Consider the following 144179-nt stretch of genomic DNA (forward strand, 5'->3'; position numbering starts at 1 on the left):
TGCTTATAATGGTACAGATAAATAGATATGATACGTCTCATTAATTAATTAAAATATAAACTCCAGAAATAATATCACATAAATATTCATGACGATACTAAATATAAAAAATTATTAAAAAATAAATCATAATTCAGAAAGCGTTAATGAAAAACATTTGAACACATAATTGAACATGAACATGAACGTGAACTTTGAACCGACATGAAGAAAATAATTAGTATTATTTAAAATTCATCGTCAGAGTAATGTTGTTTCTGAAAAAGAAAATCTTTAATTGCACTTTTAATAAATATGTAGGAAGAGTTTTTAAACGGCTCGATAATTTATTAACGAGGTCCTTCCTTGTCATTGCGATAAGTTATAAGATAAAAAATAAAATTTAAAATTTATAAAACCCACGTCGAAAACCCCTTTAAAAAAGATAAATAATTAAATAACTGTATTTTCACCTTGTAATCCTCTGTGACATTGTGATATTGCTTTTAAGAAAATAAAATTTAAGATTTTGATTAACCGTCGTGCGTGACTATGATGATAACTAAAGCTTATCTATACAATCTACGGGTCACGCACGAAGGTTAATCAAAATCTTAAATTTTATTGTTTTAAAAACAATATCACAAAGGATTATAAGGTAGAAATATAGTTATTAAATTTTTCCACGTTAATTACGGATTTTTCGTTGTAAACTTTATAACATTTTTAATTTTATTTTTTAAAGATTAGTAGGCCTGTGCCCAACAGTGGAACGTTTATAGGCTGATGATGATGAAAGTTTAATATATATAACTAGCGCAAATTATTTAATAATCCATACAATAATTTAGCCAAGATACGTAGAAATATTCAAAAGCCGTTTTGAAGAAATATCTCTACTGCAGCGTTCCCTGGTGGCTTATAATTGTAAAACTAATTTAAACGTGCTCTGAGAGGTATCAACATTACATAGGTATCAACCAATGTAATACAAAAACCGCATCAAAATCGGCCCAGCGGTTTTAGAGAAACACATCTACTGCAGTGCCTCCTGGTGGCCTTTAACCGTAAAATATGTCTAAGAACCAACTCTCAAGTAATACCTACTATGTAATGCGAAAAACCTCATCGAAATCTGTCCAGTACTTTTTGAAAAAAATGGTAACAGACATACACCCAACCTGTTACCCAAAACGCATATACCGTCTCCGTTCCGCCGTGGGTAAAAATACTATTCTACTGTCTGGTTTGATAAAGATAGATATCGTTACTTTTTTTCTCTAAAGAATACGTGATTAGTCTTTTTAACAAAGATTACACAATCATAAATATAAACACTTACACTAAAACCATAAGAAATAATGTAATTTGTTCTATTTAGACTATTTTAGCGGTCAAGTTAAAATACTAAACTTTAATTTCATTAAGCAGTCAAATTTGATAAAAATTGGGGGGGGGGACCAATGATAAGGTAAAAAAATTTTTCGGACAATTTTATCTTCCGTTAAAATCAAAAAGTTTTAGCAAAAATCGAAAAAGTACATTCGGAATGGGCTTCTTGATTGTAGCAACAAGGCTTTATTGCCACCCTTTTAACAAACAGGAAAAAGTCCGTCCACTGAAACTGATTATTTTTTTTTTTTAGAATAATATTTTTTGGTGTTTTAAAAAGCATTATTCTAAAAAAAAATTCCCCAAACGGTTCATTCATTGTATTCTGCTAATAGGAAGAGGTCTTGCTATAGCTGCTCTTCACTTGTTCCTGTCCTGTGCAAGTGCTTTTGTTTTCGTGTATTTTCCTCTTTCCACAATTCCATCAATCAACTGAAATCTTCTTCTTTACTAATCCTTCAACTGCATCTATTAGTAAACAATTTTTTCTCAAGCAGTGTCCTAGCCAATTCCTTTTACTGCTTAAAATGATATTTAACATAATCCTTTCCTCTTCTACTCTTTTCAACACCTTCTCATTTGTTACTGTGTCCTGCCAAAAGACTTTTACCATTTTACGCCACACTCTCATCTCAAACGCCTCAATTCGTCATTTGTTTACCGTTCTTAAAGTTCACGTATCTGCACTATAAAGCATAACACTGCAAATAAAACTTGCCAATCTACTAAATGCCTCCTTACCCATTGCTCTTCTCCTTTTGGTTTCTGTGGTACTGTTAAGATCTTCCGTTATGAGGCTACCCAAGTTCTTAAATTTCGCCACCTGCTCTAGTACCTCAGTTCCAATTCTTACATTAATATTTTCATCTTAACCACCTAATACCGTACATTTTGTTTTTTTTTTTATTAATTTTCACCCTAAATTTTCACAAGACTTGTTTAGATCGTTAAGCATTTCATGTAACTTTGTTACACTTTCTGTCAGCATCACCATGTCATCAGTAAATCGTATACATTCTATTCTTCTACCACCTACTGCCACCCCTCTATTACCTTCAAATCATTGTTGATATTTCCTTCTGGATAAATATTGACTAGTGTAGGTGATATGCAGCATCCTTGTCACACTCCCCTTTCTATTTATATATCTTGCGTTGTCTCACTTCCTATTCTTATTTCTATTTTCGGGTTCATATAAAACTCTTTCATAAGTCTCCTATCTTTCCAATCAATTCCTTTCTTTTTCAAAATTATCTTAATTTATCCAATCTTACTCTATCAAAAGCTCTCTCAAGGTCTACAAACGCAACATATACTCTTCTTCTCTTTTCTCTATATCTTTCACCAATAATTCAAAGCAGTGCTATGGCATACCTAGTTCCAACTCCCCTTCTAAAGCCATATTGTCATCCAATTTCAATAATAATATTCATATTTCAATAATTTCCTTCTATTGGAAGAAATAATTTCTTCATCCAATTTATTGTACAACCTCCTGTTCAAGATTCTTAATAAGACTTTTGCTGCATGAAAAATTAAGACTAATAGTCCGGTATTCTTCATCCTTTTTAGCATTAATTTTCTTTGGTAATGGCACCATTAATATATCCAGAAAGTCTTATTCAGCAAGACCATCTACCCTCATATTTATTTTATTGCACTGATCCAACAATAGAATTTATCCGTTCTCTCCAAGAGCTTTAAACAACTCTATCGGAAAATGATCACATCCTCCAGTTTTTATATTAACCATCGCTTTCATGGCCATACTTAGTTACATTAACATACCAAACGGTTAAGAAAGTGTTTCAAGTTTCCGAATATTTTTATACGTTTTAGTCGTATAATTCATTTACGAGTTAACAGTTTCATTAAAAACGTTACGTTTAGATTTAAATTCTACACAAAAATAACTGTCAATAAATGAAGACGGTAAATCTCAGTTCATCATTTCCCAGTTAAAAGTAAGAAACAACAAAATAAATACGTAGCTACGTATTTTAACGCACGAGGGTGAACCGAGTAGTCATACTCTGACTCCCCTACGCGACGACTACGACAAACGACGACGAAGTAGATCGAAGAGAAGAAGGATGTTCTTTTCCCCCTCTATAAAAGGGAGAAACTCCCCGCAACCCCTTAGGATCTGTAATTCAATTCGGCTACCCGTTCCACTTCTATTCGTCACAGACAAATAGGAAAATACTACTCCCATTTCACGAGGGAAAAAGTTTGGCAGATGAATTTCCAAGAAAGAATTGGAAAAGTTGACCGATCCAACGAGAAGACTCGAAGAGTATCTTACAATTTTATACCTCCGACATCCCATCGTTCTATTTCTTTTATTTTCTTTTTTTTTTACATCTTGCTGATAAAAACTAAACTAAAATATTAAACTTCCTTTTAAATCCCATTCCGTTCAAATTTGAGTTAAAATTTTTAACCGTGTATACAAATGTTACAGATAATGTAATACGATATTGTATTAAATGTGTCGTACATTAAGGTAAAATAAGTTTCAGAATTTCTAATAACTAATCAAATTAATTCTTTTCATACTTAATACGATCTTGTTCGTACATTTTAGAGACCAGTTTCGTTTCGTTTAGAAACCAAAAAAGACAAAGAATAAATCTCACTGAAATGTAACACTATATAAACATTTTGAAAATTATGCGGAAAAATTAAATAAAAAATGGAAAAAGTTATGACTAATTACAGAAAACAGAAGTAGAAAAAACAATAATGACGATTTAAGAGAAGTTTTCAACAGAAAGTTCTAAAATACCATTATATTTGTAAGCCGTATATTATTATTAGGCTAAAATAAAGTAGAAATTAAAATTTTATAGCGGTATAAAAAGTCATATTATTGCCTGATTGATTGAGCCCGCCGATAATTTTCAGCGTTTCAGATTCTTTAATTACTTAACCTAATAAAATTTATAAAGAAACAAACATATTAAAAACTATTAAATATACGATAGCAACAGAATTTTTCTCCATTTCTGTATTTCAAAACTTTAGCCGATATATTGCAATAAAAAGAAGTATTAACTCTAATAGAAATGTAATGGAAAAATGCATTAAACCAGTCACACAAAATCCCAAATAAACTCGTACATATATACCCGTGTGTGTGTGACTGTGTGTGTGAGAAAGTATAAGGTTTTTATTTAGCATCATTCGCCCATCCCCCCCTATCGATTCTATTGAAATTGTACAGACCTTTTAAAGAAGATTGTACAAAGATTTAAAGAAGAAAAACAACCGTTTCAGATAAACCAAATTTTTTATTAATTTCAAAGTAACTGGTAAAAATCATTAAAAATAGATGATGTCTTTTTAAACAGCTATTAATTGAATAAAACAAGTTAATAATTAGTCTTAACCTTGCTTCACTTTCCTGTGTAAATATTTAATTTTTAAAATTGGACCAAATTTAAAAAAAATTAAATGTTGTGCATGGGTTTCAGAGCTGAATTTCCTAATGTTGATTCACCAACCAAAATGTCAATTTCTAATTGGAAGTGTTTGTTGTTTAAAACTGGCGTTCTATTTAAAAAATTCAGCCCATCTACTGATGAAGGAAAAGAGACACTTCTGTGTGCTTTCATTACTGTGATCTCCAGGTAAACCAAATTCAGTGAGAAAAGTTTCTTTAGATACTGGTGTGCAAAAATTGATTGTACAAAAAATAGAAAAAAGGAATAAACTTTTTTAAAATCCACCTGCTTCATAATCGTTTTGGAAGATGACCCGGATAGAACACATGAGTTTTGTTCGCATATTATTAAGTATCATTAAGACGATCCAGACTAGCATAAACGTGTTGTATTCTCAGATGAATCTATTTTCTATCTTAACGGTAAAATAAGCAGCCATAACTGTAATTACTACAAGACCGAAAACCCTCATTTTCTTGAAAAAAACAGCTTAAATCAAAAGGCACTTCTCTCTTCTTTTTAAACATTTAAAAAACCTTCAAAGTGGTAAAACCTAAGTACAAAATGAAAAATAACTAAGTATAAAAATCGAAAAGTAAACACAGTTCAAACGTAAACACAGGAAACGTTCTACGTCCAAACGTACTTGAAAAAATCAAAAAGCAAGCCCAAAAATCAAGTTGAAGAGCACCGAAACGCTATTTCGCATTCGAAAAGTAAATATTCCTAGCAAAATTAAATTGGTAGTCAATAAAATAAAGAAACAATTACGGTAGCTTATCACAGTTATGACTGACAGCTCCTAGCAACGGCGAACCAGGAAATAAAATTAATTTAAAACCATAAAGTAACAGAACAGAACAAGACAAAACACAACAAAAACCAACACCAAGGAACAAACTGGAACAGTAATAAGAGCGAGAATACGTAAAAACGAGACTTTGAAAGTGAGATGATGAACAACACCAGGCATTACTGTCTCAGCATCTATTACTGTCAATTGTGTATTATTCTACAACATATGAGACGACACAATGATTGCAAACAGATATATACAAGTGTTAAATCAATACATAACGCCTCATTTTGATTTTCCAGAAATGAGATATGCTATTTTTCAGCAAGATGGAGCCGTATCTCATTTTGCAAGCTCGATTAAACTGCTATTAAACACTCTTCTTCAGGTTCACTGGATTGGTCGTGGAAGTGAATTTTTTGACTGGCCACAGAGATCGCTAGACCTTACTATCTGTGAATATTTTCTTGCGGGGTTGTTTAAAGGAATGTATGTACTCTTTAACACTAATAAAGAGTTGAAGAGGGTCGTTGAAGAAGGAATTATTAGAATTCCAACACATTTATTTACGAATGCATACACAGGATTTATTAAGCGATCTTACCGGTGCGAGTAAAGTATTTTCTTTATTAATTCATACAAAAATTTCTCTTAGTTTTTTATAATTCATTTGTTTTTAATGATTTTTTCCAGATATTTTGTAATGAATAAAAATATGATTTATCTGTTATTGATGTTTTTATTTGAAAGCTGCCGTTTTGTTTCTAAACATCTTAGAAGTTTGAAATTTTCAAAGAAAACTTTCAGAACCTTCGATCAAAAGGTCTGTAAAGTTTCAACAGGATCGGTGGTAGAATGGGCGAGAGATACTAAATCAATAGCGTATACCTCCTGGTGGGACACATTTCATCTATATATATATATATATATATATATATATATATATATATATATATATATTCAGGGTGATTTGCATAGTGTTACCGAGGTTTTCAGAGCTCATTCTTTTAATGAAAATAATGAAGAAATTTCAAAATAAATATGGGTTCGAAAACGCGCTCCGTTAGCGAGTTACGGCTAGCATGAAATTTCGGTTTTCAATGTCCATTAAAATTACAATCCTACCCTTTCCATTAGAGTTGTACACCCTCATGAGGGGACCCTCTTAAGTGCTCATCGGATAGCGGTCTCATTCTGAAAAATAAATAGTCTTGAGATAGAAGTTTATATTATGTTTAATGGCTGCAAAGTTATTTACGGGATGCTGCGCTTTATGAAGTCTATGTATATATGTAATATACAGTGTCTCTCAAAGAAACGGAAACAATTTCTGGACATGTTCTACTGGTGAAAATTAAAAAAAGTTCATGTAAACATACAAACGCTTTGGATTTGAGTTACAGCTAACGAAAGATTTCGTTCGGATTTCAGCTCTTCTAATAAATAGAAGCTCAACTGTAATTTTTGGAACCAAAATTAAGGAGTAAAGTTGTTGTTTTCTTATGTAATTTGAGCTGGGAGTGTAACTACAGTAGCTTTTAAGATATCTGACGTAAAACACAAAATTCGGTGTCAAAAAAAAGTTTTTTTTTTTAGGTTTGTAGTACAATAGTTTTGTTAAATGACTAATAAAAGCGAAATATTTAGTAACAAAATTTGTAGAGAATATAATTCTCACAAAATTAATGTAAATACCGCCGATAAATAGTAAATAGAAACTTTTAAAAATCGGTTTTTTATTGAAACAAAACGAAGAGTGGTCAAATATTTTATCGAAATATAGACAAAATTTTTTAATGAAGACGATAAATAGAAAGAAAATCGTATTATTCTTTCTGTACCTAATAAACATTTTTCGGTGAATCAACATTTACGAACAAAAGGATAGTTTCCAACGTACTCGTTTTCTGTCAAAAGCCAAGTAAGCCATCTTGTTAATGATGAACATCGTGTGATTCAGCAAATTCAGCGTAGCCCAGGCACTAGTACTAGTACAAGGCGAATTTCATGTCGCACTGGTTTGTCAAAAAACAAAATGTGGCATATCCTACGGAAGAAAAATATTTATCCTTTCCGTCTGCAGAAGATTTCAAAATTTGCGGCCGATTACCTCCAGTGGTTAAACATCTGTCACTGGCTTCTAGACAACTCTGATAATGAAAATTCAGTTTTATTTACTGATGAAACCACTTTTTACTAGAAACGGAATCTTCAATTCTAAAAATAGTCATTTATGGAACGACAATCCACTTTATATAGTGGCAACTAGTTTTCAATATAGATTTTAGATTAATGTTGCATTATTTATAACAAAATTCTGGGACAATTTGTTTTCAATGAAAACCGTACGGGGGATGTATACGTTCATTTCTTGAGAAATAATTTGCCGGCTTTTTTGGAGGATGGACCTTTACCCAAACTAGATTGCAAATGATTTTCCAGAACGATGTTGCAACGCCTCATATTTCTTTAGTAATACGAAATACTATTGAAATACAGGAAATATTTTACGTTGGGCAAAGATTTGTGTACGTTGTAAAGGAAAGAATTTCGCACAATTTCTGTAACTGAGTTTTGTTATTCTATTACCGTTTATCATTACATGTAATTTTTTGTTGTGCAATTTTAAGAATAATGTTTATTAGGTACAGAAAGAATACTACGATTTTCTTCAATAAAAGTTTTGTTTCAATAAAAAATCAATTTTTACAACTTTTTACTTACTTTTTATTAGATGTATTTACATTAATTTTCTCAGAATTAAATTATCTACGAGTTTTTTTATCTTCCTAATGAATGCCTAATAAATGAGTCATTTAACAAAGCGATTTAAACAATTTTGTGTTTTACGTCGGATGTCTTAAAAACTACTGGAATTAACAAATTACATAAGAAACTACCAACTGTAATTCTTAATTTGAATCCCAAAAATTACAGTAGGGCTTCTTTTTATTAGAAGAGCTGAAATCCGAGCAAAATCTTTCGCTGGTCGTAAATCGAAAACAAAGTGTTTCCAGATCTATGTTGTTTTTAATTATTTTCTCCTAAAACTTACTCCGTTTCTTCATGGGATACTCTATTAAAACCTGTACTTTGTTTACTGACATACAGCTATAAATCAAATCATGAAGCCCACAAGAAAAAAAAAATTATTTTAATTGTCTAAAATGGTTTTATAACAAATTTTAATCAAATTTGATCAACTACGAGGATATTTTTTTTATTTAGGCCAGAATGTTTTAAACTAGGTCACCACTGTTGAACCAGCAGGTGGTATTTTTTTTGGATCGGATAGAAAGTACTTTTTTACAATGCGACAACATAATTAGCAATGTAATTATGTCTTACGACGACTTTTGAAGATAATTACACAATTTTTCGTAAGCGACCGTTTTTAATACTATTACATAATTTCTAATTTAATTATTTATTTATCGCGCAATATCTTTGGAAATACTACACATTAATTATAAATAATATCGCATTTATTCTTTATTCTGAATAAAAACAATTTTTATTTAAGTTCGTTACATATAACGTAGAATGTTATAACTTTTTTCAATAATCGATTAAACGAAACAAAATATAACTTGAGTATAGCATATAAAATGATTTTATTCAATAATAGATAAAGGATTTTATTTCTTTCAATAAAATGGAGGTCTAATAGACGATCTTATACTTGCATGCAAAGTGACTGTACCATTCGTAGACTACTCTAGCACAATATTATCAGAACTGATCCTACAGACTCGTCTGGATAAACGGTACCCTTTGTCATAATAGCGTTTATACTGTCAATACGTAATGTAGTAAATTATTTATTTTTTTATTTTTAACGATAGGTGTATACTATACTCGAATATCACGCCATACGTGTAGCGCTGCATTCAGCGTAGTTAAATATTTGACATAGAAGCATAGAATATGCTTTCACCGCTGAGTTTATTATTTTATAATATGTGACGCGAAATAGGACAGATTGGAAGCATTGCCGGTAGTGATTCCTATCGAACAGATTTCAGTCATCGACAACTAAACCGCCTACCGACCGTTCAAATTAAAAATAATTGTAAAGTAATCCTAAAAATAAAATAAAACTTTCTTTAAACGCATTGTTCTTTTTTCGTTAATTATTTTTATTGTACTCTTGTGTTTAATTTTAACTATTAGGAAAAAAACACCCTTATTAGTTTACTCAATAAATATGCACTAAAGAAAATCTACAAATCTGAAATATAAATAGATAACAAAAAAAATAATACATCTAACACGTAAACCCAAAATATTTGGGTATTTAATAATTTGAAATATTTATTTATTCAATTACTGTTAAATATTTATTATACCTAAGTACGCACTTGTAGATTTATCTACTAGTTAAAATATTACGAAAAATCAGCAGAAAAAAGGACAGATTTAAAAAATTAAATGATTAAATATGATTTGAATATTGATTTTTCTAGATTTATAAAATCATGAATTTTCATAAATAATGTACGAACAAGTTTTCATATACTGGTACACTGCCTGCATGTCCCACGAGTGACGTTGGTACATCCCATTAAAAAGAATCATGTGTGGGGTTTTATCGTAATCAAATTTTTATAGTTAATTGAACCAAATAAATAATATAACATAGGTATTTAACATAATTAAGATCGTTTACAGGTACTAGTGAGAAAAACTCATATAAACAACTAAAAATGTTTTGATGGAAGTTTAGAATAAATTGTTAAAATTTAAGTTTATTTCGATCGGTAATAAAAAACAAAACTTTTGGTCAAATAGTTTTATTTCATCTCTGATTTAATAATTAATTTAGTTTCCGTTCGTATTTTATTTATTTATTCTTTTCGATATTACATTTAAAAGAAATATTTTCATTTATTTCCATTTTCAAAAAACAAGAATAAATAGATTTGTTTATATTCCATGAACCGTAACGTATGTTTAATAATATAAAAAAAGTTACGAACGGATGGATGACTCATTCAACTTAAGAAAAGAGTACAAGCAGAGAAATAAGCAAATAATAAAAGGAGTCGAGGGGTCGACAAAGAGTGTAACGGAGTGATGAGTGAATGGTGTATAAGTTTACGGCGAGAGGGGAAAAAGGAGGTACGGGCGAATGAGATTGTTGTGTTTTATTTAATTTATCGGTCCCGAGCACTGCGGATGATTGCAGTAGGCTACCTTATCGTCTTCCTGCCTATAAATATAAAACCTGCCCCTCCCTCCGTACCTTTCACCAATATTACGCTCGGTTATATTTGTATCCGAAGTTTCCTCTCTCTGCCAGCTACAGTTTCCGTAACCCCTTCTTCGTAATCTTCTATATATTTTGTTGTATCTCGCAAATCTTTCTTTAATTCTCTTTTTTCTTACCTTCCTATTTGTAATAAGATATATCGTATTTATTTTTTATTAAATTGAACTAAATGTTAAAATATCTGTAATAATTTTACGTACTTAACTATCAAAGAAACTTAATATCCCATTATAATAAATGTCTTACACTCCCGAAAAATAACATATGAAGTTGCATCATTTAATGAGATTTCTAATAGTTTATTATTGTTCGAAAAGTTTTATACATAGATAAAAACACATAAAACTTTACGCGATTATAAAAATACTAATTTACGATAATTAAAACATTTTTCTCTCCGCCATATTGAATACAAACATAAGTTTTGAATTAGAATTAAACTCATGCGATGTACCGTTTTTGTGTAAAAATTATATATATATATATATATACAAGGTGAAAAGATAAAGACACTACGATTTGCTGATGATATAATAATTCTAGCTGAGAGTAAAAAGGATTTAGAAGAAACAATGAACGGCATGGATGAAGTCCTACGCAAAAACTGCCGCATGAAAATAAACAAGAATAAAATGAAAGTAATGAAATGTAGTAGAAATAACGAAGATGGACCACTGAATGTGAAAATAGGAGGAGAAAAGATTATGGAGGTAGAAGAATTTTGTTATTTGTGAAGTAGAATTACTAAATATGGACGAAGTAGAACCGATATAAAATGTCGAATAGTACAGGCAAAACGAGTTTTAAGTTAGAAATATAATTTTTTTACATCAAAAATTAATTTAAACGTCAGGAAAACATATTTGAAATGTTTGGAGAGTAGCTTTATATGGAAGTGAAACTTGGACGATCGGAGTACCTAAGAAGAAAAGATTAGAAGCTTTTGAAATGTGATACTATAGTAGAATGTTAAAAATCAAATGGGTGGATAAAGTGACAAACGAAGAGGTGTTGCGACAAATCGATGAAGAAAGTAAATATAGTTAAAAGAAGAGACAGACTTATAGGCCACATATTAAGGCATCATGGAATAGTCGCTTTAATATTGGAGAGACAGTTAGAAGGAAAAAATTGTGTAGGCAGGCAACGTTTGGAATATGTAAAACAAATTAATAAGGATTTAGGATATAGGGGGTATACCGACATGAAACGGGTTGCACTAGATAGGGAATCTTGGAGAGCTGCATCAAACTAGTCAAGTGACTGAAGACAAATATATATATATACATTTATAAAGACAAACGGAAAAAAATAGCTGGAAATAGTACATTGAGTAGAAAGTTTTTCAATATGTTGATTGCACATTCCTTCGTCTTTACGATGAGGTCCGGCAGGCTGCAGCAAAGTAAACCGTCATCTATCCTGTCAAGATATATGCATTTACTACCCCTTTCTCAAATTCTAAATAACATCAACTCTATTCGACGTATTTGGGACCTTCATATCCTAACTGTCCATCAGCCAATGATATCTTCATTTATTATGGTCTTTTCTTCTTTTTTTTTTTTACAAATAAAAATTAAGTTTTGTAACGTTTATTTAGGATTTCTATTAACTTTCTCATATTAAATTCTCTACTTTTTGTAAGATTTTTAAGCTCATTAACAATTTAACGAAGGTAAGTTGTCAAAATGTTTTTTTTTTTTTAGTTACAAATCTATTAATAATGATTAATGTTTCAGATCCAATTTTTAAAAACGTTCCTTCAAAGTCAAATTTTACATAAAACCGTAAAAAATTTGCCAATTGACACTAACAAACTGTTAGCGTAGAAAACAAAACGTTTTTCGACCAAAGTGTATGTGATTTTTAATTGTGCTTTGTAGAGCGCATTCCTTAAGTACATCCGTCTTCTGTGTATAAACGCTTACATTTTCATTAACTTATTTTCCTACCAATACTTTAATGTTTAAAAAAAAAATTATGAGACAACGAGTACTGTAAATGAATGTGAAATTTTTTATTAAAATATTATAAAATATAAGACGATTTAATATTTTATTTATTTACAAAAATTATCGTACAACCCCGCCATTAATAAATTATTTTGAAACTAGTTCCATTCGGTACCAAAATGTAACTTCTACATATCAATTATGGTGCTGTTTTTCTTCTGTAATGGATGTCTTATATGTATATTTAGCTAATTTAGATTTTTTTTAATTTCTCCTGTAAAAAATTCAGATTCCGCGATAGCGGTAATAAAAATTCTTTGTGAACTAATTACATTCCAAAATGTCAATCATCAAAAAGGATTCAGTTTGTTTCTAAGGGTAATTAATTTTCTATATTTTAATATACGGTAACAAAACTTACATTACAAATGAAGGAAATTTCGCCCATAAACGGGAATTCTAAATTCGAGTACAGCTTCTAAAAATAATTGATCCTTATTAAATTATTATTTATTAATTAATTATGTATAAAAGTAAATAATTATTGCCTGTATCCGTGCTTCATTTAGTTTGGTCGTTCTAGCTAATTCTTCCCGACAATAGATATCTGGATAATGGGATTTTGCGAAAGCCGCTTCGAGTTCCGCTAACTGCTCCTGAAACAACATTCATTGTTAAAAATCAATACATTTTTTTAAGGTATATATCTAAGATTATACATCTAGCAGGATTTAAGTTAAATTTCACATATTTCCTATAAAAATGTTTTAACTACTGTAAACAAAAATTAATATATTGTAAGTATTATCCTATATATATATATATAAATATATATACAAGGATATAGAAAGAAATTCAAGGTACAATTAAATTTGGAATTATTGCGGTTCAATTAATGGCAACATCTATCAAAGAGTGGCTAGTATAGATTTGGTTTGCCCTTATTGAAAAAATTAGGAATAGCCGTAGGTTTAATTTCAATAAAAAAAAAGCACTGGCATCTTTAGTGGTTGGGTTTCAATTAACTACACATCTCAGGAACGGTCGACCTGAGACGGTGCAATACTGTACTTCATTTACATTCATACATATCATCCTCATTCATCTTCTGAAGTAATACCTTACGGTAGTTCCCAAGGCTAAACAGAAAAAAGAGAGAACATGGGGTCAAACCTTTAATATCAAAATGTTTTTACGGCTCTCACAATACATAAACTTTGAAAACGTGCGATTAAATAAGTCAGTCTTTACATTTTGAATTAAACGAAAACAATGTTGCTTTTTGAACGAAAAACGTGCTTTTTTAAAGAAAGCAGTCAAAGGAGTTTTAAAACACAATAACGTATTTTAATGTTTTTCATATATTTAGGCATTCGATTCGTGTATCAAAATATCTGAAGGTTTTTTTAGAAGAGATGATTGGGGAGCGAAGGCCAATAGTGTATTTAATCCTCTTCGGCATCTATATGCATTTTCCTGTTTTACTTACTGAATTGCAAAAAATTTCGATTTTCAGATTTCAACGGAAATATCCATTTTGTCCACCTCTGAATCCATTTTTACTAGTTTCAGCGTGATGTCTGTACGTACGTATGTATCTCACATAACTCAAAAACGATTAGCTGTAGAATTTTATAATTTTTGATTTATGACTGTTGTAACAACTACCCCTTTTTATTACAATCGACTGGACCTAAAGTGTCCAAAAAAGCCCAAATCCAAAAAAAAAATTGATTTTGGACTTTTTTTAACTGCAGTAATAAGCCCTCATTGAGAGCTTTTCAAATATATATCATAAGTGGTACTGATTTTCATTGGTTTCAAAGTTATAGCCAAATAAAATTTTAATTAATGAAATATTTAGGATCTTTAAGGGGAAGGTACATCGGTTCGAATCAAACTTCATCTCCTTTTTTATTTTTTTAACTTTTTTAGAATTTATTTGTTTTTTTTATTAATATATTGACAATTATTAACCCGTGATTGAAAAATAGTTTTACAATAAATAATTATTTAATAAAAACAATTTAAAAAAAATCAGACGTTATTAGTGAAAAAATTCTTTATGTACTTTTAAAAAAAGGTGTATATGTAATTTAATAGGCGTACCAGGAAGTGATGTAGTGTCCACATCAGATTTGGTGAAACATCTGATTATTTAATATTAATTGAAAATTGTAATTTTGAATCGTTTTATTTTTGGATTTTCTATTGGATTATTACTCTAACATGGTACCTGTGAATTGCATCTCACAAATTTATTCTGAAATTGCTAAATAATCGCTATATTTCTGGTACTCGCCATAACCAGAGTTAGATTCCTAATGTCCAAACCAGTTTTAGAAACACTCTGTACAGAAATAGCTTGTTAGATTGGGATAATTGTGATTTTCTGCCTAATAATCAGTACAGCTCTGTAAATTTGATATCTAGTTTTTCTCTTTTTTTTTAATATGAACCTTCCATGTTAGACGACGATCCAGATGAATGCCTAAATACCATACACTTTCAGCTCACGGGATGTATCCTAAACCTAAACGAATTCCTGGGCAGTCACCTCTTTTCATCGCGAATGCCATTCGTATTGATTTTGCTTGATTGACTTTCATTTTCCATTTCTTCAACCACTCAGAGCTAAAAGGACTAATCGAGATTGCAACTTAGTCGAGGCTCGAGTTGAATCATCATCGACAGCTACGATTGCCATATCGTCAAAAAACGACGCAATAGTGGTAATGAATGTGAGTAGAAGGTCCGCAATAAAGATGGAATAGAAGGTAGAGCCCAGCACTGAGCCCAGAGGAACATCCGAAGAAGTATCAAAGAATGCAGCTAACTCCTTGTATTTAAGCTGGGAAAAGCATCTGTTCAAGTAACTACGCAGTATTAAATAAAAAGATTGAGGTACATTTGTTTTTAGTTTGTACAGCAGACCATCCATACCTTATCGGATGGTTGCTGTATATCTAGAAAGGGAGCCGAACAGAAATTTTTCTCCTTCAAGCAGTTCGTGACAATCCTGATAATTACACAATTTTGTATTTTGTTTTACTTAATTTTTATTTCACAATTTTCTTTTCTTTAACAACTACGGAGAAAATATGTGAAAATATGAGAAAATTACAACACAATATGTAGCTGGTTATAATTAAAAATACTATTAATTTATTTGCCTTTTTATGTTTTATTCTAACAAATAAATGGTGGAATAGTGTTATGTACCATTTGGACGTTGTTTTGTCTACTCCGTTTCTCTTTCATTCCCTTTATACTTTCTCCTCATTTTAAAATTTTCGATATCTTTTCTCGGTCTTCCTCTAGGCTTCTTCCCATTTACGTCTCGATTTAATATTTTCAACGATGTTCTACGTTCAAGTTAATACAATATTAGCTTTCGTTCGAGTCATGTTTATATTAAGGACCGAAAATGGCGAAACAAAGGCTATAAATGGCGGCGGCCACCTTCGTGATATTCTACGCAATACCGGTGTGGTGTGAGGCCTTAGACGTCAAAAGGAATGAACAAAGGCTGGCCTTGCTTCAGAGAAGGGCCGCGATCAAAATCATCGAGGCATAAGAACGGTGTCGGAGGAGGCTGCAGGAGTCTTGGCGGATCCTGCCAGTTCGACTGAGGGCTCTACAGTTGAAGCGAATCTATGAGGAAATGTCGCTGCCTATTCTGCGGCCCTCCTACTTCAGGATTGGCAGGAGAGGTGGGATACCGCGAATACGAGAGCTTGGACCCGTCGGATGATTCCAAGGCTGAATGAGTAGCTGGTGAGGAAGCATGAGAACGTTGATTTCCTGTTTGAGTTCCTATTTGATCACGGAGGATTCGGATCCTACTTCTACAGGTTTCGGAGAAGGGAATTCCCTGATTGTATTTATTGTGGACTAGTGGATAATATGGAGCACACATTTTATGAGTGCTCCAGATGGGACGAGATCAAGGCACGAGCAAGCCTAGGACGGATGACGGCGGAGGACACAGTAGCCTACATGCTCTAGGTGCCGATTAGTGGAAGACGGTTGTAAGAATGGTTTCTCTGATCCTGCGGATGAAGGAATCAGAGTACACCGTGTGGGGTGTAGGCTGACTGTAGTGTAATCTTGTGGTGAGGGGATCTATTGCTTTTATGTGGGGATCTACTAAAATAATGAAGCCTGGGACGAAGCGTAGCGACATTTATAGCTAGGGAGGTAGACCCTCACGCCTAGGGTGTTCTGATCAATCCAGAGGCAAGAGTGGGGGGTCGGAGCTCCCCGATGATGGTATGGGAGACCCTCAAAATGTGAGAGGATGGATCGCGTGGGGTAAACACCAGATGTGCGAAACACACACCTGGTGCTTGGTATGTTAGGGACGGGAAGGGCAGCTCTCCAGCTGAGGGTTGGACTGGTTATCCAGAAGAGAAAGTCGGCGTGTCCTGATGACGTTAGGGAGACCTCAGTAGGATGCCTCTACAGAGGGCTAGACGGTGAGAGCAGGCTGTTGCCACGACATCCTGAGGAGAACGAGATTAACTGCCGGACTGGTTGCGTTAGAGGTTTTTAAATCAAAACAAAAAAAAAAAGATTATATTAGATTTGAGAGTGTTATAAATAACAATAATTGTAATTCCTTTGATTATATAAATTTAGGTAAGAGGAAAACATGTTCTTAATACAACACTAATAATAAAACCTTTAATAACAAATAAAACGCACAAACAGAAAAAGCAAGCGTTTATTCTACATTAAGGAATTTACACTTCAGCAATTTCTATTAACTAAATAACGGTTATTTTAGTAAAAATATAAAAAAATGATTACATCTTCATAATAGGAGAAAAACAAAAATTGCGTAAAAATTTTCCATCACTTTCATTTTTACCAAATTAAAAATACACTTACTCTCATTACGCTATTTTACACGTACTTGAAGACTAATTTTTAATAGAAATAAGTAAAAATAACCTAAATGAGTAATAAAAGTAAATGTGACTGTAATTTCTAAACGGATGAAACGAGTTTAACGAATAAAGTATTTTGTAATCTACGTTGAAAATACGTAAATACATTTCGTACATTGCTGTCGACTGTACCTTGCTTTCCGAGATCTGAGCAGACTTTACTAACTCTATCGAAATAACTAGTAACTGTTGCGAGTCGATCCACGACAAATTTAATGGAGAGTTGGACATGGCTCTTCCTTACACCTACCACTTTATTTAACGAACTTAAAGGAATTCAGATAGACGCTTAAATTAAAGTAAACAGTGAAAACAGACGTAAAAAAAAAAGAAAAAACCTAAATAGAATGGACTAAAATAGCTGATGGATTAGTAACACAAAAAAAGAAAAAAGAAAAAATACAAAAAAGCATGAAAAACACAGATATAATAATTAACACTAATTATATACACTAATTATATAATTAACACTAATATAATTAATAGTTTCCTGTTAATTAATAAAATATATTTCTTGAATATAATTGAAGAAATTAATCTCGTGATCTTTAAAAAAAAGTTCGTGTTGCTGAATATTCTAACTTCGCGTCTTCATTCCTGCTTTATATCGTAATTTATACCGCTTAATGAAATTTGTTATTTGACTATTAGTGTTGAATTTGTCCCAAAACTGAGCTCAGTTACCAAATTTGTTCGAGTTAAATTCGGTTCTTTTTCTTCATCCACCTTTTGATCCAATTCTCAGAAATTGTTGGTCAGTTTGGCCACTTCGGAAAATCATTCGCAGTACAAAAAAACAAAAGCAACGTACACACAACAATGGAATAATCATCAATTTCTTCTTATTCTGTCTTTCAGTGGCAGCCATGCTATAACTATCGTTCGTTTTATTAGTTTCAAAGTACATTTAATCTAGAGAATTATTAGAAATTTCAATAGTTTTTAAGTCGTTAGGAAGACTTCATTGTAACTTTTTCTAAGTCAAACGTGCCCGGTAAGTGAAAAATTTCACGCATCGTCGCTCGTTTTAGAAAAACCAAGAGAGTATTGATGAACGAATACGATTCCGGATGACCAACAGCTTTAAGTGACAAATCTTTATAACGTGTCTATGCATCGTTTAAACGATTATCTCAAAAGTCAAGGAGTAGGCTATTTCAAGAGTTTTGAATGTAATACGGGAATATCTACAAAGCTATAAAGAAAGTAAAATCACGTCCATATCGTATTCACATCGTGAAGGAATTGCGAGTACCCGATCACAGAAAAATACTTAATTATCGAAAACGGTTTACGCGTTTTGTTCGCGGCAATTTTCGGATTTTGGATGATATTTTCTTTAATGAAGAAGCGTAGTTTGATCTTAGCGGCTACGTAAACAATTGGAACAATCGATATTGGAGTGCAGTGAAGCCTCATATTTTTCACGAACTACATTATGTTCAGAAAAGATTGAAGTTTGGTACACGATTCCACGGAAGAGAATAGTAGATCCAATATTTTTCGCGGAAACGGTAACATCTGAACGCTACCAATAGATTATAAGTGACTTCATAACGCTGTTAGAGAAACATAAACGCGATTGCTTATTGCAGCAAGACGATGCAACAGTCCACAAGCGAATAAAACAATGTTACAATGTTACTGCTACGTGTGTTCTACAAGTTTATTATTGTTTTTTTTAACCTCCGGGACCACCGTTAAGTATTGCTTCAGAGGATGAGATGAATGATAATTTTTGTAGCGTATAAAACTGCCATGCCTGACCGGGATTCGAACCCGGGACCTCCGGAAGAAAGGCCGAGACGCTACACTCGCACCACGGAGACCGGCTCTTCGGGCTTATTTAAAAGAAAGGGTGTTCAAAGATAATCCTGGCACAACTTAAACGGAACATTGAACTCGAAATATCCCATATCAGCTCTGTAATCATTAAAAAAATCCTCTTCAGTACATCGGAAGGCGGAGGTAGATTTCATCGATGCTGAGTAGGGGATAAAAAAGATTTCCTCCTAAAAGTTAAGAAAAACTTCAAATTTACTCAATACGACAATGGTTGCATATGAAAAAAGTTTCACATGTTTAGTATACAACAAGCCCCATCTTCTTACAATTCCAACATTATTTTGGTCATCCCTTGCTGTAAGGGTTGGTCATATCAAAACTTGTTTCAGACAAAAGTTTTAAGCAATGTTTAGAAGACTAACAAACACTTTAAACCGATTCGATACTATTCCTATTAAAGGAGATATGATTTTTTTTCTTCAAAACAATCATACCCAACGGTTAGCCAACGGTTGGTGATATTAAAGAACTTTACTGAGATAAGTTTTAGGCACTTATCTAAAGAATAGTAGAAACTTTAAACGAGTTCGATATTTTACTTAATAAGAAAGTTATAGCTATATTTTGTTTTTTTTCGAAAAAAAAACCCATTTCCACCCTCACAGTCCGATTTTCCCATTAACAAACTCGACCGAGATTTTGGGTCATTATACTTTATGTTCTTTGTATGTACTTTATGTGCGTAATTTTGCGTCAATCACTTTCAATTTGAAAGTGATTGGCGCAAGTGATTGGGAGTTATCGTGTCTACAAGAAAGTCAAATATATATATATAAACGTTTGCGCTGACGGTGGTTTTGGGATCTGGTTGATGTGAAACGCGAAGATATATCAAAATTTTCCGGAAGTTGAATCATAGTACCTATTACAACAGGTAGCTTTCTTATGAAATATACCTAAAAGTGGCTACTAGCATGAAGAAACGTGTTTATTCCTGTATAGAAGCAAATGGAGGGTATTTCGAACATTTATTGGAACAAAATTACTGTAAGTTATAAAATTATTTAATATTACTTTCTTTCTTAAAACTTATAAACTTTTTCCACAGATTGTTTTCTATGTGTGTTTTATTCCATACGGGTTACGTAAACTTTTGCTTCCATGTACATATGTTTTTTGTAAACGATAAAAATTTAACAAATTGAAACACGAAAGAAGATCGGAACTTACGTCAATATATTTACGTCGACATATACTTCCGTTTTTGTTTTAAAATTAGAGTCGTTAACCAACCTATCATCGATCAAATAATTTTTAATTTGTATATATATTGCTGCATAAAAGCAACACCAATTTTTAAAAATAAAAAAAAATATTAAAATAAATATAAAAAATATTGGAATATCGGAATTCCAATAAAAAATATTGGAATATTTATTGTTTTTTTTTGACAATAAATAATCCAGTGACGATTGGGAAATTAAATTTTATAGATAATTCATCGATAAAATACCGTATTAAAACAGACAACAAAATTATTATATCTGTTTATTAAAGATAGAAGGCATATTTATAGACAATTATTGTTTTATTAACATACAGTATTAATTAAATTTTAATACAAAACCTAATAAACTAATAATGAATTTACTGAATAATTTATCGATAAAATAGCCTTCGACTAATTGACTAGTAGTGTTTACAGCACAAAATATCCTATTTATTAATAGTTGGATCCTATTTGTTTCATAAGCTTTCGGCTGTCTCGTGGTTTTTTTTATTCTAAACAATATTACTCCATTTTAATGCAATTATCCATAAATATAAACAATTTTACTATTAATTAAATAAAAATATCATACAAAACATGGTAATGAAATAAAAAATGATTTTATTCATATTAAGTCCATAATATAACTATTAATGGTAAATTATAAATAAAAAATGTAATATAAATAAAATTAAAAAAGAAAAGTTAGATTACCTGAGTGAAAGTAGTTCGATGTCTTCTACGAGCAGGTGTGGGACAAGAGGCTGTTGTAGGAGTGTGAACGGTAGGGGATGGTCCGCCACCCCCTGCTAGTGGTTCATTTTTCAATTTTTTAAAAGCTCCTTCCGCACCTAAGAAAAAATAAAATTATAAATAAAAGATTTTTATTACAAAAAAAAAAGTCATAACAAACGAGTAAAAACGATTAAGCAAGAAGAGGTAATAAATACTGAAGTACACATACGGTGTTGTTTTTATATATATATATATATATATATATATATATATATATATATATATATATATATAAAGAACACCGTATATATATATATATATATATATATATCAAATTTAAAATTAAAAGAAAATGATACGTATTAACCGATGGAACAAAATCTAAATTACGATTTAGATAAAACTCTTGCAAAAATTAATTCATTTTAAAAAGAAAATGATACGTTTTCTCATTAACCGATGGAACAAAATCTAAATTTACGTTTTAGATAAAATTTTAGTTCCATTTTCTAACAGGGTGTAAAAGTTACCACAGTATTTTATAATTAATAACTTTATTGGTGTTTAAACTACGGCCATATCTACCTCTAAAAGACAGTACGATCAGGATGCTTTCTTGGATTCACATCTCTCATTGCTTTAATTTTCTTTACTAATGTCGATAGCCTCGTCGACAAATACATACTTTTGTTTTATTTATTCGCTATCGCAACAACATTTCAAACCACAGTTTGACAACTCTTTTCCTACTATTATAAAGTAAATTTTTTCAGTAAAATACCATTTGCTAAAGTCTAAAATAGAGATAAGATCGTCATAACTCAACGCTATTTTGTAATATTGCTTTATAATTTACTACCTGAGACATTTTGCACTATAATAAATAATAATAAAAAGATGGGTTGTGCCGCAAAAGCGAATTCTGTGCTCGAAAGAATATTAAATAAGCGTTAGAAAAGATTGACTTTTCAAAGGTTTGCGGCTCAAGTTGAAAGGGTTAGAAATTTGAATGGAATTTACCATCTGCCATTAAAAAAATTTGTTGAATGACCGTTTATGTAAAGCAAATTAAATAAAATTAATTAAATATTATAGTTCAGATGCCGAAGAAACTGATCGTATGACAAGTAATTGAGCATAAATAAGTTTAACAAAAAGATTGCGCCGTAAGGTTAGAATAATAGCAAAACTCGTAGATCAATCTATATATTTAAAAGGGAAAACTGCATTGAAAATCAGATTAGTATCGCTACATATTACCGAGTGTTAGTCTTTAGGTTATACTTTAGAATGAATTAAGAAACGGGTCAACTTACAGAAAACTATTGTGTTCAAAACTTCCTCGCCAATCATTAAATCGTTCAAAAAAAAATTTGTCGTAGATTAAAAGTCGAATAAAAAAGCTAAAATATCACGTTTGCTAAATCATCGTTATGTTACAGGAAAAGAAATCAGATCATGTAAAAGAACCGATAGAAAAGAGATCACACAATACATCGAAAAGAAAGTAATTATTGTTCAGATTGGCAGAAAAATTTTAATAAGATAAAAAAAAAATAAAAATAAAAAATTTGGAGAAATGGGAAAACATAAAACAACGCGATACGGCCGGGAAAATTTCGTCAAATAGGAAAAATTTTAAAAATATAATAAAATAAAACAAAATTGTTAAAAAATAAAATTATAAAAAATTTGGAAATAAAATAGGTTCAAAAAATTATTATGTTTTTTACACAATTTTGCCATATTAAAAAGACTTATAATAACTAATATTTACAAAAATTAGTTTTACAAACTAATTTGAGATCGAAAATAAAATTATTTTTATTTTTTTAAACTTGGGAGCCCAAATATCAAGAGGATCTTTTTATATTGATTATGATGATTTCCAAAATAAGATTTAAGCACCAATATTCCCATATTTGGAATAAATAAATTTTTGATTTTAGAGGTTTCTTACTCGGTTGGGTAAATTTACGAAAAATGTATTTATAAAGAAGTAATCACTAACAAAAAAATAATAATTTAAAAGATAATTGTTTAATAATGAAAAAATAAAGTACAATTTTTATAAAAGTAATGAAAAACATTGCTTCTCATTTTGGATCGTGAATATAATATAGGTGCCAAAGCTACTTTAATTTTAATAACCCTTTAGTGATACAAAAAAAAAATAAAATATGTTTTTTAATAATAAAAATTAAAGGAATTTTATTTATATATATATAGTTAAGTAAACTTTTGTGCATTTTAGTCCCGGGGTATACAATTTAAAATAAATTATACTTCATACCTCTCTCTATCTCTCTCTCTCTCTCTCTCTCTCTCTCTCTCTCTCATATATATATATATATATATATATATATATATATATATATATATATATATATATATATATATGAAGTATAAACTTGAGGAAAATAGAGCAAAAGAAAAAAAAACATATACGGAAATTCGACTTTATGAGGTAGGAAGTTGATTTTTTGGAAAAAAGAAATTAATATTATTTATATATTTCTTGTAGGTAACACATATGTTTCAATAATTTTCTCTAAAATGGCTCTAAAGAAAATCGAAATTGTTTATTCGCTATATCCCCACAATAGAATTTTGAAAAAAATTAATATAATCAATGCCTCGTGTATATATATATATATATATATATATATATATACACAGAAATATTTGAAGAAAATAGGTTCGGTCAATCCTGAGATATAAGATCAAAACTAGTGCGACACGCATATTTAAGCACATATATATGTGCTAACTATATATATATATAACTTCATATATCAAACTCTAGATGAATTAATTGGACCCTAAAACTTAATCCCTAAAACCCTAAAATCTACAACAAAAAAATTCTTTTACAATTTTTAACTTCAAGGATCCATCACGAGTCAAAGGTAAAACTGTTAGAAGGATATTGAAAACAGATGATTTATCGAAAAAAATCAATATTTTGAAATTTCACAGTTTTCATTCTCGCGTTGAAAAGAAACAGGAGAATTTACCGTTAATTAATAAAAGTTTAACAACTGTGTTTGCTGACAATTTCACGAGGGGTCGGTACTTCTATAAACCCTCAAGGTTGAAGTAGTTTTGGTGATAATGAGATACGCTGTTTGAACGAATAAAGGGTAGAACTGTTAAATTCGTGTTTCAAATTCGATAGCATAGGGGATAAGTGAAATAAATGAAGTGAAATAATACGGAGTGGTTAGTTACACGAGTCGAAGAACATACTCTAGGATTCATGTTAGCCGAAGGCTGAAATATATATTTCACCGGAGAGATTACTACAACTCTATTTTGAAGAGTTGAAGTACAGTCGGAACGAAGCCGAGTATAAGAAATAGTAACAGAAAAGATGATGACATCTGTTCCGTAACTTTTACCCCACGCTGACAATTCGTCGCCACCCTTACCCACCCGGTGCTAAAATCGGCTGGATACATGAGGGGTTAGATGAAATAAGCGTAGGGTAGTACTTGTAGAGCAGCGTTTAGGGTGGTGCGTCTGTGTGTCTTTCCTGTCAACGTCATCATGATGATCGTCAAGAGAAGCTCTTGAAAGGGACTAATCAAATTATCTTACAGCATTTTGAATTCCTCGTTACAATTCTTAGTCAGAGCTTAATAGAATTATTTTATTTTATCTTTATGTGCAAATTATTGCATCGTATTTTTTTTTTTTTTTTGTAAATATGTAAGCTAAATGATAACTGGAAAAAACCATTAAAAACTCTTAAGAAACGTTTACAAATTTAAAGTTTAAATTTGATGGTTATTCAGATTGTAAAACAAAAAATATTAATAAAAAAAAAATAAATAAAGGCTGTCGTAGTCTTTTTACTGCGAAGAATTTGTCATTGTCCGCTTTGAAAAATATTTAAACTATATGTATACATAAATATACCAGTTAAAAGTAAATATTTGTTTGTAAAGTAATCAGTACCCTTAAATCGGCAATCAAGATCTGTTCAATTCTCTTACTTAAATCACAGTATCTTAATAGTTATCTCAAAAATTCATTTAACGCTATGTTTAATTAATTAAATTAGTTTAAATGTAGTAGTAATTAAAAACAAAATTAAGGATATTGTGATTTTAATTAACTTAAGAGAAATTTTGTAAATTAGTTTATTAATGTTAATTTTATATTTTTCAGTTATCATAGTTATATGTTACTGTATATTGTAAAAACATTCTTTATTGTATATGTATTATGGAATAAAGAATTATTATTATTATTATTAAATATTTTTAAAAAGATCTTGGGCAGTTCTGCGCAAGAAGGCCGACTTTTTGTTATTTTATTTTCTTTGCACGTTCCAGTTTGCAGCATTATAATGAATTATGCTTCTAACTTACCCCCTCAAATTATTTTGACATTAAATTGAGCGTAACTGGAAAACGAAACAATCAATCTTTTTGAAATGTTTTCATGCACAACTTCAAATATTCTTAATACGGCATAACTGAATTTCAATGAAATTGATCGAGTAGTTTTAGAGATTTACTGGCCACAGAAATTTATATACAGGCTTATATATACAAGAAGACCCCAATTTTCGTACTTTTCATACCTCAAAATATAAAAACAAATCATTTTTACCATCTTCCCCACATCCGTTATGCAACCAAAAGAAATACCTTACTTTTTTTGAAAAGTCGGTAAAATGCATATTCCCAGAAATATATCTATGTTATATAAAATTTTGATAAGAAAAAGCATTAATATTCTTTTGGTGGAGAATATCTCTAAAAAATTAAAAAAAGAAATTATTCTATAAAACAGTTAGATACATCATTATGCTACCGAAATTTTTCTATAACTGTTTAATAAAAAAATAACTACGACAAAATTCCGATTGTTAAGGATATTATATTAAAATGGTTATTTAAAAAAAAAAAATATTTCGCCACTCGTTTTCAAACGATATCGGGCCATAACCTCCTTTTTTCCTGTTTAGCCTCTGGAACCTTTCAGATAATACTTCAAAGGATGAATGAGGATGATATGTATGAGTGTAAATGAAGTGTAGAGTCTTGTATAGTCTCAGTTTGACCATTCCGGAGATGTGTGATTTATTGAAACCCAACTACCAAAGAACACCGGTATCCACGAGCTAGTATTCAAATCCGTGTAAAAATAACTAACTTTACTAGGACTTGAACGCTGGAACTTTCGACTTCAAAATCACCTGATTTGGGAAGACGCGTTTACCACTAGACCATCCCGGTGGGTTTCGGGCCATAACCTATTTCAATAGATATCACTACATCGAACCGAATGTTTCTTTATGTAAACAGGAACAGAACGGAACGTAAGAATGACGATCGCAATCAAAAGGGGAGGTGCACAACTAGACGTTACAACAATTCTAAATTCAAAATTTCAACATCATATGGCTAATCGTTTTTGAGTTAAGCGAGATACATACGTACGTACAGACGTCACGCCGAAACTAGTCAAAATGGATTCAGGTAAGATCAAAATCGATATTTCCGTTGAAATCCGAAAACCGAACTTTTTCGCGATTACAATACTTCCTTGTAGTACAAGGAAGTAAAAATCTTGGGCAGTTCTGCACAAGAAGACCGAGCTTTCGTTATTTTATTTTCTTACTACATTTCAACTTGCTGCATTATAACGAATTAAGCTTCTAACTTGTCCAGCTTAAATTTTTTTGAGTTTAAATTGAGCGTAACTCAAGAACAACGCAAGCAATCTTCATTAAAGTTTCACATGCCCAATTTCAGTTATACTACTACAGCATATATAAATTTCAATGAAATTGATCAAGTAGTTTTGGAGATCTTTGAGCTACAAAATTTGGTAAAATGAGATGTATGCATTAGGTTTATTCAGTACTGAAAAGAAGTACCCTATTCAGATAAAAAAGACAAAAAAAAAACATAAATATATTCAATTCAGATAATAATAAATTGTGGCTACTTCTACTTCAACTTCAAGGCTATTTCTACTTCAAGGTTAATAACTTTTTTTTTAACAATCACTAATAATTAAATACACATGGATCAAACAAAACAAGCAATAAAAGAAAAATGCGATAAAAGTTTTGAGATTAGGTTTAAAATAGGGATAAAAACGATGGATAAAATATAAAATAATTTTAATTCAATTTGTTAGAAATTATTTTATTAGAAATAGTTTAAGATTAGATTTTATTAGAAATTATTTAAAAAATAAAGAAAAAACATTAAATAAACGATCGTTTTATTTCTATAAAAATATAATAAAAAAATAAAAGAAGAATATTAAATTAATATTATTTATTGGATCGACTTAATAATTAACTGATAAACTTTTCAAGCATCGCGTAGGACAAGAAAACTTTTCTGCTATATTCCGACGTTTCGCTATCTTTCTCTTTAACGTAGAATTAAATACGGCATCAAAGAGTCCACATCTCTTTCTCCTTAGGTAACGAGTTAAATATATTAATTAATAATTAGAATTAAGTTTCGCAAACGCCAGTCGAAATAACGGAAAGGGGGTAGAAAAGTTTATCTGTTTGTAAATTCCACCGCCATCGCTGCCACCGGATGACCGACGATGACCGGAATTATTACGCATATATATGTGTAAGTAAATAAGGATAAGGGTGAGAAGAGAAATACGTACTTGTTAACTCTTTCGGGCGGTACAGCAGTACCACTTTCTCCCTCACCGACCGACAACATGCACACTAATTTCATTCCTGCTCTGTGTACACAAAACGAGATGACTTAAGAGCAACGAAGGCGACTCATGGCAAACTAAAATGAAATTATCAAAATCTCTTTACTTAAATTACCCTTCGCTACTCGTCCTATAACTTCTCCAACGATTCTTACCAGCACCTTCACGTCGTCATCATCACCATCACAAATGATGATATATAAACATACAATATAATTAGATTATTTTTTCTCTCTGACAGATGTGCTTTTTTTCTTTTTTAGTTTACGTTGTGGTGTTTTTTTCTATTTATCATAATTACAGTAATTTATTTTAATAATGATAATTATATTTCTATCTGTATGAAAAGTTTGCATTCCTTGTAAATTAAACTGAGAATATTTTACACCCGAAAATCAACTACCCGTTGTAAATTCCTTTGTTCTTCCGAAGGACTATACCGATTTTCATACAACATTCATACTGACCGATTCGTATCTGGAGCGTCAGAGTGAAAATGAATATTCGACGATTTGAAAAAAAATAAATAGTGGATGGTAGTTGAAACTACCGTCGTTTTTTTTCTAAGCTGAAAAATCTAAATTGTACTTTATCCAGTGTAGTATCGAATAAGAACAACTAAAAACGGATTTAAAAAAAATTATTAAAATAAATTAGACAAATTTAAAAAACTTCCTTTCGGCACGCCGGAAGCGGAGGTAGATACTTCACCAGTGCTAAGTAGTGGATAAAAGATTTCCATCTAAAAAAAAATTCAATAAAATGGTTGCATGTAAAAAAAGTTCACATGTTTAGTATACAACAAGCCTTCTTACAATTCCAGCAAGATACTTTAAACAGACTCGATTCTGTGCCTATTAAGAGAAGTATGAATTTTTGTCTTTGAAACCCCATTTTTCCATCCCTGGACCAATGGTTTGTGATATCAAAAAACTTTACTTAGATAGGTTTTAGGCCCTTATCCAAAGAATAGTAGCAACTTTAAACGAATTTGATATTTTACTTAATAGAAATAATTTGTTTTTTTCGAAAAAGCCCCTCTATTTCCACTTCCATTGTCCGATTTTCCCTATTAACGAACTCGACCGAGATTTTGGGTCATTATATTTTATGTATCTATTTCAAAGTGGTTGGCGCAAAATCACTTTCTACAAGAAAGTGAAACTTCTATCTTCCACAAGAAGATATAAAACTTTTGATCTGACGGCGGTTTTGGAGTCTGGGGGATGTGAAACGCGAATATATCTCGAAGTTCTTTGTAAGTCGAATCATGGTACCCATTAAAATAGGTAGCTTTCGTATGAAACCTACCAAAAATCATTAATAATGGAACAAAAATATAAAAATTATATGTTAAAAGTGAAATAAAAAATAATGCACTATTCTTAAAAGATAAAAGAAAGGGTAATCCAAAGATAATTTCAAAGTTAAACTAAAAATACACTATGAAAAAATACGTTTTTAATACTGAATTTCAGAAAAATAAAAGTAATTGGGTTAGAATGTAATAATCAGATGAATATCTCCATAAAAGAAGGAAGAGTTAAACAAGTAAACCAGCATCAAGGTTCAATGTTATCAGAAAACTGTAAAAAGATAAAACAAAATAAAAAACAATAACACTTCCATAGCCTCGACTGGACCAAAAGTTTCCAAAAAAGCCCAAAATAAAAAAAATTGAATTTTTTACTTTTAACTGCAGTAATAATACCTCACTGAGAGCTTTTCAACGATATATCATTAAGTGGTACTTGTTTTCGTTGGTTTCAAAATTATAGCCAAATGAAGTTTTAATTAAGAAAACATTTGGATCATATAAGAGGATGGCACATCAGTTCGATTCAGACGGACTTTATGTCCTTTTATTAAGGCTATGGAAGCGTACAACAGGAAGGAACAGTTATTATGAAGGAAGATCAGAAGTGTGTTGTATGTTAAATTTATTTCTGTATGGAATATGAAACACGGACGATAAGAAAAAGAAAGGCTGGAGGCATTTGAATCGTGAACACGTAGGAGATTGTAAAAATTAAACAGAACGATCGAAATATAAAAAAATGAATGTTTGAAAACGAATGGGAACAAAGTTTATTCAAAACAATTCAACCCGAGAAAGTCTATTAAGAGAAGAAAGATTGACTAAAATAGAGCTAGAAGATACAAAAAAGAGGCCGGAAAAAAATTATATTTTTTTTAAAGTAAAAATGTGAGCACCAGGAACTTAATTGTGAAACACATGATGCAAGGGACTTGCCTCAAGGCAAGTTATGAGAGCACAATTTGAATATTGCTTTTGCAATATTTTTATAATTTTTATTATTCGTTAATAACAAATGGTTATTCATATTCTGTGAACTATATCGGGCAGAAGATGATTTATTTAAGAGTAATGACGTTATACAGCCAGTACATGTGAAGAATAGAGTCTACAGTAGGTGTCACTTGTAAGCTCTATTTCTATGCGCTTGCGAGCTGTCAAGTAATCGTAGATTAAGCCCGATGAAGAAAGGCAAAAGAAAATAGTTATCTCTTTACTTTCCTCTGTATGTTTATAATTACTGGTAATTTATGAGACATTTTTGGCACTGAACAGTCACCTTATACGTTTGGTTAAAGTACTTTTCACAGGATCTTGGAATATTATGAGAAAATCGAGAAACAAAAATTAAAAAAACAAAAAAAGGATTTAGGTTCGTATTTTTTTAAGGAGAATCTTATAGGAAATTTATTGCTCTTTAAGAATCTGAAAAGTAACAGAATTCTGTGGATATTACAAGCAAAACATTACAATATAATGTAATTAACTGGGAAAAGTAAATATTTTTAAATTAACTTAGAAATTATATAATACATCAAAAGCTTATCGGGTGAACCTGAGGGTATGTAAAAAAAATCTGATGTGGGCACCTCATGACTTCCTTGAACGCCAATTAAATTACATATACAATTTTTTTTAAATGAAAAGTATATAAAATTTTATTTCATTAATAACTTGTAATATTTTTTCATAATATTTTTTTTATTGTTATTATTAAACTATTATTTATCGTAATTTTTTTACAGAGGTTAATAAATGTTAATCAATCAATATATTTAAATTAAAAAAGAAGTTAAAAAAAGGAGATGACGTCTGATTCGACTGATGTGTCACCCCCTTATATGATGCAAATATTTCATTAATTAAAATTTAATTTCGCTATAACTCTGGAACCAATGAAAATAAGTACCACTTATATGATATATCGTTGAAAAGCTCTCAATGAAGACTTATTACTGCAATTAAGAAAAACTCCAAAATTCAATTTTTTTTGGATTTTGGGCTCTTTTGGAAACTTTTGGTCCAGTCGATTGCAATAAAAAGGGGAGGTGTACAACTAGATGTTACAACAGTCCTAAATCCAAAATTTCAGCATCCTACGGCTAATCGTTTTGAGTTACGCGAGATACGTACGTACGTACATAGATACGTTCGTTAAGACGTCATGTTGAACCTACTCAAAATGGATTCAGGGATAGTCAAAATGGATATTTCTGTTGATATCTGAAAACCAAAATTTTTCGCGATCTCAATACTTTCTTTACGTCGTACAAGGAAGTAAAAAGAGCAAATAATATTTCTGTTTCCAGTTTCTGAACGATTAAAATTTTTGAGATTTTTTCAGGAAACGTCTATTACCGCTTTTTTCATCTATTGTGAATTCATACGTATTTTGCATAATTACGAAAAAAATTTATAACTTAATGAATCCAGATGCATCTTAATGATAATTAAACTACCTTTAACTTCGAACGTGCTGGCCTCTCTAGTAAGTTAACTGATCAAATTATGCTCCACCATTTAAGGAAAAAAATTTATAGAAAGTAAATGTTAGTAAATATCTTTTGAAGTTTTTTTTAATCAATACCTTAAAAAAAGTTTAATAGTATTTTGGACAATCAAAGCATACAATATTTTTATGGAAACATTATTTTTTTAAAGTTTTTTATCGATAATATTTCAAATTTCTTAAATAAATACAATTATAAAAGAAATATATATTAATAAAGAATTGAAGAAAAATAATTATTTACAATTTATACAATTGAAAATGAAGAAAGTGAAAGTTAGAGTACTAAAAGAAGCTAACGGAAAGATTAACTTTTCTTCTTTCATTTTAATTAGTATATAGATAGAAGAATAAAAGTAATTAAAACTTGTAATAGGATAAATAATAAAGGGAAAAATATTAAAGCAAAGATTAGCGAACGATATGTTTAATAGAAATGATTTTAATGAAACAACGAACGGTAAAAATTTATTGCTACCGGTAGAAATTCAATTTTAAAGTAAACGATAATAAAACTAAGACGATGAAAGGATGGCAAAGAGAAGTAAAAAAGTAGAAGAGCTCAATTTATCTCATCAGGAATTTTTTTTTTAATGTAATAAAGTTAGAAAGGATGGAAGAAATAAAAAAAAATAAATCGAAAGCATACTTGCAGGAACAGACAGAACTTTTAGTAGAAAATATATTTATTGATAACAAAGAAAGATCTACAAATTAGGAAAACTTAAAAATATTTTTTTATAAGGAATGTAACGGTTTACGGCAGCGAACATAGATGGGAAAAAACAATAAAGATCTAAAATGTGATAACACAGAAAAATATTAAGAGCATTGATAGAGGACGATACGAGAGAGGTTTTAAAATAAATACATCTAATAAAAAAAACTGACAACACAGTTGTAAGACTTTCATGACACGGCATTTACAAATAAAAAATAATAAATATATCAATGACATACTGAAAAAATCCCACGTTATAATAACAAGACAATAATATTGTTTTCAGGTTAAAACTGCAAATTTCAAATCTGGTATTACTAAAAAAAAGTTTCTATTTCGACAACTTTAAATATTAAAATAGTTTTCAGCGCTCTTGAAAATATATAAATTTATACCTCACACGACCATGTTTGTTACTTTTTGCGCAAACTTCGAAGTGGAAGTCAAAGTTAACTATAAAAAATCTGTTTTTAAAGCGGTCTTGATTACAATAAAAGATCTTATATGGACACTACGTGACTTCCTAGTTTGCGTACGCTTATTAAATTACATATACACATTTTTTTTTTAAATGAAAAGTACATAAAATTTTATTTCACTAATAAATTCTGATTTTTTCATTTTTTATTTTTTTATTTTTATTGGTATTACTGAATTATTATTTATTGTAAAAACGTGTTTAATAATTTAAACCGTGTATGTCCAAATTGGACCGATTACAATACTTTCCCTTCTAGAACTATAGCTCTGTTATACCGCTATCTAAATTGGAAAGTAAAATGGTAAAACAAACTTCAAAAACTTCATAAAACCAGTTAGATAAATTATTTCCATATAAAATGGCTTTAACTCAGCTCTTTACCATCATAATGTTATAACTATTTTTGTGTTCACCTAATGCATGATAAAGTAATGAGATTTTAAACTAATTTTAGCAGCATTCATTCATACCCACTTATTTAAATTTATTTATTAAAATCTGTTTCTTTAATTTTATTTTAAAATAAATCTAATTATTATTTTTTTAAATACGTGGGCACTAATACCCACGTATTCTTAAAAAAATAAAACGTATGTACAATACTTCTTCTTCCACCTAAAATTACATTCTAAAAATCTGATCGCGGTCATGAAAGGCCTTCGGTATATCCCTATCGAACAACTGTTAAGCTTTGTTTAAGAATAATTTTTTGTCCGATTATCTGTTAATTAATTCCTTAAACACGGACGTCTTATCGAATTTTTACTTTTTCGGCTGTAGCGATAATGCTACTGTACCAATAAAAAGAAAGTACATAAATCAGACAAAAAAAAAATAAAAAAATATATTGATCATTTTTACTTCCTTGTACGAAGTAAAGTAATATAGTGATCACGAAAAGTTTCGGTTTCCAGATTTCAACGGAAATATCCATTTTTACCATCCCTGAATCGATTTTGACTAGTTTCGGCGTGACTTCTGTAAGAACGTATGTATCTTGCATAATTCAGAAACGATTAGCTGTAGTATATTGACATTTTCAAAAAAATCATGTCCCGAAAAAGCCCAAAATCCACAAGAATTTGGATTTTGGAGTTTTTCTTAACTGCAGTAATAAGACCTAATTGATAGCTTTTCTACGATATATATATATATATATATGTAATAAGTGGTATTTATTTTCATTGGTTTCAGAGTTATAGCCAATAAAATTTTAATTAATGAAAATAAAAATTACAATAAATAATAAATAAATAAAAACAATAGAAAAACAAAAATATGAAAAAAAAACAGAAGTTATTAACGAAAATAAATTTTATGTACTTTTAAACGTCTGTATAGGTAATTTAATAGGCGTACAAGGAAATCTTGTGCACATATCTGATTTTTTTAATTTGGTGGAAGGGTGAAGGCATTTGATTCGAGAGAATGGACAAGTTTTTCAACATTTTTTTTTATGTTATTAATAAATATGAATAAAAAAATCATGATTTCGTGAGAAATCATGAAATAATGATTCTTTTAAAATTTAAAATCATGTAACTTTATGAAACCAAGTTTTTCATCAAATCACACAAAGTGAATAATAATCATGGGACCGAAAACTCTACTCCTCACAGTTTTGTCCAATTTTTTTTAATTTCAGAACAACGAAAATTTACAAAAGATTCTTCATCGATACTAATAATTGTCTACAAAAATAACCCAAAATTGAAAATTTTAACAATATGAATCCGTTTCATGGAAACAGTAATAAATTAAAAAGGAACACTCTAAACCATTATCCGATTTTGAAAATAATTAATAGTATCAACACCACATTTACACGAAGTACGAAATTTCATTATTATGTTACATCCATAATTGGATATGTAATACACAAAATTAGTACCGATTTATAAAAACAAATTGTACTCAAGGGAACATAAAAGATCCGTTTCGGCACCAGAGATGGCGGAGGTAGATTTCACTAATGCTAAGTAGGGGATAAAAAAGATTTCCATTTTAAAGTTTGAAAAAATTTTAATTTTCTAAATACAACAATGGTTGTATATGAAAAAAAGTCTTACATGCTTGGCGTACGACAAGCCCCATCTTCTTATAATTCCAGGAACATTTTGGTCATACCTTATCGCAAAGGTTGTCAAAACTTGTTTCAGACAAAAGTTTTAAGAATGTTTAGAGGAACGACCACTTTAAACCGATTCGAAACTGTGCCTATTAAGGGAGATAAGATTTTTTCTGTCTTCGAAACCCCATTTTTTCACCCCCTGGGCCAATGGTAAGTTTTAGGCCCTTATCCAAAGAATAGTAGGAACGTTAAATGAATTCGATACATTTCTTAATAAGTTATAGCGATATTTTGTTTTTTTCGAAAAAGCCCACCATTTTTACCCCCGTGGTCCGATTTTGCCGATTTTGGCTGTTAAGAAACTCAACCGAGATTTTGGAACGAGTTATTTTTAAGGAACAGTTTGAAAGTGGTTGGCGCAAAATTACGGCAGTTATCGAGTCCACAAGAAAGTTAAATATATATATATATATATATATATATATATATATATATATATATATAAATGGATGCAAAAACATTTTGGGCTGACGATGGTTTTGGGGTCTGGTGGATGTGAAACGCAAAGATATGTCGAAATTTTTCGGAAGTCGAATCATGGTACTCATTACAATAGTTTTTAGGTAGCTTTCTTATGAAATCTACCTAAAAATAAGAAACTAAGAACACCCAAGCCATATTACCTATATTTTAGTATTCTGTACTATAATAACCGGGAAAATAAAAAAGCTGGCAAAGTATTGCATGACTTTCCCGGCTACGCTGGTCAAAAAAGTAGTACTGTAAATTCAGAAAAAAATTTAAAAAAAAAACATTGAAAAATAAAAAATTAATAAAAAAACTAAAACAAAGTTGTAAAAAAATAAAATCGTAAAAATTCTATGAAATTGTAAAATAAAATAGTCTTAAAAGTTATTATATGTTCTTACAAAATTTTGCTGTATTAAAAATACTTATTAGTACTAATATTCACCAAAATTAGTTTTATAAACTAATTTGTGACCGAAAAAACAAAAATATATTTGTTCCAATTTTTAAAAATTTGGCAGTCTTTTATTGGCTCCCAATATAGGCTTAACCTACCAAGGGGGCTTTTTTATTGATTATGATGATTACCAAAAAAAGATTTAGCATTAAAATTTCCAAATTTTGAATACAAAAATGTTTGATTTTAGAAGCTTCCTTACTCTGTGGAAAAATTTAAGTTATTAAACTTTAACATAGATTAGAAATAATGAAGCGATGCCTAATAAAAAAAAATTGAAAGAGAATTGTTTAAAAATATTGAAAAAATAAAAAATATCTTATGAAAAAAATTTCTTCACATTTTGAGTCCGGAATTTTATATAGGTTCCAAGGCTGCTTTAATTTTAATTTAAAAAAAAAATTAATATGATCAATGCCCGGTTTATATAGAAATGTTTGAGCCAAATCTGAAGAAAATCGGTTCGGTCAATCTTTATGTATAAGGGCAAAAGGAATTCGACACACATAGATATGTTTTTTTTTTTTTTTGTTTACATGAACTAGTTGGATCCTAAAACGTAACGATTTGAAAAAAACCCGATACCCAATTTTTGATATGACCAAATTTTTTCATATAAAATCTAGCTGCATTGGCGGTAAAATAAAATAAAATAACATATGAATTGGATGTGCTTCTTAGATAGTTTATTTATTTTTTATTTTTTTAAATTTGTTTTATTAATAATCAAACTATAGTTCATATAGCACTCTAGAGTGCTATATGAACAATAATTTTTTTAAAAAAAACCCTTTCAAACAAGTTATTTTTTTTGAAGTATAACAATATTATATAATATTAATGAAATTAGCAATTAAATTAAAACAATTTTAAACAGGAATTAATCCCATTTTAGCAGTAACAAAAAAATTGAAAAATATTTGTATATGCATGCAACTATAAAGAGTGGAACGTGGCACAAATGAATGTCTTTAAAAAATACACTCGTATATGACGCTCTTCTCCATCAGAACAATTTAATTACACTATTTTGTTTTATAAACTTTCAAACCTTACATAAATCTGGTAAGCATCACACACACACACACACACACACACAACACGTATGTATAAACAAACAAACAAACAAACATGATACATGAATAATACTAATAAATGTATTAAAATATGAGTATCACACTACAACCCGTTTATTTATATACTAGCTAGCCCTTCTAGCCAGAACCTGAATCCTCGGGGTCCAGGTCGGCCCAGACGAACTCCGGAGCCAACTGAGGGGCTCCTCGGGGTCTCCCGGGGCCACGGGCCTTACTTATTTCTTTGCCATAGAGGCAGAATATAACAATGAAGAAAAAGGATTACTTTATTATTCTTAATGAATATTAATTTACTACTTCACCATCATTGGGAGTGAAGAAATAATGAATAATTTTAATATTTTAACTTTGAAGGGAGCTTGGGCCTTAAACCTTCCATGGTATAATACGAATGTATCCTGAAAATTTGAAAGCAACCTATTTACAAATACCACGTTTGAATTTTAAAAATCGCACGATTGTTTGCAGAGATATTATAAGAGCACCCCATTGCACCTTTTTGGTTCAGATGACCAATCATGATTGGTCTAGCCTCCCACAGGGTGCTCGCATACCTCACCACTTTAGCCTCACACGCAGTCCCAACGGGAAGCCCACCATTTTTAAACAAAAGTTTTTAAAATTATTTCATATTTCTTATTAAACGTAAATTAAATTCTATTATTTTTGTAATATTTTTTGTTCGATTGATTCGAATCATTACACAGAGTGTAATAGGTAGGTAAAAAGGGGAAGACACTCGCTTTGTGACGATCCCGGTTACCCCAACACCATCTCCATTCCTAGCCCTGATGGGTTTTACCAGAGGTGGTCTTTTAGACCCTCTAAACTTGATAACACAACACAGTCATCAATTTGGCTTCTGTCAGGATGCTACCGACGCAAGTGCCTCGATAAAGATTTCCGTCAGTTATATACAAACCTACTATCGCCTTTGTATGGCCTCTTCTAACCACGACCACCTATCAACTATAAAATTAACCGATTAGCGGAAGCGCGATCCCCGCGCCTTCCTCTAACACCGGAGGTTTTACAGAAATACTCTTCCTATATCTAACATAAGTTAGACTACGCACACAGATCATTACTTACTTGATTGAATCTTTAAACACCAAAAATACTGTCCTCACACCAAGAAAAACGTGTTGATCACAATAACGACAATTTTGTCCAATAATATAATTTTCTCAAACTCCTCTTGATTTACTTAAGAATTAAGAAACAGATTCACAAATTTAATAAGCCTCTAATGAAAACATACCCTCTGTTTTAACTCTAGTCCGCTTTCAGGACCGAGGTTAATAACTACATCCTCCCACACTGCAGCTCCATCACATAGAAAAGAGCCTACACAAACGCTTCGAGTGTAAAATGTTAACTTTTATGAACAATTAATGCCTCAACTGAAATAATTTAAAATTGGTACCGAATAGTTTGATATTTAGCATGAACTTTTATTAAAATTTTAATAATTATTTTTGTTATCGGTATGCAATTTTATTTTATTCTGTTTTTTAATTATCCCTTTTGAGATACGAAGTGAAATAAGAGGCCGACATACATTTAAAAGTTTTCAGATGGATTATTGTACAATGTCTACATTTCAAGGTCCCCTGATCCAACGAATTTGTCCCTTGAGTGGTCATATTTTCTTTGACTTGATGTCAATCCTTTATTATTCTATAATAACCAGAAAAATCAAAAGTAATATAAAATAATTTAAAAAAATAAATTTAATTAAATTTAAAAATAAAAACACAAATAATATTAAATTATACCTTAAATTTCGGCTTTTTTAAGTAGCCAAATTCAAAATTTAGAAATCTAAAGAATTGAATATTATTTTTACCGACTTAATAAATAGAATATTTATTTTTACCGAATTTTCGAAGAAAAGTACGGTATTACTTTCTTTAGCACGGTGGGATTGAGGGGTGAAATTGGATTTTCTTTATGTTTTGAGGTGTGAGGAGTACGAATGTACAGTCACTTAAAATGTAATTTTGTCTCTTTCTTTTTCCATATATATATACTAGAGGACAAACAACGTTATTAGAAACAAACGTTGTCCTGACGTGGCATTGTTCTGTAATAAATGCACAACACATAAATAGAAGTAACTTATTTAAGTTAAAATTAGCAGGAATTTGAACGATATTTCATTAATATGACTGTTATCAGTTTGTGATGGTTGTATTATTGTAATGGGTTTATTGATTAATTATGTTAATATTTATTTATTGATTAACCATACTACGTTAATATTTATTTTCACTAAATATTGAGATGTCTGACGAAAATTGAATTTAAAAATCGAAACGTCGTAAAATTAATAATTAGTGTAATTAATAAATTTTCATCCACGTTACTTCTAATTTTCACTTAAGATCATTTTAAAAAAGTTCCTCCTACATTTTTTTTTTTTAATTTAATAATTTTGAAGTTTCATAACCGTGTGATAACTTAATTAATCAATTAATAAAAAATTAAAGCACTGTAAAAAAAGCAACGTAGTTAAAATTTTGGTAGAAATTTTTATCATTTTTCTCATTCTTTATTTTAACATCTATTTTATCAAATTTTAGATAATTGTAAATTAAAAACCATTTTAGAATTTTTTTATAAAATTAATCAGCTACAAGAATAATAACTTCAATTTTTTAAATATACTTTAAACTATATTTATTTTACAAATTGACATTTTTATTTTCAAAGAGCCGTTCAATACTTCATAAGTTGCATAGAATCAAATGAGAACTGACAATTTAAATTTGTAGGTTAAGTTGATTGTTATTGAATGCACAATGAATGATGTGTATACATCATTAAAATTCATGTAAAATACTCACTTCAATACTGTATCTTACAAATTTGCACAATGTATATTTTTTAATTATACTTTAAAACGTTATTTAAATAAATAATAATATAATATTCTCAATAAGCGCGCAATTCTAGCAGAATCGGCAGTGCTTCGCTATTGTTCGATTTGAGTATACATACAGATTAAATGAGCACAATTGAAAGTTTGATAAAATCTTAAAATAAACTGAACATTAGGAACTTCACAAAATTTAACCTTTCACAGAATGTAAATAAATCCAAATGGCAAAATAACAGCATTACTTATCGGATAAAATTCACACCACTCTCTAATCACAGTATTCGGTGGAAAATAATTTTTTAACGAAAAGGGTTGTGGCTGCAAAATCATAACAATTAATACTGAACATTAAGAAACTTACAAAATATTACGGAACTTCATAAAATTTAACCTTTCACTTTATAAAAGTCAGAATGTAAATAAATCCAATTGTCAGAACAGCACTACCTATCGGATTTAATTCAAACTACTCTCTAAACACAGTAGACCGTTAAAAATACGAATTTTAATGTAATAATAACATTAAACTACCACGCAAGTAACTGATATGCGAAAAATCAACAAAATAAAAAAAATTTCCTAGAATCCGATCGCAGCACCAACTACCGGTTCTGACTGATATGACAAAAATGAAAAAAAAAAATCTAAAATACGCAGCGCTGCCTACCGGATCAAATTGTGAACCTTAACCATCCCAAGTTCAACAACAACACATAAATTAATTAATTAATTAAAAAAAAAAAACATTTTCTATCGCATCAAATTCTGAATCTAAACCATTAACTTAATCATACACACAAAATTTCATCAAAGTCACTCCAGCCGTTTAGGAGGAGTTCAGTTTCATACACACGCACAGAAGAAATATATATATAAAGATATATATACATAAATTTGTATAAAATTTGTGACTCGTAAATCTCCTAAACTACTACATCAATTTTTTGAAAAATTAGATATGCTGTAGTAGTATACCAGAAGTTGTACATGTGAACATTTGAAATAGATCGGTTGAATCATTCTTGAGTTACGCTCAGTTTAAGATCGAAAATAATTTGAGGTTATGTCGACTGTCTAAATGGTATAGTATTATTTTCAAATAGTGGTGTATTTTTCATACGCGCGCATGTAGCGAGTCACAGTTGTGAGCGAGTTAAAATTTGATCCTTATGTTGCATATACATACAACGTAAGTATGCATATATACTAGCAATGTTGCGTATGTATATATGTGCGTTTCTGATTGCTAAATAGTGAGGGCGTTGAATGGAAGTCGTTTTCTTCTAATTATTTTATTCTTTCGAAATCAGTTTTATTTATTTTAAATTTCATCGACTAGGATACATTAAAAATATCATATTTCAAGGAATAAATATGAAATAAATACCAATATTGAAATTGACTTTTGTAGAAAATATTTTTAAAATTTCATAATAGCTCTCCACCCAATGTAGATTAAATCATTAATTTTCTGAGTTAAATCATATTTATAATATATATCAGCAAAACATAACAAAAAAATGAAATTAAATACGATATTTTTAATTATTAATTAGCATCATAAAGCGGATGTTTATGCGAAAGAATATATGGAGTAATCATTTTTTAGTGGATGAGAAATCTCAAATTTGACTGGAGGGTGATTCCTAAAATGGGTCCAAAAATGAGAACCCCACCACTCTGCTGTCATTACCAAAACAGGTCAGCATTTTAAATTACGTTGCTCAAAAAAATATTTTTAAATTTCTAGCAAGGCTCCAGTCATTTCGGGAAAACATGTTTTTCATTATTTAATTGATGAGTATGGCTTTTAACAAACAACTTTAAAGGATTTATCTTTAAAGGATTAAAGAATGGCAATTTAAAGGTTTAAAGGATGAAGCAAATTTATTGTTAAACAAAATTTTCGGAAAACATTTTAAAATTCCGTACTTTCGTCAATTAATGAAAACTGCTTTCACCGGTCCGAAAACGCTCCGTTAGCGATTTACGGCTAGTGAAAGATTTCGCTCCGATTTCTGTTCCTCTACTGAAATAAGCCCTACTGAAATTTTGGGAAGGTAAATAAGGGGTAAGTTTAGTGGTTTCTTGTGGTTTTGATCTGAAAAATATTTAAAAATGTGTCCCAGAACTGTATCACCATTATTTACTTAATGTAGTAGGTATAGTGCATCATTTATACTCCCTCTCACCACAAGGAGCGCCTGTGTAGCACTGACGCACAGCTGCTGTAGTAGTCTTCTATACTATAACGTCAGGTGAGCGATAGAATTATTTAAATGAATAAATTTAATGTGTAAAAAAGTATTTAAGTGGCCGCTATTACCACCACACCGGCGCGAATGAAATACGGTATGCGCGCGCACGCTTTTGTAAAATCATTGAAGTAAACAAAAATATTATATTTAAATAAAATGATAAATATTTTTAATGAAGTTGTGTGTGTAAACCGTGCATCAGAAAAATCCGCGTGACGGGAAAGTCCTACAACTTAGTTGTCAGTTTTTTTTCATTACTTTAATGTGAGAAATACGCCTATGAAGTTTTCAAGAATTGGTTCTTGAACAGACACTCAGAATAATTCAGCTACTTAAATGTAAAATAAAAATAAGAATATGTTGAACTCTAAGAAATACTTCACGTTTTATAAAAATATAAGTATTCAAATTTCGTAAGAATTTTTAATAATTTAAAAAAAAGGGTTGAAAGGTAACGCTGAAATAATTTATTTGTCACAGAAAGTTGGAATTGATATTCCTAATGAATTACGTGATTCTATTGCACTGGGTTGCAAGATTATCAGAAGAAGGTCGTAGTAGTTAAGGAATTTACCCTCAACACATTTCCGGTTTTACATTTCTAGGACAGTAATTAAACAAATCCCTAAAGCTGGTTTTACATAATTAAAAAAAATCTGACGTGAAAACTCAATAACTTCCGTGTACGACTATTAAATTATTTACACAAAAGTACAATGAAAAGTAGAGTATAATGAAAAGTACATAAAATTTTATTTCATTAATAACTTCTGATATTTATTCTTTTTTTGTTTGTTATTGAATTATTATTTATAGTAATTTTTTTTTTACAATCAAAAGTTAATTATTAATAACTCAATGCATTTAAATTTAAAAAAAAAGTTTAAAAAAAGAGATGAAGTCAGATTCGAACTGATGTGCCTTCCCCTTGTAAAATCGAAATATTTTATTAATTAAAATTTTATTTGGGTATATTCCTGGAACCGATGAAATTAAGCACCACTTATGATATATCGTTGAAAAACTATCAATGAGGGCTTATTATTACAGTTAACAGAAAGTCCAAAATCCAATTTTTTTTGGATTTTGAGCCTTTTTGGACAATCTTGGACCACTCGATTGCAATCAAAAAGGGAGATGCAAAACTAGATGTTACAGCAGTCCTAAACCCAAAATTTCAACATCCTATGACTAATCTTTTTAAGTTATGCGAGATATATATGTACGTATGTACAGACGTTATACCGAAACTAGTCAAAATGGATTCAGGGATGTCAAAATGGATAATTCCGTTGAAATTTGATAACCGAAATTTTTCGCGATCACACTAATTCCTTTACTTCGTATAAGAAAGTAAAAAATAAACGTTGTGTTAATAAAACTGAACCATTATTAACGATAAAATAAAATTTAAAAAATGAAAAATATGGTTTAAAAAAAAATAAATAAACGATTTGTACTAAAAATTAAAAATAATTTTGTTTTCAAGAAAATTACTTTTAAAAAATGTTGTACTTACGCTTGAATAAAAATAAAGGCGCGCTCTCATTATATAGTGGTATATGAGAGCGTGCCCCCACTCTTTTTTTAGTCATGCATAAATAAAAAAATTCTTTAGAAGTAGCTTTCTTGTAAGTAGAATTAATTTTTATTTTTTAGTACGCGTTTTTAAAAAAATAAGAAAATCATGTTTTCAAAAATTAATTTTTTATTTTCTACGTTTTAGTTGTAAGTAAATGAAATTATTATAAAATTTTGCATTAGTATTTGTATATATATATGTACTATTTCTTATCTTTTTATTACATTTATTTATTGGGATTTTAAATAACAGCAAAATTTATTTATAAAACATTGAACAAATTTCTATCATCTATTATATACTAAATTCATTTTTCTATACATTTCATTCTATTTCATAGATTTATTATTTACACTTTATTTACATTTATTTACATTTATTTACATTTATTTACACTTTATTTACATTTATTTATACTTTATTTACATTTTATTTTACATATGGTCGAAAACAAAATTCAATTTGTTTACTTGGAAACTTCCCGAGATTCGAAATCTTTCCATATTTCTTCTTAAGATAATTTCTAAGAATTATCTCACTTTTTATTTCTTTCACAGAACTGAGTTGTTTGAAATCATAATTGGACAAATTAAATTCTCTTAAGTTATAAAATCTACTCGTAAAGTGTTAATCTTTTCTTTGTTGATTTTTTTTTCTGTTTAACCTCCGGGGCCGAAGTTAAGCATTACTGTACAGAGGATGAGATGAATGATTTGTAGCGTGTGTGAAAAATGCCATGCCTGACCGGGATTCCAACCCGGGACCTCCGGGTGAAAGGCCGAGATTCTTTGTTGATTGAGTTTTAATTAACCACACGTCTCAGGAACGGTCGGCCTGAGTTTGTTCAAGACTACACGTTTACCAGTAGAGTTACGTTACACTGGTTTAATTTTTGATACGACTTTTAAAAAAAAGAAGTTTGTACTTTTAGTTGTTTTAATTCTTTAGCAAACAAAAGAATATTTATATGCAGTTTTCTTCTACAAATTATAAACTGGATAATTAGTTTCTATTATGATAGATGATAGCAATTATTTATAATGAAATCAGATGATTAGCGTATATAAATTTGAGAAAGTAAATTTACACCGGTTATAGTTATTAAAATCCGCTTCAACAGCCCATCTGATTGACTGACAGTCAACATAAATTGGATCGATAGCTACATCGTATCGATTCAGCTCTCATCCTCAAGGTGTTCCCCTTGTTTTATATATAGATAAATTCATATATATATATGCACACACACACACATAAAATAAAAAATAAAAATATATGAAATTAACAATGGAATATTATACTGTCACCCGATTTACGTCGCTGTATAAAATTTTACTATTGTATGAAATTGGAAAATAAGTTTAATTAATGTTGCAAGATTTAAGGACACGGTGAAACCATTAATTTAAAGAAAAGTAATAAAAAAGGAAAAGTAAATCATGTGCAAGGGACGACTCTATAACGTATTACTGATAGAATATAAACTCAAAAAACAGTTTTATATAAATCTTTAAGTATTCTTCGAGCGCACGTGTGCATCTATATTCAATAAATAACACACGGCGAAGCACCCTAACGATGTAAACACTGCAGCAGCAGCACCAGCCATTATGATCAATTTAGTATCTCTGCATTACTGCAATCGTAATTTACAACTTTGGAGAAATTCCAAAACTAAATATGTTTTTTTTACAAATTTAAATTAAATAAAGTTTAAATTAAATTTGTAATTTATTAGTTTTTAAAAATAAAACATCAAACTAAAACTTCATCAAATACCGTCAAATAATTACGATGACTTGTTTTTATTTTTTTATACGGGATATTTCTTTAGAGGACTAAAAGTATGTTTCTCCGAATAACTTTGGAACCTATATTATTATTATTTATTTTTTTTCACTGAAAATAATGAAATGGTCTCTTAATAGAAAATAGTTTGTATCATTACAATCACTACTTTTACCGGTTTTATATAGCACAATAAAGTACAGCCTGAAATTATTCGATTATTTAAACCAATTTTACACAAAACTTTAAAAAAGAGGTTAGAAAACTAACCTCTAGAACACTATACCCAAAATTAAAAAATAAGATTTTTATTTTGATCGGTACGCAATAATTCATAACGAGTATACGGATCGTGTCAGGAATGAGTATATTTGCTACTCTACAGAATTGTCCAGCATTTCCCTGGAAGGATCAAGGGAAACTATGCTAAAAAACTTGATCGAGTTTGATTTTTCGCAAACGAGATCAACCTGATCATCTCATGAAAACTTTTCGTAAAATAGAATAACCAAAAAACTTGTTATCTGAGCAACAGAAATATTATGGTTATCCTTAATCAGAATTCTACCCGTGTAATTACAATGTTACTTCTTTCTACCTGAGAAGCACAGTTCGTAAATATGGTTTTATCCATATTTAAAGTTAGATGGTTGGATAGTTACAGTTACAATAAGTCGATGTATTGTTTATTTCCTGTTATTTGACAATAATAATATAGAAAAAAAAACTGATTCATATAATACAATCTACAACAAAACAAACACAAGTAGTAGAGCTTATGTTATAAAAAAAAAGTCGAGAGGGAGATTTTGATAGAAAATAATAGATAAAGTTCCCCTTTAGTTCAGTTTTAAATCATAACAATACTGATAAATTATTATTATTATTATTAATAAGTTAAGGGTTCATTTTGCTCATTCTAGAGAAAATCTCAAAGTACATGTGTCTGCTATTGTATACACATTCTATCGATGATTTCTCTCACTAATTCACTCTTTCCCTCTGTGACAAAACAAAGCGAGCGCGCTCCCTCCCACACACACACACACACACACACACACACACACACACACACACACACACACACACACACACACACACACACACACACTCGCGCGCGTGTACACAAACACATACACACACTACTGACTAAAAATCACTTTTAACAATAACAGATGACATTTTTGTTAGGTTAAGGGTTAGAAATTATTGATTTAAATAATTCACACAATTTTATTTTGCAAAATGTTTGATAATGCTTTTTAGTATCATTTTATTCTGGATAAACTTAATTAAAAAATTTTGCAACCTATTTCACTCTGTTACCTTTCTATTTATCAGATCCGTAATAAAAAAAATTTCGGAGGCAAAAAACGGATTCAAATAACACGGAGTGTTCCGAAGAGTTCCGATGTTAGTCCCTTTGACATAAAGGATATTTTTACAATTCTTTCACATTCTTCTTTCAAATCTATTAATATTTCGTGTTAGTTTCTAAGATTATACAGAGTGAGTAACATAAAACCGACCCCATAACGTAACCGCTGCAAAATCGGTAGGTTATGTTTGAATGAAATTTTATGATTGATATGGTTAAATTAAATAAGAAAAACATAAAACGTAATTTAAATGTCGCATTTATTTACCTTAAAAGAGATGTTCAAAATGACCACCCTGGACATCGATGCACTTTTATGCTTGACTGATCTTATTGAGTCGTCTGGCGCAAAACGTTGTTGTCAATTGCGTTGATTTTTTCATGAATGTCCACCTTCAATTCATCATTATTGTGGGGAACAGATGCATAAACTCTCTCCTTTAAGTAGCCTAAAAGTAAAAAATCGCAAGAAGCCAACTCTGGAGAATGTGGAGGCCACCGTTCTCTACTTACAACTCGTTCATTTGTGAAAGCTGGATGAACGCGAATCAGTGAAACGTTTGATGTGTGACACGTTACTCCGTCTTGTTGGAAAAAGCTCTATTTTTTTTCATTATCAGTTAATTGCGCATATAATTGTTTGAAAATTGTGAGGTAAACCTATGTATTGACAGTCCGGTCAAAAAATATTGGTCCCACTATACGATTACCGGAAACGGCACACCAAACACCAATTTTCTCCTCATGAAGTGGACGCTTGAGTATCTCATGAGGATTCCTTGCCATCCAATATGTGGTGTTCTGTGAATTAACATGGCCGGAAAAATGGAACCGTGCCTCGTCTAACATGAAATACGACATCGGGTCTATCTGTCTACCAACAATGTTATCGAGAAGTCAGTTGCAATTAAGTCGTTTCGGTTTGTCTGTCTCCTTCAGTTGTTGCACAGTTATAACGCGATACGGTTTCAATTTTAATTCATGAAAAATTTCACGACAAGATGTGTATTTAACACCAGACTGTTTGAATAATAATAATAATAATTAGTACTGTTTTTTTTTTGGAATAGCAGTAATTCTCCTTTCAATATCGGCCTGTGGAGTCCTAACGGAAGATTGCCTATTTCGTTTGGCATTTGAAACCAAATCTTTGGTACGCCATTTTTTAATTAAATCGTGTATGGGATACAAGCATTCGGAAAATTTTTACGAGTAGTTGACGTGATTCTTCAAACGATTCAGAACTAATATAGGCCTCAACTATAGCTATTCTTTCCCGGATTGAATAAGGCATTTTACACAAGCACTAGTGCACTCACAGTAGGTAATACTGCAACAAAACGTATACTGCACTGACATATACCACCTGACAAACGGCAGCAACAATCAGTAGTAACATATATATCCACTATTAGCGCCAGTTGTGTGAGAGTCTTTGATGAAAAACAAAATATATTTTTGGTCAGCGGTTTCATTATGGGTTCGGTTTTATGTTGCTCACCCTGTACTATTCTAATAAGTATTCATTAAGATCTACTGTCCACCATGTTATGCGGATTAGGAAGGTTTTTTGAACATCTGTTATCAAGGCGTACAATACAAACAATATATAATAACTTAAGGGATGTTGCAGAAAACATTCAACTACCGTATTCATTATACTTTTGATGATTGATCTGTCGATAATGTCACATTGTTTCTAAAATAATTAAAACTTGAGGAAAGTATTTCATGGCTATATATATGTAAATTAATAGTTTTGAACGTCGATCACAAGCATAACTGGACCACAATATATTTTTACTTTTGTTTACGTCATTCGTTCAGTCCAATTGCGTTCGTTCGCCTAAAAGTTCCAGTACATCAAACTACATCGATAAGTTTATCTTTTTCAGTTTAAGCTAAAAATTTAATCTAATTTTCGGAATTTAATTTTCGAAAGTATAATTTTCTATATAAATATTTATGTTTTTAAAAGGATTTCGATTAATTTTTAAACTGTAAATAAAATGTTTATTTACATCTGTACCTCTTTCCCCGGAAACTAAACCGGATGAAAAAGCTATAACTTATTAATTTATTTTTAAAACCAATTGCAAGTTAGAATCCAAAAAGCAAATTGAAAAATAATAAACTGTTTAAAGAAATATTGCTCATTTTAAGTACAGAGCATAGAGGAGAATTCTCCCGTTGACTACAAAATTATAATTTTAGAGAAAAAAAAACCGGAAGGGGAAAAAATAAATATAATATCTGTAACAGACATAAATTAGCAAGTTAGAGAAATTACTTTATGCGCCAAACTTACGTCTAAGTACAAAAAGCAACTAGACGACCAGGATTTCCATTTATGGTAAGTCAAGAGGATTGAATCGCCTAATGGTCTTTAACTCATAGTGTTTTTCCTGATGTGAGAAGTATGCAGGTGGATTTCCCTCAATCGGCATATTACAAAGTCTCTTTCTGGACATGGTGCTTTTCGAGATAGGTTGGCTAGATTTGGTTTGATTAATTGAGGCTTGTGTCCTGAGTGTAGGGCCATTCATCCTAGTGCACCATGTCATATATGTCCGCCCCAGATACGAAGCTGAACGTACCAAAGTAGCTAGAGAGCATGCCAGGATCAATTGTGGTTTTGATCTACAGTTAACTGGAAAATTGAGAGGGAATGGAACATAGTTGCCTGCTTCCTTAGATTCTTAGCCCTGCGGAGGATGGCTGAGAGGAACTGATGTTATTATAGATGTATAGGTAGAACAGAGACCCGGGTGGCTAGAGCCCAAGCCGGGTGGTTACTTCGCCAAGATAGGCGTTTTGGCATCGATTCCCGGTTAGCTTAGATATTCGCTGTTAGGATGAGATGGATGCGTGGAGAACTTGTGATGGGACTGTGGTGTGGGAGGGTGTAGGCGTTGACTTCACTCTCGGAAGCAAACCGGAGCAGAGAGAAAGAGGGTATGTTTTCATTAGAGGCTTATTAAATTAATGAATCTGTTTCTTGATTTCTAAGTAAATCAAGAGGACTTTGAATAAATTAAATTGTAGAATAATTATCGTTTTTGCGATCAATAATTTGTAGGTATGAGAATAGTATTTTTGGTGTTTAAAGGCTTCAACAAGTAATGATTTGAGTGCATAGTCTAACTGAAATTAGGAAGAGATTTGTGTGAAACCTTTGGTGTTAGAAGAAGGTGCGGGTATCACGCTTCCGCAAAACGGTTAATTTGATAGTTGAGGGTTGTAAGTTATGGTAGGTGGTCGGGATTGGAAGAGGTCATCGAAGGCAATAGTAGGTTGTGTATGTAAATTTCTGCCGAGGCATTTGCATCGGTGGCTTCCTGACAAAAACCAAACTGATAACTGTGTTGTGTTATTAAAGTTTAGAGGGTCTAAAAGATGATCTCCGGGAAAGCCTATCAGGGCTAAGAACGGTGGAGGTGGTGTGCTGACCCGGATCATCACAAAGCGGATGTCTTCCCCTACGAAGTTCAGGATGTTGAATAATGATGGGGACCGATATTTAATAAAATTTTTAAATTTTAAATCGTTTTGTTAAAGTTTACTATCATAAAAAAAATCTGATTTGATCACCACATAACTCCTTGCACGCCTATTAAATTACATATCCACATTTTTTGCTGCACTTCAGTTGAACTTATTTCATTTGAAAGTAAGATACGATCCTCCAATTCTTTAATAAAGTGGACAATTATACAATTGAATTGTGGTGGACAGCACATTACATCACATTTTTTTGTGGTGTCCTTATCAGCATTTTATATCAGTTTATATATTAGTTTCAAGTCTTTCAAGTAGATATGTGGTGTGAGCACGTGTTCGGATCCGTAACCATGCACACATCGGTCCCAATCGGATTTCATATTTATATATATATAATTTATTTTTTTAATTTAAATATATTGATTCATTAATTATTAATTTCCGATTGTAAAAATTTTCGTGTTTAGCTGGTTAAAAGTTAATCATAACCCTAATACGCACGCGCACGCAAACTCAAAGACGGTTTCAAGTACACTGTAATAAATGCTTTAAACTTTATATCGTAAGTGATAGACGTTACAATAATAACTAGTCATTACTGAAGTTATTAAAGCGACATCAGAAATAAACCACTTAAGACTGTACGTGTTAAAGTTTCATTAATTTTGAAGTGTAGTCACGGAGATAAACCAAAGGGATGGAAAGGGATGGAGATAAATAGAAAGGGATGGTCCACAGTGACCGCAGTCGAGAAGGTAAAAAACTGGGCATTAAATTGCAGAAGCGGTACATGGAGGACTAGAAAAATCCCCATGATCATAACGCTTGATTTTAGAAACGCATTTGGTACGGTCCCCTGGACAGCCATCATTGAGGCGCTTCAAGCCATGCAAATAAGTAAATACTTAGTAAATCAGATAGATCAATATCTGCAAAATAGGTTCATAGAGGTTCATTTTTCATTAAAATGAAAAGTACATAAAATTTTATTTCACTAATAACTTGTGATTTTTTTTAATATATAGTTTTTGTATTGTTATTATTGAATTATTATTTATTGTTAATTTTTTTTACAATCAGAGGTTAACAATTATTAATCAATCAATGTATTTAAATTAAAAAAAAGTTAAAAAAAAAATGTGTATGAAGTCGGATTTGAACTGATGTAAGATCCCGTTGTAAGATCCAAATATTTCATTAATTAAACTTTTATTCGGCTGTAATTCTGGAACCGATGAATATAAGTACCACTTATGATATACCATTGAAAAACTGTCAGTGAAGGGCTTATTACTGTAGTTAAGAAAATTTCAAAAATCCAATTTTTTTTAATCTTGGACTTTTTGGACATTTTTGCTCCAATTAATTGCAATCAAAAGGTGCACAACTAGATGTTACAACAACAATCCTAAATCGAAAATTTCAATATTCTACGGCTAATCGTTTTTGAGTTGTGCGAGATAAATACGTACGTACGTACAGACATAAAGCCGAAACTAGTCAAAATGAATTCAGGGATGGTCAAAATGGATATTTCCGATGAAATCTGGATACCGAAATTTTTCGCAATATTTCACAATATATCACAATAGATCACAATATTTCATTTACTTCGTTCAAGAAAGTAAAAAAAAATCGTGTCATCCATGCATCCATTCTTTTGATATCAGATTTTGAAAACTGGATTTGTTTGTGGAAAATCTGAGCGAAGTAACCATGATAACGTGGGATGTTTTTTATAATTTTTTAAAAATAATTTCTCACGAAAAACATACTACTTTGCATAAAAAAGGTCAGAGTATAAAATAAGTAAAAAAAAAAATTTTTTGGGAGTCATCCTTCTTAATTAAGCCTCCCTAGATATTGTTTTTTAACTATTATTTTTGGGTTTTTCGTGCGAAAATGCTATGAATAATAGAATAAGATCGACCTGTATACAGTTTCGATAAAAGGAACCGATTAAAGCAACGGTGACAAATTAAAAATTAAAAATATCTTTATATCATCCTCACGATGCAATTTTTGGTTTGCAAGTTTTTCCAAAAAAAAAGTATATGGAAAATTACTAGCAATATCGCTAGAGGAACCTCCTTTACGAAATATGTAAATAATTATTCAAATCGGCTTATCTGGAGAAGAGTAATCTCGAACCATTTTTTTCAAATTTGTTAAGGTTTTGCCATTTATTTAATTCCAGATAAATGAATATTTAAGTACGATTTTTAATAACAAGTAGAAACAATGCTTGTAACGCGTTGTTTGTTAACAAAAACAGATAGCCGTAGAGTAATTTATCTGCGCTATCCTTAGTAATGAAACTAAATAATATGAAGGAACTCAGGAGAAAGGGTGAATTCGATTAAATTATTCCTGAATACGTTCATTATAAGGCCAGTCCCAGAGATAAACAGGGAATAAAGCGTTCTGATAGGGTAAGGCTGTATGAAAAAGATGACGAATTATTATGCTAGGTATATAAAGCGATGGAAAACCACTTTATTCCTCATTTTTTTCTATCGTGCTTTTCATACGTTTAATTAAGTATAAGCGATCTAACCTATGTAAGGTCGCTAACACCGTTTATGTTATTGTACCCGAAAGTGGTAACGACGATACAATGGAAAAAAGGTTTTTTAAAAGTACTCGAGTGCGTCGTACATTTATATTTTAATATTCAGGTGGGTCTTATATTGTATCCAGATACACAAATAGCTACCGATACCGTACTAACCATAATATTTACAGCTGTTAGGTTAAACTTATTTCGATAATAAACTGCAGATGTTTCCTACTTTAGTTAATCTGACATTAAAGATGACAGAGGACGGTAGCATCTAAAACGTGTTGTCACCGCCTACATGTGCCATAATACACTGGCGGCTAATGACATTACATTAGTCGAAAGGGGCGATGTTTTGTTGATGCAGTATCGCCGTCCGTTCGCCCTAACTACCTTAACACCCATCTCCCTCTACGTACTCGCCTATTCCATTCATACGTTCATATTGTCAATTATAACACCGCAAACAACCCGTAAATTAATGTTACAATATAAACTGTACACCTTTTCACGGTACATATTATCATCGTTATTGTTGTATTCTGCCCTACCACTCGTCCGGGCCCGTAATCCACGCGCCACCTACCTATGATGACTACGGATCCGTGAAATTAAAATCCCCGAAAATCCTGTTTAAAAGTTTCTTTATTTTTGTATACCTACTAGATACTAACAGGCTTATTTATCTTGTTTTCCATTAATGTGTTTTCTATTTATTAAAAATAATAATTGAACAAATAATGCCGAACAAAATACACTGTAAACATTTATTATAACGAGCGATATATTTAGTTTTGAATTTCTATATTCCCCGGTAAACAATTAAAATAATGAAAACATCATCTGTTTTGGAACCAGACATTTTCGTAAAAATTTTAATATTTTATATTATTTTTACTAAAATATGTACCGTAGATAAAATAACCGTGGTGGTCATAAGCGATTTCACACAAAAAAGGAGTCACTCTAAAAAATTGTTTAACCGTTCTTTAGAAAAACGAGATCCTATACCTGAACTACTAAAGAAAGTAAGAAACGAAGCGTGGATCTTTACGAATCAAGAAGTTCGTTAGAACTTTGTCGATAAGAGACCGCAGAACTGGACGGCACGGCGAAGTCAAAAAACTATATTTACAGTACTAAACATGACCAAACCTAAAAGTGAAATAAAATGGGGAAAAAATAAGCATTAAAATGTTATACTTCAGTTCAATTAGATTTACAATAAAGTGTACTTTCACAAAATACCACGGATTTTGTGAGACTTTTTTTCTTCCTTGTGATGAACCGCAGGACTCGAATATGTCACTTTTTTCTCAAACAGGTGAGTTTACGAATCGCGTCGCTAGATAGCAGTACTGATTCGGAAGTCGTAAGTTCCAGCGTTCAAGTCCTAGTAAAGTCAATTATTTTTATACGGATTCGAATACTAGATCGTGGATACCGGTGTTCATTGGTGGTTGGGTTTCAATTAACCACACATCTCAGGAATGATCGAACTGAGACTGTACAAGGTTACTCTTCATTTACACTTATACATTCCATCCTTATTCATCCTCTAAAGCATTATCGGAATGGTAATTACCGGAGGCTAAACAGGAAAAATAAAGGTAGTAGTACTTTACCTACCGGATTGGTCTAATAGTGAACGCGTCTTCCCAAATCAGCTGATTTGGAAGTCGAGAGTTCCAGCGTTCAAGTCCTAGTAAAGTAAGTTATTTTTATACGGATTTGAATACTAGACCGTGGATACAGGTGTTCTTTGGTGGTTGGGTTTCAATTAATTACACATCTCAGGAATGATGGAACTGAGACTGTACAAGACTACACTTCATTTACACTTATACATTCCATCCTTATTCATCCTCTGAAGTACCTGAACGGTAATACCTGAAGACTAAACAGGAAAAAGAGGGAAGGTAGCAGTACTTATTCCTCAAAAAGATGGGTTTACGAATCACGCCGCTAGGTAGCAGAACGTAACGACGCCTTTGAGTTTACGAATTATCTCGTACAAAAACTTGATAATGTACTTGAAATAAGAAAATTTAAAATAAAATATACTATAGTTTGTTTTAATAGTAGTAAATGCGCTCATGTAAATGAAAGTACTAAAGAATTTTTTAATTTTAAACATTTTTTTTTAATTCTCATCACTTCATTAAAAAAAAATAAAAGTATTACTTTACAAGAAATTATACTGTTAATAAAACAGAAAAAAACACGAACAGTAGGAAAGTGTTCCAAATGTGGCAACAAAGATTTGTTACATAAAATAGAAATAAATCCGATTGGTAAAATTTTTACCTATTTGAACTAATTGATGGGAATTAAAAAAAGGTCATTTAAGAATAATATAAAAAGTGTGTCCACGGATATGATAAAAATCAAGGGTTACACTTACAAAGTAATGTGTTCAATATTACATCACGAATCTTCGACTCGTGAAGGCCAATATACGAGTTTTATTAAAAAAGGAAAAATATGATATAAAGTGAATGATATGATTATCAACAAAAAGAATTGGCCGAGAAATTTGAAAAATGTATATTTTATTTTATTTTAACTCTAAAATATCAATAGATTTTAATAATAAATCTATAAGATAGTAATCATTATATCATAAAAAAATACGAAAACCAAAATACGCTGTTCGGAAAGGATTTTGTTAAAGAAAAGGTATTTAGAAATTTATATATTTCAGATATTTTTCAATACATGTCGTTTTATAGAATCATTACGTATATTCTTTGAAAATTCCATTTTGATAAATTAAATTATGTTTTCAACAAATGCGTTGATACAATTCTTATATGTTTATATACTTTTTTAAATTTTACTTTGAACCTTTGAAATAAAAAATCAATAAATATCATTTATTGTTTATATATATATATATATATATATAATATTAAAAAAAAAGTATTAAAAAAAAATCGGGTAGGGCTGTGTCGTAGCGCACGGCCGTTGGTTTAACGCGAAACGTTACAGACCTTGGATGAAGTTCCTCCGAGCTACAGACCAACGAATGAGAGAGCCACCATCGTATTTTTTGAACAAAACTGAAAGTCTCCGATGGAAAATTTTAGTTCCTTCATTTAACCAACTCTACAGATAAATTGATGGTCGATCTGTACGTCAGCGAATCACTTTTAGTGTATCGGATGGAAATAAGAACGAGATAATGACTGCGTACTAAATTAAATTTTAATATAAAACAGACACTAAACGGTAGATAATATTTATTTCGACTAATATTCGACGACAATTATGTTCAATATAGGTCTGTGATATGAGAAGTAAGGGACATAAAGTATAATAAGCAGCGGTAGAGGTGCTTGTGCTGTCGGCGTAGTTCACTGAGCACGCCGTGCCAGATTTGCGACGTTCCCGTAACAGTCTCGTTCGATGAGTACCGGATATTGGGGTACCTATGCGTGGCCCATAAACTTCCCTTTCCAATGATATGAGTAATTTATATTTCCCGCTGGCTTTTGCGCGGGTTGAAGCTGACATATTAATTTTTATACATTTTTACACTTTACTTTAATTTTGTACATATAAATATCGTGCAAACTACACATACTATTACTTTTTTCTTATTTTTAACCTCCGGGACCACCTTTCAGGTGTTGAACTTACTATTACTTAAATTGATCTATCTCGACAAACTCTAAACACAAACACATGAATCACCGCGCTATCACGTTTAAGTCGTGAGCTGCACTGAATGGAAATAAGCGAGAGCGCCAGTTTTGGCCGATCTGCCTTGTCTCCCTCCCTCCCAACTCGCTCGCCAGTGACTCAAACTCAAAGTCGTATCGGCGAGCTGACCAAGTAAGTTATAAAATGACACCGCATTTACGTCTCTGAGACTAATAGTTAGAGAGTCATTAAGGCAGGACGGTATAGACCTTTTTGTTACGCTACAAATTTCTGTTCTGGTACCCGTAGATTTCGGTGTGATTTTAAAGACGTTTCACCTCAATAAGGAAAGAAACAAACCAACGTTTATCTGCAATAAACAACAATAACGATTCATAAATTTCTTCTATTCGTTGTTAAGATGTATAGCTAGTAACAAGTATCCGAATTTCTAGACTAGCAGCACAAAATACGTGCTTTTAATTAACATGCTTTGCTTTTTTTTAAAGTTATGTTAAAATATTAAAAATAGAATATTTAACAAGTTAAAAAATGTAGTAGTAAAATACAGTAAAAAAAAATTAAATACAAAAACCAGTAAGCAGCGATAAGATTAAAAGATGACCTTAGATAACAAAAAAAGGATTTAAAGGCTCAGTAAAACGAGTAAATAAAGTGAAGGATAAAGAAATGCTAAGGTTTAGTTATCTACATTTAAAGTAAACGACACACTCTCGGCCTCCGTGGCGTGAGGTATAGCTCAGCTTTTCATCTGTAGGTCCCGGGTTTGAATCCCGGTCAGGCATGGCATTTTCACACGCTACAGATTGCCATCTTATCTCCATCCTCTGAAGCAATACCAAACAGTGGTTTCGGAAGGTAAAAAAAAAAAAAGTAAACGACATACTAATTTTGAGCCACCACAAAAAAATTTTACTCTTGGATTTTTAATTATTATTAAGACTACTCCAATTTTAAGGCCATTAGGGCAGGCCAGTCACTTCTGGCTGCTTCTCTCCACTTTGTTGTATCGTTTGCTAATCTCTTTGTTTTCATATATTTTCCCTTTTCCATAATCCGATCCATAATTTGAAATCCTCTTCCTTTCCTTCCTATCATCAAGCCTTCTATCCCATCAACTAATAAAATCCTTCTTCTAATACAATGCCAGTTCCTTTTCCTACATTTAATCACGTTTAGAACTTTCCCGTTCTCTCCGATTCTCCTTAATATTTCTTTATTTGTTACCACGTCTTGTCATCTGACATTTATCATTCTGCGCCACACCCGCATCTCAAAAGCAACAATTCGTTTTTTGTCGCCTTTCTCATCGTCCACGTTTCAGCTGCGTAGAGCATCACATTTCAAATAAAACATTTTATAACGCTAAGTTTAACTTTCCGCACAATAATCTATCCTTCTTCCTAAATGCCAGTTTACTTCTTGATATTCTTGTTTTAACTTCTACTCTGTAAGTCAGATCATCAGTTATAAACCTCCTTAAGTAAAAATTTTTCTTCATCTGCACTAAAACAGGTGAAATATTGCGCTGTATTGAAATATTTTTTTCAAGTTACTTACAAACTCAAGAAAAAGAAGTAGTAAAAAAATGTCATAATAAATTATGTAAGAATTTATTTATAAAAATAACTCATTTAATTATAAAGCAAATGAGTAAATAAATTTAATAATTTACCGAGCACTTAAAATATAAACTAGGCAAAATTACGACATAAATACATTTCATAAACGGAAGTTTAGACGTAACGCTCATAATTGAAAGATTGACAAATACAATTGTAGGCTTCTAGTGAAGGTTGCATTAGTTACTGTCTAGCTCGACATCAAAGGTGGACCGCATTTACAGTATACGACTATCAGTCCATTTACGTACAATACATTGATGATTGTCCTCTCTCCAAATGCATCGTTTCGCAACAGAAATTAGTACAGAGTGGATATCGTTTTACAATATCTGACTATACGATCTATGTTCCGAACTAGTTACAAGAAGCACTGGTGCTCACCATATACTATCACATAATATGTATACCATATATTCGACTCGATGAAGAAATATACAAGAGACCACTTTATTCCTCGCTTTCAGAAGAAAGCCTGGCACGGTATGCTTGTTATTCTTAAGAATTGCTATGTTTTTTTTTGAGATTTTTTGATTCGTGTCGGGTCGCTTCGAATCATTACGATTAACATCTATTTGTGGATTTACTATTCTTTATCAAAACACAATAAGAAAAAGAAACCAGAATTTATTTTTTTCGACCAAGTGTCAGTTAAGTAAGTTATCATAAAGTTAATAGATTTGTCTGTATTCATTCGTGGTAGGGCAGATTTGTAATGTTTTATTTTATTACAGTTAATTTTACTACGTATATTAAATCATGAATGAACGTACGTCTACTGTATAAGAATGAGTAAAACGATACGGGCCAGGGTGGGAGAAATAATGCGTTACGTCTTGTATAAGATGAGTAAGGACGACGTCAGGGAAGGTGTTCTGCGATGGAAGAGCGGGTAAAATATATTATAATGTATATGAATGGTTTTAACCGCACTATTAAGGCTTGTTACTGCTCAGTTTAGGTCGGTTGGGTTAGTCAGAAGTTCCCTTTACCTTTAGACTACATCACCTGGAGTCGAGTCGATTACTAATGGAAATAACATTAGCATCATTAAATTAGCATCATAATTATCATTAGCATGATCATATCGGGACCGACAGCGTTATATCTCTCTTAATTTATAGTACGCACAGTGTAATTTATTGCCTGTGTACGATACGTTTTTACCCGACAAAAGTAAAAAATGTTAATTGTATGTTTAATTACAACAAACGTATAAATCACACCATTGTAAAATTCTTTGATTATTTTTTATTATACACATAACTTTTCTGAACTTTTTTTTTGAAAAATAATTTTAAATATATTAAAAACATGATAACCGTCTTATCTAAAAGAATAACTAATGTTACACAATCGTTTGTATAATTCTTTTATAAATCTCTAAAATAAAAAATCAAATACACTGGTTTTTTTTTAAAAAAAAAAGGAAAAAATACTTGGAATTTTATTTTAACAGAAACAAATTTCGGAATATGACGAGATCTTTGCATCGAGTTTGATATCATTGGAATCGTTAAAATAACGAAAAAAGTACGAAAACGTTTTTAAAATCAAATTACGGATTCGATTGATAGAGGATCTGCTACAAAATTATCAAATTAATAAAGTTGAACCGGTGCCCGACGTTCTCTCAAAATCCGTATGTACAGTAATGTATTGCACAGAATAACAGTAAATAAAGCATTATAAACATTATAGTTAAGAAACATTATTTATTACCTATATAGAACAAACAAATTATCTATCTATATGTATAAATATACACACGCGCGCACAAATACACACAAAGAGAGTTAGAGAGAGAGTAAAAATAAGTATACGCCATGTATTTGTAATAAAAAATCATCGCAAAACAAATGATACCATATTAATAAGTAAGAATTATTAAGTAGAAAACATTTTGACTTATCAACGACAAACTGGTGTAATCATGTGGGTACTAGGTGTTAACTCTAATAATAATTTACTCTAAGGAGCAAACGAACGAGCACTGAGCGAAGAAACGATCACATTCAGGACGAGTAATACTCAAACAAAGTACTTTAGATGCGTCACATGTGTTACGATGAAATCACATGTGCAACATGAAGTTTTTGTTACAGAAACTTCGTATTTTATATATTTATTTATGAAAACAAAAAGATAAAAATTCCTTCGAAAAAGCCATGCAACTCAACGGGATATTCGTTCCCTGTATTATCGATTGAAAAAACATCAACACAAATTTTTTTTCTTATACGCGTATGTCTGTGGAGATGTTTGATTTTGTAAATCTAAGGGTGAAGAAAAGCCTGCAGAAGTAAATGATGAACTTTAAGAAACCAGAATTGTTGGAGAAAGGTTTGTCATCGAGTTACGGAAATTATAAAAACTTAAGTTTTACAAAAACTCTCTCTACTAGTGTCTTAGACAACACAGTAAATATCAAGTATATATCAAAAGAAAATTTGCAAAAGGCATAAGAATCACCAAAATAAATAAACGTGTAGTATATTCATCGATATAAAAATTCTTCAATTCACAGTTGGAAAAAAATTCTTTAAAAAATATGAAAGGAATTTAGCGCTCTATTGGAGCGAACAATTGATTACAGAGAAGTGAAAAAGAAATATACATCTTTTAAAATGCGGTATTAAAAAGAAAATTTTTAAATTTTGGGAATAAATTTAAATATCGAATAAGATAACATAAGACAATATAAAGATAAAAGATCGAATATAAAACCTGAAAGGTTTTATATATATAAAATAAAAAGGTTTAAAGATCAATCGAAGAAAGTTTGTTTCAATGCCGACGCCAGATATAATCATTCACGGTCCGCCATGTCCATTGAAAGTTTATTTTATGCTAGAATTTGTAACACTGCTTCAAATAAGCAGTGTACCAATGTACATCGGTATGTGATTTAATTAATTTTTAATTTCCCGGTTACAGCTGTAAAGGTAAAAAATAGCGATCGGCCAAAATTTTGGGCAACGGGGTTTTTGCAGATGTCGACGTTTCAAAACCTCCCAGTAAAAAAAAAAAAAAGAACAAAAAGCTACATAAATTTCCGGGTTATATTGCACCCGTACAACAGATGTATTACACCCATCACGTTGATGAAAACAAGACAAAATGATCCACTCCTTGACAGGCCAATTTACGAGTATTTTAGATGCCTATATAATCAACTGAAAAAACAACCAGACAGTGTAAAATTTATGCCCTGAGCGTAATATTAATGCAGACAACACAGAAACGTTTTAAAAAAATTGATGTGGGTACCACATGACTTTCTTAAACGCCTATTAAATTACATATACACGTTTTTTTACAATTGAAAAGTACATAAAATTTTATTTCATTAATAACTTTTGATTTTTTTATTTATTTTTTTTTATTGTTATTATTGAATTATTATTTAATGTAATTTTCTTTTTAAATCAGAGTTTAATAATTATTAACAAATCTATATAGTTAAATTAAAAAATTAAAAATGATAAAAATAGATAATGAAGTCGGATTCGAATCGATGTGCCTTCCCCTTGTAAGATCTAAATACTTCATTAATTAAAATTTCATTTGGCTATAACTCTGGAACCGATGAAAATAAGTACCACTTATTATATATTGCTGAAAAGCTCTCAACGAGGGCTTTTCAAAAAAAGCCAAATTGGAATCAAAAGGGGAGATGCACAAATAGATGTTACAACAGTCCTAAATCCAAATTTTCAACATCCTACGACTAATCGTTTATGAGTTATGCAAGATATATACGTACATACGTACGTACAATGTCATGCCGAAGTTAGTCAGAATGGATTCAGGGATTGTCAAAATGGATATTTCCGATGAAATCTGAAAACCGAAATTTTTCGCGATCACAATACTTCCTTTACTTCTTACAAGAAAGTAAAAAGGGAGTTCCATGGCACCTGACTTCGGAATTAATTCTTTTTTACCTCCTTTTACGAATTAATGGAAGTTCGGCGTGACATCTGCAGGTAAGTATCGCATAACTCAAAAACGATTAGGTGTAGGATGTTGAAATTTTGGATTTAGGATTGTTGTCACATCTAGTTATGCATCGCCCCTTTTGATTCCAATCGACTAGACCAAAGGTGCTCGAAAAAACCAAAAATTCAACAAATTTCGAGTTTTGACTTTTTCTTAACTGCAGTAATAAGCCCTCGATTTCAATAGAGCTTTTCAATCTATAATAAGTGGTTATTTTCATCGGTTCTAGAGTTAAAGCCAAATAAAATTAACGAAATATTTGGATCTTAAAACGGAAAGACACATCGACTGGAATCCGAGTTCATTTTCTTTTTTTTTAACTTTTTTTTAATTTAATTATATTAATTTATTAATAATTATTAACCTCAAATTGTAAAAAAAAAATTACGATGAATAATAATTTAATAATAACAACAAAATATAAGAAGTTATTAATGAAATAAAATTTTATGTACTTTTCATTTAAAAAAAAAAATGTATGTATATGTAATTTAATAGGCGTACAAGGAAGTCACGTGGTTGATATTTTGAGGTAAAACCTCGAAGTTTTTACTAAGAATTCTTATTTTTTCTTACTTGTACTTTTGATACAACACGATTTTCAAGGTAAAAAGTCATTTGATCAAGGAGATCAAATCCGATCCAATTTTTTTTTTTTGTTACTGAACATTTCAATCTTTTTCTCAATTTTGGGTCAATTCTGCTTCCTGCACCAGGTCAACCAAATCAATAAAACATTACTTTCACTATTATTATTAATAATAACCACTAAATAATAACTTATATTTAATAATAATAATATTCACAATTTTCATTTATTTTATTTAATAAAATAAAATTATTAACTTTGTGGCATTAAATATTGCTTGATATTTGAATTTTGTAAAAGCCGAATAATATTACAATTTCTATTTAAAATTAAATTTATTTTATTAATAACTAATTTTACTGCACTATTTCAATTTTAACATTTTGTAGAAAAAAGAGCCAGCGCCGGGACAGTTTTTGCAATTCTTTATGGGCTTTTTTAATATTTCCTAGAATCTGTAAATATCGTTTTTTTCACAACAATATTTACAACCTTATTAATTAATATTTACAACAATATTTTTTTGATTCCTTAAGTGGAAACAAACGTAAATCGTTTGATAACAAGCCCATGATAAGGGGTTCTTAAGGAAGTCCTATAATAAGTCAATCCATAACAAAATTTAACAGTAAGCAATAATCTTAAAGTTCATTAGAAAAAAAATATATCTGCCTTCACATCGTAGAATATAAAAAACAAACAAATAACAAATAAAAACAAATAAACAGTCAATAAAAAACCGAACAATAATTAAGCGGTAGCATGTGAACAAAGAACAAAACAACTTGTAGTTATATAGAAAAAAATAAATAAAGAAGTAAACAAAAATGCATCACTAGATTTGGCGATAATAACCGAAAACTGTCATTCAGTAATGAAAAGGTTTTTATAACTTATTTATTGTAACCTCTCAGACTGTATTAAATAAAATTAAGTAATATTTTATGTAAGTTTGGATTAATGAAAAAAAAAAAATAGTATTACTAACCCCAACATATTTCGGACAGAGAGGTCACCTTCCTCAGGCATTCTAAACAAAATAAAACGAAAAAACATAAATAGAAAACAGCAGAATATATTTTATATTTAAAAAAAAGTTATTTACCCCTAAGTAATATAAACTAGTAAGCTTATTTTTACTTACAACTGTAAATGCATGTTAGTAAATGTTATGTAAATATATGTTAATACCAACGCACATCTATGTCGAGGCAGGTTTTCAAATAAAAAAAAGTAACAACCGATAGAATTGATTGATTACTGATAACTTATTTTTTTAAATAATCATAAAATACACAACACAAAAAATATTGTAAATAAATGAACAAGATAAAGCATAATATAAAAAATAGTAAAAAAAAAAAATTATTTTGACACCATCAACATAATGAGATTTTAAAAAACCGCTGGCAGTTAAAAAAAAAATTGGCGTATTAAATGACTATACCCGGCTGCGCCGATCAAAAGGTAGTACTGTAAAATCGTAAAAAATTCTAAAGTAAATAATTAATTAATTTTGTAAAAAAAGCTGTAAAAAAAGAAAATCGTAAAGTTACGTAACTATAAAACCTAAACCGACAACGATTGTTAACGTCTATATGCCTACAAGCGCCCATGATGATGATGAGGTAGAATGTGTATACGAAGAGATTGATGAAGCAATTAAACACGTAAAAGGAGATGAAAATTTAATAATAGTTGGAGATTGGAATGCAAACATTGGAAAAGGCAAGGAAGGAAATATAGTGGGTGAATACGGGCTGGGCAAAAGAAATGAAAGAGGGGACCGACTTATAGAGTTTTGCACGAAGTATAATTTAGTAATTGCCAACACCCAATTTAAAAATCATAATAGAAGAATATACACTTGGAAAAAGCCAGGCGATACTGCAAGGTATCAGATAGATTATATCATGGTTAAGCAAAGATTTAGAAATCAACTAGTTGACTGCAAAACTTACCCTGGAGCAGACATTGATAGCGACCATAATTTGGTGATAATGAAATGTAAATTGGGATTTAAAAACCTGAAGAGTAAGTGTCAGATGAATCGGTGGAATTTAGAGAAACTTGAGGAAGAGGAGGTAAAGGAGATTTTTGAGGAGGACATCGCTAGAGGTCTGAGTAAAAAAGATGAGGTAGTAAATGTAGAAGAAGAATGGGAGAATGTTAAAAAGGAAATTCTTAAATCAGCAGAAGCGAACTTAGGCGGAATAAAGAGAACTGGTAGAAAACCTTGGGTTTCAGAGGATATATTGCAGCTGATTGATGAACGTAGAAAATATAAGAATGCTAGTGATGAAGAAAGTAAAAGGAACTATCGGCAATTAAGAAATGCTATAAACAGGAAGTGCAAACTGGCGAAAGAAGAGTGGATTAAAGAAAAGTGTTCAGAAGTGGAAAGAGAAATGAACATTGGTAAAATAGACGGAGCATACAGGAAAGTTAAGGAAAATTTTGGGGTACATAAATTAAAATCTAATAATGTGTTAAACAAAGATGGTACACCAATATATAATACAAAAGGTAAAATCGATAGATGGGTGGAATATATTGAAGAGTTATACGGAGGAAATGAATTAGAAAATGGTGTTATAGAGGAAGAAAAGGAAGTTGAGGAGGATGAAATGGAAGAACCAATACTGAGATCTGAATTTAAGAGAGCATTAAAAGATTTAAATGGCAGAAAGGCTCCTCGAATAGACGGAATACCTGTAAAATTACTGCGCGGTGCAGGTGAGGAAGCGATTGATAGATTATGCAAACTGGTCTGTAATATATATGAAAAAGGGGAATTTCCGTCAGCCTTCAAAAAAAGTGTTATAGTAATGATAACAAAGAAAGCAGGGGCAGATAAATGTGAAGAATAAAGAACAATTAGTTTAACTAGTCGTGCATCAAAAATCTTAACTAGAATTCTATACAGAAGAATTGAGAGGAGAGTGGAAGAAGTATTAGGAGAAGACCGATTTGGTTTCAGGAAAAGTATAGGGACAAGGGAAGCAATTTTAGGCCTCAGATTAATAGTAGAAGGAAGATTAAAGAAAAACAAACCGACATACTTGGCGTTCATAGACCTAGAAAAGGCATTCGATAACGTAGACTGGAATAAAATGTTCAGCATTTTAAAAAAATTAGGGTTCAAATACAGAGATAGAAGAACAATTGCTAACATGTACAGGAACCAAACAGCAACAGTAACAATTGAAGAACATAAGAAAGAAGCCGTAATAAAAAAGGAAGTCCGACCAGGATGTTCCCTATCTCCGTTACTTTTTAATCTTTACATGAAACTAGCAGTTAATGATGTTAAAGAACAATTTAGATTCGGAGTAACAGTACAAGGTGAAAAGATAAAGATGCTACGATTTGCTGATGATATAGTAATTCTAGCCGAGAGTAAAAAGGATTTAGAAGAAACAATGAACGGCATAGATGAAGTCCTACGCAAGAACTATCGCATGAAAATAAACAAGAACAAAACAAAAGTAATGAAATGTAGTAGAAATAACAAAGATGGACCGCTGAAGGTGAAAAAGAAGGAGAAAAGATTATGGAGGTAGAAGAATTTTGTTATTTGGGAAGTAGAATTACTAAAGATGGACGAAGCAGGAGCGATATAAAATGCCGAATAGCACAAGCGAAACGAGCCTTCAGTAAGAAATATAGTTTGTTTACATCAAAAATTAATTTAAACGTCAGGAAAAGATTTTTGAAAGTATATGTTAGGAGTGTCGCTTTATATGGAAGTGAAACTTGGACGATCGGAGTATCTGAGAAGAAAAGATTAGAAACTTTTGAAATGCGGTGCTATAGGAGAATGTTAAAAATCAGATGGGTGGATAAAGTGACAAATGAAGTACCGCAATACCTGGTAAATAGATGAAGAAAGAAGCATTTGGAAAAATATAGTTAAAAAAAGAAGAGACAGACTTATAGGCCACATACTAATGCATCCTGGAATAGTCGCTTTAATATTGGAAGGACAGGTAGAAGGAAAAAATTGTGTAGGCAGGCCACGTTTAGAATATGTAATACAAATTGTTAGGATGTAGGATGTAGAGGGTATACTGAAATGAAACGACTAGCACTAGATAGGGAATCTTGGAGAGCTGCATCAAACCAGTCAAATGACTGAAGAGAAAAAAAAAATTCTGAATAATCAATTGGCTTATTCGAGTCTTCTTTGTTTATTTTTTTAGCACAAGATTTTTTTTTTATTTTACGTACTAATTTTTCGAAAAAATCTCCAGCGATTCGATTTAAATGAACTATTCACATTAATAGCCTCTGTTACACTCACATATTATATATGAGGTACTACATATGAGGTATTATATATGAGGTACCTAGAGGTTTAATGTATTTACATTAAACCACTAGGTATTTATTACCTCTATTATAAGTAAACTGTACATTTTAACGATGTTTCTAGGTCAGAGTACATTAATCTGACACTTTAAACTATTTGATCTCTTCTTTACTACGGCTTTAATAGACTTAAACATCTGAGATACATCAATTAATACAGTAGTTTTCTCAGGAAATAATGAAGTTCTCTATTCAGACATACCGTATAATTAACAGAATATGGATGGCGCTGATACGGCTGAATATAATCATCATTTCGGTGGGTTTAGCATACCGAAATGCGATTATACCGGTCCCTTCTCTTAGTAACCTTGGGAACGATTTTTATTTTTTTCATATAGAATCATCTAATACATTTACCGTTACATTAATAAGATACAAATTAATTAATTAATCTATTAAAAGAGTTTATATTAATTGGTAAAATATATTGATATTTTTCATTTTAGTATGTAACTAGCTGCAGGGCGTCCCTACGGCATGCCTCCGTAGCTAGGCTCTCCGAACGGGTTACCCTGGCGAACGGCGTCTTGAAATGGAATTATTAGGTGTAAAAAATTCATTACCTCTTGTGTAGAAATATTTTTTTTTGAATGATGAGAATTGATAAAATGAAAGTAAAATTAGAAATTGATACTAACAATTCGGGATTTTACGCTAGTGATCGGTACATTCCAGTGCCTACTTTTAGTTTATATTTCACTATTTTATGAATAAAAACAATGACATAAATTAATAAAAAATATGTATAAAATATCACTCGTAAATTAAACGCATTAAAAGATAAAAAATAATTTTAGGACGGTATCTCAGAATGGATTTGACAACAAGCTTTGATGGTGATATGTAAGATTTTGTGAAATTCATAGCTTCAAATTAAATAAATTTATATATATGCCAATCTTTCCTTATTCGTATTTGCATTTCACTCTTAGACCATTCATCACGCATCCGATGTTTTGGCCAATCCAAAAAATCCGATGTTTTAAATAAAATGGATTTAGAATGAGGAATGTTCAACATTTAAATGATTTTTCCCCTATATAACGAAACTTTACTTTGATCTAAAAAGTTTAAACTTAAAAAAAAATGTAACTAATATCCCTGCTTTTGAAAAAATTTTGAAGACATCTTTCAATGGGAGAGTACTTATATTTATTATTACTTTTGTTTTTTTTTTTTTTTTTTTTAGTAAACTGTAATTTTTTTAGACTTATAAGTAAATAATTATTTCTATAAATAGATTTTTAAGACCGACAAAACAAGGGGGGCAATGGGACTCGAACTCAAAATATCAGCTTTTTTAAAATTTGATTTTAAAAGACTGAAATTCCAACCGTACCTTTTATTACAATAATCGACAGAAGTTTGTTTTTTAAATTAAAAAAAGGTTTCCATGAGAACCAATTAGGGATTCAAACATTTTCTTATTTTCTTTTATTTACTATTATTGATATTAATATAAATAACCTAAACGAAAATCTTTTCCGAATAAAATAGTTGGTACTTACGTATTAACGCCACCGCAGCTTCAGCTTTAATTAAAAACGAAGTAGTCAATTGGATTTCGGTGGAAAATGAAAAGTCTCTTTATTAATTTTAATAAATGGTTATTTATAATAATATAATTTAACCAAACTTAATCTACGCTCGATAACCTTGACTAATTAACACCGTAATTTTTTGAGTATTTATTTAATAAATTCAGTAATTATTGCAATTATTTATTATTTAAATAATCAAAACACTCCTGTTAACTAGTCAAGATTAGCGAGCGAAGCGAGCAAAGATTAAGTTTGGTTAAATTTTATTTATAAAATAAATAATTATAATTAACCATTTATTAAAATTAATAAAGAGACTGTTCATTTTCCACCGAAATCCGATTGACTACTTTGTTTTTAAATAAAGCTGTAGCTGCGGTGGCGTTAATACGTAAATACCAAATAATTTTTTCTAAATTTTTTTGTGTTCTGGCCAAAAACGCTTTCGCGTTATCATCGCCCGGACACTATATATAGGTTGTAATTAAATAAATTAAAAAGTTGACAATTAAAAATTATTAAAAAACTAAAACCCAGCAATTTAAAAATATATTTTAAAAGGAAAAAGCCTGCATCTCAATTAAAATAATAAAATTACCATCTGCTTTACGAGAAATGACATAAATAGCTGAAATACACGACAGTAATTCAAATATTTGAATATAAACGGACTGGCCTAAGAAATCGTAAAACATAGTTGTAGAATAGTTCGCAGTTAGCCCCTAGTTTAACCTTGAGACTCAATGCATAACAGGTACAATTCACAAGAATATGGTTCACTGTTAGCAGTCGCAGCGTGCACAAACGGGTGCATCTGTTTGCGTCATCAGATATCCATGAGTGAACCTAATGCGCCCTATTCGCAAACTACAAATAATTTCCTATCGACGGTTATATCTGGATGAGGAGTTCCACGGTGAAACAGTGTTCTTAACTGGATGAAGTTTATTATTGATGATAGCATTCCATTCAGTCTGGCACTCATCATGAACCACCCTCTTCAGATAACAAACAAGATCATTCGAAACAACGCGATTAGTGAAAGGATGTTGGAAACAATCCTCTTTAGCCGCACTATCAGCGCGTTTAGTGCCTGAAATTCCAAAATGGCTGGGGATCCAGCAGAAGCTGGCAATTGTATTACGTTGATTCATTTGCAAAATAAGACACTGAATATTACAAACAAGGTATCTAGAGTACACGTCACTGATCGCTTACCTAACCAAACCTAAGTTTATGGCGTGTAGTCTGAGCAAACAAGTACATGTCAAAATGTCGGGCTAATTATCGTAAAATCTTATTAATAGCATACGGCTTCGTAACGAAAATACTGGCGATGCTGGGAAGACCAAACATGTATGTTCTGTTGCCAACCACAAAAGCACACCAACAGAATTAACATTTCTAGACTCGTCCGTATAAACTATAACATCAAAATTCACGCTATTTACAAGACTATAAAATTCATTCCGTGAGATAATCGGATTTACGTAATTTAGTATATGATACTGACACAGACCAAAGCAGTAATTAATGAAAGAGGGAGACAATAACGTAGAGCAATATTAAGAACTAGAGTTAATTGTATATTTAGTGTAGAAAAAGCTTCCTACACTACATGCTAACAATATGAATCTTTACATAAATTAACATACTACATTTTTTCAAATGGAAAATCTATATGTTTCCTACATGCTCGGTGAACAGCAAAGTTTTCTGGGAAATTCCGAGCTATTATGTAGAGAAATTCACCGTCAACTACGTTGAAGGGTAAACGGATAACGGACATTCTGGATTTAAATAAAAAGTTATACAACATTAAATTGGTGATAAAATAAAATTCCTAAAGAAATATCACGTAAACTATTTTTCTTTATGACTAGCCTATTTTTATATTTAAATTGTTTTATTGTTGTAATTTTACTATTAGATATTACTCGCGATATACAAAAAACTACATCTGAAATACAGAGTGTCCCGTATGTTTTCATACAAAGGAAAAATAAAACTTTATTTATGAAGGCTGTACTAAACGCAGCTGGAATATGCTTGTAATAGCGTTATTGACAAGTTTCCTGAGATTATTTATGTTATGAATCTTTTTTTGGTAAACCACAGCCTTCATAAAAAAAGTTTTATTTTTCCTATTTATGGAAACTTACGGGTTTACGTGTTCTTCAACAGTAAAGGACACGCATCGAAACATATTTTCAAAACAATTGTAATTATATAGAGCATGCTACATAAAAAAAATAATTTTCATTAAAAAAATGTCTTGTTTTACTATGTATGGAAACTTACGGGACACTCTGTATATCTAAAACTTCCATTCATTATCATAATGTCTAGATATACTAAAACCAAATTATATGTTGTCAACAACTCAAACACAAATTGATTTTGACGGAAAGCAAATGGCGGTAAATTAACGTAAATGAATGCGAAAACTTCTAACAATATTTTAATACAAAACTTTATAGTAAATAAATACTTTATTAGGAACAAAACATAGTTATACATTATATAAATCATGTTTTAACAGGTTGATGTTCAATTCCGAGAATAATAAAAAGGAACTGCTCCGGGTTTTCATAGATGAATCAACAGAAATAATGGAAGACCCGTCGATTAGATAGGGCATTTCAAATAAATAATTATTGAGTAACAGAGCGGTGGTCTATACAAACGCATAAAAATAATAATTATATTAAATAATATCGATGTAACTAAGTAAAGAGATAAATAAATAAAACCCGTTCAGAATAGATTTTAAAATTTTTTAAGCGTTAACCAATAAATATTTATATTTTTGTTACTGGTTTGATACTATCATCTATTACTTAGTGTTCACTGCTAATCTTTCAACGTTAACATTTTTACAACATCCTATATCCTCGATTATCTGTTTCATTTATTCTAATATTCGTCTTTCTTAACAGTATTTACCTTCTTTACATCCCTTGATCAGTTAAATTAATCAAATGGATGGGCGATGCAGTAATCTACGAATTTAGACAGGCGGTTTTTATCTCTCTATTTCTACCTCTCTCTCAGATCTCTCTTTTACAAGTTGAATGATTCGATAGCATACAGGTCCCTTTACAAAGATATATGGGCAAGTACTATTCTTTTACGTATTTTCTATGACATACATACATATATAAAAATACACACACACACACACACACACACACACACACGCACACACGCACACGCACACGCACACACACACACACAACTTTTTTTATGCCATTTTTAAACTACGACCCCGTTCTGAAGAACTCCCCGAAAAAAAGCGAAATTCCTCAAAAAGCGTACCCCATAATTTACCCGAATTAGAACTCAAAACCCGGAGGGCGAATAATCTGAATTTACCCGAACTGGATTAGTAAATTACACGGTATTAATTAATCTGGAAATTTTAATACACGTTCCACCAATCTAGTTCGTCTGTTTACAAAATTTAAGTATGTATTTAATTTTATGTTAAATCAGCATAAAAAAATCATTAATTTCAAATAAATCTTTTAAATTAAGGTAATTTATTGAAAATAAAAACTGAAGCTTAAATAGGCCCTTTATTGTAGGCCGACGTTTTGTGCTAAGCGTTGAAAAAATAGTTTAGTTTGATACAAGTATAAACTCGTATATACGAGTAAAAATATTGTTTGTTTTTTTTTAATTCACCACAAAATCGATCGACAAGAATCACATTTACTAGCACAAAGCAAGTGATTTTAAATATATGCCCTTATTCGAATAAATATACAACAAGTACGTACGGACCCGTTAAAACACACTCTATGCGTTATAGGTAATACAGAATTATTCCACTACAGAGATCTATACGATCTCTGTAGTGGAATGGTAGCGCCTCGGACCTTCATCCGGAGGTCCCGGGTTCGAATCCCGATCAGGCAAGTTATTTTTCATACGCTAAAACATTTAATTTCCATATTCCACTCACAAGTTTCAAGTTTATGTAGCGATACCATCAAACATAAAAAAATGCGATCGAAAAACAATTTCAATTTACAATATCAGAATAATTTTATCAAATTGTATCTATAAAAATATTTAAATAAATAAAAATAGATAACAAAAAATATATAGGTTAATGCAAGCTATGAACGTAAGGCGACCTACTCTTAATGATTATCTAAAAAATTAGTTAAAAAAAACAAAAAAACTTGAACTAATATATGTCCCTACCTTCCAAAAACTTAACTGAGTAGCGTATGAGTACGTATGCGGAATAATGAAACATTATCCATTAAATAAAAGACAGGAACGTTTTAATATAAATTGATATCCATTTAACGTAGTTTCAATTTGCACCGATTTGTATTTAATATTTTTACTACGTTATCCACGTAGACTACTACTACTGTAATTCATTAATTAAAATTTTTATTAATGAAAAGTTTTACTATATGCAATCACAATTTAAGATTAAAAAAGTTTTAAAAAAATGACTACGTATTTTTACTTTAAAAAAAAAGCTGCAATGATTTACATAACTTACCGAGTTTGTGGGGGGAATCCTCCACCCTATAAAAATTGATGTCAATTATCATAAGTTGTTTTTATGATAATGACGTACGGACATATGAAAAAAAACTGAAATTCGTTAACTTCATACTTTTTAAATTTTCATTAGATTAACATTTTAGCATTCAGAAATCTTATTTTAAGTCGATTTCGAAGTAAAAGTTCTCAGATTCATATCCTATTAAAGGTTCGGATTTGAAAAAAACTAGATCGCGGATACCGGTTTTCTTTGGTGATTGAGATTCAATTAACCCCACGTCTCAGGAATGGTTGGCCTGAGTCTATTCTAGACTACACGTTTACTGGTACAGTTATATTACACTGATAAGTCGCTAATGACTTTAATTGTTAATGCGACTATAAATAAAAGTATTAAAAACAAAACTAAAAAATAAATTTTACGCTAATAATTAACTACTAAATTTTAATAGAATCGGTGAAAGTCATCTCAGATTGGAATTAACATATCTGAAATATTTGCTGTACGGGGTAGTCTTATGAAAGCGTTTTCCGTAAATGTTACTTATAAGAGCCAATAAATACGGAGGGGAGAAAATATTCCTGTCTAAATTTTTTTCGAGATACTATACCAAAACTAAGTATGTTCCACACGATGGTATTTTCTTAAAGCTTTAATACTGATCGACGTCTCATATATTGAAGCCATCCTACGCAGCCTGGAGGTATGAATATCTCCAGGATGACGCGGGCCACACACAAGATTGGGAGGGTTAAAGTTCCCCGGTGATGGTATAGAGGACTCTCGAGGTATGAGAGGGTCGCGGACAGCAAAGGACGAGTGCAACGCACGTCTGGAGTTTGTAGAATAGGGCCAGGAAGGGTAGCTCTCCAGTGGAGGGGCGTGTCGGCTGTCCAGTAGAGGAAGTCGGCGTGTTCCTGTGAGGCTGGAGGGACCCCGTTGGGAAAGCCCCATGAAGGGGTAAATTAGAGAGGGCACAGTCTGTTGCCACGACAACCTGAGGTGACTGTGTGGTGTCTAATGGCGGGGACTGGTTGCTTCGGGGGTGTTGAAAAAAAAAAGGCTAACGCGGGAGTTAACCTCCCTATTCCTTTTAAAATCATTAGTCAAAATTAGACTAAAAGCATCCCTAAAATTATACACATTAATAAAAATTTAATCATAAAAAACAAAAACTCCCATCGTTTTTGAAGTTTGTATACTTGAAATATTTGAGGGAAGTTTTTCGCAAAAATTAAAAACGCAACAAAATATATTTACGCGTCAAAAATTTTTATCGAGATGTGATATAAAAAAATAATCCATGATCCATGTAATCCTATCAATTTTTCAATCAAGTTTCTTCATCGTCCCATTCCTGAGATATTCAGCAAAGTAGAGAAGCGCACGCACGCGCATTTACATATTTTTATAACCGGTTTTTTTTAAGAATTTTGACATTTTCCGGCCTACTATTTTAGATAGATCGTTTTCACCATAATAGTAATATTCCTTCTAGAACTTTCTTTAACAATAGAGAAAATAATTTAAGTTCTTTTAGAAAGATCGACAGTCAAACGGCTGTAAAATTCAATTTAAAAAGAATTATAAATGTTTCTTATGACACATCACGCATCATGGTACATGACGCATCACGTCTTATGAAACATCACGTAATGATGTATGATGATAGATCATTACTATCATGATTTGCACATCATGCAAATGTTTCTTATGACAACCAATACAATGAGGACAGTCGCTAAATTCAAATTAATAGTAGAATATCACGTTAAAAAAACACGGCCGTAATTCCGCATGAAATAATTGTATTAGAGATAAAAATAAATTACACAGAAACCGGATATTATCGAGAAAAATCTAATAAACAAGAAAAAAGCCAAATCTCCGCAAATATCAAAAAACGAAACTAGATGTTAAAGAAAAACTGAATCAAAAAAAAATTCATGTACTTTTACCTAAAATGTCATGAAGAAGATATCGATACTGCATCATACATAAAAAAGAGTGCATTTAAAAATTACCAATAGATAATGTACAAATCTTCCTTTACTTCTTTAACAAAAACATTGCGAAAAATGCTCAACATACCCTGGTACATAAGCCTTATATATGACCTTAAGTTACGAACCGTTAGGTATGAAATCTCTCTGGTCAGCCTACGGTATCAAAATCGTTTGGATCGGCACCCGAATTATTTGGCGCCAAATTGTTAGATAATACGATCAGTGATTTTTCAAGATTGCTGAGGAACAATATTATTGGTTTGTCTTATCGCTTCAATTAGGTGACTTTATGGTCTGGCCGTACGGAGTGCTCATCTATTCAATTATTAAATCACAACCTGCTGGGCTTGTATTGATTCAACATCTTATTTACTTATTGTTCTATGAACAGATTGTAAATTCGCTGTGTCGTTATAGTAAAAAAAAAACTTCTTTAAAACTATTAAACAGATATGAAATCCATTTTATAAAAAGGAAGATCTTTTGAATAATGAAATTAATTTTTATTTACATTTTGAATATTCTTCAAGCTAATATAAAATAGGTTACTGAAATAGAATTAAAATTTCGCTATTTATCATGATTTGTATTTTGACATAATAATATGAAAAATCAGGAACTGAAAAATTATTAAAGAAATATTTATAAATTCAGCAACTTTTTACGTAGATTAGATTAGATTAAATACGAAATATATTAAATAAATTACGTAGATTAGGGCCATATATAATTCACTTCTTCCTAATATAGCCTTTTAAAAATTAAATAACTAATTTGAAACATTCGGATAGACTTAAGAACATCTGTTAACAAAAAAAAAAAATCTCTTATCGATGACTCATGTTTTATCATCGACAAACTAATTTATGTATCCTAAAAGTCGATTTGATTAATAGAAAGAACTTTGAGCGGTAGTATTACTATTTTGGTAGGAATTATATCCAACAATACACTGAGGCATAATAAACAATAACAAGTTTAGTGTTTTATTAAGACGCTTCCGAATCCAAATTATACGTTTTGTTATGTAAATTATGACGATTTGAGTGAGCTTATTTCCAACCTTTTTGGACTTATTCGAATCGGCAACACTTTCAAAAGTATTAATTTTATTCCGTACCGAACTAATTTATTTATTATTTGCATGTTTAATTTAAGCATTTCTCTTTTTTATTCGTTAATTTTATTACTTCTTCTTCTGATCGAGATTTTCTATTCCAGGAAAATACCAGGGCACTTCCTTTTCGTTAATCGTGAAATAACAAACCTACCGTTCCTGATGCGAATTACACATGTGCGACATATAATCTGAATAGATTATTTTTGAATCGAAAAAATAAATCACTTGTACGACTCTTTTACAAGACGGGAAATAAAGTTAACGTTTCTATTTATCTTTTTTTATTTAACCTCTGAAACCAGCCCAATATGTATGAATAGAATGAAGTGTGGTCTTTTACCACACGTGAATGAATTGTGGTCTCAGGTCGACCCTTCCTGAGATGTGTAGTTAATTGAAACCCGACCACCAAAGAACACCGGTATCCACGATCTAGTATTCAAATACGTATAAAAGTAACCGACTTTACTAGGATTTGAACCTTAGAACTCTCGATTTCGAAATCAACTGATTTGCGATGAAGAGTTAATCACTAGACCGGCCCGGTGGGTATACTATTTCTACTTAGACCTACATACCAGACATACAAATATTAAAGAATTATACACAACGTATACTAGATGAAATTATAACAAATAAAACAAGGCAATCAATGTAGTAATCGATTTTGGAACTTTTATATATATATCACTCGATTTCTCTACCGGCATAAATTAAGACGTTCAAAAAAATACTCAACTGGAGTAATTACTATTATAATATAAAATTTATTGTATTTTTTTCTACAAAAAATTTATAACTAGTTGTGAATAAAATTTTCAAAAATTGATTTTAGTCAAATTTTAAGAAAGAGGTAAAATAGAATCGGAGAAGAGGGTCTAGGAGCATCGGAACAGGTACACTATTAATTATTTTCTGAAAATAACATATAACCCGAAAAATAACTACACAGTCTGTCTAACAGAAGCCGCTAAATTTCTTACCTATCGGTTATGACATAAGTTAAAAAAAATCCCTTTCGGCACTTCGGAAGGCGGAGATAATTTCACCGGTGCTAAGTAGGAGATAAAAAAGATTTCCACCTTAAAGTTAAGAAAAACTTTAAATTTACTTAATACGACAATGGCTGCATGTAAAAAACGATTTCACGTGTTTAGCATTCGACAATCTCCATCTTACAAAAGCAAAATTTTGGTCATCCCTTGTTATAAGGGTTGGTCGTATCAAAAATTGTTTCAGATAAAAGTTTTTAGGTAATATTTATAATAATAATGACCACTTTAAACCGATTCGATACTTTACCTATTAAAAAGAGGTATGATTTTTTGTCTTAGAAACCCTATTTTTTCCACCCCCTAGGCCAACGGTTGGTGATATCAAAAAACATTACTTAGATAAGATTTAGGCTCTTTTATCCAAACAATAGTAAGAACTTTAAACGAATTTGATATTTTACTTAATAAGAAAGTTATAGCGATATTTTGTTTATTCGAAAAACCCCCCATTCCAACCCCATAGTCCGATTTTACTCATTATCATCCTCGACTGAGATTTTGGGTCGTTATATTTTTTGTATCAATTTGATAGTGATTGGCACAAAATTACGGCAGTTACCGTGTGTCCACAAGAAAGTAAAATATGTATATACGTATATATATATAAACTCTTGAGTTGACCGTGGTTTTGGGGTCTGGAGAATATGAAACCCGAAGATATATCACAATTTTCCAAAAGTCGAATCATGGTCCCCCGTTACAATAGATAGCTTTCTTATGGAATCTACCCAAAACAAAAGACATTTAACTTTGTCTATCCGTTATTACTTGCTTTTCTTTAACTCAGAATGTTTTTTTTTTATGTTTGTCCTCAAATCTTGCATCCTTAATTTAACATACTTCCTGAAATTGCCTATTGATGAAATTTTGCACAGTTGCTAAGGTCGGGTGACAATACAATATTCAACCATTACTTTTGCAAATATCCCACGTACTAGGATAAATTAAGGGTGCGGGTGTATAAAAATTGCAAAATCTGCAAAACGGTTATGAGGGGTTTCATTATATGAGTTTATCTTTTTAAATCCCAATTAACTTACTAATTAAAAACACGCAATTATGATAATAATTTGATTAAAGTACACGATTAAAAAGTATAAAGCAAGTTTTTAAAAATGGTGAAAAATCTTTGTAAATTATTTTTATAAACATAAACGCTTCTCCAACAATTATTATTACTCTTAATATATTACTACCAAAGGAACAAACAGGCTTTTTTTCTTTTCTACTGAAAATTAATTTGAAGAGGAAAGCAAACAACTGGATTGATGTAGGCAAAGATTATGAAAAACAATCTGTAAACTTATAAGTTGTGAAAAAGATTAGTTCATTAAATCATTATTATCTTTAAAATAGTACTAAATGTTACATCCCTAGATGTTTAGTGGATATGTCTGAGATCAACTACGTATCACATATGGCTCCTAAATTTTTTTAACTCTCCAGGTTTTATGGTCGCCCGACTAAAAAAAAAAAAAATTATTAGTAAGTTTTAAATATATGCGGGTGTTTATTTATGAAGAAACATTTCAACAAAAAATTATGAAATCGATTCTTTTGAATTGTGGAACTGATTCGTTTAATTTTGGGGAAAAAGGTTTGACGAAAGGGTGAGGAGTTTTTGAGAGATTGTTTTACTCAAAAGGATTTTGATTTTATGAAAGTTATACATTTTTATTAAAACATAATAAAAAATGCAGGTAATTTCTTTTGTTAAATAAAAGTTTATAAAAAATCATAAAGGCTTGATCATTTAAATTATTATTCTACTAAATAAAACTATTACGATAGAAATTTTCAACCCTTATCGTAGAGTTAGAGTTACATCCCCTACAACAATTAAAAGTTTTACCAATTTTTCTAACTATTTATTCGTTCAACTTACCGACTCAAACGTTTTATAATAAAATCTTTCTTCCCTAAATGAAATAATAACAGGGTGATCATTTCTAATCACAGAGGTGGAAGTTATATTTAAAAAATTTGTTTTTGGTATTATTCTAAATTTCTTTTTTCTACGCGTTAATCCGGTAACCTCAATGTATTAACTAGTCGTAAATCCTAGATTAACCTTTTTTATATATTATAACCTTTGTCTTCTTCTAAAGGCTTTTCCCTCTCAATTATAGGATTAATTAACGCAGATGTCTTAATAGCAAATTACTCCACTAAATTTCTTAATAAAATTCTGTCTCGACTTTCCTTTCAAACTCATTAGATTTCATAATTTTTCACTTTAACAAGCCATCTAATTTTTAGCATCCTTCCTTAACCCTACATCTAAAAATACGCTTTATGAAATCTTAAAAACTGTAGAATTAACCTAAATACAGAATTAAATTCTATAATTTTTTTAGCCTTTTTCTCTTTAAGGAGTCATTAAAAAAGAATTTTATATTATTTTTATTTATAGGAAGATAAGTTAATAAATAAATAAATAAGAAATCAAGTAAGGTCGGACAGTAATAATTTTCATTTTTATTGCTGAAGAGGCTAAATTTAAAGCTGTATCTAACATCTAAACGCCAGGAATGTTGATCGACATAATAGCCGGTACCTTTGTTTTAGTACGGCATAAGTTTGTATTTCCGTATTCAAAAATAAGTTTTTAATTATATTAATATTAGATAAATATCAACTGTTCATTTTCAAATTACCTGTATGATCCGATAGCGGTCTTCCGGGCGGTGGTGTGTGTTGTTGTCCGTCCAAACCGGTACCGGGTAAGGCGTATAACGCGGTGAAATCCGGTTCTGTTTTCGTTCTTTTGTCGTGATGATGGTGATGAAGGTGATCGCCCTCGACTAATCCGAGAAGACCCAAATTAGGCCTGAGTTCATCCATTAATTTACCGTGACCGCTTTGATGGAAATTTAACTGACGCGAAAATATCGCCGGAAATATATTGAATTGCTGTTCGGCGGTGGCCGTACTCGACGGCGGATTAGCCGTGTCCGAGCCGCCTCCGCCGCCGCCGCCGCCCCCGCCAGTTCCCCCTCCCCCTCCACCGCCGCCACAACTTCCTCCGCCACTGGATGTGCCTTTGAAATCCAACTTCGTGCCGGAATCCCACACCGTTCAAGAGAAACACGACCGCCGCTTTCCTATCTCAACCGACTTATCTTCCGGTAAATTATCCTTCTTTCCTTTAATCGTTATCGCTTCTTTTTCGAATATAAATTCTCTCTTCCTTTTACAATAATTAAGTGAAATCGACAAAGTAAATATTAACAATGTCGTTAATTAGAATTAGCTCCTAATTTGAGCGGTAAATAGCACGTTTATCTTCCACAGTTATAACACTTAGGGATCGTTGAAACGCATAAATGCTTTAATAATGCCAATATCGTTCGATATTTTTATTCTTGTTAGTACCTGATGTACGTAAGGTTATATTGTATTAGAACTAGATTATCCACTTTTAAAATATATTCCCTTAATTTTTCGTTTGATTATTTTAATAAATTCGCAAAAGATATTTCTGTGTTTATTAAAATAAATCAGAAAATTATTATTAAGCAATTGTATTTATAATCATCGATGTCATCATAAGCTTTATACATATAATTCTAACGAATTAACAATAAATAATTTAAATTTCTTTTTTAATTCCTGTTTTATTAACATCTCCGTCGTTATTAGAATCAATTTTTTTACGTTGTAATTAATGAATAATATACAATAAATAAATATTTTATTAAGTTATTTATATTTGAAAATTTGTTTAATAAATTAGTTCATCACTATAACGGTTTATTTTATTATGATAATCAAACGGTTTATTGTTTTTATTATTAAATATATATAACTAAGTAAAACACTAAACAAAAAATATCACTTCATAAACTTTTTCACTTGTAAAATTCCAATTTTTCTTTATTTATTATATATTTTTAATCAAAATTTATATCACTTAATAATTCAGTCTTTCGAAAAACACAGTAATAAAAAAATAATAACGCCTAGTTTTTATTTCAATTTTAAGATCGTTTGAAACTTTCAAAAATTCTATTTTCATTAATTTTTTTTTTAGAAGAAAAAATCACTTTAACACATGAATGAAAACTTGTTTTTTAAGAAAGTCATCGACATAAAATTATGAATAAAATAGAAAGATGAATGAAAATCGTTAATTACAGTTTTAATACAGTAGTAACGAAAATTACGTTCGTTGAAATAAAATAAAACAAAAAAAAAACGCTTTTTTAAATCGGTTAAACTTTTAAACCGTAATTCGGTTTATAAATCGATAATAAAAAAAAAAATGCGATGACGAAGATAATAATTATAATGACGTTGAAGGTGTAGTCGATTATTATTATTGTTATTATTAAATTGTACAATTGAGAAGCGGTGCGGCGGCGGTGTCGTCGTTCAGAGTCAGTAGCGCGCGGTACATCGACGGGTGACGACGGGTGCTCTTCGCGCGCGAGAGGTGCACGACGTAACTCTCGAGTTAATGAAATAACTGAAAATGAGTTTAAGCAGCGTTTCACAGCACTACAACACTATACTATCGGGGTACTTACTTAATGCGCCAAGCGTCACCGAACGAAAAGTGACTAACGAAGTTAGACCGAGAATTGAGCCCTCTAAACAAGCCCCGGTTTTCGGTTTCGGAGGGGTACGGTAAGGGACGATAAAGGGGGCGGAAAAACCTACCCTCTACTGTACGGATCGTTTTCACGCCGGACCAATAACCGTTCGCCTCTTCGATTCGTAACGCGACTGTCGCGTTTTACTATTGGCCCGTTTACGTCCGGTTGCTGTTAGCAACCGGACTTATGGAAGGGTGTGGAAAATCAAAATGGCGACATCTCTCCTTTACTGTTACGATCTACAGGCCCTTATCGACGAGGTGTGTTTTTGTTTTCTGAGGTAAGTTTACTGCGATTCGGTTTATCACTTTTATTATTATACCTGTGTTTTATTTTATTGTTTTTTTCTTTCTTTTATTTATATGTTTTTATTATTATTATTATTATTTTAAAACATTAATGACTCTAAATGATCGATTACGAAATATGAAAACAACGTTACGGAGCTTAATAAGCAGGCATAGCTAACGACAGCACGCCGTATTATAATACCCATCTATAAATGCATATTCATATTCGTTCAATAGTACTAAATAAATTTATTTAAATTAAATTAAAACAAAAAAAAATCTTAAAACGACAATACCTTTAATTTCTACTTTATCACATTTTAAAAATGACTCGAATTTATCACAGTTTAATATGTGCTTAAATATATTCTTTTTTTTAATCGACTCTTTCAGAGTTGTTAATAATTTTGTACTGCGTTTTTTTTTTAATTTAATTTTTTATCTTTACATTTAAAAAAAATTTATTACATTATACTTTATAATAATAATAATAATAATAATTTTTATATATTAATACAGATTATAACCCCATTTTTAATTTATCATTTATTTTGTATTTTGTGATACAATGATCTTTTTATCAAAATTTATTTTCCTTGTTCCTTGAAGATAAATATTGTAATTGCTCCTTTTGATTCTCCGAGCAGTATTACAATTACCCGATCCTGGCGTGACATCTGTAATTTTTAACTCATATTTACGTACCGATCAATTTGAGTAAAAACTGTCCTCTCTCTCTCTCTCTTTCTCTTAATTTATGCCATAAAGATATTACAAAAATTATTTAAGATAACACTTTTAAATATTTTAAATTCAATAAACCAAAATTAAAACTATTCTATGAAATTATTACGCGTAAAATAATTAATAAAAGATAAAAAATTGAATAAAACATTATAAGATAAAAGTTTTAATTTTTTATTATACTTATGTATTTTTCGCACATATTAATTTGTCATTAAAATATTTAATTGGAAAAACAACTTAGGAATATTTATATTACGTATGTATAAATAAGGCTTGTATTATTCTCCCGTACTATTAAATAAAATGTATAAATGAATGCATTGTTTCTCTATAGAAAGCTTACATTAATTTATCCCTTTGGAATACCCGAAACGTTTTCTTATGGCTGCGTCGCGTATAAAGAAACAGAAACACCGGTCAAAATAGTTTTTTCTGCAAATAATGATGATCCCTGTCGTGGTCAAAGTAAATATTTTACATATAAGCATAAATATCACCTAAATTTCGATTAACTTCTTGATGTATTAGGGTAAACAAATTAAAAGGAAATCGTTTCCCTTTTTATACTTTCTAGTAAGCCTGGCATGAGACGCTTATAATACTATTTACATCTTTTCGGTAGTGACATATATCTATTATCAGGTATTCTTCAATGGAAATCTTTGATAATGTTACCTAACGTATCGTATTTTGCAGTAGTTGTTATTTAACGATTACTTTTGGCATTTAAAAAATAAAACCCGAAAATACCAGATAATAAACTGAAATATTTTTAAATATTTATATTTTAGCAGTATTCTCAAATTAATTTATAGATTTTCAACTTATTCATAAACTTTTTGTAATTATTACTGCCACCTTATGATTTTAACAATAATAAAACTATAGGGAGGTATGTAAGATTCTTTATAAATGTTCAAAAACTAAAATAGTAACACATTGAAAAATTAATTCTTGTGTATTTAATAAAAGAGTATTAGAAAAAAAAACATTAGATCTGATCTTTTAGAATAGCAATTAAAGCAGATTTGTATAATTATATTATTTTATGATTATTACTTAAATTATATTATTATTAACTTAATATTTATTAATTAATAAATATTATTAATCTTTTTGATGTGTGAAATAAAGCGGTTCATCATTATTTCGTTTGGAATTTTGATTTTTTTAATCGTAAGATTTTCTTGTATATGTTCAAAAAGAAGAAACTAAATTCCAAATGAAACAGTATTATTATTTTATTATGATTATCATTATACTATCAGAGTTGAATGATCTAAAAGACAATATCTTTATGGTAATTACGTTAAAGCAGAATATCCCCTCTACAAAGAGTGATGTACACCACCGTCTTATTTCATATTCTATTTAAGTAATCTTTAAGCTGAAAGAACTTTTTTAAATTTAAACAGGTTTCTAAAGAAACTTTATTGATGAACCAATTTCCTAAATCGCCCTATTTAATAATTAAATTTAACATTTAACTACACAGAAAAAACAGTTTCTGAAAACACAGTTTACAATACAACAGTTTTAGAGTAAAATGAAATATCTGAAAAAAAAAATTATGCGTCTTATCAAATTTGAAAACAAATATTGACGTATGAAATGAAATAGAAACAGAAAATACTGTTTCATATCTGAAAATTATAACTGATTCTCTACAATTTAAAAAATTGAATATTTATGCAAAAACTTTGGGAGTTTTTTTTTCTACATTTTTTTTTTTTTGAAACGTTAAATAGAATATGTTTATGAAATAAGCGGAACTATTAATTATTTGGGAATTACTGGATAAAATTTAAAAAAAAGAAAAACAAATAAAGACGATATTTAAAAAAAACACAATTAAAAACATAAAATTAATTCGTTTTTAAATTTCGAATTTCTCAATACGTGCCAAATTAAATTAACTAAATCTAGTATTATAAAACTCAAAATTAAAAGAATAAAATAGAATAATTCTTTTTTTTTGTAATTTTTAAATATGTTTTTAAGATATGAATAATTTTTTTAATTTTATTCAAAATCTGTGCAGAATTATAAAATAATACGATGATCTATGAAAAAAACCGTTGCAAAAAACTTAAAACACACGAGACCAAGGTATTAATAAAATAAAAAGAAAAGGAATGCGGGAAAATAGCATCAATAACTACTACCGAGTGTAAGCTAAGGATACCCTGAATGTGGAAATATATATATTTTTTTTACATCATATTTTGCAGTTAATTCTCTTATAATTGCGTGTGGGTAAATGATTTCATACATTAGAAACACGTCTGGCTATAAATCATTAAGTATAAAAATTCATTATTAAATAATGTTGAATAATATATATAATGTACATAAATATTTAAATTGTTTAATTGGAAAAACCTAGTTTTTCATTTAAAAGTTCATTTATCAGGAGAAAAACTTATATAAAGAAACGCTGCCTATATAAAAATATTTTATATATATATATATGTTTATATTTGTATATCTAGAAAAAGAGAGAGAAAGAGAGAAAATTTAATAAACTCTTTCCTTTTTCAAGTCCACTAAGTTTTTTTAAATGTATATAAACGCTATTTATTACTCATAGAATATCATAATTTATTCATGACGTCGAAAATTTTTAATTTTGAAAGATGTATAGTCAAATTAAGTTTTTTTCTGGGGCATACCCGATTACAAAGAAACTTCAGAAAAGATATATAATCAGCTTCATTTAAACTTGATTAAATATCATTAGAAAAATCTGACTAAGATGTATGTGCCCTTTTTGAGTAACCACAATGAATCCGTTACCCAAATAAATTATAATAAAAAAATTCATATATTTTACTATTAAAATTTACGGCTATAAATAAACAATATTTTATAAGAAAAAAAAATGTTTTAGGGTATAGCTATATAAAAACATAATTTTTTAACAATCGTAAAGTACGGTATTTCAACTTTGCCTATACTTTTTATTACAGTAAAATATTTAATATTTTATTTTTTGCTAATGTTATTAAGAATGTATCTATATTATATATGTGGAAGCATTATTCATAAAAAAATTTCGGTCAGAAATCACAGAGCTTTATGGCTACAAAGCTACATTTAGGTGAATTAAAAGATAATGGTCTATTTTATCAGCTAAAAACCCTACTACCTCGAGCACAAATTTTATTACCGAATTCGTTAATAAAATTAACGATTAAGACACAAATAATATATATATGTATAGCTAATATTTAAATTTTATTTAAAAAAAGTATATCTTATTTACTGAGCATTTTAATTACAATAAAAATACATTAAAATAAACAAAAAACATATTCCAAATTTAGATAAAAATAATACTGCTTGTAATATTTCGAATAAAGTGGGTTGATCTCTTTTAAAGTCTTGCGTAATTTAAAACTATTATTGTAGACAATTTTACAATTTATAATCTAATTTTCGATAAGAATTTTGTTGGGTTTTTATATATATGTAAAACACAGTAACATAAAATATTTAGATCTCAAATAAATTTCTACGTAGATAATAATAAAAAATATTTTATTAAAAAATAATTAGCTTACAAAATTAGTTAACAGCATTTTCCGTGATAGCTTTTAGGAAATGTGTAATTCTAAAGATTCATGTAAATAGTGACATCATGGAAGTACTATATAATAAATAACAACAATTCATATGGAATGTACATCCAAAATTTATCTGAAAAACATAAGAATGTTTTGAAACAAGAATTCAAAGAGGTATTTAAAAACTTCAATAATTTTAACCACTATTTCTCCAAACTGAAATCACCAATTGAGAAACTTAAACAGTCTAACGTATTCAATTTAATGATTGCCAAGGGACATTATATAGCGAAAACCACGCAATATCTAAAAAATCTGATGTGGACACCACATGACTTTCTTGTACACCTATTAAATTACATATACATATTCTTCTAAAATGAAAAGTACATAAAATTGTATTTCAATAATAACTTTTCATTTTTTCATTTTTTTATATTAATAAATCAATAAATTTAAATAAATAAAAAACGGAGATGTAGTCTGATTCGAACAGATGTGCCTTCCCCTTTTAAAATCCAAATATTTCCATTAATTAAAATTTAATTTGGCTATAACACTGGAACCAATGAAAATAAGTACCACTTATCGTTAAAAATGAGGGCTTATTACTGCAGTTAAGAAAAAGTCCAAAATCCAAATTTGTTTGATTTTGGGCTTTTTGGAAACTTTTGGTCCAATCGATTGCAATCAAAATGGAAGGTGCACAACTAGATGTTACAACAGTCCTAAATCAAAAATTTCAACATCCTACGGCTAATCATTTTTGAGTTATACGAGATACATACGTACGTACATATGTCACGCCAGAACTAGTCAAAATTGATTTAGGGATGGTCAAAATGGATATTCCCGTTGAAATCCGAAATTTTTCTCGATCGATTACAATACTTCCTTTACTTAGTACAAGGAAGTAAAAAGCGTTTGGAGGCGCATAACTATCGGAAACGTAATATTACATCATTATCGAAACATGAGAAAGAAAATAAACAGTTTTAATTTTAATTATAATTTGAGCAAGTAAAAATGTTGGATAAAGACGTAAATAATTCTAGGAGGTTGATTCTTGAAATGATCCAAGCTTTCAATTGTAAAACTTCTATCAACATACCGGATATTAATGGGTTAAGTGGAGTGAATGCAAGTATATTTCATCTAATTTGAATAGAATGATGAAAGAACATTTGCTATACATATTTAAATATTATTTTTATAAAAGAATAATTATTTAAGAGAATGATTTATTATTATTTGTTATCAAATTTCCAATTGGCTGGATAATAAGAAACGTGAAGAGTATTAGCCAGTGCACCATTATATACAGTCTAATATTGTTCATCATCCATTAAGTTATGTGTTTTAATCACACGATAATGCTTCGAATTTGTATCGAAACGTCGTGTTTTTGTGTTTATTTTTGTTTTTTACAATAAATACTGTAAAATGGTTATCTTACCTGAAGATTTATAAAATAAAATATTTGTTTAAGCTTTTTATCTGCGAATTTATATTTATTTCTGTTATCTACGTAGTGACGTATTTGCGATCTAAATATTTTATGTTACTGTTATTCTAACAATTGATCAATATATATATATATATTAGGACAAGTAAAAAATCTGGAATTAAATCTATATAAATATGTCTGTCGTAAGCGAATTGAAAAATCAGACTTACAAATGCGCCCGGCTAATTGGAAAACGAAATAGAATATATTTGCATTATTGCTTATAATTATAAATATAATCTAACCAAACTTAACCTACGCTCGCTTCGCTCGCTAACCTTGACTAGCTAGCGTTGGTTAAGTTTTGTTAAATTATATTTATAATTTCCAATTAGCCAGGGGTATTGCAAAAAGACTGATTTTTCAATTCACATACGACATAACAGAAATAGTAGTAATAAAATAAAAGTTATAAAAAAAATTCCAAAACCGGTTATAAAAAATCTTTAATTTAATTATTGTCACTAAAATTAGCTATTATATTTTATATTAAACAAATTATTTCATCTAATAAGATAAATGGACGCACCAATTCGATTAATATTAAAACTGAAAAAATTAATGTTTAAACTATTTTGATTCTATTTTTTTTCAACAACTTTCGTAAGGTTTTGTTAAAAATTTCTATCTTTCATCCGTTTGTATCTGGGTTCGAATCCCGGTAATGTTTAACCTTTTTTTCACACGTTAAAAAATTCATTTCCATTTCATTTTTTTAGAAAAAAAAATTGAAATATTTGTTACTTAATCGATATTTTATTGCTTTTAGAAAATGATTTATCAGCAATGAGTCGAGTCGATACGTAAAATGTCATAGAATATATAAAATGAAGTAGATTCTATCTTCGAGAATAAAAATAAAATTATATTTAATAGTTGAAAAAATAAAATAAAAAGCAATAGTAACAGTGGACTCAAAATATTTATAGAATTCAAATTTATTGGTAATTCGAATTTATTAAAATAATTTAAAAATTTGTCAACATGAAAGGACATACTTAGGCGTTTTTGTTTTCATACAAATCCTTTCTTTATAAAAGTGGGATCGGAGTATCTTCCCCTTCGTTTACAATGTCGCATTAGAAAACTCAGTTAGCTGAGATATTTTGGAAACCTTTTTGTGCATTACATTTTAATGGCATCACTTATAAATCGGTTTTAATTTACATTGGTCGTTTTAAGACAATATATACATTTTCTTCTGTCATATCCACTAGCAAATTATTTTATGCCATTATATTTTTCTAATGAAGTCCTTTATCTGACAGTTGGTCTGATCTATTGTTAAAAACTTATAATAGATGCTTTTTCGTTTCTCCCCCTCTCAAAAGTTTGCAAGTTTTTCATTTGTAAATAACTCAAAACAGCAAGAAATATTGATGTTAATAATTAATTACTGAACTTATATTTAAATATTCAAAACATTTCTCTTAATTAATCAAGGTTAGCAAGCGAAACGAGCGTAGCTTAAGTCTGGTTAGATTATAATTATAAGCAATAATATTAATATTTTATATACTTTTAAAAATGTGTATATGTAATTTAATAAGCATTATTACGTATGAGTTTATATAATAGAGTTGATGAAACATCTGATTATTTAATATTAATTGAAAATTATAATTTAGAATAGTATTATTTTTGGATTTTCTAGTTAAATTTCTATTTAGTTTTATTTAATTATTGAAAAGTAGACCCTCACAAGAACAACATATACACTGAAGCACAAATCTTTAATAAATTGCAAACAATTCTTATCTTTTAGTTCATTACTCCTCTGATATTTTCAGACAATATTCTCTCTCAAGTCGGAGTTGATCATCGTTTCGTTTATTTGTTTTTTGTTACCAATCATTTAGTCCTTCTTTGGTTTGATATAATTCTGATCTTAATTTGTGTATAAGTTCTCTAGTTTTTAAATTTTCTCTCTCTTTATATTCATCATCTTCTCTTAATCTTTTTATTCTTTCTTTGATTTTAACATTTTCTTCCTCTTCATATTCATCTTCTTGTCGTTTCTTTTAAATATATTTCTCAAGTTATCTTTTTTTTTCCTGTTCGATTGTTTCTTTTTCATTTTTAATTATTCACCAAATAATTCAATAATAAAAACTGAATATTTTTCACGGTAAGATCGAAACTAACATTTGTAACCAATGTACAGGAGTTCACTAAACAGAATAGTTTAATTATTATTAAATTGTATTTATTCAACACACCAGAAAATCTGAAACTTTTGTTAATCAGCAACTCACGAAGATACGAATAATACTGATCTTGTATTACGAGTAAGTACTTAAGGGACTTTTACTCTATCCTAATATTTGATGTAAGATTGTTGGAATAATAATTGTATAAATATTTGATGTTAATAACAACTAATATTTCAGCAAACTGTCCACTTTATAAAATAATTGAAGGATCGTATCTCGCTTTCACATGAAATAAGTTTAAATGAGTGCAGCAAAAAATGTGTATATATAATTTAATAGGGGTACAAGGAAGTTATGTGTTGTCCACATCAAATTTTTTCATTACTATTATAAAAGTTATACTTTATTTTTTAAATATTTCTAAATGATTTTTTTTAAATTCATTTTTTTCTAAGGATCACTTCTTTAAAAATTGTCTCTATGGAGTAAGGGAGCCCCCAAAATCAAAAATTTATTTATTTGAACAATTATTTGGAAGCCTGGCCATCATGGCTCTAGAGCTATGCTGTAAGAAGGAAAATATGGTAATCAGTCAAAAATATGGCTCAGTACATGGGTGCATGCTTACCACAAATTTTTTAAAAAATTGACCACAAAATTCACCTTTACCCATAAATCGAAAAAATCTATCTTTATATTTACTGTATATTTTTTAACCGATATCTTTTTTATGACTTCCTAGACGTAGAAATAGTGCAAATAAAATACAATAGAATTTTCAACAAATAGAATAGAAAAAGACGGCCAACAGAATAAAAAATTAATAGAATTTTTGAGGGCCATTTTTGAGGGGTGGTGGGAGAGCCGAACAAAGTATAAAAATATCGATTTTTTGTTGTTTTTTTTACATATTTTTGGGGGTTTATTTACACTTTAAATAATAATATTACAATAAAATTTCATCATTATTCATCCCCTACCTACAAAAATACATCTTAGGTAACTTTTTATTGGTTGTACACTTTTCAGTGAACTTCTTTTTACATCTTTCATTTAACGTAATAAACGTAGAAAAATTAAAAATATTTCGTGGGAGCTGATTTTTGAGGGGGGAGGAGATAAAAATTTTAAAATACCATTTTTTTAAACTATTTTTGTTTATTTAAACACATAATTTGATTTCATCATAAATTAACCCCCCCCCCCCAAAAGAAACCTTAGGTAACTTCTTTCATTTTTCTATCATATAAGAAAAAATAACCATACCTAGAAAATACTGCAACTTCTTTTGGCAGCTTTTTCTTTATAAATAATAATAATTTACTAAACAGCTCGAAATTTATGCATCGGAGTGTTTAATGGAAGTTTTTAGCGTATGAAAAATACTCAACGTAACTGGGATTTGAGTTTGAGTCCTTCTAAACGAAAGAACGAGAGGTTACTGCTCCGCCGCAGAGATAGATCTTTTCAAAATAAGTGATTCTTAAAAATTGTTCAACATGTAAGTAGTTAAAATATAAAAAATTTACAATGCTGGATTCACATTTTTTCGGCATGTAAGAATTAGAGTAAAGTTTTCAAAATAAGAAAAACTTAATAATCGAAATTTAATTTATTAATTATTACATATGGTAACACAAAAAAATTATGAATGAATAAAAACGATTTATTTTTAAATAAATTAAAAAAATATTTTGACAGAGGATATTTAAAAATTACATTAAAAAGTTTAAAATTAGATAAATAAAAAAACTACTAATATTATTGACGAAAATTCCAATTAAATAAATTTTTTATTACTAAATACATTCTTTATTTCAATCAGTACTTAATAATACATTATACACATAACATCAGGAATGGACAGATATAAAATGGACTGCCCCAGCATTTGTGTAGATAGATCAAGGGACACCTTAATACAGCCTTTACATTACAAAATACTCAAAGATATTAAATATAAAACTACAAAATAAATCACAGTTCAGAAGTCATGAATGAAATTTATGTCTAGATTTTTTTTTTAACTTCCGGGACATCGTTAGGTATTGCTTCAGTGGATGAGATGAATGATTTGTAGCTTATGTGAAAATTCCATGCCTGACCGGGATTCAAACCCGGGGCCTCCGGATAAAAGCCGAGACGTTACCACTCGCACCATGAAAATTATTTAGCACACATTTACGCATTCGTTGAATGAAGATGCAGAAAATGTAGGATTCAGGATGTAAAAAAAAATTAATTAATATTATTAAAACATTTATTGAGTCACTAATATTGTTACTATTAAAAAAAAAATTACTTTCCCGTCAAGATAGCGCTGTAGATGAGGTACAGCTCTAGAAGAGAAAGTATTGTAATCGGTTCAATTTTGACATATGCGGTTTCCGATATTGACGTTTTGACACCTAGGAACCCAAAAAAACGGAAGGCAAGGCAAATACTCACGATGTTAATGTTCGTATGTACGTGTGTTCGATGTTGGTCTCGAAATCACCTTTTACCTCCAGAACTACTGGACCGAGTTTGACCAAACACGGTCAGATTACTTTCAGTATTTCAATAATTCGCCTAATTAAGGTCGCATTTTTCTTAGGCGCATTTGTTAAAAATTAAAAAAAAACAATATTTGCAAAAATAATTTTTTTCTCAAAATAATATCCCCACCCAAAAAAATACTTTTGTAATCGTCTGCTAGTTGTGACGTTACAGGTGAACGGTAAATATTATTACTTTAAATATTATTCATTTACTTGATTCAAGTGTAAAAAAGTAACTCGGTCTGGCTGGGTCTCGAACTCAATCTCCCCGTTGACTCGGTACCTGGTGCGTTAAGTCTCGCGGCTACAGCAGTCTGCCGGCCAGACAAACGAAATTTGTTTTGTGTAATTTGTAAAATTATATTAGTTAAGTTAGTGCCAACCACCACCGCTAGTACCGCCGTACCCGCGCAAATTAAATGCGGTATGCTCGCGCGTTTTAGTTAGAATCATTGAATTAAATAAACGAACAAATATTTTAAATTAAGTTGTGTACGTAAATTAAGCCGTGATTCAGAAACAACTCATAGTTGTAGGACTTACCTACAACGCGGCTTTAGCCACGTGTTGGGAAAGTCACAACCGGAAAGCGTCTTTAGCCGCGTGGGTAAAGATCTACAACTATGTTGTAAATGTATTTGGTTATATTTAAAATAAATTGGTGGGAAGATTTTTTTTACACGGTCAAGCATAAAAACTAAATTATCATAAATTTCCACAGTTTCATATTTACGAGTAATTCCAAAATTGACAAAGATCTCCTTATCTTTACAATGCTAATTTGAAATTCCTTCGTTAAATTACTAAGGTCCATTTTTTTTTTTTTTTTACAATTCAAAACTTCATAAACAAAACGTACACAAAATCATTCATCGAATCTGTAATCATAAGAAACAAAATTTTATTAGTAATTCCAAAGTAGCGCGAAAAATGTTAAAAGTCACGGTGAAATATAGGTCGAACCGATCGATAATACCATTCTAATACTTCCGTTTTCTAAACGATCAACAACGGACATTAATATTTTTTTTAATTTATTGTAATTATTCTAAAAATGTTTAATAACCAACAATTCGATGTTTATATAAAGATATTTATAAAAACCTCACGGTTTTAATATTAAAAACTCATTAAACAGTGTAATCCAGCATATTTGTAACAGAAATGGTATTTCTGAAAAGCTATAAAACTAACATTTTTTGTAATATTATGCAAGTTGAACAGAAACTTTGGTCTCAAATTTATAAATATGAATTACCGCTCGCCAGTAATACACATTGTTTGCTAAACCCGTGCTAGTTGAAAGCAAAATTTTGTTAGAAGGTTTCAAATAAATTTTACAACAGCCCAGTTAAACTTAAAGCGAATACTAACAAGGAAATTCAATGTACAGTTACCATGTAGTATAGTTTACTACTATTCTACAGTTTTATAGTTTACTACTACTAAATGGTTTATCGATTCTGTTAAATTATTAGATTTATTAGTATAATAATCGATTCCAATAACCTGCGTTTTTATTCTCAATAATAAAAAAAACCTTCATTTACATCACACAAATTATATTTTCTTTTTTCAAAGGATTTTCTAAATTAGCAGCAATTATTTAATACCTATAAGAGTAAGCTGATACTCTGTATGAGCTTTTTAATTGGACTACAATAGAGTAAAAGAAACTTTGAAAAAATGCTTCTAAGCTACTTCCCGATCAATATTATTTATTTTTATTTTTTTGAGATGACGTGAATCGACTACTTTGGTCATTTTGCTTTACGAAATGGAAATTTAAAAAAAAAATGAAAAATGCCATGCCTGACCGGGATTCGAACTCAGGACCTCCAGATGAAAAGCTGAGACGTTACCACGTACCAATTAAAGGGACTGTTTTTTTTAAATAATGACATAAACTTAACTAATATCCGCAAATCTTTTTTCACTTCTATAGCCTTCTTAGATCAACTTCGCTCCCTTAACTCTTGCCATCTTGAAACCGGAAAGACGAAAAGCGAATTTCAATGACAAGAAAATTCTATGACCCTCAAAATGAAATGAAGGTTTTCTAAGATATTCACCGATTTAAAAATAAAATATATTTTGTGTGTATATGTGTGTCTGTTAGAGCGCACCTTTTATACGTTTTTCCATATTTTTAAATTATTTATTTTAAATTTTACTTTTAAAATGAATCAATTTTCATAATATATTTTTTTATGTTTCAGGTTAAAGTGGATAAGGAAGAGATATATAAAAAAAGACATCAGTTATGTTAAATAAAAAAGATAACCTTTATCCGATACATTACGTAATTATAATTCCACTGATTTTATCATCAATTAACCCCAGTTGAAAGATAACTAATTATAACTGTATAATAATTATAACAACGCTCTGAAGAAGAGTGTTTTATAAACAATAGTGTGTCTTTGTATAAGCATATAATTCTCTTCCCAATGATCGCGCGCGCATCATTGGGAAGAGAATTATCACCAGCGCGCACACACACATAAAGAAATCCCACCTTGATCGGTAAGTTAGAAAAACATAGTTAATAAATGAATATACATGCATACAGGTCTATCTAATATGAAATGCCTGATATATGAAAATACAAACAGCCAAGAGAAATATCAGGAAGAGAATCACAGCTGTCTACAGTATTATAATAAGGTGGTTTGTGCCAAATGGCACAAACCACCTTACATTTGAAGTATAAAGAATGATATATTGAGATCAATAAACAATAATAAGCACAAAATGTTTTTAATTATTAAAAAAAAAAATATTAGTCTGGGCAATTATAGGAAGGAAAAAAAAATATTAAGAAACTATATTTAAGGAGCTTAGTAATTAATAACAAAACTTCTGCCTCTTTCCACATTTTTTTTTTTTTTTTTTTTTTTTTTATCATTTACCCGTAGAAGAGCGCTTTAGATTTTATAAATGCAATTGTTTTTTTACCAGTGAAGTTTTTAATTCCACAAACAACTTTCGAATAAATTTATACTCTGATTATTTTAACCCTTCATAATGTTCCTTTTATCATTCACTTGTTTAGAAATAATTTCCTCTTTAAACTTTATAATAAATATATAAAACATTAATACTTTATAAAATAAGAAAATACATATAATTTGAATTAATGCTTCATACAGCCTTCGACTAGCGGTTTCCAACCTTTTTATTGTCACATATCTCTTATAGTTTATACTGTGTTCTGACGGAGCCCCTTAAATTTTTTCCTAATTAACGTTGATCCACTTAATGTACCCTCATTAAATATCTGAATAATGAACAAATTAAAAATTTCGTAAAGTGTAGCGAAATTACATTAATTTTAAATTAAGAATGTATCAGAGAACATATTACAAAAATCTAATGTGGATATCACATGACTTCCTTGTACACCTATTAAATTACATATACACATTCTTTTAAAATGAAAAGTAGATAAAATTTTATTTCATTAATAACTTTTGATTTTTTTTTTGATTTTTTTATTGTTATTATTGAATTATTATTTAATGTAATTTTTTTTTTAAATCAGAGTTTAATAATTATTAACAAATCTATATAGTTAAATTAAAAAATTAAAAATGATAAAAATAGATAATGAAGTCGGATTCGAATCGATGTGCCTTCCCCTTGTACGATCCAAATATTTCATTAATTAAAGTTTTATTTGACTATAACTTTGGAACAAATGAAAATAAGTATCACTTATGATATACCGTTAAAAGGCTCTCAATAAGGATTTATTACTGCAGTTGAAGAGAAAATTCAAAATTCAAATTGTTTTTAATTTTGGGCTTTTTTGGACACTTTTGGTTCAGTCGATTGGAATCTAAAGAGGAGGTGCACAACTAGATATTACAACGATGCTAAATCCAAAATTCCAACATCCTATGGCTAATCGTTTTTAGTTGTGCAAGATACATACATACGTACGTACAGGCGACACGCCGAAACTAGTCAAGATAGATTCAGAGATGGTCAAAATGGATATTTCCATTGAAATCTGAAAACCAAAATTTTTCGCTATCACAATACTTTCTTTACTTCGTAAGGAAGTAAAAATTAACACTTTTTTATGTCTGTGGAAAAAGATTTTTCATGGTTACCATAAGGTTGTCAGTGGAACGGTTGATGTTTTTTTGCAGCTGCCAGTTTTCCAAAATTTGGATCAATGTTTATTCCTATACTAATTTTTCAATAAGAGTAGAACAGAAAACGTACACTCACACAGATATGTTGATGCAAATGGCAGCAAGTGTTGTAATGCAGTCCGGGAAACACCTGAGTACATCGGTCGTGCAAACAACCAAAACTGTGACTGAGTCATAGCAGGAAATACAACTTTCAAACTAGAGAATTGATCATCATATGTTGCAAGAAAGTCAAGAAAGAAGGAAACCAGTAAAATTTTCGATTAGCAACTCGGCGTGACTAAAAGTTTAATTTCATTATTGTTATTTCAATCATATCCTGAACGAAAAACACTGTTAAAAGACGAACCCTGAATACTGGAACGTTGAACCTTAAGATAGTTAAAAATGTCAGGTAAACAGGCGAGACAAACAAACTTTATGTTCAAATTTGGATTCAAAAAGAAAACTCCTCACCTCGTCAAGCAGCTGAAACAACCGCGTTTACCTCGTAATAATCAGCGCACTTCTGACTGAAGCAGCAAATCTTCGTGTTCACTTTCCATTTCTTGACGTAGCGCGGTAAAGATGAGAGAATTAAAAGGCCGAGATTTAATGAAATTTATTATTTTCACTGCATTATCAGAACGGATTTCATATAAGTAGGAATAGTACCTAAGGCCAGTACTTCACGATGAGTACTATGAATGGTTGACCTGAGACTGTACAAGACTACACTTCATTTACATTCATACACATCATCCTCATTCATTCACTGAAGTAGTACCTGACGGTGGTTCCGGAAGCTAAACAGAAAAAGAAAATTCAAATAATGTGTTACTTATATTAAAATAAATTTATTTCAGTCACTGATCATTTTACTAAAAGAATTGTAATTAATGGTTAATTTGATAGAAGTAACTTACTTAAAACTCATAATAAACTTTAACTTCTTTATTTATTGATTTATACTCAACAAAAATGATGATTTAATGGAAAATGTAAACTCTTTTTTTTTAATTCTCTTAATGTATTGTTATATATAAAATCATTTGTGTCATTATTTTGGAATAAGAAAATAAATAAATTTTTTTAACCTATCTTGTGTTAACAGCTTATCATGATCAGTTGCTTATCTGGTGTAGCTACTTTGTTAGTTTTTAAAAAACTAATTTTTTTTTCATATCAGCTTATCAATTAATATGGTAAAAAAATATTTATGGTATATGAATATTATATATATATTTACATATAAAGCGAGTCAATTTTGCAGACGGCGCAACGGATTGAATGCGCGTATAAAATCCCTTAAACTTTCCTACTATAGCCTTGCGGCATCTGAGCACACCCAAACACATTTATCCCAGTTAATACTATTGTCTTCGATTAAATTATTAACAAACATAGCCTAACCGGTAGCGTGTAATGGCAATGCATTGCAAAATAATGTATCTTCATGAATGTCATTAGTATACTCAAATCTCAAAAAGCATAATAGATTAGAATTGTCTAATATTTCAATGCTTTCATCCAGTTGTAATGAAAAATATTCACTTGATCGCACTCGTTTAACTAATGTACTCTATATTTCATCAATTTGTCTTTTTATTGTATTTATTTGATAACGATATTGAAGACACTTTTTGTGTACATTTATCACCACCATGATAGTTATTATTCTCATTGCAAAAAGAATTAACTCTTCTGCTATCGTATGTGGCTGTCTTCTTTTAGTAACCATCTGAGAAATTTCATAGCAAACTAAAATGGCCATTTCGTTGTTTGAACTTGATGCAAAACTCTTCGCTGATTTCTTACACTCGTTTAGTTGTCTACCTACTTCGAAGCCTACACAACACACTATGCTTCGAAGTAGCCTATTTCGAAAATATTCGGGCGTTTTATTTGCACGTACACTATATTTAGCTTATAAATGCCGACGCAGTTTTGAAGGTTTCATGGACTAATCTGTTAGAACTTCATTAGAAATAACGCATTGCGGCTTCTCCTTCCTGTCGTAATTCGAATTCCAAGAAACTATCCAAATATTTTCGACATTTTTTTAACTGTATTTTTTTTATTTTTGTTATCGGTGTTACGAAGAAATACCATTTACATACCCCCACAAGTAGGGGAGTGTCGGACTTGCACGGGTTCGGCTAGATTTTTTTACACTAGCCTATGCGTGCCCGCACCTTTCCGACTAAAACTCCTATTTCACCATTCCCCACCCGGGGTCGGATATGCAGTTAAGCATAGCTCAACCCCAGGGGTGCCTTTGAACTCACGGGGTCAAGAGTCCCCGTCCGAACAACCCGCTTTCTTTTTCCTGTTTAGCCTTCGCTAACTACCGTTTAGATAATTCTTCAGAGGATGAATGAGGATGATATGTATGAATGTAAATGAAGTGTAGTCTTGTACATTCTCAGTTCGACCGTTCCTGAGATGTGTGGTTAATTGAAACCCAACCACCAAAGAACACCCGTATCCACGATCTAGTATTCAAGTCAGTGTAAAAATAACTGGCTTTACTTTGATTTGAACGCTGGAACTCTCGACTTCCAAATCTGCTGATTTGGGAAGACGCGTTAACCATTAGACCAACCCGGTGGGTTCCGTCCGAACAACCCAAGTCCGAACAACCACACTGCAAAGATAACATCTCAAATATTAGCAAGAGGCTACAAAATACAAACTGTGTCAAAATAGTTAAAATTCTAGTTGTTAGGGTGTTACTTCTGCTAACAAAAGATAACTAACGGGAAAGAGTGGGTTATTCAACGATACAAACATTTTTTGTTAGTTCTAAGGCTGGAAATTCTTGTAATAAAACTAACAATTTTCTTACAAGCTGAGAATATTAAAAATTGATTAAAATAATTTTATTTCAAAATAAAATTAATTAATTATTTTTCTTCTTAACATTATTTTTATTTTATAAATAATTTTGTTGGTGCTATCGCGATCTCTTCAGGCTCACTTGAGGACCACAGATTGGGAATCACTGCCTTAGACAAACCACTTACAAATTATCATTATTATTATTATTATTCTTTTTCTTCTTTATTTGAATGGTTTGATGCACTTCTTAATATTTCCTATTTTGTGCCAATCTCTTAGTTTAAACTTACCTCTTACATCCTACATCCTAAATATTATTTTTATATAATGAAATCTTTCTTTTCCTCTACAATTTTTATTCTGTGGAATTCTACAAATGACCCATTTCAACTTCAACCTTTTTTTTTCTACTTCCTTGTACGAAGTAGAGGAAGTATAATGATGACGAAACATTTTGATTTTCATTATTTCAATGGAAACATACATTTTGACCATCCCTGAATCCATTTTGACTAGTTTTGTCGTGATGACTGTACGTACGTACGTATGTATCTCGCATAACTTAAAAAAACGATTAGTCGTAGGATGTTCCCTCCTCCTGAAGTAATGCTTTATTAGCGGTTTCCCCGAAAGTGGGGTCGCCAGGGGTGGAGGTTTAATCGGTAGTCGCAGGAATAGATACACATTTTCTGTAACAGCTTGCGGGACCTGTTAGCGAGTCAGACACTGCTTTGGCGCCCGTAAATGAGGTTCCACCACCTCCTAAAAAAAATATATATATATACTTTTCATTTTAAAAAAATGTATATATGTAATTCAATAGGCGTACAAGAAAGTCATGTAGTATCCATATCAGTTTTTTTTTTTTACAAAATTCTGTATATAAACATTCTCTGTTATTCAATACGTCTCATCATTTCATTTTCACCAAACATTTAATTTTTAAAGTTTTCTGGTAATATCATCTCTGAAAGAGATAAATTCTTTGGGTTATTTGACTTCTCTATTTTGTATATTCCGCTGTCATAAAGTGCTATAAATTTCATACAGATATTTCAATTAAATTCTCCCTAATTCCTAAATCCAATTGATTCCAACAGATTAATTTTTTTGCAAAAATCGCTCCACATTTGTGGCAATAGGCAGTTAAATATCTTCTTCATCTGTTTCATTAGTGGTAATTAACTGAAAAACTTCTACGCCTTTTTAATAAGATTAACTCCTCGTTATTCTTCTTTCGAAATTATTTTTAATTTACTATTGTTTACTTTGAGTCTGAATTTATCCCCCGGGATTACAAAGTCATACCGTACACTTCTAACTCCTTAATAATTTCAGCCGAAATAAAGATACAAGCGGATTTTAAGTAACATTTTTTTTCTAGCAATGTTAATTTGTTTTCAACTATTTCTGATAGTTATACGGGTTGTTTTGAAAAGTAAAAGAGGCAGACTACGTCCTCTTGTTTCGTTCATTTCTTTACTGCGGCTTGTTTTTATTTTCTATTTTATATTCATAATATCTAACAAATTGTTGTTAAATTAAAAAAATCTTATCTCTACATTAAAATTTAACTTTTCTTAAAAAATGTTAAATATTCTATTTTATTCTACATGATTTTGTAATAATATTAAATTATTATTAAAAAGTAACAATTAAAAAAAAATTCTAAGATGAAAGTAGTATCTGAGAATAACGGTGACTTATATTCTATTGATATATTGAAAAAAAAATCATATCCCAATCAAGTCATTTACCGGCTGATCAAAATTATTTGAAAAATTATTACTGAGACGAATTCATAATGGTTCACATACAGGAAAACAACCTTTTTCCCCGAACACCGATTTAGCTTTCAAGTTTCAAATTCCGCCGTTTATAAAGTTCCCAGATTAAGACTTCATTGTATGAGCGCTTAAAGTTAACAAAAGTAACCTCTGTTTTTCTAGATTCGACACAAAAATCATAATCACACTTTAATATAATAAATACAGACTCGCTAACATGAAAATAAAAATAAATATCATCCAATCAACACAAATGACTTTCACTTTATGATGTGCAATTCATAAACCATACAAATTAAAAAAGGTTTTTTGACACTAACTAAACTCTTTTGTTATTTGGATCTAACTCTAAAGTCAAACGTGGAAAAAAAAACATGTAACACATGTTCGTCAGCTTCCCCGTATTAGATTCCGTCAATTATATTATTTATTCAGTCGTCGCAAATCAACACTTCCTTTACAGTTAAAACTTAAGACATGTAAATCGTATCAGTTCAATATGGGCGTACAGTCAGTCGATCAGCAATTAATAGTTGTAAATCTAACACGAATATTCCACAAAGGAACAGATCCGTACTGCTTCGAATTATCAAAAAGAAATCAAATACTTCACAAAGATCTGAAATTGTAAACCGTAGTAGATTAAATTAAACAAAACTACTGGAAAATGTACAAAAAAGAAAATCAATGAAATAGCAACCAATTTGTATGAGTTCTATCTGTAGGTCTAGCATTGAAATTGTGCTTCAAATGTAATTTAAACAGAGATCTTCTTTGTCCAATATAATTGGTAGAGCAAAAACTAAATTGCTTTACTATAAAAAAAGAAAAAAAAAGACTTCCATTAATTCTAAATTTAAAACACTAAAAATCTGAAACTTTAAATAATTTTAAATTAAAATAGGTTCTTGTAACCAAAATTCTACATTTAATAATGTAATTTTTAATTTTTTGGTAATTCTTCATATTTCGCAAAAAAATTTCTTAACTTATTTCTACTCGCTCAATTTAGAATTACACTGTAGCGTTACACAATCAATTCATTTTCTTCCAGACATTAATTTTATTAAACATGGCCCGTTGGTATAAGTATATATACAACGTTGGTATAGGTAATATACAATCGCTTACCAACAATGAATTCGACGGGTTCAAGCGCTTTCGGAATTAAATTCCATCTTCAGGAATTCTCATATTCGTCCTAGTTATAACATTAATTAAAACTTTACATGTAAATTGTAAGAAAATCATTATGTTTTCGTAAAACATAACAGTTAATCGTTACATGTATTAAAATTAAGTCAACGTAAACGTCTGGTCAATTTTGTGGTCTTAACTGTTGTCTAAGAAAATATCACGATTTTCTTACAATTTACATGTGAAGTTTGTTTACATGTTATAAATAGGACGAATATGAGTGTTCCTGAAGATGAAATTTAATTCCGAAAGTGCTTGAACGCATCGAATTCCAATTGTTGGTAAGCGGTTTTTTGTATATTTTGTATAATTTTTATTTTACTGCATTATCAGATTAAACTGTCGGAAATATATAATTTAATTTTACAGTTCTGTATAAACAAGATTTAAGTAAATAAAACCACAAAATTAAAAAAAAATTCTTATAGTAAAACGCGCGTGCGCGCTCACACACATACGCTCACGCGCGAATACAAACTACGCGCACTGTGTCCTACGAAGAAAATTTCAGGACATATTCTAATGGTGAAAATACTGAAAAAATTCATATAAACAAAGATGTGGAAACATTTTGTTTTTGAGTTACGGCTAGCAAAAAATTTCATCCGGGCTTTAGCTCTTCTAATAAACAAAATCCCTACTACTATAATTTTTGGAACCTAAATTAAAGGTGATTTTTTAATGCAATTTGAACTGGGAAACACGATAAAATAGGTTCCAGCACTGTAATTAGAGTAGTTTTTAAGATATTCGACGTAAAACACAAAATTCGGTGTCGAGAAACAAGTTTTTTAGGGCTTGCTGTACAGTGGCTTTGTTTAATAACTAATAACTGCGGAAAATATACTGTCAAAACTTATAAAGAATTTAATTTTGAGGAAAATAATAATGTAAACACAGCCAATAAAAAGTAAATAAAAACTTTTAAAAATCGGTTTTTTTATTGAGGCAAAACAGACGGAAAATATTCAGAAAATTTTATTATTCTGTACCTAATAAGCGTTATTATTAATATAACAAACCAAAAACTAAAATACATGAGATGATAAATGGTAACAGAATAACAAATGTCAGTTTCAGTAACTGTTCGAAATTTCCTCCTTCACAATGTACACTGCACTCTGCTCGATGTAAAATATTTCCGGTGTGGCTTTTCCGTATAATCTCAGGATCGTGTCGTATAAATTCCAATACTATTTCGTATTATAATAAGTAAAACTTTTTTAATATTAATATTTTGTCGGTATACTATCGTTTTCATATGGCCCCCAAATGAAATAATCTAGTGGCGTTAACTAAGGCGATCGAGGTGGCTAATCGATTGGTCCGCCACGTCCAATCCAGTTAGAAAATTAGCATTCAAGTCATTTCTAGCTACTAAAGAAAAATGTGATGTTACACCATCATGCTGGAAAATCATTTGCAATCTAGTTTGTAAAGATACATCCTCCAAAAAAACCGGAAAATGATTTTTTCAAGAAATGAACGTATGCATCTTCAGTAAGGTTTTCATTAAAAACAATGATCCCAGAATTATGTCTAAATAATTTCACACCAAACAGTATGATGAAATCTGTGTTGGAAGTTTCAACAGTACTGTGTGGATTGTCTTTGCTTTATAAATTACTATTTTTAGAACTGAAGACTCCGTTTCTCGTAAAAGTGGCATCATCAGTAAATAAAATTGAATTTACCTTATCAACGTTGTGTAGAAGCCGATGACAGAACTTTAATCGCTGGGGATAAATTGTTGGCCGCAAATTTTTAACCTTCTGTAGGCGGAAAGGATAAAGATTTTATTTTCGCACGATGCGCCACAGTTTGTCTTTTGATAAAACAGTGCGACATGAAAAAAAATTCGCCTTGTACTAGTGCGTCGGCTACGCTGGAAATGCTGAACGATGATTTACTTGGCGTTCAACAGAAAACAAGAACGTTGGAAATAGCCCTTTCGATCGTAAATCTTGTATTTCTTTAAAATTATTTTCAGTAATTAACGTTTTTGTTTTTAAAAAGAATGTTTATTAGGTAAAGAAACAATAATACGATTTTCCGTCAATTTTTTGACTGTTCTGCATCAATAAAAACAGATGTTAAAAAGTTTCTATTTACTTTTTTATTGGCTGTATTTACAATTCATTTTCTTATTTTTAAAAGTTTTATTACTAAATCTTCCGCATCGATTAGTCATTTAACAAAGCTATTGTAATACGAGTATAAACCTAAAAACAAACTTGTTTTACGATACCGGAATTTTGTGTTTTACATCGGAAATCTTAAAAACTACTGAAGTTACAGTTCTGGGACCTGTTTTATCCTATATCTCAGCTAAAATTACACAAGAAACCAACAACTTTATTCCTTAATTGGGTATCAAAAATTATAGTAGGGTTTCTTTTTATAAGAGCTTAAATCCGGGTGAAATCCTTCGCTAGCCGTAAGTCGAAATCAAAGCGTTTCCAGACCTATGTTTACGTGAAACTTTTTCATTATTTTCATCAGTAGAATATGTCCTTAAATTTCTCCGTTTCTTAGTGACACATTCTGTATATATTTTCATTACATACCAAAATTAATTTTTTCATTTACTACTTTTATTTATTACCGTCACTTAGTACTTTCATAGTAATCTCAATTTCTTCAGAAAGTTGTTTAATTAAAAACAAAAAATTTGATTAACAACATATATAATAAATTATATAGTACGTATTTCTCTGAGATTAATGAGGTCCATGATACAGTCAGTCGCTGTGGTTAACATAACGAAGGTGTCATTTAGAAGATGAATATTACCTACGTTTAAACGGGCGTAACATGTTCATAATCAGTAGTACATTCAGCTCAGTGAACCACGGAATGGGAAACCTGACTTCATTCCTTATTTTTTTACTGTAAGTCCACCAAGGGTACTTGTTATTCTTGAGAATGTCTATGTCATTTTCAGGAATGAGTTGTTAACTCGCTTCAAGTCTCTTACAACCATAAAAGTTATGGCAATAGCATTATTCATATACATATAAATCTCATTTTCATAAATATTAAGATAACAAATATTTCAATTCTCTTACAGCCGGTATGTTCAGAATAATATTTAATTATTATTTGAGTAATATTCAAATTTCCGGGAAGTAATTAGTTTCTCTTTATTTTTTTACCTCTTTGGCTAAGAAAGGTTCATCAATCGATTGCCCATAGATATAAACGGGATTTGAATCAAAATTAGATCGAGAAAAATTAATTTCTTCCCCTTAGAGTACATATACAAAGAAAGAGTTAGACATAATCGGTAGATTAAGTTTACAATAATGTACGGAAACAAAAATTCGATATATTCTGCAAAGAGAACCGCAGTGTATAAAAAATAAGTTTGCCGTGAACGACCTAAAAAAAATATAATTTAAAATCCGGGAAAACTATGAAATTTGTTTTCTTAATTTTAAATTTCTTAAATCTAAAATTTTTTTCTTTTCTTTGAGACTTGTGGTAATTGAAGATTTAAGTGGTAAAACACAATATTGTAAAGATTTAACAATACACTATAGGCTATTTAAATCCTATTCATGAAAAACTGAAAGCGAAAACAGTTATTGTTCGTTACGTACTTTACGTCCCAGCTCAGATTAAATTTTTCTTTTTGGAGGGTGACACTAGCTACAGGAATAAAACTATTCGACTGAAAAATCGAGCTCCCCATGTATTCTTTGAAAGTAAACATAACTCCACATTTAAAAATTAGGCCTACTTATCTTTATATGTTGTTGACCTTTATAAAAATCCATATTATATATAAAACCTTATTTTAGACAAATGATAACTTTTAACATTTCCAAAATAATTAAGTAAGACGTTTGTGGACTTGCATTACTGGGTAGTAAAATTAAATAACCTATCAATACTTAACAGTTTGTAACGAATATTCGACTTCCTTGGCGAAATGGGTAACATCTTTGACTTTCATCCAGAAAATTGTAGGTTGGAATTCCGGACAATCTTTTACATAACAAAAGAATTCATTTTTTTTATCATAAAAAGTAGTAACTGGACGTAACCCGAGAATTTTACGGATAGACAGAGAGAGAAAGAGAATACATAAACATGAAAATATTTACAAAATAAGTCGGTTAAAAAGCTTTCTTGTCCCTTTTTTACTAAGATATTTATTAAATATTTAAAAGATAAATTCTAACAAAATTACTGAAAATATATTAATTGTGATTAAGAAGATTTAATTTTAAATTGCATAAATAGCTGATTTTCATGCAATTTTCGAAAATGTTCTTCAAAATGTGTCATGGAAGCTTCGCGTGCACGCACGTGTGTTTACCATTTAATACAATTCAATTAATATTGTAGTAAGGGTTACATATTTACTGATCGGTAACCGTTTAAATACGAGTATAATTTTAATCATATATTTGTTTACCTGTTATCGATTACATATTTTATTCTTTATTTGATTTTATTAGTCTTTTTATTGTACTTTTTTTATTACTTAATTCTAGCTATTGAGTTATTATTTATAATTAGTTGAGATCGAATAGTATAAATATTCGATTGAATAAGAAAATAAATTCAATTTAAAAATAATTTTCCGATTCCTTACTCTTAAGAACAGGTTGGGCGCATTAGAAAAGGGCATAAGACTATCAGAATTCGCGGTTACTTTTAATGAATAATAATAGATAAATAAATAAGAAAATAAAGTCGAGTAAGCCGATATCCTATTCCTGGCTATAGATTTGAGAAGCGCAAAAATAAATCTCCGCAAAAAAGAGACAATTATTTCCAGTGATTGGCACCGAGTAACTATGTTACACGTAGATAGATAGGGTAGGGTACGCGGAGAAGACCGACCAAGAGTACAAGGGGCATAAGGGAAAAGAAAGAAGAAGAAAAAAGAAGGGAAAAATGGGAAGAGTGAAAAAGGGTAGAATAAGGGGACCTCCTACGGAGCCAGAGGCCCTATAAGGCTCGGCTTCATCCCTTTAAGCATTAAATACAACATGCGATCCCCTTCTGCATCCTTCACCCTTCACAGCGACTCCTAATTGTATTTTAAACCAGTCAGAAGGGTAGCTCGACTTCTCTCGCTCTTACACATACGCGAGCGCGCGCGCCCGCGTACATACTCACGTCCACGTACATGTTTCTTATATTAGTTGAGTCCAGCACACTATCAGAATAAAGCAGCCGAATGCTAAAAATACAATTAGTTACGTGATAGTTAAAAGATTATTTTCTCAAAATCGGTTTTCAAATCTGTTTTTAAAATAAAAGTTTGTTATTATATAAAAGATTATATATATATATATATATATAATCATATATATATAATCACATTTGTAGTACTTTTTTCTGATCATTAAAAAATAAGTCTTTTTGTAAGTATTTAAAACAACAAGGCTGTCTCTAAACGTTAATGACTGTATTTATTTATTTTCCTTTCCATAGATTAAAGGGGGGAATTTCTCCCCATCTGGTCCGAATTTTATACAAATTTCATAATATTAATGCTACGCACAAGATTAATTTTGTACACACAAACAGCTTTGTCTTAGATTTTTGAATTTCTGATCTTAAATTAAAAAAGATTGAGAATGTAACAAATCCGTATATCTACATATTTGATCCGATAAAATAATAGGTAGTCTAAAACGTAATAGTGTTAGCGTATTCTGGCAAAACTAATAAGCAGTCATGGCATCGCCAATGACCTAAGCATCCATCACCAAATAGTGTTAAACTATTTGGAGAAAGCTGGCTACAAAAAGAAACTCGACTCGATGTGGGTGCCACATGATTCTAATATAGAAAAATTTAGTCGATCGAAAAATTTACACGATCTAATTTCTATCTGCGAATCTCTCTACTAAAACATAAAGAAATCGAGCTATTTCTGAAGCGATTGATCACAAGTGATGAAAAGTAGATAACCTGCAACAAAAATGTGCAAAGAAGATCGTAGTCGAAGCGAGGAGAAGCTCCGCAGTTTGTGGCGAAGCCCACACTGACGCCCAGGAAGGTAATACTGTGAGTTTGATGTGACTGGAAGGGCATCGTGCATTACGAACTATTGCCGCCACGCAGAACTATACTCAGACCTGTACTGTAGACAATTAGCGCGATTGCATTTAACAATTCAAAAGAAACGGGCCTGAACTGGTCAACAGAAAAAGTATCGTATACTACACTGACAACGCCAGACCGCATACATCTTTAACGACTCGTCAGAATTTAAGAGAATTTGACCGGGAGGTTTTAATGCATCCTGGCATAATGCGGACCTGGCACCGTCAGTCTATGTTTTCTTTCGGTTTTTGCAGAACTCCCTGAATGGTGTTAAGTTAGTTTCAAAAGAGGTCAGTTAAAAACCAAGTATCGCAATTTTTTGACTAGAAACCACAAAAGTTCTATAGCGACGGGATTATGCTGTAGCCGGAAAAATGGCAGGTCATATTAAAAAAAAAAAAAAGAAAAGTGGTATAATGTTATTTTCCAATAACAATTAATACATTGCCAATTTTGGCTTCCAAAGACTCAGTATTTTTTAGACAACCAAATATTTTCCCATATTATGGTATTATACATTATAATCCTAACATAGAGAAAATAAATTTAACAGCTGGAGGTTCATATCACTTCACATGAAAAAATTCAATTTTTTTATCAATTAATATCTATCTATTAAGTCTGTGAATTTCTGTTTTATATCAGGATGATAAATATTAGAACGGTTTATCAAAAATTAATAACCTCTCTTATCTAATACTCAATACTGCTACAAGAATAACTAAATCTAAAATCCGGCAATTCATTTAGCCCTAATTTTTCTCCAGTTCAAACATTTTAAGCTCTACTTGTATCTTTACAATAAATTAATCCCTTTTTATTATACGTAAAAAACAAAATTATGAATTATTTTTTCACATTAATGTAAATTTATTTATTTCTAATTTTATGATATGATTAAATAACAAATACAAAAAAACCTGATTATTTCTATTTTTATGGAAGAATTAATGAAAGCTGAGCGGTAGGACTATGTATTTGTGTCCTTATTTTTCTTACAAGAGTTATAAAATTTATCCAAATAAATTTTGTTAATGATTTATTTGAAATCGTTTAAAATAAAGTTTCCGAAAGGCTTATGCACGTTAAGTACATCTGTTGCTCTATGCTTTGATTAAAATCTTCGGACTGGCTTAACATAATATTTTTGAGGATGGCTCAAAACATTTATAAATGTGAATTACATTAAATTTTAGAAAAAAATGATAAGATTGATGGAGTTAGTTTTCATCATTTTGAAACTTTTTATAGTGGCAATAGAAAACTAATCTTTAGTAAAAAAAAAGTGCTTATTAGGTTAATTAAAATTCCAAAGCTTTAAGTCGATCGGAATTACTGATGGGGGGATATTCGACATTTTTTCGATAAATTTCTACCTCAAATCACGAAAAAGTTGAAATTTGGTACACATAATTCGCTGTATATCACAGATTTGGATTGATTTTCGTCGGCATCGGACAAAGAGATATCACGGTCTACATATTTTTTTTTTTATAGTAAACTGAACTTGTTTTAGTATTGTTGAATAACACTGCACCGAATCGGGTTAATTTATTGAAATAAATAAAGTTTTATGCCCCAAAAAAACAAGGGAACCGATTGAAACATTTACTTAAAATACCATTTCTTTAAACCTTAATTCTCAAGATTTAAAATCAAACTGTATCTAATATTAATGTAGTCGACATGAAAACTTTTAACAAAGGTGGAATCCCATATAGTCCCGACTTAAAAATTATTTGAATTTTTTTTTAATTTCCGATACATTTTTTCAAGTAATGGTTGTCATTAAAAATGTTGTTATATGAGGTAGCTGTTGAGCAAAGATGTCAAATGAGGCCCAAACATTTTTAGTTTTTTAACAGTTATACTCTTTCTAATAAAGTAAAATTTTAATTAAAAAAAAGTTATTTGGTCAAGATAATCAACTGAAACCCAAAATGTTTTTCTAAGTTTCAGATTTTTTTTTCAATTACACTTTTAATATTGTATAATTTTTAAAGCATAAACTTAATTTGATGAAGGGAATCAGATCGGAAATTATTTTTTTTTTATTGACCATTTTGATAAATTTCTCAATTGTACTTGTAAGTATTGCATAATTAAGCCATTAATATTATTTTAAAATCTTATATCGTATATGAAGTATATTTCTGTCAAGGGTAAAGCAGGGAATGATATGTATCTCTTTGCCGGTTTTTTAATTCTTACTCTAACAACGCAGGTAAAAATATCACTTACATAGAGTTTTCTAAGTTCTATATTTGTCAATTTTTTTTTTACTTGATGAAATTTACTACAGAACTCGAAACTTGTGCGTAGTAATATGAAATGTAATATTTGTAGCGTATGAAAAATACCAATGCTTGACCACGATTCGAACCCGGGACCTCCGGATGAAAGGCCGAGACGCTACCACTCACTCCACGAAGGCCAGCGGGATTAACATTGTTTATTATTCCTTTTTTTAATTTTGATTTTATTACTTTTTTTAAAATTTACATATTTTTTATCTGTATATTTTTTCCGTAGTCTCTATTGATGATGAGAGTTAACAATCGAAACGACCATCTAAGCTTTAGAAATAAACTTTTTTTTAAACGGTTTTTGGAGTTGTTTTATAATTTATTCTAATAACCGTTTAGTAAATTTAATAAATCTACAACCTTTTTTTATCGAACGAACCCGAAAAAATTCCCACTTAGAATAACTTTAAAATTAATGGGAATAAATATTTTCTCTTTATTATCCAAACCCTTGTAGAAAAATACCACAATTATTTTTGAAAAAAATGTATGTATCGGGGGAATAATTAAACCTTTACTATAATCCAGGTTATACTTATTTCTTTAAGCAAGGTTTAAAGAAGGAATTATGATATTCAATTTATCAGTTTGGAAAAAAAACATCTACAAATCGCAGATGTTTTTTTGTTCAAATCGTCATATACAATTTAACTCGCACCATAAACCAACTTTTTTATACCTATTTAATCAAAATAGATGCAATGATCTTAGAATCCGCATCCACAAACATACCATCCGAGCACATAAAACTTCCTCCTTGTAGTCTACTATGTAAAATCTTTATCAACTTGAATGGCAAATAATTTTAAAACGTATTATTCTGTGTGTATGTACCTTTTTTTTTCTATTTCCTGTTTAGCCTCCGGTAACTACCGTTACATGTACAAGTGTAGTCTTGTACATTCTCAGTTCGACCATTTCTGAGATGTGTGGTTAATTGAAACCTAACCACCAAAGAACACCGATATCCACGATCTAGTATTCAAGTCCGTGTAAAAATAACTGGCTTTACTAGGACTTGAACGCTGGAACTCTCGACTTCCAAATCAGCTGATTTGGGAAGACGCGTTCACCACTAGACCAACCCGGTGGGTTTGTGTGTATGTACCTGTAAAAAAAAAAAAAAAATTATTCTTTACAATTATAATTTTCATTGTTTTCACTGTTTTGTCGGATGATCCAACAAAATTAGATATCGGTCGGAACGATCGATCGCTTTGAATATAAAAGGACTACAATGAGTACGGAAGAGTCCATAAACTCCTGTGCTTACCGGTTAACCATAATCGCTTCTTAATAATTGTATCGGGAAGATAGATGCAAACATTGCCAATATAATATCTCTAATAATATGGAACGGCTAATAATAAATAGTGCTTGTCTTCGGGCAATCTAAGGATTGTGTATAAAAGTTTTCGAAAATATGGTCCTACATGGTCGCGGTCTCGACTTACGAGACGCATTAAAACAAAACCCTTAATTCTGACCCCAAGGTAAAGCCTTTATTATTCGCACCGGTGTATTTGATTCATACCGTTTTGAAAAAAATTCCAACTAATTCTCTGTGTGAAAATTCCGAAGGGAGCAAGAGATGGAGATATTCTAGGTCAGCGGCTTCTTGTTGGTAAAATATATCCTGGGGAAATAAATTTTATGACATCTCCGTTCCGAATTTCATAGAGTTGCCTTACACTACTCGAAGGAAGTTTCAAGTCCTCGTTTTGTAAAAACGACAGAAATCGTGAAAGATTAAGTAAAAGGAAACTCTACGTATGAGTTTATACCCGTCTTTACAGGAGGTCCATTTTTAAAGAAAGAATACGTAAGAACGAGATTGGTCATACTCTTACCGATCATCGAAATTTTGTTCGATATTTCATTCTCTACAGTATATAAAGCGGCTTCGACTAGATGAATCTCGTGCCTGAGGAGAAACGACCCACTCTAATAAACATCTAATATCTAACCGCTCTGCTTTTGGAAGGAGACTAGAGACAGTAGTATTATCCTGAAATTTCAAGGCCTTTCGATAACGGTGAGGCTCTGTGATACCGCGCTATATTGCCAGACTGTGTGGGGATATGAGATCCATCATTCGACTACCGTTGATATAGTTGGAAAACATTATGCAGCCAAATTCTTCTGCGAGTACGGATCTTGACAACGTCTAAACTTTATACAGACTATCATAACTGTGTACAGGTACGAACTTGTATAAGCGATTAAGCGCTTAAAAGGCTCGGTAGTTCGCCTAAAGAGGGAAGTTTATCCCCAAGTTTTTTTCATTATAATATATATTAACTTATTTTACTAGTTGTACAGCCGATTCTAGTCGTTATATCGGCGTGAAAATGGCAGTAGATTAGTGCCTAATAACCGCATTATACACCCTCATTATACTTAAATATAGTAAAAATAAAATGCTTGTACTATTTAATAAGTAAACTTTAATAAAGTACTCTTTCTAAATACAGTAAGCGATAATAATATAATTAGTAATAATAATAATAATAACAAAATTGTATGAATTCTTAGGAAAGACTCCGAGTTTGTGCTTTAGGCGATCAAGAGGTAAAGCGCCAGAAGAAATGCCATTTATTAATCGATTACCGATCGGTTCAGTTATGAGTTCGAAAACTCATAAATTTCCATTAATTATTCATTTAAGGCAGTATTATCATTATTTGAATATATCGGAATGTAGCGCTAGCCTTCTCGAGTAAGAAATTGATAATTCGAGGACCTGCCGAAAAATCAAGATTTCTTGATGCGACCCCGGCCGCCGTTATGTTTTCGGGTTATAATTATAACATGTGCTATAAATTATAAACTGATCGTCTGTCTGATCTGGCGATTCGTATGTAACGAGGAGCAGTTAGTTACATTCATTATTCGAACAAGATAAAGGGTCTACGTTTCCCGAACCAAGAAAGCTACAATATATATTTAAAGATTTTTGAAAGATCAAAAGAATCGATCAAAACTGCAAATGAAAGTACATTAATTAGATTTAAAATACACTTTCTTCACTAAATAACAATCATTATATTTTCCAACATTAAATCGCATACAATCACCCTGATAAAAAAAAAGTATTTAGTATTAATTAAATGCATTTCAAAAATTCGTTGTTAATCGTAGATATTCTTATTAACTTCTCCGTATTTACTTCATGTTGAAATAACAAATTTTGAGCATTCCACAAGGATTCCATCGATTACACCATATCCGTTCTACCTACCAGATATCCTTTATCCTCTTTTCATCTTCTCAAAATAAGTTTCAATAATAAATAATCTGAAAATTATTATCTTACTTAACCATGTAGATTAATTACAGTAATCTTTTATCTAATTAATCAAGACATTTGCATTAAAATAATACATTACTAGTATTATTTATAGTATATGAGTAAAACAATAACAATATTTCCTGTAGTATTAATACCCATTTGCACATTCATCAACTTATCAACCGTCCAGTACCGATTGCAAGAATTCAAAATTGAAATTCGGCAAAAGCACATCCGTGAGGATAGGCTATAAAATGAATTGAATTGATCTTCTTAAACTGACCCACACAAGAGAATACAAACGGATTGAAAATGGATGTTACTTTTCAATCCGTGTATTTCTGGATATAAACCAGAAATTTTTATATGAATTTTAACATTATATAAAAATAACTTGAAGAACTTTCCTGCAAATCCACCATTAAGACGATGAAAACTATTCCAATTTACGTATCTTCACTTTTAATTCGTCGCTTGAATTTCAGTAAGCTTATTCAAAAGTTCTCAGGATTTTCCTCTTTAAATCTTATAAAGATGTAACTGAAACGAGGATGATCATTAATTATTTAATATACTAAAAAATTGTGGCATCGATAATCTATTTAAATAATTTGAAGTAAATTACCCTTAAACGGAAAGGCTTTTTTTTTTTTTAATTTTTTCCACAAGTATAAGAAGGAATGTAAGAAATCTAAACAATTAAATTTAGTTTTAAAATTCCTGCTATAATTTATACCTGTTGAAATTTGACCCTAAAAGTTTTCTGAAAAGTATTTACTGCATTATAAAAAAAAAAAAAAAAAAAATAGATTTTCCTCGAGTTGAAATTTTTCGGGTTCGAGGAGCGGATTATTCCCCTTATACCACAAACTTCATGGTACTCTTTAAATATCATTTCTGATATGTATTCAATACAACAGTTCCGTAAAACATGACAAATTTTATTTTTCGTAACAAAAGTTTGCAGAAAAAATTTTGGCGGTGTAATATATCATCCGGGTATGGCATATATGTATGTATGTTATTAGAGTACGACAAATGTAACGAGACAGAGAACAGATGTCGTGGGTGTGAACACAGGACGTCAATGGTGAGTCGACTAGATTGAGGTGAGGTGTACAGCAAAAGTTCGTGGTATAAATCACATATACCGAATACAATGTAGAAGACTAGGCCGCTATGCCGCTTTGATATTAGTTAGCGACATGCGTTAAAAAGAAGAAAAGAGTAGGCGAATGTAACATGCGCTTAGACAGATGGCACGGTGTGGTTCTATAACTAACTGGTGGGCACTGTATTCGTGAGAGTGTGTGTGTGTGTTTGTGTGAAATGACCGCCTCCAGGCACAGTAACAGAGGTTCGGCTGACAAGTGCCACCCTGTCACTATGCACGTATATATTGCCCCCTCCCTTCAGTCATTACAATTTGTCATCATTCATTGTAGCCGCTAGGGGTGAGTATTCTAGGCTATATATATATATATATGGGCTAGCAGAGCTGAGCGAGCAGCGTGGCGGTGGTTAGGGAAGGGACAACATTCATTGTACTCTAAAATAATAAACCTCTGATAATCACGGATTTGTTGTTTAATGTAAAGCGCTAGCCCCTCTTTATTACCTACCACTCTTCTTTCCCGGTCAATCTACAACCACTCCTCCTTCGTTAACGTATATACATCATCTATTTTATTTTGTATTTACAAATTCACTATCGTCTATATACAAAATAACATGTTAATTACCTATTATTTTTATCAAAATTATTTACATAAAAGTAAAGAAACTTTATAACAATATAATAACTAGTTTCGCTACATAATATTTTTTTTTATTTTACTCGGTAAATACACGAAACCAAGACTACAAAGCACCTGAGTATCCCCTGTAATTGTACAGCATTAAAATTATTATTATCTTCACAAACTTATTTACTTTTAATAAGAGAAAATAATAAAAAAAAATTCTAGTTTTATTTGCTTAATAATGGGTGGATAAAAAGATTACACTAAAAAAATTAAATTTTTTTCTTTTTTTATATTTAAACGTACTTCAAAAATCTGATGTGGACCACCACATGACGTCCTTATACGACTATTATATTACATTTATACATTTTTTTTTAAAATGAAAAGTACAAAAACTTTTATTTCATAATAACTTCTAATATTTTTTTCATTTTTTTTTATTGTTATTGAATTATTATTTATTGTAATTTTTTTTGTTATAATCACAGGTTAACAATTATTAATAAATCAATATATTTAAATTAAAAAAATAGTTTAAAAAAAGGAGATTAAATAAAATTTTATTTGGCTATAACTCTGGAACCAATAAGTACTAGTTATTATATACCGTTGAAAATCTCTCAATGAGGGCTTACTGCAGTTAAGAAAGTGTCCGAAATCCATTTTTTTATTTCTGTCTTTTTTAGACACTTTTATTCCAGTCGATTGCAATTAAAAGGACGATATGTGCACAACTAGTTATTACAACAGTCCTAAATCCAAAATTTCAACATCCTACGACTAATTGTTTGAAGTTAAGCGAGTTATATATCACGCGGAAACTAGGCAAAATTGATTCAGGGATGATCAAAATGAATATTTCGTTGAAATCTGGAAATCGAAATTTTTCACTATCACAATATTTCCTTTCGTACAAGGAAGTATAAATCAAAATTTAACTTTAAGAATCTTCAAATAACAATAGAGTGGAATTTCTGGGCCGAAACCATATTGCCTTTTAAACGTTTGGCCCTATTAAGCGATATTAACGAAAAATTAGGAGATATATACAAATACAGTACAGTACGTACTAATTATTATACACAATTTAATACCTTATTTTTCGAAATTTTATTTCTAATGCGGTATTAAAGTTATATAAACAATATTATTAAATTACAAAATGATTACCGTTTTAGTATTTTTTTTTTTTGTCTTCAGTCATTTGACTGGTTTGATGCAGCTCTCCAAGATTCCCTATCTAGTGCTAGTCGTTTCATTTCAGTATACCCTCTACATCCTACATCCCTAACAATTTGTTTTACTTATTCCAAACGTGGCCTGCCTACACAATTTTTTCCTTCTACCTGTCCTTCCAATATTAAAGCGACTATTCCAGAATGCCTTAGTATGTGGCCTATAAGTCTGTCTCTTCTTTTAACTATATTTTTCCAAATGCTTCTTACTTCATCTATTTGCCGCAATACCTCTTCATTTGTCACTTTATCCACCCGTCTGATTTTTAACATTCACCTATTGCACCGCATTTCAAAAGCTTCTAATCTTTTCTTCTCAGATACTTCGATCGTCCAAGTTTCACTTCCATATAAAGTGACGCTTCAAACATACACTTTCAAAAATCTTTTCCTTACATTTAAATTAATTTTTGATGTAAACAAAATATATTTCTTACTGAAGGCTCGTTTCGCTTGTGCTGTTCGGCATTTTATATCGCTCCTGCTTCGTCCATCTTTAGTAATTCTACTTCCCAAATAACAAAATTCTTCTACCTCCATAATCTTTTCTCCTCCTATTTTCACGTTCAGTGGTCCATCTTTGTTATTTCTACTACATTTCATTACTTTTGTTTTGTTCTTGTTTATTTTCATGCGATAGTTCTTGCGTAGGACTTCATCTATGCCGTTCATTGTTTCTTCTAAATCCTTTTTACTCTCCGCTGGAATTACTATATCATCAGCAAATCGTAGCATCTTTATCGTAGTATTCTTACATATTTAATAAAAAAAAGCTTGATAAACAAAATAGTGGTACAGGTCAAAATAATAACTTCCTTTTACAGCCAGTAAAATGCAAAAATATCTACTTTAATTTATTTTACTTGGATAACCCTTAACTGGCACGGTGGGGTCTTTTTTGACCCCAGAAAAATATTTTTCATATTTTTTTTAGGTTAGTAAGCCAGGAGGCTGACTCTCCAGGTATTCTCCTAGTTTGATAGTGTATGTCAGATGGTAGTCAAATCAGATAAGTGCTGCGTCCTGCTACCGAATTAGAGACCTCTGAAGTCGTTTTAGACCCTGCCATGCTAATTACGTTACCTTTTTGCTGAAGTTACTATTATTGCTTCAGGTGTTACTTCTTGCTGATTTGTGAATTAATTGTCTAGTGAATATGGATACAGACAATTTAAGAAGTGAATTAAGTGAAATTGACAGACTATTACATGAACATTTATCCGATATTGATTTTACGTGTTCTCTGATGCACTGAAAAATAAGGATTTGACTTATGTTGGCACGATGAAAAGAAAAACAAACTAGAAGGTCCTTGCCTGATAAAAAAATAAAATTATACACCAGTGAGTTTGCTTTCACAGCAAAAACTTTTGTATACTTCGTGCCAAAAAAAAAAAAATCGCACAGTAATATTGATTTTTCTTCAATGCACGATAAATCCATTCTCCAGAATCGAGAAGATAAAAAACCAGAAATAAGAGATTTTTACAATATGACCAAAGTTGGAGTAAATAGTTTAGATCAAATATGTACCGTGTATTTGCACTACAAAGTCGTCGCACTAGAAGGTGGCCGATGGGTATTTGGTATACAATAATGAATATTGCGGGAGTCAATTCCAGGATTGTATTCGACGCTGCCAATCCAGTTGGTTGTACGGAAAGGCGGGAATTTCTCTTATCACTTAGAAGACAACTCATAAACAACCATTTGATTCTGCGATCTCAAAAACAGAACCTACCCCGAGAACTTCGATCTGTAATATTAAAGAATATTGGAAGAGATGAAGAGGTTACAGAAACTTGTAGGTCTGAATAGGATTCAGGCCCTTCAAAAAGGTGAAGTTGTCATCTGTGTCCAAGAAGTAAGGACAAGAAATACACCGAAAGGTATTCTAAATGTTCAAGAGATGTTTACAAGGAGCACAGCGCTAACGAAATAGTCTGTATAAACTGTAAAAACTGATGAAGAAAGATAATGAAAAAAAAAATGTTACTGCTGTCTACCAAAGTCAGATATGTCAGATTTCATCAAAGAATATGTTTAAAATTTACCAAAATATAGAAATTAAGTTAGTAATAATTTTAGGAGTCTACAAAAAAAACTTTTAGTTTTAATTTGTTCTAAAAAATGTTAATTGAAATAAATCAAAAATACTCTGACTTGTAAGATTTTAAAATAACATATTGTAAATAATGTATAAAAAAAACAACAAAAAAAATTATTAAACTACTTTTGCGGGGGAAGGAAAAGCATGGGGGTCAAAAAAGATCCCAGCATGCCAGATGTGTGATCTTTTTTCACCATGCCATTTAAGGGTTAAACCTCTTGAAAATATTTTGGTTTGTTCCTTTCATTACCTGGCGTATCAAATAATTTGCCGCCTCGGTTGGATTAAAATTATTCTAAATATTATTTTATTCGCTGATTCGTTGAAATAATTCTTTGTTTTGATTACATCTCAAATTATTTTTATTATAATATTCAAACTTACACTTCATATATGTAACGTTGTTATAAATTACTTACAGATGACTTATTAAGTACATGTTGATTCTCTGATGTCTGATACTAGACTGACCAGCAAGAGCGTTAGAACATAGTTAAAATTCATTTAAAAAGATTAACAAAAAAAGTGATAGATTTAAAAAGGAGTAAAAAAAGTGAGAAACCATTTAAAAATTAAATAACCTAATTTAAATAATCTCATTTAAATAACCCTGAGTTTTAACAGGCGTTTTAAAACTTTGGCACTGACTAGCAGTTCTCCTAACGGGCTTCCTATACTATCTTCTTGCACAAAATATTGCTGAAGTCCGTCAATGAATTTTTTGTATCTCGTATAGATGCAAAAAAATTATCCGTATTACTTCAGGTTCGTCTTCATCATCTTCAACTTCGTCCAAATTTTTGAGTAATTTTTTTTATTATTCGTCATCACTCTCACACAATTTGAAAGAATCACGTACTGTGCAGACCGGTACGTGTAAAAATTATCTTCTAGTAGTTAAAGAAAATCTCCATCCATATAACGTTTAAACAACGGTTAAACTCTACTTTCATCACTAATAAAACTGTGCTATTTTACGAGTAAAATAAAGAAACATACGAACTACTGGCTTAATAAGCGGCATTGTGAGCTGCTAAACCGGCGTAATTTTACATGGATTATAACAATTTCTGTTTTTCAAACTGTCCCAATTAAACGGTTGTCTTGAATAACCGGTGGTTCTAGTAACCATAGTACACAGTATTTTCCGATATTTTAACAAAAAAGTATCTAAAAATAAAAAATGATAGGAAATAAAAATTTACCACTCCTCTCGTACTAAAGCTATAAAGATTGAAAATATCCCTTTGTTTATAAATTAATAATAAAAAACTTCTCAACATGTTGAAAAATAAAAAATCTGATGTGGTCATGTTTGTTTTTGACCAAAATCGCATTCGACTGAACACTTTTCAAGTTTTAGACTTATTTAAACGCTATTTCGCTCAGTTTTTACGATGTTTTGTAACGGTAGATTATACATGGATTCACATTATATGCCAGAATTGAGAGCAGTCGAGCAGTGGGTACAAGTGAAAGTGTGCCAAGCGAAAACTGTTCCATCTCCAGGAAAAGTCATTTCTAATATTTTTTTTTTGGATTTGAATGGTATGATGCTCATAGATTACCTGGATAAAAGTATGACCATCACCGGGGAGTATTACGCTCCACTGCTGGACCGATTGAAGGGTCCTAGAGTGCTATTCAGCTTAGAAGTCCACATTTGGCCAAAAATAATGTGCTCTTTCATTACGATTATGTGTCTGGACACAAGTACGGTCACATTATTGGTGCGGCCTCCACGTTCGCCCGATCCGACCCCGTGTAATTTTTTTCGTTGGTTTATAAAGGTTCAAATGTATGCGCTACCGTTATCGGCTGACCTACACGATTTGAGACACAGGATTGATGCAGTTGTCGCATCATTTACTCTGAACTTGCTGATTAACTTATGGGATTAACTGTCCTATCGGCTGGATGTATACCGTGTGGCGAGTGGTGGTGACATTAAATACTTATAGGAAAAACTGTTTGAGCTGCTCTTTCATTTCACGAATAATTTATCGATGTAAATAAAACTTGATAAAAATTCAATAACTTTAAAATCCCGATATTTAATTTTGAAACACACTTTGATTGTAGACCTTCCATGACCTACGCTTCGTAACGCGTTCACATGCGCGCGAATTCGACTCTCAACGATTTCTTACTTTTTCCAAATCTGAAGAAATAGCTCGCAGGTGGAAGATTAATGTCAAATGTTGAGATCAAATCTGAGACAATAGTTTATTTTACAGAGTTGGCAAATCGCATTATACTGAGAGTTTTACAAAAGTTGGAAAGCCGTTAGTCCAAATGTATCGAATTTCAAGGTTTAGGCACCACTTCGAAAAAAAAATCTAATGTGGACACCACATGACTTCCTTAAATGCCTATTAAATTACATACACAGATTTTTTTTTTTTTTTTTGTAATGAAAAGTACATAAAATGTTATTTCATTAATAACTTTTGATATTTTTTCGTTTATTGTTATTATTGAATTATTATTTATTGTAAAAGATTTTTTTACAATCAGAGGTTAACAGTTATTAATAAATCAATATACTTAAATAAAAAAAAAAGTTAAAAAACAAAAAGGAAATGAAGTAGGATTCGAACCGATGTGTCTTCCCCTTGTAAGATTCAAATATTTCAATAATTAAAGTTTTATTTGGCTATAACTCTGGAACCAATGAAAGTAAGTACCACTTCTTATACATCGTTGAAAATCTCTAAATGAGGGCTTATTACTGCGGTTAAGAAGAACTCCAAAATTCAGATATTTCGAAATTGAAACCCCGCTTTACATAGAGGTCTGACTGTAAACACATTTTTTACACAGTTTACTGCAATCAAAAGGGGAGGTGAACAACTAGATATTACAGCTGTCCTAAATCCAAAATTTCAACATCCTAATCGTTTTTGAGTTATGCGATATACATACATACGTACAGACGTCATGCCGAAACTAGTCAAAACGGATTTAGAGAAGTTCACAATGGATATTTCCGTTTAAATCTGAAAACCGAAATTTTTCGCGATCACAGTACTTCCTTTAATTCGTACAAGTAAGTAAAAAGGCTAAAAATATATAAAACTTCAAATTTTAAAAGCAAGATGGCTTATAAAAAAAAAAATGGTTTTGCTAATATTAGATCTTATAGATTACTTTTAAGTTACGATACAATTGTATAAAATTTAGCATTTATAATAAGATAACATAAAATCGGTACGACTTTGTTTAAAATTAACAAAACGAAGAGTCGACCGAGTTCAGATTGTAGAATATAGAATGTATATACTAACATATATTCTAAAATTTATTAAGAGATGCTTACTAGATTCCGCCATCAATATATCGGAATATCTTATCGAAACAAATTATAAAACCAAACGTATTTTTTTATAAAAATGAGCGGATAAATTTGAGTCATATTTACGATTACCCGATAAATCTATGATTCGTAATTTCCGTAAGCAAATTAATAAAACGAAGAATGAATGTGAATAGAATTTTAAATTCTTATTAACAAACAGCAGTATTTTTATCGTATAAACAATTGATATTTAATAATTAAAAAATCTTCGTTTAATTATAATGTAAAACAAGAATTAAAATGATACATCTGAATTTTTACTTTAATCCGAACGCATCTAGGCTTTATTTAACAAATAAGGAACTATGCTAAACGGTTATTGAGGTAAATTAGGAAATAAGATTAGATTGAAAAACAGTTTACTATAAAAATTTAACTTAAAATCTAAATCTACGGCCGTTTCAGTAGTTAAACGATCATCATCAGTAGACAATACGGGAAAATTATGTACAATAAAAACAAGAAAATTAAATAAATAATATTCGTTTACACCCGTTTTTCAAAGTAGTTAAAAAACGCTGACAAAATATAATACTTTACTTGCATCGGTTATTTATTCTTATACAGTGGAAAAGTAATGATGTACGAAAAAGTTACATAAAATTTATTTTCTGGGGTCAGGGTAATTTATGATAAAGTTTTATTGTAAATTTATTATAACATGTTTAAATAAACCAAAAAAGCTTAAAAAATGCAAAAATCGGTATTTTTTAATTCTTTTCTGCTCTCCCATCTCCAAAATCACCTTCCAAGAAAATATTTAGATTTTTCTATGTCTACTATGTTAAATGGAAAAAACTGAAATAAATTCCACGAAAAATGTACAACCAATAAAAAATTACTTAAGATTTCTTTTTTGGAATTGGGGAGAATGAAATTTTATTGTAATATTATTAATAAAAGCTCATTATTTTAACTTTTAAACCAATAAAAGTTGTAAAAAAATTTTTAAAAATCGATATTTTACAACTTTTATCAGCTCCCCAACCCCTAATAATATTGTCTCCAAAGTATTTTTATTGGGGTCGCTTGCTTACTACTATTATGGTTAGAAGACATAAAAAAATTCGGTTAAAAAATACGCAATAAATAAAAAGATAGCTTTTCTTAATTTTTGGGGAAAGGGTAATTTGGAGGCAAATTTAAAAAAAGTGGTAAGATAAGCATGCATATTTATCTAATGCGGTAAGCTTAATATCAAGTGGGGCTAGCTAACTTTTGTTAACCTAACCCCACTTTGAGAAAATTAACCCCAAGAAATTATTTACAGTACCCCTAAGAGATTTACACCAATCTTTTTGCCAAAAAATTGCTCAATAAACGCGAACTTCTGTACAAAATTTCATCAAAATCGGCTTATTCAAACAAAAATATTAAGCGGCAAACACACCAGCACACTTGCATACATACGTACATAAGAAAATTACCCCCGATTTTTTGTTTTTTGAGGTCCCTGGATCATGAAATTTCGAGAAATGGAAAAACTCATATTCCATTCTTTTAATAAATGCCATACTTTCTTTTTTAATGGAAAACTCTACAGCTATAATGCCAGGTAAGTAATAACGAAGCCTGAACAGAAATTATGTAAAACTTAAATTTAAAGAATATGATTATCAGCACCGAATTTTTCTTATTTAAATTTTTGCTTAACAGTGTCACAAAACACAGTCGAAATGGAAACTGTAATCCATAAAAAGACTAAAAATAACGACCAATTTTATTTGTACAAGATGAATGAATATAAAACTGTTCGTGTTTTAAAACGTGTTTTAAATATATGATTCAATGAAATCTGTATCATTACACGACACATAAGGGAAAATACCTGCTACATCCTGAAACGCATCTCTTTGTATGAAGTAACTTTAACAATAATTCTGATGACCGATAATAAAAATATTGTAAAATGCATGGTTACTTGTTTATTCTTTAGTAACCGTAAAGAATCGAGTTATCAGGATAGCAGTTGGTCGAGCGCCGGCGGTGGGTCCCTTAGTCTACTAAAAGCGTTTCTGGTGTCGTCCCGCTGTGGTATTAGTCTGTTGGGGGTCCTTATACACGAGCGAGTGTATTTTTGGTAGATTGCACATCGTCAATGACCCATCATTCTATTAAAATCGGATGATTTATAAATACATAATGTACTTTTAAATCGTATTACGTATTAAAAGCATCAGTAAATTCAAATTCCCTGATTTTATACCCCGGTGATAGGTAGTGATTTCTTATCAGTATTTTTCCGTCGCCGATCTCTTTTTTTTTTTACAAAGAATGCATTATTTTATTTTATTTATTCACGGAGAAAATTAAGTCACCGCGGGATAAATTTCTATCGCTAAACCACAGGATACCAGGTTTGATTCTCGACACGAGTTCGATATAATTTTTATTTTTTATCGTTGAATTCATTTCATACTTCAGTTAAAAGTGCGAACTTAAATGTCGTATAAAGGATGTAACACAACGTAAAATTATCAATTCAGAATTACAGACTAAAGTAACATCCTCAAGAGGTCAAGAGGAGGGCAGAATAACAGCCAGTTTTTAAAATTTAATAACAATTTATGTAAACATTAAACTTCGCTTGACTTTAAACTACCGTTGGACTCCAAAAAGCGTATAAGTTTTGATAAAAAATGTAATAATCTCAAAGAATTATTTCAAATAATTAAGAACGACTGAAAGAAGAGTCTACGAGAATCGTTCAGAAAATTCTAAGCCTGGAAAAGAAAAACAAGATTTTCTAAAAACTTTTTACTTCCTTGTATGAAGTAAAGGAAGTATTGTGATCGCGAAAAATTTCGGTTTTGAAATTTCAACGGAAATATCCATTTTGACTAGTTTCGGCGTGACATCTGTATATACGTATGTATCTCGCATAACTCAAAAACAATTAGCCGTAGGATGTTGAAATTTTGGATTTAGGACGGTTGTAAAATCTAGTTGTGCACCTCCCCTTTTGATTGCAATTGACTGAGACAAAATGTGTGTACAGTCAAACCTCTAAGTAAAGCGGGGTTTCAATTTCAAAAAAAAAAAAATCTAGTAAAGACTTTTCCTGCAGATGGAACCGTTTTCGCTTTCTATAGCACATTTTCACTTATACCCACTGCTTTGATTGCTGTTAACTCTGCCGTACAATGTGAATCCATTTAAAATCTACAGTTACAAAACATCGAAATAAAAACTCAACGGATTAGCGTTTAAATAAGTCTAAAACCCCCGAGAAGTGTTCGGTCGAATGCAAGTTTTGTCAAAAACAAACGCGGCATCCTTCAACGTAAAGCTTTTTCGTATCAAAAATAACGTGTAGAATGTATTAAGACACAGTTTATAGAGATAGAATGCGTACCTTCACTCGGGAATCACTTATTACGTCATTGTGGATTTTGGTGACTAATTTGTCCGTTCATGCGGTTTTTGGACGTCCCAAGTAGTTCATCAAGCTGAACAAATATACGACCACGTTTAAATTAAGCAGCCCACTTATTTAGCGTCGAAAATGAAAGGAAGAATCATTTTCAGCGGAGTTTTTTGTATGTCCGTCGGGCTTAAACTTTTTAAAAAAGGTAATTTAAAACAGCTCAAAATTAAATTTCATTCATTTTTCAGAAAATGTTAAAATTTGTTTGCTTTACTCGACCGCCACAAATGAGGAACTAAACACAAGCGTAAGAAATTTTGTACCACGCTATCTAAAGGAACATACTTAACAAATGTCATAGTCATTCGGTCATACTTGCGCCATCCCTTTGTCAGGCCGAGAACTTTCCGAACGATCATGGTATATGACTGATCAAAAAATATGACTCCTGGAAATCGTAGGAAACACTTTGTGCTTTTCTCAAACTGTCCGAGATAATTCAGTAACAAAATCGACCAGAATGTTTCTAATTTTCAAAGATGTTACCACCATTCTTTTGCAACAGCTTTTGTATGCTACAGGCTCGAACAAGGAATATTATCTTGCAAGAAAAAAAGCTCTTCTTGAGAGTATTATTCACAATTTGTAAAAATCGAACGATTTTTCTTGCAAAACAAATTTCCCAAATATTCGACATTCCAATGCGCATTGATAATAAGAGAGATTCTTTTCTCTTTAAAGTAAATAAATATTCCTAGAGACAATAAATATTCCTTCGTTCAGACGAAAATGTTTGTCGTCGATTTCACTATTTCGGAAGGTTTTATAAGCCCTTCTAGATATACACGGAAGAGTAATAAAGAAGAGTTTCAAGCCTCCTGAATCATGGTACCTACAGACAGTTCATTTACCTATAGAATTTATATAAAATTCTTTATATTACAATTAACTCACCCGTTAATAAAAAAAACTCGAAGTAAGAGTATGCGGTAACGAATAAACAGCAAGAAAGTAATTACTGGAAATATTTCACAATTCTCATCTGCAGAAATGTTTTCACAGTATTTTCCAATCTATACCGATGGTTGAATATAATATGAATTATTTTATAGCAACCAATTATTAAAATCAAATCTTTCTTTCAAATTTTCTTACATCGTTTTATATTTTCAACCTCTTTAAAAAACACATAAGTAAATGTTGTGTAGATGACGTCAGAAACGCGTAAGTATTCTACCTCACGGATAAAATAAAGCAACTACCGCAGTATTTGCCTGGATGGATCAAAGAAAACCGAGGTAAAACCTTGATCAGAGCAGAATCAAAAAATACACAATTAATTATAAAATGAAAATGTGATTAAAATCCATATTAAATATCTATAATATAAATACACAATATAATTTAGGTAATCGCATAAAGATACTGACTATATACAAAATAATTAATAATTCAGAAGGCGGTAATGAAAATTACTTGAGCGGATATTTATGTATACGTTAATCGGAGATGCAGAAAATTCATTTTTGTGAATCTCAATTGAAAAAAAAATTATTTTTATTTTTTAAATAGCATTATTTATAAATAATATACTAATGTGAAACATACATTTTTTTTTTAATTTTACCTAATAGGTAAAACTTTTACCTTTTCTTTGTCTACACACCCATTCAAACGTTTTTAGAGAAATAATTTAACGGTTACCGGGCATTGTTTAAGGGATACTATTTTAGGCAGACTTTTCATCAGAAAAAAATAAACCATATTCCTTTAATTCGTCATCACAAATCAATTGTTTAACTGCTGATTTTCGAAGTCGAAGGTTCTGAGGTTCAAATCCTAGTAAAAGTTAGTAACTTTTATAAGGCTTTGAATATTAAACAGTGGAAAACAGTAGTAATTTGGTGGTTAGGGTTCAATTAATTATACGTCTCAGGAATGGTCGACCTGAGTTTGTACAAGACTACATCTCATTTACATTTCATATATATCATCCTCATCTCATTCAGCAGCGGTGGAGGGGGGGGGTAGATTATTATTCACTAGCTGAAAAGACTCTAACGTACACAAAGGAAAAAATAAAATAAAATATTCGTTTGAATAACGTAAATAAGAAAATACAAAGGTTGTTACATAACAATTACAGTGGGAACGAATGGTATTTGAAATAAAAAAATTTCTAACAGAGCGGAAATTTTACTTTTCTATTTATTTTTTCTTATAATTATCTCATATCTTTATATCCTAGTACGTATATCCGTGTATTGGACATAAATTTAAAACACGGAGATTAATTATAAGAAAAAAATACAAGGAAAAAACTTTCCTAAAATAGTTAAAAATCAAGAGTTTACAGAAGGAGCAACTAATAACTTACAATCTTACAATGATTTCAAATATGCTCCGTTTTTAGAGTGGAATACAGTGTTTAGAATTATCTAAATATTAATTTTGTAATAGTTTTAATCGTGTGTGGTTTTAAAGATTAAGGTACTGCACATTAGAAATATATGTGTGATCAAAATCTGGTGTTACACAAACCACACATCTCATAAAGTATGTAGAAGCAGTCGCTATTAAATGTTGGAAAATAAAAATTAACTTACTCCATAAATTATTTGAACTTAAATTTAAACCGTTATTCATTTCATAATTAAAACGTTTTTAGAATTCCGAATTTAAACCATAACTGCCCCAAATAAAAATAATTTTTTTTTTTAATGGGAAAATAGCAACACTAAAATGTAGAAATTTTTCTGTGATAAGAGTAGTGAATCCTTTCACAAAAAGCAAAATTAAAATTTCCAGTTATCATGATCTGTATTTAAGAAATAATTTTTACTTTCTCTTCTAGCGCTATTGCAGTAGAAGGGAAAGTATTGTAATCGGTCCGATTTGGGCATATGCGGTTTTCACCGGATTTTGATGTATTGACAAATAAAAAACCGAAAAAATCGGACGGAAATTTTTCCGATCTTCGTCTGTTCGTATTTGTGTTCGGTGTCGCATACCTTATAACTCCAGAACTACTCGACCAAACTTTGATCAACTTTGATCAGATTAGTTCTATATATGGGGCACAATGATGCCATTACATTTTCAACATAAAAGGTCAACGGCGTGATACTGTACAGCAAGATCACCGTCAGTGAGATTTTGCCTAATTAAGGTCTTATTATTTTTAGGTACATTTGTTAACAATTGAAAAATAAAATAATGTCTACAAAAAACATTTTTTCAAAATTCACTCGTACCCCAAAAAATGCTCTAAACTATTGGTTAAGCGGGTATACTGCGTCAATAGTACCTCTTGTCATTACAAGGAGCGTTAGTGTAGCGCTGACGAATTTTAAATTAAGTTGCGAGTGTAAGCCGCGCATCAGAAAAAAGCCGAGTGACGGGAAAGTCCTACAACTGTGTTGTCAACTTTATAAGAATTTAAAACTACTTTTTATCAACCGGAGGAAAGTTTATGCGGCAAAATAATAAAACACTTTGGGACCAAATACAGATACTTTCTCTGCTCCAGAGCTATTTTTCTGGGAGGATCGAACATTAAATCGTTTAAAATGCGCCTAATTTAAAAAACGAAGTTTTAATAAACTATTCCAGAAATACTCAAAAGATTTCGTACAGTTCAGCGATGGATGTACCGATTAATATTTAATATAATTTTTATTTCCTGTTCCTTAAAATTTTAAAATACCTAATTACTTATTGAAATGCGACATCTTATACAACAATTCCATCTTGTAAACCTGACCGGATAAACTGTTCTTAGTAATGGAATTGGAAGAATTACGCCTAAATTAATGAATAAGAAAAAACAATTATTTATTTTAAATAACTTGTTTGTAAATTCGCGTTAAATTCTGATCGATTCTTATTCCAAGATATTTAACAGGAGAAACTTTATTAATGTTAACACAATCATCTTTAATAACCAACTGTAATCGAGTTTAGCATCTATTTACGGCCAAGTTAGATACATAATTCCGTAATTATGAATTAATTACGCCTGAAGCCTATTTCAGCCTGCATTTACTAATAGCTTAATATCCAACCATGTTTTCACTATTAATAACTTTGTTAATAATTTGATCTTATTTCAAGTATCCCTTCCAAATAAAGAACAGTATCATTCGCTAAAGCAGTATTTTAAAACGCTCAAAATATATTTTCTTAATATCATTAAAATAAATTTAAGAAAAAACTGGACTCAAAATACGAGGGACGATCAGAAAGTAAGTTTTACACCCCCTCTATGAAACAAGCACATAATTAGAAGACAATTTTTTTCTTTATTGAACAAAAAACTACGTTATGTTTATCTATGTTTCGACATAATCATCAAGTTTCTCTAAACGCTTTTTTATACCTTGTAACAAGTTTTCCAATTCCACTCTCATAAAAATTTCGTCCGATTTCCTTTAGTCATTTAAGAACCCCTTCCATCAGTTCATCATCATTTGCGAAACGCTCCCAGGTCTACCATGAGAGAACAAAACAGGTGGTAGTCGCAGGGTAGTAGGTCACAGCTGTAAGGCGGATGAAACCACACTTACCACTTGAATTTGTGCAATAACTCGTTTGTCTCATGAGATGAATGAGGAGTAGCATTGTCGTGAAGAAAAACGACCCTATCACTCAATCTTCCAAACGATCCATCTTTAATGGCTGTACACAATTTTTTTTAAAGTCTCCCAGTAAGATTCGGCATTGATTGTTGTTCCTAGGTGCATAAGTTCACTGTAAACAACTCCCTCAGAATCGAAAAAGACGGTAACAGGATAGCCTTTCGAACATGTGGGAATGTTTTCACTTTTTTTGGCTGCGTCGAATTTTTGTGTCTGCGTTCATGTGAAGCACGTTTAGTCTCAGGAGTGTAACGAAGCACCCAGCTCTCATTCCCTGTGATAATTTCTTTCAAAAACTGTGGACCAGTGCTGGAATAATATTGAAGAAAAGAAAGAGCAGACGCAAAACGTCGATGTTTGTGGCATCCATCGTGCACACATCTTACGGTATCCAAGTATATCGTGAATAATCGGAACACATTACCAAAACTGACGTTAAGTTCGTTTAAAATCTCTCTAATTTTAATGCGTCGGTTACTCAAGATCATTTCATTTCACGGCGTTCCGCGTTACACGCCGTGTTTGCAGTTGAAGGACGCTCAGCACGCAGTTAGTCACTCACATTTGTTCTTCCGTTTCTGAACATGTAGCACCATTTTATGGTCATGGGGCGTGACATTGCATTCTCACCGTATACCTCAACAATTTGGCGATGAATTTCAGAATTGTAATTTTTTGCTCACAAAAATCGGACTGCTGAACGCACTTCTATGGTAGACGAAACCTCTAGAGGACACGTCATATTGATGATGACACTACACATGTACTGAATGTTGTACAGAATTGCTGCTGGGAAAGCGTTAAGACAACAACAACACAACCATTGTTGCCACCACTAGATTAATATCCCTTTCAGTTCAAGAACACGGCAAGGGTGTAACTTATTTTTTTATTCACCTCTCGTAATTCATTGGGGTATACAATACTATAGTATAAAAGTGCGACTAATACCATCGCACTGACCGATTTACGTTACTGCCGTATACCAGTCAGATATCTCTTCAACTACTCTAGTGTTTTACCAGTGACATGTGTTTTCTATCTTCCGCAGAACTAATTCGGGTAAAACTGTATCAAATGCTTCATTCGAAATTAAAAAGTAGCCGACGATTTTTTTTTTATTTCCATCCAGCTACACGGAAATATCTGAAAATAATTCATTTTGTGTACTAATTTTAAGAAATTATGAATTATCTTCTAAACAGAAATTAGTAGCTTAACTACTCTTTATAAAAACTTGTAAAAGAAATAAAAATTAAGAATATCGATCTAAAGTTATCGACTAAATTTTTGTCTTTTCTTCTTCACACCTGACATTCAAGAGAAATATTAAAAGTTGTTGGAAAAAACACAGCAAGGATCTGTGAAATTACAGTACATTACCGACTGCTATTTAACATCTAATCATAATTATATTTAAAAATAGCAAATCATCCATGAATTAATAAGGTTGTTTTATTTAAATTTTTTTTACGCAGTTCATTAATACGAACATACCAATAATAATATTAATAAATAAACATTTCCTGACCGAGAAGCTATTACTTAAAAAAATCAGATGTGTACACCGCATAAGTTCCTTGTACGCCAACGAATTGCATATACATATTTTTTTTTTAAACGGAAAGTACATAAAATTTTTCTTCATTAATAACTTCTGATATTTTTTTTTTATTGTTGATATTGAATTATTATTTATCGTAAATTTTTTTTCAGTCAGTGGTTAATAATTATTAATAAATCAATATATTTAAATTAAAAAAAAGGTAAAAAGAAGGAGATGAAGTCTGATTCGAAACAATGTGCCTTCCACTTAATTAAAATTTCATTTGGTTATAACTCTGGAACCAATGAAAATAAGTACCGCTATTATTAATACATCATTAATATATCATTGAAAAGCTCTCAATGAGAGCTTATTACTGTAATTAAGAAAAATTTCAAAATCCAAAAATTTTGGATTTTGAGCTTTTTTGGACACTTTTGGTTTAATAGATTGCAATAAAAAGGGAAAGTGAACAACTAAATGTTACAACAATCCTAAATCCAAAATTTCAACATCCTACGACTAATCTTTTTTACTTGTTTTTTTTTCACGTTTGTCCTCAAATCTTGCACCCTTAATTTAATACTTCCTGACATTGCCGATTGAAAATTTTGCACAATTACTAAGGTCGGGTGACAATAGAATATACCATCATTACTTTTGCAAACATCACTCTCTATACAGGAATAAATTAAGAGTGGAAATTAAGGGTGCGGGTGTAAAAAATTGCAAAATCTTCAAAACGGCTATGTGGAATTTTTGGAGTCGCAGATGACAAATTCGATAGCAGTTTGTCATAAAAAATAACAAAAACTTGGTACGGAAGTTTATTTAGTTTCGAATTTGGCAACGTAATGATATATGCATTATCAGAGATGCTGCCTCGAATGAAAAATCTTTTGTAAAAACTAATAAAAACGTTTGTCAAAAATTGTGATATATATATATATATATATATAATTGTGATAATAAAAACTTCCTTATTTAGTTGCTTTGTATAGTAAATGTTTGATTGAAAATTTGTTTGATATTTTATAAATTTCAGTATATGATGTTATCTTTTGAAATCCAAATTGATCCACTAATTAAATTCATGCATTATACGATAATAATTTCATTAAAGTATCACTAATAAGTATAACACAAGTTTTAAAATTTTTGTAATATTATTGAGTTATGCGAACGAGATACATACGTACGTACATACAGACGTCACGCTGAAACTAGTCAAAATGGATTCAGGGATGGTCCAAAATGGATATTTACGTTGAAATTTGAAAAACAAAATTTTTCACGATCACAATGCTTCCTTTACTTCATACAAGATAGTAAAAAGGACGTTTAATTGAAAACTGCTCATCAAAAATGCCCAAATTAAACAAAAATAACAAGAAAAGATCGGTTATTGATAAAATAATCCATACAAATATAACAAGATATGCACAGCAGATACAAAACTTTAGATTTAAAAAGAAGGGTCAGTGTGTGTGTGTGTGTGTGTGTGTGTGTGTGTGTGTATATATATATATATATATAGAAAAGAAATGCTCAATCTACGTAACAAATGTTATCAAAACAACAATGAACATAACTGAATGAAACGAATAGCTTTCGTTCGTCAGAACGGAAATACGCATTTGAATATATACGCATAGCCGTGCGTACTTCGTGGGAGCAATCGAGATAAAGAGAATTATTGAGGGAAAATATTATTATAATAAATAAAAGAGAGGGATTTTAGTAAAGCTAATAGAAGCGTTGAGATTTTAAAAAAAATATTGAAAGAAACGGAGGGGGGCAATATTGTCCTTCACTTAAAGGGAAGACTGTATGAGGTATAGCGTTGACTTTTTTTACTTTACATGGTGAAAAGGATAGGGAGAGAATATACGTATGCGTGTGTGAACACGAGTTTTTAAAAGAGATCGGGGAGAGGGTGACCATCGCATCGATATAAAACTAAAAAATACAAATAAAATAAGGCAAACAATGAATCGAAATTGGTCACGCGTCATCAATTTAGCGTAAAAAACCAGTACTACTAGCAACAGTAATTTTTTTTTTGTAAAATACAAACGCTTAATTTACTGCTGTAGTAGTTATCTAGCGGCCTATGTAATTAGGGTCGAACAGCTATAATTTGCTGTGTCAATATTTTGACACTTGAACACGTGCATAGCACGTGTCATCATACTCAACTTTATCGAGTTGTAGAATGTATTAGCTTTTATTTGCGGTCGGGTGTCGCGCACGCTTTCCGATTTATTATCTAAACACTATAATACGTATACGGGAAACCCCTTTCCTATATTACCACTCGTTTAATTAAATGACTCTTGTAAAAATATTATTATAATTAAACCATTCGTCCCCCCTCTCATACCATCACTGTGAGTAATTAACTTCTAACGAATTACTGTACTTCGTTATTTTAATTTATTAGAAAAACGGATTAAAAATTACATTAATAAATTAACTGTACGCGATTATACACGAACCCACTGATCGAGCCTAAAGCTGATTTAATCCTTAGAGTAAAACACTATCAACAATTTTACAAATCGCGTGTAGCACTGAATAAAGTTTAATAAGAAAAAAAGTAAGCATTACATTCGGTTCCTTTCCTTACAGAAGCTTAATCTATTTATTAATTACTGATGAAATATCCCGCTAAAAATACAAGTCCGAATAAACAAATATTTATTTATTTATTTAAGTAAGCAAAGACTGGCATTCTACGGAAATCTGACAAAAATAGATTCAAACGGATTTACCAAGACAATTTTTGGCAAGTTTAATGGTAACAAGATGAACGTTAAACGGCTCAACAAAGTTAAAAAGGATCTAAAAGTTGCTAAGACATACGTAATGGATTTAAAGGACAGAAGGGTCTGTTAGGAAAAAATCTTAGAATTTAAAAAGATCCAGAAGAAGAAGAAAGAATGTGCTAACATAAAATGGTCGGAAAAAAGGAGGAAGCGATACAGAAGAATTGGAGAGCTAAAAGACTAGCCAGAAGTTAACTATTCTATGCGTTTCTATATCCAGATCCCTACCTAGGGCAGACACCCTCTAACCGCACCCTCCGTACCTAGCCCTGATGGGCTTTACCAGAGATCATCCTTTAAACCTCGGCATATAATATCTTTCAGTCGCCTCGGCCTAGGGTGCCACCGAAACGAATATCATAAACGATATTCCCTTCGGTGTAACTATTACTAAAAATAGCAAAACACATCTCTCTAGTCTCAAGCAAGAATTGTCGAAAGAACTGAATCACCTACCTACCCGAAAGGTAAAGTGAGTTCACACTCGACACAAACAAAGAAAAACACGAAAATATAAGTAATAACATAACAACCAAAACCGATATAACACTAACAAAACAAACATAACATTAAGAAGAAGTCGTAACAAACCAAAGTACGCAGAAAAAAGACCAAGCAGCACCCTAGATTTCCTCCGCAATCCGTTCCCTAGCCAATAGTACAGAAATTCTGCAACCGCTGATCATTCAGCCTGGTCCTTCCAATTTTTACTGATGTCAAGCGTTGTTCCGACGATATCCAGTCGACAAATTACAGCGGTGCGCTCCAGATCGTATTTGGCGCGCTCGTACAACATATGCAAGGCATCGTCCTGCACCCCACACAGCGGGTACGGACCCGAATCCACCAGGCCGAACCCAGCCAATCTACCCCTGAAGGCTGCGTGGTCGGTAAGAAACTGGGTTACGTACTTGTTAGGGGAAACCCATGGGTTTCCCCTAACAAGTACGTGAGGCGCCCCGCAACCTTCTAATGTCTGGGAAGAGGTCGTGCAATGACAGGTGACGAAAATATATATATGTATATACGTGCGCGTGCGTGTGTGTCTGTGTATGTGAATGGCCATCTGTCCTAACGTTACCTTCCCGACGCTACCTGATAAACAATGCACACAGAACACTTAAAAAGGCATAATTGAAACTACAACAAAATATATGTTACAAGGTAAAGAGGAATGGCTGACAATAGAGAGAATCGTGGCTGAGGTTATACGAGCAAAGGAAGTAGATTACAAGAAGCGGGAGGAAAAAACCTTTAAACTCATTAGGGGAGAAAAAAAACCCGAGGCCCGGCTGCTGGGGCAGGGCCCGGGAACAGCACAGCCGGGCCCGGTGTCCCTGGCCTTAACGGTTAGAGGCAGAGGCAAGATGAGAATAAGGAAAAAGATCCGGAACCGGTGAGCCGACCTGCCATACCGGACGTACTGCCGGTAGGCGAGGAGGCTCATCAGAGTCGCAAGGACAGTCCCCTGGGCTGAGTAATACTTGATTGTTGAGCCGGCCCAGGAAAGCAGAAGAAAGAAAAAAAAAGAGGCAAAGTATTATCTACCAGTTTTTAAAAAATATACTTTTTCACTTTCCCGCCTACTGCTGTTGGAGCAACATAGCTGTAAATGGAAAGTAGAAAATCATTGGTATAGAGGTTTTTGTAAATGTCGGCATCTAGACCCGCCTTAGTTTAAAAAACACGAAAAAAGTTACAAAGATTTCTGAACGTAAACACGTACATACAAACGTGCGTTTGTCTGAATCTTGATTTATATTTCCTGACTGACTCAACATAAATTCATCGAAACTGCAAAAAAATTTTCAATACGGAGAAAAAAGTATGGAAACCTCATTAACAACTTCAAAATTGTTCCAGATAGAATAAACTTTCACTATAAGGTATCGGTCAACTACTTTATCTATTGACGAGAAACAGAATTTCAACGCGTTCTTGGGTGGTGGCCCAGGGATTGTAAGTCAAATATTTTAAACGGTAACACTCATCATGTGATAAATCATTTTAAAGCGTTCTTTAAGACAAGAAAAACGGTATAAATAAAAACTTGCTACGATGTCTGTACTCAAAAAAGCGGTGGTAGAAAATTTGAATTTTGAAAAAAAAAATTACTTTGTTAATTTAAGAAACTGTTATGGAAATAAAAAATTGATAAAAATTTGATTAAATGTATATTATCGAATAAATTTATTTAAAAAAAATATCTACTAAGCATAACGTTTGCTTATTTATTTACATTTCATTTTAATAAATGTTCGAAACGTCCTCCATCTGTTGTTCGATAATGTGCAAGTCGGTTGTAAAGGATGATACTGCAATATTAAATGATTCGCTAGTCATATTTTGTGCTGATTTTCGAATTCTATTTCGTAAATCATCGATATAAAGGGGCTTATTATGATAAACAATACTTTTTAGGCGGCTTACAGAAAGTAATCCGATGATGACAAGTCGTGAAATTTTTCAAAATTTCACTTACCTGAAGACTGAAATGAAGCGGGGCACCGTCTAGTTGAAACCAAATGTTTTGGAAGTCGGGGTCAACAAAAGTTTAAATGTTTGGAACGATATGGTCGAGAAGCAAGCCTTATATTTTATTGCGTTTAAATTTCCATCGATAAAAATATAGGCCATATCGATTGTTCACCAACAATACCTACCAGTACATTTTACTTTAACTGAATACTGTGTATGTGCCTCACAATACTAGTGTGGATCGGTCTAGTATCAACAATTATTGGCAATCTATACTACCATTTAAAATTACTTGATGTCGGCACCGCATGACTTCCTTGTATGCCTATTAAATTACACATACGCATTTTTTATAAATGAAAAACACGTAAAATTTTATTTCATTAATAACTTCTGATATTTATTTATTTATTTATTTTTTTTTAATTGTTATCACAGGTTAATAATAATTAATAAATTAATATGTTATAATTAAAAAAAAAAGAGGAGATGAAGTCTTGATTCGAACCGATGTGTCTTCCCCTTGTAAGACCAAATATTTCATTAATTAATATTCCATTTCAAACCACTGAAAATAAGTACCGCTTATAACATATCGTTGAAAAGCACTCGATGAGGGCTTATTACTGCAGTTAAGAAAAATTCCAAAATCCAAAGTGTCTTTTTTGGACACTTTTGGTCCAGTTGAGCGCAACCAAAAGGGGAGATGAACAACTAGATGTTAGAACAGTCCTAAATCCAAAAAAAATTCAACATCCTACGGCTATTCGTTTTTGAGTTATGCAAGATACATACGCATATAATGACGTCTGTAGGTACGTACGTACAGACCGAAATTTTCCCTTTACTTCGTACAAGGGAGTAAAAAATGTGGCCTCAATACTAAAAATTATGTTGTTTAACGAATTAGGATCTGCACAAATATTGTTCGTCATAATTTCGCAGAACTCAAGTCATCGATCGTATTCACCTTGATTAAGTTGTAGCACGAGACAATTTTGAAGGGTTTGATATTTTCACTTTTTAACGTTCAAATCGTTAAACTTTGGCTTATGATGTTCTCGTGCGCTATTCGAATCGAAGAGTGAGGATTATCAATAAATTTTAGCAAAATCTCCAACGATTTATTATTTGTTGCAGATTTAGGCTTCCCTGATTTTCCCCCTATTATTAATGTTCCCTGTTTCGTCCAGTCGTTTGATGATTTTTGACACTGTACTTTTGAAATAGGGTTACGATGATTAAATGTTGCACAGGACGATTCACAAACTTCATTATACAACCTAACTCTATCACCAAAGCCCCTCATTATTAAAAGTGTGACCCTTTCCTCTTCACGAAGTGATATGTTGAAAGCAAAATTGAAAATTACTACGTTCAAATAATAAAATTAAATAAAAAATAAATTAAACTGAACTAAATTAAAGAATTTTTATTTTTTAACACAAAATAATTTTCTATTAGAATTTAATGAATAAATAAATAAATTGTCAGCCTAATCGTGCTGATCATTGATGGTCTCTTATCAATGTTGCAAAAATGAAGCTTACTTCATTGTTGTGTAATATTCCATTTAGGGTGTTTCATTATTATACGTGTTAGTTGTTATGTAAATTTATTGTGATAAGTTGGCTAATTGATTTTGTCTACTTTTACCGCATTTGTAAGCCATTTTTGTGATTTACACATTTTCTACGTTTTTTTGTAGTCGTTTTTTACTGAATTAATTTTCTCTGTGTTACCTGCTAACATTGCTATCAGTATGTCACTTATGAACAGGAGAGGGTGACACTTTTTGATAGCGTTATGTGATATATGCCCCATTTTGGCGTATTCCTTCTAGCCCATAAGGTAAGGTAAGGGTTCATAAGTACCTAGGTGTTTTGTTTGATGACAAGTTGCTTTTTAGCAACCACATTAAACAAGTTGCGGCGGACGCTGTCTCTGTGATGCACAAACTTAGAAGGATTGCTCGGAAAGACTACGGGCTGTCTGGTCGCCAAATGTTCTTGGTGTACCGAGGTGTCTTCGAGAGTATGATCGCATACGCGGCGCCAGTTTGGGCGCACAGGTTGGATAGAAATAGAGCATTGCTTCAAAATTTAAGGAGTACGCAGCGCAGATCCTTAGTTGTATGCACTGGTGTTTTTTAAAACAACCTCCTACGAGGCTACTACCGTATTGGGAAAGGCTCTCCCAATCGATTTAGTGGTGAAAGTTCGAGCAGCCATGTGGAAGTTGCAAAGAGGTCGGGAAACCGAGGTATTTGGGATGCGGTTTCGGGCCGGGCTAGAACCGGAACGGAACGGCTATCACAATGCACCGGGTCTAAATTTCGAACAGTTGCCCATTTTCCGCCTGCGGAAGAGCCTTTGGAGCCTCGCGATGGAGGCATGGCACACCACGACTAAGGGAAGATCTCTGTATAGATTTATACAGGATCTGGGGGGGATGGTATGCCACAAGTTCATTTTTAAGGGCGGCGGGTGCCCAAGTGCTCGCCAACCATGTGAATTTGATGCAATATCTGTTCAGGTTTCGCCTAGCGGCTGATGAGTTGTGTGTCTGCGGGGAGGTCCAGTCGAACGGACATCTAATATTCGACTGCCCTGCTCTTGGGGGGGGGCCAGAGACAGGGCTACCCTGGAACTTAGAGGTCAGGGGGAAAACTGGGCGCTCATAAAATGCGAGTCAATGTGGCGTGAGCCGCATTGTCGGACCGTGTGGGAGTTCGTCGATGAGGTTGCGATGTTCAACCGTCATCGTTAGATTGGTTAATTTAAATGGGATTTATTGATTCCTGTAGCGTATCTGTGGGAAGTCTTCTTTGAAATAATGGCTGCCATCAGCCAGTAATAAGCTCCAAGCGCTTTAAATGGTGGACAGGCACTAGCTGGCAAACAGCGACCGAGGCGTGGCGGCTTAAATTGCCGTCTTTTATTACATAACTATATAGTTTTTAATTGTAACAAGGGGTGCGCCTCCCCGACTTAGTTTTAATGTGGACAAGTGAGTGGTAGGGACACTTAAGCGGGTGCTGTACGGCACCCTGCTTAACCGCTCACGCTAGTTAGGAGCTCATTAGGAGCATTTAGGATACGAAGTCGCAAATCTGTTCCTGAGGCACAGTAGCCGTATCTTGGTAGTGACATTTGGTCTATGCTCTAGGGCGACCGAATGGGGTGGTGGCGGGAGAGATGCCAGCTAACCAACAAATTAGCCCATAAGGTGCTGGTGCTTAAAGGACTTCAGCGGACGGTCTGAAGGGGAATCACGCCGGGAGCACCAGGCTCAAAAAGCCTAATCTCCCACGGTCAGACCCAGTAATAAATTGAAAATGCTGGTCCAAACGGATGAGAACGCAAATCACCAAATCCGTCAATAAATAAAACTTAAATCCTATAACAGATATTAAAAGAAAATCCTTGAAACACGCCCGATTACAGAATCATACAGCAGCAAAGGACATTGTTCAAGCTCTGCGATTCGTAGGGAGAAATGGCGATATTCCCGCCCCTTTTACGTTCTGTTCCGTGGTGATATAATGCAGTTTGTACATTGTTCAATACAACATTTAATAATCGTAACCCTATCTCAAAAGGTACAGTGTCAAAAACCATCAAACGACTTAAAGAAACTGGGAATATTAATAATAGGGGAAAACCAGGGAGGGCTAAATTTACAACGTATAACAAATCCTTAAAGATTATGCTAAAATTTATTGATAATTCTCATTCCTCGACACGAACAGCAGCACGAAAACAACATTAGCCAGAGTTTAGCCATTCAAACATTAAAAAGTGGTAACCCTTCAAAATTCGTCTGGTGATACTCCCGCCCCTTTTACGATCCGTTCCGTGGTGATATAATGCAGTTTGTGCATTGCTAAATGCAGCATTTAATAATCGTAACCCTATCTCAAAAGGTACAGTGTCAAAAACCATCAAACGATTTAAAGAAACAGGGAATATTAATAATAGGGGAAAACCAGGGAGGTTTAATCTGCAACGTATAACAAATCGTTATAGATTATGCTAAAATTTATTGATAAATCTCATTACTCGACACGAACAGCAGCACGAAAACATACCATTAGCCAGAGTTTAGCCATTCAAACATTAAAAACTGGTAACCCTTCAAAATTCGTCTGGTGCTAGAACTTAAGTACTACGATTGAAGTCATGAATTGCGCTAAATTATGATGAAAAATATTTGTGTAGATCCTAATTTGTTAAACAACATAATTTTTAGTGATATAGTACTTTCTTGGAATTCTTTTTTTTCCAGTTTAGCCTCTGGTAATTACCTTTTAGATAATACTTCAGAGGATGATATGTATGAATGTAAATGAAGTGTAGTCTTGTACAGTCTCAGTTTGACCATTCCTGAGATGTGTATTTACTTGAAACCCGACCACCCAAGAACACCGGTATCCACGATCTAGTATTCAAATCTGTAAAAATAACTGACTTGACTAGGACTTGAACGCTGGAACTCTCGATTTCCAAATCAGCTGATTTGGGAAGACGCGTTCACCACTAGACCAACCCGGTGGGTTAATTTTTCGTAATTCGTATATCATGGAACTTACTTAAATTTAGTCCTGTGTTTAATTATAAAATTAACTTCTGAAAGGTTGATGAAATCACATTGCTCAAGCGTGAAGTAAATTAAATTGTTTTTTTTCTACTATGCATATACAATAGGCTCAATGACATTAATACTGTATTTTTTGCTTTATCAAAGTTTCATAACTTTACGCAAAATAGGCTTCTTAATTTTCATCAAGTCATGATGACATCACAGTTTTACTCACTGGGATATTTTAACTTATGCCGTTAAATCTCTAATAATTCGTTGATTTTAATATTTACGTACCCAAAATTAATTAATTCTAGTGTTTTTAACATACATGTCGATGTCGTTAGGTTTTGTTAACATCTTGTCTGTAACAAAACGAAACGAGTTTTTCGGAATCTCGCAGCTTTTTAATCCACAAAATAGTTACAGATCTACTTTCATCACGTGTCTCCATCGTTTTACTTCGATTTCAATTGTTATAATCGAATTCGTATTGCGCCGACAATTCCACAGCTCTCTTACGCCATCCATTTCTGTCCCAAGCCCTCTCTTTCGTTATTTTGTAGTTTCCCATCTTCATCTCATCTATTAAAATCATCCTCTTCATTCTAACTTTCTTCCTCCTTCTACTGATCCTTCCGATACAGTTGTCAAGGTACACTCCTCCAATCAAATGTCCTAACATGTTTTTTTCCTTTTGAATACTTCAACAGAACACTCCTTACATAACATTTGGCTAACCTCTTCCTTATCCATAACTCCAGACTTTTACCACATACAATTTTTTCTTCTTCTTAGTGAAGGCTTTCTTTGTAAATGCTATCCTTCCTTTTATTTTCACATTATGAATACCACAGCCCCTACATTTTTTTTTCTATTCTTCCTTCATTTATTCTTAACACTAAATTTTCTTTGTTGTTTACTTCCATTTCTTTAGGTTTTCTTAATTTATCTTTATTCTTTCCATCAGGGCTGTTAACAATCTTTGAATCAGGTGAGTGCTATCAGCTAGAATTACCATATCATCACCAAACCTTATGCAACTTATTTTTCTTACTGCTATTCATGTTCCTTATTTTTCTTTTGCCAATCCCAACAATATCTAACTTATTACAAAACGGTCGTCAGATCCCGGAATCTGCTTTTTTGGAAATAAAAGTCATAGATCTTTTTTAAAACCGTTTAATGGAACTGGAAATGGGGTAGAGTAAAAAATAAGGGTTACAAGAACAACATACAAGAAAATATCATTTTTATTGCCGTCGATTATTTTTAAAAGCTATTAAAAATTTTATTTCTCAGAAAATCTTCTGAAAAACCTTATAAA

The 144179-nt window shown here is 30.9% G+C and overlaps 1 protein-coding gene across 1 annotated transcript; it reads right to left on the bottom strand.

Moving 5' to 3' along the window:
- Window positions 1-13361: 13361 nt before the first annotated feature.
- LOC142331677 (homeobox protein unc-42-like) lies at window positions 13362-80791 on the bottom strand. Its single transcript, XM_075377706.1, has 3 exons — window positions 80590-80791; window positions 21562-21698; window positions 13362-13496 (listed from the first exon to the last, which is right to left on the bottom strand). The coding sequence occupies exons 1-3, from the start codon at window positions 80774-80776 to the stop codon at window positions 13362-13364; spliced, it is 459 nt and encodes a 152-aa protein (XP_075233821.1). The 5' UTR covers window positions 80777-80791.
- Window positions 80792-144179: the final 63388 nt, after the last annotated feature.

The sequence above is a fragment of the Lycorma delicatula genome, chromosome 10 (assembly GCF_047948215.1).
Source record: "Lycorma delicatula isolate Av1 chromosome 10, ASM4794821v1, whole genome shotgun sequence".
Classification (NCBI taxonomy): domain Eukaryota; kingdom Metazoa; phylum Arthropoda; class Insecta; order Hemiptera; family Fulgoridae; genus Lycorma; species Lycorma delicatula.

Coding starts and splice junctions, on each gene's coding strand:
- LOC142331677 (XM_075377706.1), bottom strand. CDS start 80,776: ATGGATGAACTCAGGCCTAATTTGGGTCTTCTCGGATTAGTCGAGGGC. Junction 21,699..80,589: donor ACCGCTATCGGATCATACAG/GTAATTTGAAAA, acceptor ATTTTTTCTTAG/GTGCGGAAGGAGCTTTTAAA. Junction 13,497..21,561: donor ATCGAACTACTTTCACTCAG/GTAATCTAACTT, acceptor ATGTTGTTTCAG/GAGCAGTTAGCGGAACTCGA.